We start from the raw sequence: 144,179 nt of genomic DNA, 5'->3' as shown, positions 1-144,179 counted from the left end.
ACTATTTTGACATCTACTGAGGACCATGCAGTCGTTTGTCTCTTCCTCAAATTCGAATCATGACATTTTTGGTGCCGAAACTGGTTTGAGGAGGAAACTAATGGAGCTTGGCTGACGTTCTAGTGGTGTCAGACGGACAGCCAGGAGGTCGACTGAGTGATGGGCCCCGGAATAGGAGAGGTAAGCACCGCCTGTTAACGTCCAAAGGTGCTAAATTGGAAATTAAGCTAAATTAAATGTTCACTCAGTGGAGCTTCTGTTCTGTCCGTGGTGATCTTGGTAATTAGTGTTAAAAACAGGGAATATTGAATATTGCTCTGTCTAAATTTATTGCTGTTTATTTTGGGGGTGAATTTTGAGCTAAGAGGTTATATATGTTTAAGACAATACGGTTTAAAGTGTTTAATGCCAGACAGTAAATCGGTAGTGTAGGGAATTTGGTTTTATTGATCAGCAGAAACGCGGTTTCGGGCGTCAGGTAATTAAACTGGGGGCGGAGACCTCGCAGTGATGCTTATAATATATAGAGTAAATTTGTTTAGGACGGGGGCGCGGCCCCTAGGAATGCAGTTTTCGTTCAGCAGGTGGCACTGACCCCTAATCGCGGACGCGTGGTTAGGTTTTAGCCCGGAGTTGGCCTTCCGTGGGGCACTTGGGACGCCTCGTTAACAGGCTAGGCAATCTATGGGTGATTGCCTTATACTGCATTGATTGATTGACAGAGTCAGACTCGCCTGCCCCTGTTAACGTCAGGGACTTGTGAACTTTAAGTAAAGCCAAAAGCGTGATCTGTGATATGTCACGTGGCTGGTGGAGCTCCTGGTTTCCTGACGGGGAGCAGGTATAAATTAATTAGTGTTTAGAAATCTGACCGCGGCCGGCGAGGGCGTTCCCGACGCGGGGTATTGACCAGCAAGGCGCGGCCTGGGCTTAGAGCTTTTAAATTGGTCTAAAAGTCAGGAATACCGGTATAGAAAAAGAGAGAAATAAAGAAGATAAGCTGTTCTGGCATACGGTGTTTTCTTACGTTTATACGGGCCCGTGTGTAAATAGAATATAAATTACGTGGGTGTGTAATTAAAGTGTAAATTAGTTCTATAGACTGTCATCCTGTTAAACCTGGAACTTCCTCTCTACAAACTCTTTTCTTTTCTCTCCCTCTTTCTCTCAGAAGGGATTCTGTGTGTGTATGTGTGCTGGAGAAAAAAGGAAAAGGGTCTCTCTCTCTGTCTGTGAGAGAAAAAAGGTGGGGGCCGAGCGGGTCCGCGGGAGCGAGCGTGCATGGGGAAAGAATGAGGAAGAAGGGAGTGAGAAAGAGCGGGTGAAAAGAGTAACCGAGTGTTTGGTGATTTTTATTATTTCAGAGGCTGTGTGTAAGAGTTTTGACTATATTGATTGGTTTCTGTGGTTTTGGAGTTGGTGACTTTAGGTGTGAGAGCTGTGAAAAGAGCAGGTTTTTCTCTTGTTGTGATGTTAAGTATAAATTGGATAGACTGTGATTAATCGGTGATTTTCTGCCTGTTGTGCAGTGTGGAAGACACAGAAGTGTAGAAATGTCTGTGGTTTATCTTTGTTTGACGTTGTATATAGAAGGGAGTTGGTTGGGTGATTTCTCCCGTTTGAGGGAGGAGTTGGATTATTGTTATGTTAAAGCTTTGCTGTAGGTGTATGAGTGTGAATTTTTGCTGGCTTCCCATGTTTGAATTGATGCATAGGAGTTTGTGAGTGAGAAATTGTCTCCAAGAAGGGGAGCAGTGATAGTGGAGGTCACCTTCTTCCCCTGCTGGACACAAGAGAAAACATGATTTGGAGTGTTGTGGAGGAAAATAATTAGTAACAACATCAAGCAGTTTTTGTGTTTGCAGTCAAGAACATATAAAATTTTTACTTGTGGGGTTTAAAGTTAGTAAAGAGTTAAATCAACCCTCCTCAAGAGTAGGAGTGAGTGATAAATACGGGAAATGAAGCAGGATCTAGAGATCTCAGACCTACCATTTATCAGCTCAAACATCCAACGATATGAATGCTTTAAAAGCATCAACATCAGCTCTTCTCTGACAGCATGGTGGGAGTTTCTAAAATTGACGGCGTCTTCATTAATCCCATGCAAACGTACACCTATCTGGAACAACCCTGACATATTACAAAACAATAATATGATAAACTTTTCAGATTGGAGTGATAAAGGAATCAAATATTTAGAACATATACTAGAAGGAACAGAATTTATTTCATTTGACGGACTAGTTACACAATATGGGATCAACAAGAAAAGGTTTTTAGAATATCAACAAATTAAATCCATAGTAAAAAAGAAATTTAAACTGGGTCAAGTTGAACTACAAACACCACCAAGTGTGGTTCAATTTCTTACTCTTAAACCCCCCAAATTACTATCCAAAATATACAGAATGCTTTCTAAAACAGATGAATCAATATCACTTCCTATTGCAAAATGGGAAGCGGATTTATCAGTTAACTTAGACCTAAACTTCTGGTCTCAGATTTGCTTAAAAACCTTTCATCTAATTAGAAATCCCAGTCTTCAATTAATTCAATACAAAATATTACATAGAGTGCACTATACAGGTCATCGGATGTTCAAGATGGGCTTTACGTCTACCAACAACTGCTCACACTGCCAAACCAACTCACCGGACAATTATATCCACGCTCTTTGGTTCTGTCCACCAGTTCAGAAGTTTTGGCGCGAGATATGTGAAGACTTATCGAAGTGTCTGAAATGTAACATTCCAACTTCCCCCTTAGTGTGTTTGTTGGGCAGCTTAGATAATGTCACTTCAGAAAAGAATATCGCCCATATGGTTTTCACTGCCCTATGCATAGCCAAGAAAACAGTCCTCATGAACTGGAAAAATAAAAATAATCTTAATTCTAACCAATATAGAAATTATCTATTAGATTACATTAGTCTTGATACAGCCTCTGCCACCACATCAGATCAATTGCTCTGGGCTCCTTTGATCAGCTCCATCACCTAGTGGGGGTGGGGGGTCATAGTTTGGTCCCGCCTTCACTGTTGTGATTGGTGTGGGGGTAGGGACAGGCTTAGGGCGTCGGGGGGTTCCCCGGAGGCATCTTCCTTGGGGGGCTCAACCCGAGGTAGCGGTCATGTCCGGTTAGGGGCTCTGTTGGCTCTCCGGTGACTGTTTCCTCGCGGCTGCGTGCAGCGGGGCTAGGGGAGGGTCTGTGCTGACGGACGTGGGTTACTGACCTGGTAGCCTGGCTGCCCCTGGGTGGGTCCGGGATGGGCGTGAGGTTCTGGGGGCGCTCCGTCTCTGGGCTGGGACCCGGACCGGGCCTCGGGGGCTTGGGTCCTGGTTGTTGTGTTGCCGGGGTTGTGGGCGGGTGGGTGCATGGGGGCCCAGCCCTGGAGCAGGGTGCCGCCGGTGCGTCGAGCCACCTGGGGGGCTCTTCAACTGGTGGGGGAGATTGTCACATCTTGCAGGAGCTTTCCTCTCCTCAGGAGCTGCCTCTGCAGGAGGGGGAGATACAGCAGAGGTGGAGGAAGATCTCAGCCTGGGTGTTTATTGTCTTATGTAGTCTGGAAGATGAGTGGATGGTGGGGTGGGTGCAGTTTTCTCTGTGGTGGGGTTGGGTGGACTGTCCCGGGCTCTGTGGGGCCGGGCGGCGCTGCTGCACTGGGCCCGGTCTGGATGGGCCTGGGCCCCCTTTCCCTGGCGGGTCGCGGAGTATGGGGGTGCCTACTGGGGTCAGCGGGGGAGCTGGCCCCAGGGAGGGGTCACTTGCCCCTCCCTTCCTTCCCTCCCCATCTCCAGCTGCCTCCCTCTTCCCGCTCCACCACAACCACCCACACATGCAGGGCCTTGGAGTAGGGGTATGTCACCAGGGTGCAGAGGAGGCTACCCCCCCCCCCCCCCCCTCTGTCCCCTTCTGGCTGCCTCTGCCTCAATTTTATCCCACAACTTAGACATTCACATTACTCACACTCTCATTACACATACATATAGGATCTTGGGGGTGGGCACGATACACGGAGTCCAAAGTACCATCAGGGTGTACACCCCACCCCTGGCATCGTTGCCCACCTCTCAATTTTAAATACACGTAGACATTGAGGGCTAGCAGGAGGGACCATGCGCTTACCTGCTGCTCTCTGGCAGGTAGCTCCAAGCCCTCCTGGGTTTTAAATGCACCTTAGAACACACATGCATCAACATTACAATGAGCGGGTGGAGGGAGGTTCGGAGTCTTCTCTCACCCCCGTTCTCTGCGACCTGCTGGAGCAGGTGGGCTAGGACTAGGAGGAGGAGTTGGCTGTCCGACTGCGGTCTGGAGTGTGGAGCCTTCCTGCTGCTGCGGAGTCGGGGCGGTCTGCCTCCCCCCACCGCAGGGAAAAGGGAAACACCACCTGGGTCTGGGTGCAGTTCCCCCCTCCAGGGGCGGGGGCACCTAGACCCGGTTTGTAGAGTACGCTTGGGGAGTGTGATCGTGTGTACAACGTCTCTTTATGTCTGTCTCCACGTTGGTTGAGTGTGGAGTAAGTGCATATGAGAGCACGAGGGTGGGAATGGATGTTTGTATCTGTGTGTGCCTGTATGTCTGTGTCTATATGTCAGGTTGGGTGTCAGGCGCCACCTCTCTGGGGACATCTCAGGCCCTCCAAGGTTTGGAGGCCTATCTCCCCCTACCACCACTTCCCCTGCCAGTGGCGGACCCCCTCAGACATCGGTGCGTTGGTGGTTCTTTGTGTCCGGGGATGGGCGTCCAGGTACACACCGGCTCACTCCTTGGCGGCCGCTTATCGGGGCCTGGAGCCTGGGGCTCGCTCGGGCCACTTCGGAGGTGGGGTGCCCCCGGCCTCTCGGCCTGGGGCTCGGTCACTCAGGCGCAGCTGGCTGCCGGCGGAGCTCACGGGCGCGTCACTGCAACTCCCCCTGGCTTCTGCTCCGCGGCTGCTGAGTGAGCCCTCATCTGGGACTCTCCTCAGCTCTTTCCAGGACAGTGGCGCAGCTGCCCCTCTGTTGGTCTTCCTTGGTCTCTTGTGTTCTGGGGGCCTCTGGATGTCTGGAGTTTTGATCTCCTCCACACCTGCTTCACGCCCTGGAGGACGGGGCTGTGGCCCCCCCACACCCTCTAGCAGATTATTACATGAAGGAACCTTTTAAAAAACAAAAAACAAGCGCGTCCATGCTCACAGGTGTACACACGGGTGATCACACCCACAAACTACACCCTTTTTGGCTCCTACCTCAAAGCACACTGTGTTCTGTTGATCTTATGTGCTGCACAATAATGTTTAACATTTAGTATTTACTGTCATATTCCCATATATCATTGTGATGTTGTTTATTCTATTACTCTTGTTCTCTTCTGCTTGCTTTCTTTTTTCTTTCTCAGCAGGTGATCCAGGTGATTGATATATGCATTTTTTTTCTCTGCCCGTTCTGTTGGTTTTTGTCTTTTGCCCTTCTCCCCCGTCCCTCTTCTCAGCTGTTTCTCTTTCCCTCTTTCTTTCTCCCCTTCTTTCCCCCAGTCAAGTCTGTCCCGTATTCAGTAAGTGAAAATAAAATAAACAATAAAAGGTGAATCAAATGGACCATTACGGCAAGGCTGGGATGGTCAGTTTGGTAAAGTAAATCCGTTGGGCATCTTTCTTTGCCTTTAGACAACAATTCTGATGGCAAAAGAGCCAAACGGGACAGGCCAAAAAAAAAAAAAAAAAAAAAAAAAAAAGGAAATGAAGCAGGATTTATAAGGTCTTCAACTGACCCTTGGTTCAGTTCAATAATATAGGCAGTTATGTTTATACAAATACTAAATGTATGTTTAGTGTCTTCATACAGGTGGTTTTTTCTTAACCTGGAAACCTGAGTATGGCAGCAGGAGACAAGCCAAGCTTTGGCTCAAAAATTCACGGCTGGACACCAGAGTTGTCCCCACCCCACCCGGGAAAAAGAGAGAATGAAGTTTTAGGCAAGTTTTTCTCGCTGAACTGCTCCTGGTGCTGTGTTCCTGGATCTCACCAGTGTTAACCTTTGGCGGAAGACATGGAGAAAAGGAAAAGATGTTCCTGGTAAATGACTGAAACAAATAAAACCACACACAACCAGATAAAGGTATGAGAAGTGTGTGGAACAGACACAGGTGCGTGTTAGAGAAATGCCTCGTTTGAGAAAAAGTTAAATTAACCCACATACAGACGCACCCACACATGCAATGAAGAAACAGCTTACATACATGTGCACGTACAAGCAAGGTTAAAGTAGCGACACTTAACATACACCTGTTTTTAAATGATATAGTTTATCCACTACTGACAAATTAACTCTCTGGGTTGCAGGACAACAGCTTAACTTCGAAAGAAAAGACACTGGTCTGACCATCCAGTGATGACATGACAAATTTAGTGGTTAAAGGAGTCAAATTGTGATATGTTTTTGTTGATTGCTTAAGACAAATGATTACTGAATGACAGAAAATTCCTTTTTAGGTTTTTAGGCATGATTGTAAGAATTTTAACACGTACCTGTGTTGTCCTGCCAACTTGGGGGGTTATGAGTTGATTATATGGTGAGAAAAAACAAAAAGGGGGGGTGAGGAGGCCCCGTTGTTTCTCCCCTCTCTGGATAACACAGCCAACATCATCATTGTTTTACAACACAACATCATTTTCCTGTTCGCCTGTGGTTGTTTTGTTTTTGTTTTTTCTGAAAGCCGAAGCTGACCTGGACTCCTACCCTCCCCTCTACCATCGTTGCCCTCTCCGCTACCATCTTTGACCCTTTGACCCCTGAAGGCCACAGCAGCTGGACTCACAACAACAACTTGAGGATGTCAACAGTGCTGCAGAAAGCAATCTCATGCAGCGGAGATGGAGAATGCTAAAGCTTCAGCTGACAGAGCTGTGACGAGACGCGCATTAAGCCCGGAGGAAAAGGGAGGGTGAGCAAAAGAATGCTGACCTCTGAGAAGAGCCGAACAGCAGAGCTGCAGAAGGCCGTGGACCAAAGTAAGGACAACATCAATAGACTCCAATCTGACGTGGAAGGAAAAGACTCTGAGGTTTTTGCCCTCAGTAAGAGCTCAAGGCATCAGAACAGAAATTGAGCATGGCTCCAGAGGAGCTGGCTGCTAATTGAACTCATCAGTCAGACTTGGAGTTTCACGTACAGGACTTGAAATCAGGCGGAAGCTTGCTAGAGCAGGAGGTCGCCAGACCTGACGCAAAGCTCCAACAGCAGGAGCAAGCCCTGAAGGAGCTACAGAAGCAAAAGGGTCAAGTTACAAGGAGAAGATGCAGGCAGCTGCAACAACGGATGCAAACAGACCCAAAGAGGAGGGCAGGACCCCAGGGCAGGCTTCAGGCCGCTGGTTTACCTAAACAACAGAACAGGAAGGTGATGAACACAAACATACACCAACACACAAACACACACTTCTGCATGCGCCGACTTAGAATGAAGAGAAACACACACATGAACACTTATGCACTCGTTGAGTGAGTGAAAACTGATACACACCCATGCACCAAAATCAAAATGTTGATTAAATTCACTAAGAAGTGACACACAATGCTCCAGCTGCTGCAATGAAGAATGCTTTACTGACAAAGGCTTAATGCTGCACACAACAAATTCAAATACAGAATCTGCTACAATAATAAGCCCAGAGGGCATTTGTGTGGTCTGGGGAGCAGACTCAGGAGCGGTTTGGGTATGAAAACGATGCCTGTGTGAGATATCTGGGGCTTAAGGCCTCAACTTAATTGTTTGCTGTACACTAAAAAAGAAGAAAAGAAAACAGCCTGAGCAGTGGTGCAGAGTGAAAAAGATGAATTAACAGTGTGAGTCTTATTTCAGAGCGCCACATCATTGTGATGGAGATTTAATAAAAGGAGGAACACACGGACAAAGAAGAAGAGAAAGGGGGGGGCAGCCTTTGACCACGATTGCCTGAGGTATTAAAGATATGTACTAAATTCTGGTTTCCAGTGTGAGAAAAGTCACGCAGTGCCAGTAGTAGAGCTAGGTTGAGTGATGATTCTATATTATTGTAAGTAAATCATTGTAGACCCGTTCAAGTTTCATGATAACTGGGATCTAGACTTTGGTGAACCCTAGGCAATTTGAACAGGTAAGATTTGAGTGACCAAGTAGCAGTTGAATAAAAGTTATTGAATAAGTGTTGAGATAAACTGGCAGAGTTAAGAGAACTAAAACATTTCAAGAGCTCAAATTACTTAATATGGAAACGGTTCAATTTTGTTTCACGAACGCAAAATATCTAGGTTTATGAATATGAAAAGGTTGAGGTGGTGTTGATTTGACTCTGTGTAGGTTTAGGTTTGGCTTTTTATTGATAGGAGGAATATTCAGTGACAAGTCCTAAGACCCGGGCGTCTGCATTTTTGTTTTTGTTATCTTTCATTTTATTTTGTTCTATATTTTGAACAGTGCACTGATTTTTGTTTCTGAATCTTTTCTTTAAGCAGATCTGCACATCGGAAATTACAAGCATTACACGTCGGCGAGAAGATTGTTGTAAGTGAGTTTCTCCGCATTGAAATGGGCTCTGGAGGAAACACTTATGGGGACAATTAGAAATGAGAGTCCCTGCCTAAAAAAGGATTCAGCGAGGTAATCCGATCTCAAGTTCTTGTTTTTCTTTTTGAGATGATGTCATCTTGCTGAGGGCGGAAATCTAAATGCGGTGATGGTTTCCACTATCAGCAAAGAAAAGAATGAATGAATGAATGAATGAATGGATGAAAGACTGGAAATAAAAACAAACGGACTGACTGGTAAAGGATGACAAGACTTGACTACGACTCAAGGTTAACCTCCACCTAGATAGAACAAGAGGGTGGATGAATTTATGTGTGTTTCTTTTTACAGGAGTAGAAGGATGACAAAATATTCGAGGATGAGTGAACTTTTAATTGCCATTTTTGTGTCGTGTGTTGCTTACAGAGGTAACTGCGCAGTGTTAGCATTTACATTTTCTTCTCTACAGCGTTACAGTTCTTAATGTTTTCTTTTTATAGCACCTCTGGAATGTGGATGGCTGACTGCGGTCAGTGTGCTGCTAATGTTTGCTTTGCTTTGGTAAGGACGCGTGAGGAGGGTGCAGTAGAAAACCGACAAGTGACATGAAAACAAAGAATAATAATAAAACAAGTAATAATAACAAATAACAAATTTGGGGACAGTTTGACGTAGAGCTCACTAACTGGCCATTAGGGGGCTCTTAGTGATAAACAAGTGGAGTAACATTGCCCAAGTGTGAATAAAACAAATTGCGGCAATAATAGTGATTTAATGATCGGAGAAAACCTGAACATGATACTTGTCTGTTGTGCTGAATCTTTTATTACTCTATGATGTACAGGTGGTTGTAAATAAGCTGTTTGATTTAACAGATTTGCTTTTTAGGTGAATTGGGAGTTAAAGGAGCTTAACATGTAACTGCTGACTAATGTTTTTTACACAGGGTTACAGGTTGGCGGGAGAGTGTTTTAGAGGGGATGTGTAATGTTCTTGTGCAGTTTTCAGTGGGGAGATTGCAAATACAACTAGAACTATTAATTGAGACTAATCAAAACTAACCTGAAACTGAGGAGGTTTTAGATAAGGAAGAATTAAAACGGATATAAAATGCATCTGATCTTTAATTGCAGGGGTAACCATGAAGATTTTTGGTACAGATTGCAGGTTGTTGCTCATTATAGAATTGTGCTCATAAAGGCAACAAGCTATATAAAGGGTCTATGATTTCGTTTGTGTTTTAATAATTTAGGTATGGCAAAATTAAAGGTTTCTAGACAATTTAGAGAACCAGTGAGAAGCATAATTAGATGATCAGAAACTGAGTACTACATTTAAATGGAAGTTAGAATTAAGAATGCCCAATTTGTTTTGATGTCTGTTGTTCACTTTTATACACACACACTGCAAATGTGCTTATAAGGAGCTGGCACTTAGTCTCTCAAGGTCAAAAGCTTCATCCGACAACGGATCGGATTGATATATTGGAGGTATTGACTTCAAGTGCAGAGGGTTAAATGCATGCACTCTTACACACATAGGCATAGCATAGGATTGGAATACATAAAGTCAACAACATTAGGTTAGGAGAGCCAGCGAGGGAGATGGGTTGGCTTCTGTCTCTTGCAGAGAAAGGAGTAGACACCACAACAATGAGGTCTCGAGGAGTGCGTGGATGAGACGTGAGCGGAAATGGCACCGAGAGCTGTGCTACTGAGCTTCCAGGGGATGGAGAGGAGTAACCTGCTCTGCCTCAAACCTTCAGCAGCATTGGAATGTGAAAACCGGAAGGATGGAGGGAGCGTGCCAAGCTCCGGAAGTAATAGCTCTGCTTCCAGTGGTCTCAAGGTGAATGAGCAGAGGGGAGCTCAGGGAAAGGCGCATTCCAAGTCACAACACGGGTGGTAAACAGAGGCAGGATAATCCTCTGCAACGTGGCTGGCTCACTCAGTAGTCCACCTGGGCGAGTTGAAGAAAGAAGAATCTGAGGGCGTTTCTTCACTCCAAGAGGAGGTGGCAAGGAGGCCTGAAGCGTGACAGGCTGAAACTCGAGTCTGAAGCTAAAAGGACAGCTGGGTTGTGGGGAAATTGGAAAATAAAGGGGGTGTTGACATGTATGAGTGTTATTACATGTTTGTTTGTTTTTTGACAGACGGGTGAATTGCCCAGACGCAGAGGTCTACCCGCTCGAGAGTCCAAATTGATTGAGTCGCCGGATGGGATGGCTCAAATTGCTAAGGGAGAGCAAGTAGATGATTGTGTTGCTTGTGCTATTCTCAGGCCTCGTCTGTTTACTGAGCCTGCGGCTCTGTATCCAGAGGATGACTGGGGTTATCAGTGCATTTTGAAATTAACTAGAGAGGCTGTGGACACAGGTAACTGCACCACCTTATCAGGTTTATATCCGCAAATTGACAAACGTACGTAAACACGTCGATCCACGCCTAAACGAAATATTTACACATGTCTTGAATTTGCGACGGACGTGATGAAAAACACTTTAACAATGCATGTACATTCAGGTGTGAACACGGCGCTGGAGGATTGGATGACGTCTGTTTTTGGGCAATGGAAGGGTGTTTATGTCTGCCATGTTTCCTTTTGTTACTCTTATAGGTATATTGATGAGACACACCTGGAGAATGTTGGCCTTTTTCAAGGCCAAGAGGAGGGATTATCAGGTGGAATATTATTTCAGTGTCTCTGTGGTGTTATTCACACTTAGTATTATTGCTTTTGCATCACTTATGGTTTATCATTTATGGTTATAGAAGAATCCTGCATTCCTGGTTTAATTATGTCCTTGTTAATCTGAGCAAGATATTAATGTATATAGATTATCATCACTTTAATTCAGTCTATTGTTGGTCTGTATTATTCTTTCTATCTGCTTAAGCTGTTGTCCATTAGTGTATTTACACCTCTCGATCTGGTGGGTCCAGCAGGGCCTGTTCCAGTCACTTGGACATATTCAGGCGAATAACAACATGCACGTAGTTATGTAAAACACGCACGTTCACAAACACACTTATGGAGAACTGTGAGGGCGTCTCAGGACATGCTCCCTGTTTGACACACACACACACTCACAATCGACACGAATAGATATACACACCACACACCCTGGTTTTCTCTGAGTGCTGGACTGAGTGGAAACATCTGGAGGCCATATAAGGGGAACTTCCTGAGTTCTGAGAACTGACTGATACTTATCATGTGTCTTGACGTCATCATTGCAATAAAAGCCTTGTGATAGGGTTGTTCGGGGGAGATCAGCTCTAAAAGGCTTGTGATGCTCATCTTCCCCATATGTACATATGTATAATAAAAAACCACTATTTTTACATCTACTGAGGACCATGTAGTCGTTTGTCTCTTCCTCAAATTCGAATCATGACACTGTTGTTTTCCCATTTTCTCTCCTTTAAGTTTGAGACCCACATGCAGTAATTCCTGGAATACTACTTCAGTTTCATCCATCCATCCATCCATCTTCATCCGCTTTATCCGAGGCCGGGTCGCGGGGGCAGCAGCCTAAGCAAAGAGGCCCAGACCTCCCTCTCCCCAGCCACCTCCTCCAGCTTATCCGGGGGAATACCAAGGCGTTCCCAGGCCAGCTGAGAGATATAATCTCTCCAGCGTGTCCTGGGTCTGCCCCGGGGCCTCCTCCCGGTGGGACATGCCTGGAACACCTCACCCAGGAGGCGCCCAGGGGGCATCCTTGTCAGATGCCCGAACCACCTCAGCTGGCTCCTTTCGATGTGGAGCAGCAGCTGCTCTACTCTGAGCCCCTCCCGGATGGCCGAACTTCTCACCCTATCTCTAAGGGAGAGGCCAGCCACCCTTCGGAGGAAGCTCATTTCTGCCGCTTGTATCCGCGATCTCGTTCTTTCGGTCACTACCCACAGCTTGTGGCCATAGGTGAGGGTAGGGACGTAGATCGACCGGTAAATTGAGAGCTTCGCTTTTACACTCAGCTCCCTCTTCACCACGACGGACCGGTGCAGCGTCCGCATTACTGCAGCTGCAGCCCCAATCCGTCTGTCGATCTCCGGCTCCCTTCTCCCATCACTCGCGAACAAGACCCCGAGATACTTGAACTCCTCCACTTGGGGCAGGAACTCATCCCCGACCCGGAGTGGGCACTCCACCCTTTTCCGGCTGGGAACCATGGCCTCAGATTTGGAGGTGCTGATCCTCATTCCTGCTGCTTCACACTCGGCTGCGAACCGTTCCAGTGCGAGCTGGAGGCCCTCACCCGATGAAGCCAACAGAACCACATCATCCGCAAAAATCAGAGATGAGATTCTGAGGCCACCAAAGCGAAAGCCCTCTGCTACTCGGCTGCACCTAGAAATCCTATCCATAAAAATTATGAACAGAACCGGAGACAAAGGGCATCCCTGGCGAAGCCCATCACCCACCGGGAACGAGTCAGACTTATTGCCGGCAATGCGAAACAAGCTCTTGCAACGGTTGTATAGGGATCGAATGGGCCAGACACCCCATACTCCCGCAACACCTCCCACAGGACACCCCGAGGGACACGGTCGAATGCCTTCTCCAAGTCCACAAAACACATGTAGACTGGTTGGGCAAACTCCAATGCACCCTCAAGTATCCTCGAGAGGATAAAGAGCTGGTCCAGTGTTCCGCGACCAAGACGAAAACCGCATTGTTCCTCCTGTATCCGAGGTTCGACTAGCGGACGAACTCTCCTTTCCAGCACCCTGGCATAGACTTTCCCAGGGAGGCTGAAACTTCAGTTTCAAACTGTAAATTTTTAGCTTCTCCTCTTGATTCTTCTGCCTCTTCTTTTAATTTGACATTTTCAGCCTGTATCATTTGAAATTCTTCTTGCAGGTTAATCAGCTGTACTGTATTGTATGGTGAATCACTCGCCGATCCTCTTCTCGTTCTCCCTCGATTCATTTTGGCCTTTTAAACAAAGGAGCCAACGTATTGTAGAGGAGTGAAGTGAAGTTTTCGATGTTTCTTCGTCAACCGTCGTTTGTCCTGCACAGAGATGCTGCTGTAGATGTGTCTCTAGCTGTGTCTGGATACAATGAAACATGCTGTAACTAAGTGCTTGTGTTGCACAGTTCTACTAAACATTCCATTCCATGCATGCTCCACCCACATGGTCGGGAATGTCAGGTGCTGCATCACCAAATGCTGCTCCCGTTGCCTAGCAATAACAGCTGTTTACTTTTTGGGGTCTGGTTCATTGTTTAATAAAGAAAACATGTCCAAGTATTGGGTGCTGAGGCTCAGCGCATATTCTAGCCTGCTGTGTGGGTGGGCAGCTAGAAATCACTGGTGGGCAACATGAGTGAGGAGAAAACTGGAGCAGCCAAGCAGGGAGCTGCAGGTTGCTGGTTTGAGTCTCTGTTCAGATGCTGGTGTCTCCTCTCTCTGAGATGTCTGCAAACAGTCCCAGATAAAACAATAAGGATAATAAACAAACACGTGACTAAAATAACAATTATGACTCTGATGTGTTTCATGTGTAGCAGGATGGCCTCTATACAGCAGTCGCTGCAAGCATCCACATCGCCACACTCACTTTTCTTTAAGCAGGCGTGCTGGGCTCCTCCTAAGGAAAGTTTGAAACTTCATTTCCTTCATGCTGGTGAACTTTTTACCAAATATTTCATCAAAGCTTCTCCATCACTGACAGGGATTGTTTGGATCTTCACACTCATCTCCACCAACCCTAAAAAATGAGTCTCACTTTGCTCATATAATGCCAGGAGTGTCTCCATATTTCACAAAAGTCTATACAAACATGTAACAGTATCCCATATTCATATAAATATTATTGATATTATAACAAAAGCTGTCACCAACACAATTGTCCCAAGTGCTTTTTTTTATTAGTTATTGCAAATGCTTGATTGCAGTTCTTGCTAGATGACAAAACCACTTATTAGGTTTAGAAGGAAATGACTTTTTCTACATGAGGTAAAGTTGGAGCTGTTTCCCCAAACTAAATGAAATCATCATTTAAAAAACTACAATCTGTATTTACTCTGAACATCTGTGTTAACATTTGAAATTGGAAACATGTAAGTGTAACAAACATGTTAAAACATAAGAAATCAGGAAGGGGCATGTATAGGAACTTCTTTTACTTATGTATTAATCACATTATTTTATTGTATGATACCTTGGTGCCACTGGATTTTAACATGTCTCACACTCATACAGTAAGACAAATGGTTGGGGTCTAGTAAGGAAGTTGGGGGAAGCAGACAGCTCCACAGGAAGAGTCTTTTGTCTCTTTGAGGACTCTGGGAGGTAGCAAGGGGGTGTGAACCACCTTCTTATCCTTAGCGGGCGACCAGCGGCGGTGGTCTGCCGCGCAACCAGTACGCTGCTGTAGGTGCCGCAGGTTCTCTTGCTTGACCAATGATTATCTTCCACGCTTTTCGATCTAAGGCGATGATTCTTGCCTGCTCGAGGTCAAGTCGAAGGGCCTTCAAATCATCCTGGATTTGTTTCATCCATGTCTTCTTTGGTGCATTTCGATGCACCCTCCAATCGGTGGGGCGGGTCAACCAGAGTAGGCCATGGGGGTAGCGGCTCGGGTCCATTTGACAAATGTGGCCAAACCAACGGAGTCGACGGCGCTGGATTAGGTCGCCGATCGTCGGTTGGCTGCCGCAGCTGGTGAGGATGGTGTCATTCGAATGACGGTCGCGAAGGGAAACCCCGAGCATGCATCTAAGGCAACGCATTTGGAAAACTTCGAGCTTGCTCAGGTCGTGTTTGAGCATTGTCCACGTCTCTGCACTGTAAAGTAGAACGAGCAGGATCAGGGTTCGGTAAAGGCGGATCTTTGTCGCTAATTAAGTGTGCCTATGCCAAAAGGCACACTTATTACTATTGCTCGGATTTATTATTAAGTGTGCCTATGCCAAAAGGCACACTTATTACTATTGCTCGGATTTATTAAGTGTGCCTATGCCAAAAGGCACACTTATTACTATTGCTCGGATTTATTATTATTATTATTAATTAAGTGTGCCTATGCCAAAAGGCACACTTATTACTATTGCTCGGATTTATTATTCTTATTATTAAGTGTGCCTATGCCAAAAGGCACACTTATTACTATTGCTCGGATTTATTATTCTTATTAAGTGTGCCTATGCCAAAAGGCACACTTATTACTATTGCTCGGATTTATTATTCTTCTTATTATTATTATTTTCCTTTTTCAGCCTGAAATTTCCGCGCGTAACTCGCCCCACAGTTTTGAGACAAGGTTCACATATGTTATATCATTTTGTGCGGCTGGATCAGGAATGGTGTGCTATGACTTTTGGTGTTTATTACTTCTATAGTTTTTTAAATATGAATATTTTAATGCAAGTTTTTGCCCATTGAAATGAATGGGAACTTAAGTTTCACTTATGTTTCAAGTTAATTTGTGGTGTGTTGGCTCCCTCTAGTGGTATGTCCCCGTATTTGGATTACCGTAATGACGACAATATCAACGGCGCGCACAGCGTCGGTGCTTTCAGGAACCATTGGAATTCTTAAGGTTGCGCAAAGCATTGAATAGTTACGGTAATGGCAAGGGTGTATGCTTGGTGCAAATTCCATATCCCAGAGTCAAACAATGGCGGCTGCTACTTCGTTTAATATATTCCTCTTATTCGTGTTTCTAGGTCACAAAGTAAACTTTTAAGATATTTTCAGGCGAGAATGTAGGTGTGTAAACGTCAAATATCTGCTCGTTTTGTCAAAACATCCCATATTAGCAAGAGATTTTTCACGATGTTGGCTAGCTAGCCGGCTAGCGCCGCTTCACTCAAAAGCACCCAGGCTTGGCTTTCAGTGAGGCGTCTCTAACTCCTTTCACCCCTGATCGCTCCGCAAACAGTCTTTGTCTTAGCTGGACTTATTTTTCGTTTATATGGGCCGATGATGCTGGTCGATGTGGAAAAAATAACTGAGTTGTTCATATACCGGTGGCTAGCTAGCTCCGCGTTAGCCACCGGTATATGTCTCTTCCCCTCGTATGCGGGGAAAGAAACACCAATCGACCGGTGGTGGCTAACGCGGAGCTCAATCGTGGATAAGGGAAACCCAATGCAGGAGAAGCAGGCGGCTGGTGAACTGAATTTCAGGTAAGACGTTATTAACTGCACTCTATTTGGGTCAGATATAAACCGAGTTTAGGTGTAGTTTATTTTCGTTGTGCTGACAGTTACAATAACTGTACTGCGTGCTAGCTAGCACGACGGAGTTTCTATACAGCTGTGCGCGCTAAGTTACTGATGTTGAACTTTATGACAGCCTCCCCTATTTTCAGGCGAGAATGTAGGGGTGTAAACTTCAAATATCTGCTCGTTTTATCAAGAAGTCCCATATTTTATCAAGAAGTCCCATATCTCTCACGATGTTACTGCTAGCGCCGCATGGCAGCTAGCTGGCTAGGGCGGCTTGGCTGACACCTAGGCCGGGCTGACTGATACCCAGGCCGGCTCACGCTCTCGTTTCACCGCCGCATGGCAGCTAGCCGGCTAGCTGGCTAGCGCGGCTTGGCTGCCACCCAGGTCGGGCTGGCTGACACCCAGGCTGGGCTGGCTGACACCCAGGCCCGCTCACGCTGTCGTGTCACCCCTAGTCTTTCGTGATGACTCTTGGTTGGCTGCTGGACTTATTTTTCATTTATATGGGCTGGTGATTCAGTATGAGTGTCCGGTGAACTGAATGTCAGGTAAGACGTTATGTATATGTAAGGTAGTGACTGGAATAAGTCACAAGGTGTCGCTGTTGAGCTGCATATATGTTGTAAATTTTAGCAATTTTGACCATTTGTCCTCTGCAGGACACCGTAGTTCAGATTTCTCGTTCGCGTGGGCACCATCTTGGTTCAGTGTTTACTGTGATGTGCAAAGGTAAGCACTGTCAGTGGCGAACTGCATTGGTTTTGTTTAAAAATAAGTGTTCCACTGTGTAAAATAGCGGTTTGTCATTTAAGCCGAGCATATATTTTGTTTATTGAGAGGTTCATGTATTGTCTGATGAGAGTATGAGACAAAGATATACTTTTCTTTCTTACTCTCATATAAAATATTTAGCTTTTATTAAATAGTTATCTGAATCTTACAACCAAAGTTTGTATAATAATACACAAGATTGGCTGTAGACCATTGTTAATCATTCAGAACACTGTGTAAAAATAACAAAAAACAAAAAGTGAATGAAAAGTGCATAAATATTTATTTTACGTGTTTGATGTGTGTGGCAGGGCGTGGTCTGCAGTGCCGCTGCAGGGGAGGTGGACCCACCTCAGCGGCATCTGCAATCACGCCTCTCAGGTGTAAAGTCTGTGCTCTCTCTGCTTTTTTTTTTTTTTTTGTGTATGTGTCGGGCTATGAGATGAAAAGCTACAGCCGGCTGTGTGGGTACAGCAACTATGTGTGAAAAGTGGTCCATAACGTAATGCTTCAAAGTGTGTTCATGCAAACATTGTCGGGTCTGCTTATGAACCTCTGCGCACAGCGTCTACAAATTGGGGCTGTACGAAGTCACCTCATCTTTACACAAAACCGTAAGCTGTCATCTGTGAGGCGCGAGCGGTGTTTGGTTTTACCATAGTTCATGGTGGAGAATGGCTGCTCTGCTGAGTTTTGCTCTCTGTGGCCGTTTGAATGGCAAACTATACTGATTAGCGGCGGCATAGGCACACTTAAAATTTCTTCAGAAATTTTCGCTTTCTAGTTATTATTATTATTATTATTTTCCTTTTTCAGCCTGAAATTTTCACACGTAACTCATCCCACAGTTTTGACACAAGCTTCATATATGTTATATCATTTTGTGCGGCTGGATCAGGAATGGTGTGCTATGACTTTTGGTGTTTATTACTTCTATAGTTTTTTAAATATGAATATTTTAATGCAAGTTTTTGCCCATTGAAATGAATGGGAGTTGAAAGTGAAACTTTGCAAACTCCATATCCCAGAGTCAAACAATGGCGGCTGCCACTTGGTTTAATATATTCCTCTTATTCGTGTTTCTAGGTCACAAAGTAAACTTTTAAGATATTTTCAGGTGAGAATGTAGGTGTGTAAACGTTAAATATCTGCTTGTTTTGTCAAAACATCCCATATTAGCAAGAGATTTCTCACGATGTTGCTGCTAGCCGGCTAGCTAGCCGCCGGCTAGCGACCCTTCGCTAAAAAACACCTTTTCAGTAAGGCGTCTCTCCTTTCAACCACGATCGCTCGCCGCCGATCGACCGGTGGTGGCTAACGATAACTCGTACTGCGTGCTAGCTAGCACGACGGAGTTTCTATACAGCTGTGGGCGCTGTTACTTGTAGTATCAGCTAAATGTTAAACGGTAGGAACGTTTCTGCTGGGTTGTTGTTGTGGGGGGGGATGAAAAATAATACAGGACACTCATTGGAGTAATGGCGCGTCTCGTGTGTCTGTCAGTTATGCCTCCAGTCAAATAACATCCATAACCTCAAATAACGGAACATGGTGTCAGAAGACAACTGGAAGCGTTAGTTGGGCATAAGTGTAAGGTTTCGGCGTCGGTGCCAGGTTAAAGGTCGGCCAGAGAGGAGCTGCGCGAAAAGAGACGTCATGAGTCAGTTTCAAGTCACCCCGCAAGCGGACGAAAATCAAGTGAACGCCCTTATCTACACTATGGGCGAGGAGGCAGAGGAAATATTGGTATCCCTGCACCTGACTCCCGAAGAGGCAAGCGATTATGAGACCGTTAAAAGGAGGTTGGATGCTCACTTCGTAGCCCGAAGAAACATCATAGCACGGTCCGAGCCACAAATTGAACGCCTGGTTGAATTGAACTACCTGGGGCCAGGTAGGGCATTAACAGGGAGAGGGGGACACAAAGATATACTTTTCTTTCTTACTCTCATATAAAATATTTAGCTTTTATTAAATAGTTATCTGAATCTTACAACCAAAGTTTGTAAAATAATACACAAGATTGGCTGTAGACCATAGGTGTCAAACTCTGGCCCGTGGGCCAAATTTGGCCCGCAGCCTAATTACATTTGGCCCGCGAAGCCATACCAAATTACTATTAGAGCTGGCCTACTGGTATTAGTCAAGTCAAGTCAAGTCAAGTCAACTTTATTTGTCAATTCTGCCACATGTACAGGACATACACAGAATAGAAATTGCGTTACTCTCAAACCCTAGTGATTAGAAAAATGCAAATAAAATAATTAAAAAGTAAAAATTTAAATAAATACAATACAATTTTACGTATAACAAAAAAAAAAAGCTATGCAATATACAATATACAATATTCAAGTAAGAAGGCATAGTGGTGCAAAATAGGCAAATAGTGCAAATGGGGATTTAGTAGTGTACGGTAAGAGATAGTGTAACAACAAAGTCTTATGAGGTCCAATGCTTAAGCAGTCCAATGCTCCACAAAGTGACTGGAGCAGGCCAGTGAGTGCGTCAGAGAGTGAGTGTGTGTGTGTGTGTGACAGAGTTCAGTGAGACCGTGGTGGAGAAGAGGGGAGAGGGGGGCAGAATCGGGAGGGAGTTTAGCTTCCTGACAGCCTGATGGATGAAGCTGTCCTTCAGTCTGCTGGTCCTGGCCTGGAGACTCCGCAGTCTCCTCCCTGACGGCAGCAGCTTGAAGAAGCTTTGCATTGGGTGCGTGGGATCAGCCGCTATGCAAAGGGCTTTTTTAGTGAGACGGGTGCTGTAAATGTCCTGGAGGGAGGGGAGAGAGACACCAATGATCCTCTCTGCAGCTCTCACTATGCGTTGGAGGGTTCTATGGCAGGACGCATTGCAGGCTCCAAACCACACAGTGATGCAGCTCGACAGGATGCTCTCGATGGTGCCTCTGTAGAAAGTGTACATGATGGGGGCTGGAGCTCCTGCTCTTCTTAGTTTGCGGAGAAAGAAGAGACGCTGCTGTGATTTCTTGGCCAGTGCTGTGGTGTTGTACGTCCAGGAGAGATCCTCTGTGATGTGCACACCCAAGAACTTGGTGCTGCTCACTCTCTCCACAGACGCTCCGTCAATGGTCAGAGGAGCATGTTGGGTGTGCATTCTCCTGAAGTCCACAACAATCTCCTTCGTCTTCTCCACATTCAGAGAGAGATTGTTGTCAGCACACCACGTGGCCAGGCGTCTCACCTCGCTTCTGTAGTCGGTCTCATCCCTGTTGCTAATGAGACCCACCACCGTTGTGTCGTCCGCAAACTTGATGAAGAGGTTGGAGCTGTGTGATGGAGTGCAGTCATGGGTCAGCAGAGTGAAGAGGAGGGGGCTCAGCACACATCCCTGCGGGGCCCCCGTGTTTAAAATGATGGTGCTGGATGTATTACTGCCGACCCGTACTGCTTGAGGTCTTCCGGTGAGGAAATCCAACAGCCAGTTGCACAGTGAGGTGTTGAGCCCCAGCTGGACCAGTTTTTGAGTGAGCTGTTGGGGGATTATAGTGTTGAATGCTGAACTGAAGTCTATGAACAGCATTCGAACATATGAATCTTTTTTGTCCAGGTGTGTGAGTGCTGAGTGGAGTGCAGTGGAGATGGCATCATCGGTTGAGCGATTGGGCCGATACGCAAACTGGAAGGGGTCCAGGGAGGGGGGCAGGACAGTCTTGATGTGCTGCATGACTAGTCATTCGAAGCACTTCATCAGGATGGGAGTAAGTGCAACAGGACGGTAGTCATTAAAGCAGGAGGGAGATGACTTTTTTGGAACCGGAATGATTGTGGTGGCTTTAAAACATGTGGGGACGACAGCCTGGATGAGTGATATGTTGAAGATGTCTGTGAAGACATCAGTGAGTTCCACTGCACAGTCTCTCAGTGCACGACCAGGAATGTTGTCAGGACCCGGAGCTTTACGTGCATTGATCCTGCTGAGGGATCTCCTCACGCTGTCCGGGGACAGAGTCATCACCTGGTCACCAGGAGCGGGTGGGGTCTTCTGTGCAGTGGTGCTGTTTCGGACTTCAAAGCGAGCAAAGAAAGTGTTCAGCTCGTTCAGCAGGGGGATAGTACTGTCACAAGTCTGTGGTGGGGGCTTGTAATCTGTGATGGTCTGAATGCCCCGCCACAGGCTCCGTGAGTCTCTGCTGTCTTTGAAGTGATGGGATATTTTCCTGGAGTACTGTCTCTTAGCCTCTCTGATGCCACGGGAAAGGTTGGCCCTAGCTGTCCTCAGGCTTGCCTCGTCTCCATCTCTGAAGGCAACATTCCGAGCTTTCAGCAGCCTGTAGACCTCTCCTGTCATCCATGGTTTTTGATTGGCCCGGACAGTTATGGTTTTCGTGACTGTTACATCCTCAATGCACTTGTTGCTGTAGGCTGTAACAGTCTCTGTGTACTCCTGGAGGTCAGTGGTGTTGTTGTAGGTGGCAGCCTGCTTAAACATGTTCCAGTCTGTGGTGTTAAAGCAGTCCTGTAAAGCCTCTGAAGACCCTTCTGGCCACACTTGTATCTGCTTACGAACCGGTTTGGTGGCTTTAACGAGCGGTCTGTAAGCAGGCATTAGCATGACAGTGATGTGGTCTGAGGCGCCGAGGTGGGGGAGGGGAAAAGCTTTGTAAGCTCCTCTCTGGGTGGTGTAAACAAAGTCCAGTGTGTTATTTCCCCTTGTTGGAAAGTCTATGTGTTGTTGTATTTTTGGAAAAACGCACTTTAAGTCTGCATGATTGAAATCCCCAGCCAGGATGAGAAAAGCATCAGGATGGGCTGTCTGCTGCTCACTGATGTGCTGGTACAGTTCATTCAGTGCCTCGCTCCTGTTGTTGACATTGGAGGAGGGAGGGATATACACAGCGCACAGTAGTATGGCTGTATATTCCCTCGGTAGATAGAATGGCCGGCACTTAATAACCATAAACTCCAGCACTGGTGAGCAGTGTTTCCAGACCGCAACAGCATCGCGACACCAGGCGTCATTGATGTAAACACAAAGTCCTCCCCCGCGGGTCTTACCTCCCGCGACGATGACTCTGTCAGCACGGTAGCATGTTAGCTGGTCGAGCTGAATGGCGCGGTCCGGGACACTGTCGCTAAGCCATGTTTCCGTGAACACAAAAGCACAGCAGTCCTTTACATTCCTTTGAGATGAACGTAGCAGTCGGATGTCGTCCAGTTTATTTTCTAGCGAGCGTACGTTGGCCAGAACGATAGAGGGGATGGCGGGTTTGTGTGGGCTAGCCGCTAGCCTAGCTCGGATGCCACCGCGCTTACCCCTCTTCTGCTTCCTCTCACACCGCTTGAGGCGCATCCATTGTGGGCGAAGTGCAGGAGTGGGGGTCGGTGATTGAGTAGGCCTTCGGAGCAAACCCAGATCTTTCAGCTTCTCGATGTCCACAGAGTTTAACTTAAAAAGTTTGTTTCTGCCGATGTCGAGAAGAAGTGTTCGGGCATATCCTCGCTTGCACACAGATAGACGCGACAAAGACTTACAAAAACACTGCAACTTACAGGACGAAAAACACGAAAAAGTAGTTTGTTCGGGAGAGAGAGAAGCCGCTGCGTGTGCACGCGCCGCCATGTTGAACAAGTCAATATATATATATATACAGCTAATATATATATTGTTTAGTATTAAGCTTTGCTTGTTCCATATTCAGTTTTCCAGCAAAACGTGTTTGAGTCCATAAGAAAAGATTCATTCTTATATCTGGGGGAAGATTTTTTTTTTTCAATAAATATTAATGTTAGCCCGCGACTTTGTTCCAGTTTTGAATTTTGGCCCACTGTGTATTTGAGTTTGACACCCCTGCTGTAGACCATTGTTAATCATTCAGAACACTGTGTAAAAATAACAAAAAACAAAAAGTGAATGCAAAAGTGCATAAATATTTATTTTACGTGTTTGATGTGTGTGGCAGGGCGTGGTCTGCAGTGCCGCTGCAGGGGAGGTGGACCCACCTCAACGGCATCTGCAATCACGCCTCTCAGGTGTAAAGTCTGTGCTCTCTCTTTGCTTTTTGCTTTTTTGTATGTGTCGGGCTGTGAGATGAAAAGCTACAGCCAGCTGTGTGGGTACAGCAACTATGTGTGAAAAGTGGTCCATAACGTAATGCTTCAAAGCGTGTTCATGCAAACATTGTCGGGTCTGCTTATGAACCTCTGCGCACAGCGTCTACAAATCGGGGCTGTACGAAGTCACCTCATCTTTACACAAAACTGTAAGCTGTCATCTGTGAGGCGCGGGCGGTGTTTGGTTTTATCATAGTTCATGGTGGAGAATGGCTGCTCTGCTGAGTTTTGCTCTCTGTAGCCGTTTGAATGGCAAACTATACTGATTAGCGGCGGCATAGGCACACTTAAAATTTCTTCAGAAATTTTCGCTTTCTAGTTATTGTGTGGATGCTTTAAGCATCTATTGAGTTCCTCTTGGGACTTCCGTACACTTTTTGGCACTTAACTACTTCCACAATTTTCAGCCGATTTTCACCGTTCAAATTTTAAAATATTCTGCTATTTCTGCTAATTCCTGCTATGTCTTTTGGTATTTTTCACTATTATACTTTTTAAAATATTAAGCTTAATTTGTCCCATTGAAATGAATGGGAAACTTCTGCAATTCTGCTAAAATTTGCTTGTTTCTGAAACTTAACTACTTCCTCATATTTTCACGTAGAACAACCATTCAAACTTTAAAATGTTCTCAAATTATTGGGCTATTCAGGTATGATTCAGCTTTTTCAAATCTTTTACCGTTTTACTTTTATGCCTCTTAAAGTTTTCAGTTGCAAAATTGTGATTTTTCACAAAATACATGCGTTGTTATGGTTGCTATGCACTTGGCTTCCAGTGTGCCACTGAAGGTTTTGCAGTCTTCTCTTCATGTCCGAACAACTTCTTGCTACTTGCTCAATTTTCACTCAACTTCCACAAATTATACATCAAAACGTAGGTATTTTTGCTGGGTTTCCGAAAATGTCACTATCATTGTTGTGGGATTTATAGAATTTTGGCAAATCTCCTCAGACCAACACAAAGTCGCAAAACTCTCCATAGAAAGTCAATGGAGAGCTTGTTCAAAATCACCGCTTGATTTCTGTAATGAGAGGCATATTCGAATTGTCATATCTCCTTAACGAAGCAAAGTTAAGACATAAGGCTTGTCCCAGTATATCTTCAGACACCCCTGACGCTCACAAATCAAGAATTATTTTCTCACCTATTACCGTTCTGAAATGAGTTAGACTTGTTTGAGGGTAGGAAATTCGTCCTTCGCTCAGATTTCTTCAGATTTCAAACTGTGGAAATGAAGCACTTTTTTCTCTCGTCATATCTTTTTAATGGATTTCCACAGAGACCTGAAAATTTCCATGATTGTTCACCAAAGCCTGCTGTCTCTTACGGTGAAAGAATGATATCGATACTCCAAATAGATTTCAAGTCACAAAGCGTTGTTTGAGGGCAAGTCAAGGCAGTTTTTGCTTCGCTCTACTCAGTTATGGTGCATTAGAAGTCAAATATCTTTAATAATTCATATTTTAATGATAAATTGTAAACACTGGAAGATTCCCCCATCTCTTCTGAACAAAACGGTGTAAGAATGACCGCTCTAGCCCCTACGGTTTGGAAATTATGGTCATTTGTTTGAGGGGAGTCCTCACTATGAGAAATAGGCTGCAATAATCCTGTGCCTCTCTGTGCTGCGTGTGTAAAAAGATGCACATGTTTTGGCGGGAAAAAGTACACAGGCTCTCTGATTGGTGGATTCAAATTTAGCAGCTCCCAGGCTGACCTAGAAACTTACTTCTCTCTCCCTGTGTATTTTTTTTGCTGATTTTTTCATTTAACAAGTATATTTGAGGGACCCTCAGCATGTTCATCATTTTTTCAGCTGTCCATTTTGCTTTTCCAATTTTTCTGTTTAACTTATTACTATTGTGCTAAATCATACTATTTCTGCTATTTTATAAGATTTGTGCCTAATATAGTATTTCTGCTAAATTACAGTATTTCTGCTTTTTATACTATTTGTGCTAAAACATAGTATTTCTACTAAATGTAGTATTTATGCTTAATCATACTATTTCTGCTTTTTATGGGATTTGTGCCTAATATAGTATTTCTGCTTTTTATAGGATTTTTGCTCAAACATAGTATTTCTACTAAATGTAGTGTTTATGCTTAATCATCCTATTTCTGCTTTTTATAGGATTTGTGCTTAATATAGTATTTCTGCTAAATTATAGTATTTCTGCTTTTTATAGTATTTGTGCTAAAACATAGTATTTCTACTAAATGTAGTATTTATGCTTAATCATAGTATTTCTATATATTTCTGCCAGGTCCCCAGGCAGCCAATCCTCTGTGAGGACTTAGACATTCAAATTTTCAAATCAGGGCCTGCACGGTTTCCCAGCCAATCATATATGTGTCCTGAGGCATTCAAATTTGCATATTGGGGCCTTCATGGCTTCTAAGCCAGCCAATCATATCTGAGGGCTGAGGAATTCAAATCCACAAATCAGGGCCTGCACGGCTTCCCAGCCAGCCAATCATATATGTGGCCTCAGGCATTCAAATTTGCATATTGGGGAATTCGTGGCTTCTAAGTCAACAAGTCATCCATGTCGTATATCTCTAAAAATTCACATTTTAATGATAAATTGTTAACACTGGAAGATTCCCCCATCTCTTCTGAACAAAACTGTGTAAGAATGACCGTTCTAGCCCCTACGGTTAGGAAATTATGGTCATTTGTTTGTGGGGAGTCCTCACTATGAGAAATAGGCTGCAATAATCCTGTGCCTCTCTGTGCTGCGTGTGTAAAAAGATGCACCTGTTTTGGCGGGAAAACGTAAACAGCCTCTCTGATTGGTGGATTTAAATTCGGCAGCTCTCTCCCTCTGTGTCTGTCTGTGTGTGTGTGTGTGTGTGTGTGTGTTTAGTGGGAGAGAGAGGACCCTGCCCTTATTTGGCAGCATGTCATTGTAGGATTTAAATTGAATATAGTTAGACTGGTTGACTGGATTAGAGCCTGTGTTTGTGTGTCCCTCTGTGCATTTCTGTTTCAATATGCCTCCATATTTGTAATTTTGTAAGTTATTACTATTCTGCTAAATCATAGTATTTCTGGTACTTTTCGGTACTTGTGCTAAATACAGTATTTCTGCTAAATCATACTATTTCTGCTTTTCATAAGATTTGTGACTAATATAGTATTTCTGCTAAATTATAGTATTTATTCTTTTTATAGGATTTGTGCCTAACATAGTATTTCTGCTAAATTATAGTATTTCTGCTTTTTATACTATTTGTGCCTAATATAGTATTTCTGCTTTTTATAGGATTTGTGCCTAATATAGTATTTCTGCTTTTTATAGGATTTGTGCTTAATATAGTATTTCTGCTTTTTATAGTATTTGTGCTAAAACATAGTATTTCTACTAAATGTAGTATTTATGCTTAATCATAGTATTTCCATATATTTCTGCCAGGTCCCCAGGCAGCCAATCCTCTGTGAGGACTGAGACATTAGAATTTTCAAATCAGGGCCTGCACGGCTTCCCAGCCAATCATACATGTGTCCTGAGGCATTCAAATTTGCATATTGGGGCCTTCATGGCTTCTAAGCCAGCCAATCATATCAGGGCTGAGGAATTCAAATCCACAAATCAGGGCCTGCACGGCTTCCCAGCCAGCCAATCATATATGTGGCCTCAGCCATTCAAATTTGCATATTGGGGAATTCGTGGCTTCTAAGTCAATAAGTCATCCATGTCATATATCTCTAAAAATTCATATGTTAATGATAAATTGTAAACACTGGAAGATTCCCCCATCTCTTCTGAACAAAACGGTGTAAGAATGACCGCTCTAGCCCCTACGGTTAGGAAATTATGGTCATTTGTTTGAGGGGAGTCGTCACTATGAGAAATAGACTGCAATAATCCTGTGCCTCTCTGTGCTGCGTGTGTAAAAAGATGCACCTTTTTTGGCGGGAAAACGTAAACAGCCACTCGGATTGGTGGATTTAAATTCGGCAGCTCTCTCCCTCTGTGTCTGTCTGTGTGTGTTTGTGTGTGCGTGTGTGTGTGCGTGTGTGTGTTTGTGTGTGTGTGTGTGTGTGTGTGTGTGTGTGTGTGTGTGACAGTGAGAGAGAGAGAGAGAGAGAGAGAGAGAAAGCCTTTTAATGGGATGATCTCATTGCAAGATTCAAATTCAATATATTTAGACTGGTTGACTGAATTGGATCTTGTGTGTGTGTCTCTCTGTGCATGTGTGTTTCCTCATGTGTACATATTTATAATTGTGGGGCTGTCATAAATTTTTTTGCAGATTTTTGTCATTTAACTAGTATATTTGAGGGACCCTCAGCATGTTCAGCATTTTTTCAGCTGTCCATTTTGCTTTTCCAATTTTTCTGTTTAACTTATTACTATTGTGCTAAATCATACTATTTCTGCTATTTTATAAGATTTGTGCTTAATATACTATTTCTGCTTTTATAGGATTTGTGCTTAATATAGTATTTCTGCTTTTTATAAGATTTGTGCTTAATATAGTATTTCTGCTAAATGTAGTATTTATGCTTAATCATACCATTTCTGCTTTTCATAGGATTTGTGCTTAATATAGTATTTCTGCTAAATGTAGTATTTCTGAATAATTATAGTTTTTCTACTAAATCATAGTACAGTATTTCTGCTTTTTATGGGATTTGTGCTTAATATAGTATTTCTGCTAAATTATAGTATTTCTGCCAAATTATAATATTTGTGCTAAAACATAGTCTTAATTTAAAATTACAATATTCATAGTTCATCACAGTGTCTCTGGTAAATCACAATATTTCTGCTCTGTTGTACTATTTTTCTAAATCATAGTGTTTCTGTAATGTTTAAGTATTTTTGGCTAAATATATTCTTTCTGTTATCTTATACTATTTCTCCTAAATTCTTGTATTTTTGAGAAGTTATCATGTTTCTGGTAAGTTACAATATTTCTGCTAAATTCTGCTATGCTATTGTATTTCTGCCAAGTATTATGTTTCCTCTAAGATATTGCAGTTCTGCTAAGTTATTCCATTTTAGCAAACTTCTTTTGCTTCTGCAAAGTTTTTACAATTTCTGCAACTTTTCAGCTTTTTCAGCTAGTTTTTGCATACAGCTTCAGCTTTAAGCATCCACACTGCATTTTCGCAGGAAATGCAAATTTTTCTAGTTATTATTATTATTATTTTCCTTTTTCAGCCTGAAATTTTCCAGCGTAACTCATCCCACAGTTTTGACACAAGCTTCATAGTTATATCATTTTGTGCGGCTGGATCAGGAATGGTGTGCTATGACTTTTGGTGTTTATTACTTCTATAGTTTTTTAAATATGAATATTTTAATGCAAGTTTTTTCCCATTGAAATGAATGGGACGGAAAGTGAAACTTATGCCAGCAGTAGTACGGCCTGTCTACCCTTATTTGGATTACCGTAATGACGACAATATCAACAGCGCACAACAGCGTCGCTGCTTTAAGGAGCCATTGGAATTTTTAAGGTTGCGCGAACCATTGAATAGTTACGGTAACCGCAAGGGTGTATGCTTGGTGGAAAACTCTATATCCCACAATTCCTAGCACGCCTCTATGGAGTCAAACAATGGCGGCCACTACTTCGATTTTATAGTGCTTTTATTCGTGTTTCTAGGTCACAAAATAAACTTTTAAGATATTTTCAGGCGAGAAAGTAGGTGTGTAAACTTCAAATATCTGCTCATTTTATCAAGAAGTCCCATATTAGTTCTCTCACGATGTTACTGCTAGCGCCGCATGGCAGCTAGCCAGCTAGCTGGCTAGCGCGGCTTGCTAACGCGGAGCTACAACGGAGGGCAGCGGTGTATGACAGAAAGGAGATGGGGAAAAAGAGAGATGCGAGGCGGCCGCCAAGCGACTGGCCCTGGCTTACACCGAGAGCGGTTCTCTGTCTGGTTTCACCCCCCTCCCCCTCACGCCGCCGGTACGAGTGTCCAGTGAACTGAATGTCAGGTAAGACGTTATGTATATTTTCGTTGTGCTGACTTTTTACAATCAGTTACTCTGGTCGTGTCCAAATTCATGGGCTGCATCCTCCTCAGAAGGTCGGGTAGGCTGGAAGTAAACGACTGGGGAAATTGGACGGTCTAGCCTTCAGATTAGCGTCGCCGCTGTCTCGGTGGAGTTTAATAAACTCAGCCGTCTGCTCCTTGCTATCTAAAATATAACAGGACACTGGCGTAAATTCTCGACTGTCTCATACTTATGTTTAATCAGGTTTCTGTTTGACGTTTAGTCAGCTGTGTAAAAACCAAGGAGGAGGGGGATTAATAAAGTTTTATTTTATCTAATCTAATAACTTTAATCTCAGCCAAACCGATTTACTCACGAACAAACAAAACACTGAAAAAAGCCCAACAATAACATTTGTAGGTTGACTAAGTGAATTATATATTACGTTTAACCCGAGTAGCGAAAGTCCGCGATGATCTGAAAATGATGTGCCGGGAGTTGTGCCGTTCTCGGCCGCATCAGTAACCCTCGAGCTCCCGGCTAGCTGTCGAGCTGGTGGGTAGCAGATGTCTCCGAAAACGTCGAAGCACTTTGGCAAATATGCGATATCTTGATAAACCGAGCAGATATTTGATGTTTACACAGCTACTTTCTCGCATGAAAATATGTTAAAAGTTTATTTTGTGACCCAGAAAGATTAGTAAGAGTAATATTAAAACTTAGTAGCGGCCGCCATTGCTGGAAACTGGAGTTTGGCTGGGCCGCGCCATGACGTAATCGGTCTACAAATGCGGCCTCAGGAGGATGCAGCCCATGAATTTGGACACGACCAATAAGTCGTACAGCTGGGTGGGTGCTGATGGTGAACTTTATTGTATTCATAAGGTTAGTTATTGGGTTGCCAACCGCCCCGTGCAAACGAAATCATCCCGCATTCAGAGAAAATATTACGCGTTTCGTATTGAGCTGAAAAGGAACACAGTTTGTCCCGTACTTCAGGTAGAATGGAAGAAGACACAAAGCTGGATTTATTCTGTCGTTACTCAGGCTCCCCTGTCATTCTCTCGCCTGTTGCAACTTCAATCGTGAAACTGATCAATGATCGGCTTTTCTCTCTTGTTTGTTTATCGCGCTAAACAACAGCAGCAGTTTAAGCTTGATCAGCTGTTGTTAGAATTCATTTGATTTTAATTTCTAGTATCAGCTGATGTTTGATGGAGCCACAGCTGGAAAAAAAAGGGCTGGTCCTAACCATGAGATGTCCTTACTGAGTCATCAGAGCTGAACTGGTGATGGAGAAACAGGTTTACCTTTTAGGTGACATGAATGAGTTGAAGGGAAGTTATGAACTGTTTCTGAGAGACAAATAACACCAAGCTCCTTTTTTATGTAGCTGACAGCTGGTAACTGTGCAGGGGCAGATCTAGCACAGCTTTTGCCAGGGGGCCAGGTAGGGCATTAACAGGGAGAGGGGGACACAAAGATATACTTTTCTTTCTTACTCTCATATAAAATATTTAGCTTTTATTAAATAGTTATCTGAATCTTACAACCAAAGTTTGTATAATAATACACAAGATTGGCTGTAGACCATTGTTAATCATTCAGAACACTGTGTAAAAATAACAAAAAACAAAAAGTGAATGCAAAAGTGCATAAATATTTATTTTACGTGTTTGATGTGTGTGGCAGGGTGTGGTCTGCAGTGCCGCTGCAGGGGAGGTGGACCCACCTCAACGGCATCTGCAATCACGCCTCTCAGGTGTAAAGTCTGTGCTCTCTCTTTGCTTTTTGCTTTTTTTTATGTGTCGGGCTGTGAGATGAAAAGCTACAGCCAGCTGTGTGGGTACAGCAACTATGTGTGAAAAGTGGTCCATAACGTAATGCTTCAAAGCGTGTTCATGCAAACATTGTCGGGTCTGCTTATGAACCTCTGCGCACAGCGTCTACAAATCGGGGCTGTACGAAGTCACCTCATCTTTACACAAAACTGTAAGCTGTCATCTGTGAGGCGCGGGCGGTGTTTGGTTTTATCATAGTTCATGGTGGAGAATGGCTGCTCTGCTGAGTTTTGCTCTCTGTAGCCGTTTGAATGGCAAACTATACTGATTAGCGGCGGCATAGGCACACTTAAAATTTCTTCAGAAATTTTCGCTTTCTAGTTATTGTGTGGATGCTTTAAGCATCTATTGAGTTCCTCTTGGGACTTCCGTAACCTTTTTGGCACTTAACTACTTCCACAATTTTCAGCCGATTTTCACCGTTCAAATTTTAAAATATTCTGCTATTTCTGCTAATTCCTGCTATGTCTTTTGGTATTTTTCACTATTATACTTTTTAAAATATTAAGCTTAATTTGTCCCATTGAAATGAATGGGAAACTTCTGCAATTCTGCTAAAATTTGCTTGTTTCTGAAACTTAACTACTTCCTCATATTTTCACGTAGAACAACCATTCAAACTTTAAAATGTTCTCAAATTATTGGGCTATTCAGGTATGATTCAGCTTTTTCAAATCTTTTACCGTTTTACTTTTATGCCTCTTAAAGTTTTCAGTTGCAAAATTGTGATTTTTCACAAAATACATGCGTTGTTATGGTTGCTATGCACTTGGCTTCCAGTGTGCCACTGAAGGTTTTGCAGTCTTCTCTTCATGTCCGAACAACTTCTTGCTACTTGCTCAATTTTCACTCAACTTCCACAAATTATACGTTTGAATGGCAAACTACACTGATTAGCGGCGGCATAGGCACACTTAAAATTTCTTCAGAAATTTTCGCTTTCTAGTGAGATGTTCTTCTTCTTCCAGACGCACCAGCGCAGGGTCAGGACTTTGGTCTTCTCGGCGTTAACCTTGAGACCGTACAGTTTGGAGTGCCGGGCGATGTCATAGAGGATGTGAGTTGTCTCGGTGTCGTCTTCGGCAAAAATGGCGCTATCGTCAGCGAACATTAGATCGGTGATAAATTGATCGGTCGAGGCTTGGACTCTGCGGCGGCCCTCGAATGCTTTGCGCATTATCGCATCGATGACGATGTTGAACAACAGCGGTGACACCACATCGCCCTGCCGGACCCCTGTCATGATGGGGAATTCTTCGGACACTTCGTCATGAATACGTACCTGGCTGGTCGAGCCATCGTAGGCGGTTTGTAGTAGCTCGATGATCTTCACGGGTATGTGTTCGGCTGCCAAAGCCCTCCACAAGGCTGGCCGGTCGATGCAATCAAACGCAGACTTGAAATCAATGAAGATGATGACTGTTCGGCGTCCGCATCTGATCCGTTCCTCCATGAGTCGACGTAGGGTGAAGATCAGGTTGCTGCAGCCTCGTCCGGGTCAGAACCCGGCCTGTTCTTCCCGGCTGGTCATCTCACAGTGCTTTTGAAGGCGTGATTGAATTGTTTTCATAAGGACCTTGCCGACGATGGACAGTAAGCTGATGCCCCGGTAGTTTTTACATTCTCGGTTGTCGCATTTCTTTAGGATAGGAATGACAGCCGCCTTCTTCCAATTTGCTGGTATCACATTTGATGTCCAGATCAGTTTGAATAATGAGTGTAGACGTATGACGAAGACTTCTCCTCCAGCTTTGAGGGCTTCTGCTGCCACATGATCACGGCCAGCGGCCTTGTTGTTCTTTAGCGAATGTATTGCGAGTTTGACTTCTTCTACCGTTGGTTCTGCATCAGACATCGGCACCGTAGGAGGGTCGATGATGGGCGGCGCTGCAGCTGGACCTTGGGGCGGATCGTGATTGTAGAGTTCATTGAAGTATTCTTTCCACCATTGCAGGCGCTCCGCAGTTGACTTTACAAACGAGCCATCCACCTTCCTGATGTTATCATTCATCATCTTGCACTTGCCACTGAGACTACGTATGGTCTGGTACAACACCCTGTAGTCTTGTCGTTCGGCCGTATTTTCAAGTTCCTCAGTGACTTTGTTCCAGTACGCCTCACGGTCTGCTTTCATCTGCAGCCGCACCTCACGGTTTAGCCGACGATACTTTTCAAAGTTTGTTAGCTTGGCCTTCTTGCGTTCAACGACCAAGTCGAGACACTCGTCCGAGATCCACGGTTGTGTGCGACGCTGGGCGGGTGGGCACAGCGGCTTGGCGCAGTCCAAGATGGCTTCCGATATTGTTTGCTCTTCTTTGTTGGCATCGTCGCTCAGGGGGAGTAGGGCGAAGCGGTTCGATAATGTGATCTGGAATTCTTGACGGCGGTCATTGTTGTTAAGGTGATGCTAGCCCAGCCTGGGCGGCTTGGGTGTCGGCCTTTTCGCTCGTTGGAGCTTCAGGCGCACTCTGGCACGGACAAGATAGTGATCAGAGCCGCAGTCGGGTCCGCGCATCGCCCGGACATCTTGCAAGGATGATCGGAACCGGGTGTTGATGAGCACATAGTCGAGTAGCGCTAAGTCGTTTCCTCTTGGGTTGCGCCATGTCAGACGGTGCTTGAGCGAGTGTTGGAATAGCGTGTTCCAGAGGACCAGTTTGTTGGTGGCGGCGAATGACAGCAATCGTAGCCCATTGTCGTTCATTTTTGCATGGCCGAACTTTCCCATCGTCGATTCCCAGCCAGTGCGGTCTTCTCCGACGTGGGCGTTCATGTCGCCGGCGATCATGATCATGCCGGTTTGAGGTAGGGAGTCCATGACGTCTTGCAGGCAATCATAGAAATCATCTTTTGTTGCGTCGGAGTTCATTTCGGTCGGTGCATAGACCGCGATGATATGTAGCTTGATTGTACTGTTGACAGTTAGAACAGCGATACGGTCAGATATAGGTTGGAAGGCCACGACGCTCGCAGAGAACCGATGGTGTACCATGAAGCCGACTCCGGCTTCTCTTTTGTCGCCGCCCGAGTAATACAACGTCATCTTTTTGTCCATGGCCGACACTTCGACGGAGACGGAGATAGGGCCGTTATCGAGACGTTGAGTTTTGAAAGTTCACGGGCGATGATCTCCTTCTGCCCAACATGGTGACCAGTTCTGACATTCCATGCTCCAATGTTGATTGGCGTCTTGGGCGTGAGACGATGGAATTGATGGCCCTGGGTCCCCAGCGCTGGCGCATCGGCTGCCCCGGATGCGGTAGCATTGGTTGATAAAGCTGATCGTTGAGATTCCATTGGTTTCGAGCCAAGTTTCCCCAATTAATCGGTTCTGGTCGCCTTGGCAGGGCGACCACCCTCCTCCTTTCACAGCCGGGCTTGGGACCGTCCATGGCGGAGTTAGTGTGAACCTTAAGGTGTGAAACAGCTGTGTACTGCCTTTTGTTCCTGGAGAAGGTATTTAACTGAGAGCCATGCTAGGCTCAGGGAGACTCTGCTGACCGTCTGTCCCGCGGTCATGCAGGGACTTCATCATGCTTGGTTGTCTGTTCTTTGTGTGTTTTGATTAAAGAATGTTAGCTACCGCTCACCACTCGTCTGCAGGCTTTATTTAAATGGAAAACTTCCACAACAGGCAAAAAAAAAGCTTTTTGCTAAAAAAAAAGATTTAGAGCAGAAGTTTTTTGCACTGCATTTTAAAATGAAAACATATTGCATTTATTTAAAATTAAAGACACAGAGCAGTTACTGTTTTACATCCACAGACACACAAGAAAAGAAGCAGGCAACATGAGGTCAAGTAATGGCAATTTTATTTGTGTATTTCAGTACATGTATTTAGATTAGAGTTTTTAAAAAACAAACAAACGTCCCAAGAAGAAGGATGGGGAGAAAGAAAGGTGGAGAGAGGAGGAAGAAACTATTGATGTCCTCAAACTCGATGCTGCTGGGTCACTTCTTTCTCAGCAGTCTGCTCCAGAATTCCCTGCTGTCCTCTGCTTGCTTTTCTTTTTCTTTTGCCTTCAGTTCTTTTAAGGTTTTGTTGAGCTGCTCCACAGCATCTTTAAATGTTTCTTTCAGCTGCTGTTTGGCCAGTTTCACTTTGTGTTTGAGGAACTCTTTAGCTTCCTTTTTGTGCTTGCGTATTTCTTTAAGTGCGTCTTTGCAGTCTTTCTTGGTCACCGCAGAGCCAGTCATGTCTTTCTTGAATGCCTTCACCTCAATTTTCTCTTCTGCAAGTTCTTCTTGCACTTTCATCAGTTCCTTCTTCATGTTTTGAGTGTAACACAACTTTTTTCTTGAGAACTGAGACCTGACAGTTTTTTTTTTCTGATACCTGACAAATTTTTTCTTGAGACCTGACGATGTCCTAAAATGTACACCGTCTTCTGCTGCTCTCCTCGGTGTCTGTTCACAGTTTATTGTGAACACGTTGAGAGAAGAGTGAGAGAGTGTTTGGAGAAAAACACCAACTAATCATTAGCTCAGCATGCTGGGAGAAGTTGGAGCAGAAAAGTCTTTTCACTGATAAAAGCTCATTGATCAATGACCATGAGTACCTTTCACGAACAGTTTGGGGAATGGCTGCAATCACAGCATTTGTCAAATAGCTGGTTGTTGATCAATGTTCATGAGAATTTGCATATAAATGATGAAGGAACTGACCTCCCAGCCCATTGTTCCTTCAGTGGTGCTAGTTTCAGTCATTATGTAAATGTAGTGTTTATAAGGTTGGAGTCAGCTGAGACTGAAGAAGTCACCTGGATGAGTGATGAACATTTCTCCCACTGAAAACGTCCAGATGAACAGAATCAAACTTTGGGGGATGGTGGAGTTTGGAGAGAGGCATCATGGGGGCTGGAGAGACTTGTGAAGTGGTGATCAGGTATGGGCCCCTGTTATTATGAATGGTGGGGGGCTGAAGGAGTTGAAAGTGTGGGGTGGGGGAGTAACAGGTCTGTCCCTGTTTGTGGAAACCACAGGAGGAGCTGTTCAGGCTGTTGCTGGGTGTGAATTGTTGATGGAGTCTTTAAACTTGTAGTTGCTGTTTTCCAGACTGAAGCAGAGTCGTTAGCTGAAAACTGGTTTTAGAGGTTCACTCAGGACACCTTCTCAGGCTCTTACAGCCTTACCTGTATCACAACAAAGTGTATAAACCCCAATCCACCTTTAACATGGTCCTTCTCCCAAACCTTCAAATAGGACATTCTGGCCCTGTCATAGTAAAGGGCTGCTTAGAATATTAGAGCCAATGTCACAAAGTTACTCCTGAAGTATAAGTGAGTGAGAGAGTTTCCTCACTTTGCAGCACAACACGTCTCACAAGATTTCTACAACCAATCAGAGTGAAATTTGTACTTTGTGTTGTCAGATGACCATATGAGACACTTTGACTCTTCGGTGCAGTGTGGAGGTAACAAAGATCTGTTTTGTGTCCCAGCTGATCAACAGGAGGAGAAGAGCAGAGGAACATTTTCAGCCATCTGGACTCAGCTGAGTCACTACAGAGGAAACAATGAGCTCAACACAGGAGGTGAGTGTTAGGTTTTGTATTGTTCATTGCCATTTATGCTTAGAAATATTTACTCATATATGCTTAGAAGTATATAATCATTTGTAGATTGAAAGAATGTCTCATCCTGTAACAAGTCTCTGTAGCATAAGATCACACACCTCCTAGGAGAGGTCGTATCTTCTCTTGCTGATATATGGTTTAGCAAACACACGTATATTTCTTTAAGTATAAGAGCCTTTTGTTCAGATGGAGCCCTAGACTCCTGGCACCAGCCTTTGGGGAGTCTTCACAGGGTCACATCTTGACCTCACACAAATCACACACACACACACATACACACACACACACACACACGGGTCTATGTGGTATGGAGGGACTATCCTACGTCAATCCGCCCGGTGGTGGTTTAAGTGGACTACCCTTTTCAAAGGACTTAGAGCCAAGGGAGCGAGGTTAAAGTGTTCGAAAAAATCTGAAAAAAATTTGGGTCACTTCAGACCTCATACACTCCCTATAGAAGTCTAGATACACTGATACACACCAACCAGACTCTATTGTGTTTTCTGGAGACATTGTCCACTTGACAACAATGTGTTTTATGAGGTCCAAAAAAACCAATATTGGGTCTTTAAAGGGACAATGATGTAATATTTAAATAGCTCATCATTACCATGAATACACATCTGACAGGACACAGGATTACTGGAACATCATTTTATTAGTGTTCTTGGATCTGAACATTAATTTTAACCATAAATAAAAAAAAGAAATCTATGGACAAAAATGCCCACGCTTCCCACAGAAATATAAAAATATAGAAAACAGAAAAATTAAAAACATTTAAAATGAATTTTAATAGTTTAAAGGTAAATATTAAGGGGAGAAAATATGCATTTATAATTTTTTATTTTAAATATAACCTGTCAAAAAAAAACCCTAAATAAATTAAATGTAAAAATTATGAAATACAAACTACTTCTGTAATTAACAAGAACTTTTTTTTTTCTTTAAACAGAACATCAGTGTTAACAACAATTGGCAATCTGACCAAGATGTAAAACCACATCTGGCTAAACAGTTATTTTAGTTCATTTTTTTCCTGCCTTTTTGCAGTTAATCCTCTGTTTCTTAAGAAATCTCTTATGTTTTGAACTGTTCTTCCTGCCAACACCGGATCTTCTACCAATTTGCAATGACTGCATTCATTTTTGGTGGCTAGTTTCCCTTCGTTTATGTGGTCTTTAAAATGCCTCATCACTGCAGCAACCTCAGCCTTGGACCACATGTTTTTGGGAGCTCTTCGGGAATTGTGGGATTGAGCAGCATTTTTCTCTGGAAGATATATAAAGTAGTAGTAGTTAAAACAAACAAAAAACCAAACAAAAAAAACAAAAAACATTTGCTTGCTAAAAGAATGGATGCTACCCTGTACTAACTTCTGAAATGTGTTGCTACCATCAATATCAAAACGAGCTAAAATTCTCTTTGAAAATTTATCAAATTTCTAAAATGAGACATTTAGTGTTCCGCTGTGAATAAAAGACTGAATAAAAAGTTGAATAAAAGTCTCTTGATGCATGCTCAATCATCCAGGTAAGTAAATCCCAAAACGTTGATTCTGTTAATCTGGACGTAGCGTTTTCAGTGGGAGAAACATTTTGTCACTCATCCAAGTGACTTTTTGCCACCACTCTGCAGTTTGCCATATGTTGCAAAGTGATGAAACAATAGACTTCAAGAACCTTAAATCATGGACATTTAACAGAATGGTCTGTGCTTTTAGGTTTTAATTCTGTTGATTAAAGCATAATATTCAACTACTGCCCTAATATTTGCTCCTTTCAATACAAACCTTCTATTTTGATCTCATCCAGTGATTTCCCCTGGATCTGGGAAAGATGTCCTTTTTCCAGTGTTAAAAGCAGTTTGGAAATCTTGGCCAGCTGTGTTGTGGGAACTGGTAATCTGTAGAATTCGCAGTGAACGCGTATATTATGACCCAGGAAATCTGCAACCTGATCAAGTTCGTTGTTTTTCAAATTAAGGACTTGTGAGAGTGTGTCAACATGTTTTCTGAGCTGTGTTGATCTTAGATACTCAGGCTGCTTTGCTCCACACTGGTGTGCATGAACACGCAAGGAGTCCATTCCTCTGTAATGACTCATTGAACGGGGTCTTGCAAAGAGGTAGATATTAGTGGCACAAATACCACAGTCAGGCCTCCTACTAACCAGTAGTGACAGAGCATCCAGCATGCTTGGTGTTAGCAGAACTGGAACATTTCTGTCCCTTTTTCCCATTATTTCTATTCTACAGAAATAGTTACAGAGTCTCTGTTCCATTTCTGAGAGCCCCATGGCAACATCTGTGTGGAGTGCTGTTTTGTCTCTTTCAAGAAAACTTTTGAGGCGCATCTTTGAAACCTCTCCAGAATGTCTTCGGTTGAACACAATGATTTGTGAGAGTGTAACTTGTGCAAGTTGGGCATAATTCTAAGCTGTGGCTTCGTTCTCCAAGCTGCAAAAGGCACTTTCTGCAGATTTTTGAAGGTAGTGATGGAGAATCCGAACATCTTCTGTAAAGGGCAATGTTGATGGCTTGTTAAACTTTGCCTCACTCAATGTGTTCAAGGCACGGTGAGACACCATCTCGGACCATTTGGAGACATACAACTTCTTGAACGCATCAGTGGACTTGATTAGGGCTTCATCCTCTGTCATGAGGGCACGATTATGGATAATGTCAGACATTTTATGCAGTGTATGTCCCAGTTTCAGCGCAAGGCTTGGAGTTTTGTATCACAGTGTCTCTTCATCAAAACCTGAAACTTTCTTTACTGCTTGCACAACTCTCTGGAAATTAGCAGGCTTAATAGCTTCTTCCATGTTATGCACTGAGAATTCTGTGCGCAGACACAACAACAAACGTCCCGCTTCACGAAGCTTCTGTCGTATATAATCATACTTTGTAGGGTCTTGTCCATGTTTATTGTAGAGGGACTGGGCAAACTGAATAACAGTAAAGTCATTTCGCACAGCTGAGGCAATCTCATCTTGTTTCATAACAGCAAGAACCTTCCAGACTCCACTTGACACCTGCGGATAACACTGAGACTCCAGAGTTAAAGCCAGGCCGAGTACTTTGGTTCTTCCAGGTTCTTTATCCGTGTCATCTTTTGGTTTGTTCGGACATCTGCGGACATGTCTCCAAAGATCCTTGCGAACATACATCCCTTGACAATAAAAGCAATGAGCGAACTTTCCCTCTACTGCTTTAATCTTGGGTCTTCTCTTCACTTTCAGTGGTCCCACTCCACCATGCAAAACTGCAGCATTATGCTTAAAATTTCCCTTATTTCTCAATTTCTCTAACAGGCTTTTACGCTCGTTTGAGTCTCTAGGCAGGGAAAATGCATGCACAACATCAGGAGCCGTTTTGTGTGTTTTCAGGTGGCGGGAAATTTTAGCTTGTGGTTTGCCACAAAAATAGCAGTAATTTCTTTTACTTAAAGTCATTTTTTCTGATTCAGTTTTGCAAAGCTCACTTTTATCTTGTGGCTTGTCCTTTGTCAAGTTGTGGATTAAATTCGTTGAATCTGATTGTTCATGCGCTCTGGAGATGTCATTTTGGCTTAGCAGACCTTTTGATGTGCTTGGCAATAATGAGATGTCGTCATCTGAATCTTCATCATATGACTCTGAATCTGGCACATATTCTTCTTCTGATATGCTGTGGTTGCCATCATCATCGCTTGATATTTGATCCAGAACTGAATGTGGCAATCCATCCTCCCCTGAATATTCAGAAATTTCTTCTTTCTGGAATGTAAGAACAAAAGTTATTTTAATTGATCAATACTTTAGACAGGTAAAAAAATAAACTGAAAAACAAAGTCAAGCCAAATATGAATGGGATACACACCTGTGTTGACTGGTGGCAATTCTGATTTGCCAATTTTGCAAGGCAAGATTTGTGCCAGACCCCTAAACAAACTGAAACACATTTTGATAGACTTAATTGAGCTTTGCAGTTCTATTTAAGTGAAGTAGTTTTTTGTCAAAGCATTGCAGTAATGTCAGATGCTGAAAAAAAAAAAAACCAAACTGTTCACACTTAAGGATATTTTGATGACTACACATACACTGCTAATCCCCCCCCCCCCCCCCCCCAAAAAAAAAGGACATCCCAGATGTGAATGAAGGAATTATTCTTATTAAATACTTTGTTCTTTAGGTAGTTGAATGGCATGAAAGTGTGTAGTTGAATGTGTGTGGCCTCCAGATGCCTGTATGACTTCCCTACAATGCCTGGGCATGCTCGGGATGAGGTGGCGGATGGTCTCCTGAAGGATCTCCTCCAAGACCTGGACTAAAGCATCTGCCAACCCCTGGACAGTTTGTGGTGGATGGAGTGAGACATGATGTCCCAGATGTCCTCAATTGGATTCAGGTCTGGGGAACAGGCGGGCCAGTCCATAGCATCAATGCCTTTGTCATGGAGGAACTGCTGACATACTCCAGCCACATGATGTCCAGTGTCGTCTCGCATTAGGTGGACCCCAGGGCCAAACGCACCAGCATGTGGTCTCACAAAGGGTCCGAGGACCTCATCTTGTTACCCAATGACAGTCAGGCTCTCTGGCAGGTACAGAAATGCCACCCCTCACCATTACTGACCCACTGCCAATATGATCATTCTGGAGGATGTTGCAGGCAGCAGAACGTTCCCCACGACGACATCTCCAGACTGTCACGTGCTCAGTTTGAACCTCCTTTCAGCTGTGAGGAGCATAGGGTGCCCGTGCCGAAGTTGCCAAACTTTGTGTTTTCTGGCAAATGCCAAGCATCCTGCATGGTGTTGGGCTGCAAGCTCAATCCCCACCTGTGGACGCTGGACCCTCAAGCCACCCTCATGAAGTCAGTTTCTGACCATTTGTGGCCTGTTTGAGGTCATTTTGCAGGGCTCCTCTTGTTCCTCCTTGCACAAAGGTGGAGGTAGCGGTCCTGCTGCTGGGTTGTTGCCCTCTTATGGCCTACTCCACATCCAGGTAGCACCTCCATGCTCTGGACACTACACTAACAGACACAACAAACCTTCTTGCCACAGCTCACATTGATGTGCTACGCTAGATGAGCTGCACTACCTGAGCCACTTGTGTGGGTTGTAGACCGTCTCATGCTACCACTAAAATGAAATCACCGCAAGCATTCAAAAGTGACCATAACATCAGCCAGAAAGCATAGGTGCTGAGAAGTGGTCTGTGGTCACCACCTGCAGAACCAGTCCTTTATTATGGTGAATTGACTATAATTTCCACTTGTTGTCTACTCTATTTGCAAAACAGCATGTGAAACTGGTTGTCAGTGTTACTTCCTAAGTGAACAGTTTGATTTCAAAGGAGTGTGACTGACTTGGAGTAACATCGCATTGTTTAAGTGTTCCCTTTATTATTTTGAGCAGTTTATGTTATGGAATGGGGAATTGAGGACAATCCCAAGTATACCATTTTTACAAGGTCCTGCACCAATGAGGTAATACTACATTTCTTTAATTAGACGTGACCACCCATTAATTAAAAAGGGAGCAGTGTTCATTTCAGCTAGTCTTAACTTGTTGAACTCTATTAATGCTTTTTACTATACACTGTACCTATTCACTAAATGTCTCACCTTTGCACTTATAGCCAAGCCACTTGAGGGAGGAAACCGGTCCCACACACTGAATGCACTTGTCCAAAGATGATATTGTTGTGCACACCAGACGATGATTGTGAAACTGTTAGCAAAATATTGCAACATTTATTTGTTTTGGACAGTTGGAAAGGTGAGGTGTTTTCAATTCAGTTGCAGATATCAACTAATAAACTTCGTCCATGTAAATCACATCACACCCAGGTGACTGCCAAACACACACACACAGCATCCATAAAGAATGATGATAGATTAAATTATTAGTTCATTAAGTGGTACACTGGATTATATTTACCCTTTCAGGCTCTGGATGTTTCAGGTCCAGATCATTGTTTGGAAAGCTGTTTGGCTGCGGCTTTAGGCAGCTCACAGTCTTCTGAATCTGGCTGGTCTCAGTCTTCGTGTGTAACAGATAGAAAATGAAGACAAAAGAACAGTAATCTGACAGTTACTAAAAATGCATCACTCAAGAGGATGAATAAACCATTTCACTATCGGCAAATAGCGTAAGGTACACATTGTGCATGAGAAACATTCATTAAAATCTGTCCTAGGTCAATGTTACCTCTTCAAAATCTTGCACTGAAGAAGAATGCATGGCTTCTGAGCCTTGCTGAGGCATTTCTTCATCAAGATCCTGCAACAAAGAAAAGATGGCACAAAGATTAGACCAAGTGCTCTTCTTGCAACTGTACTGGGCAGGCCTGTGCTTCTGTTTTTAATTTGCATGTGTGTGTGTGTGTGGGGGGGGGGGGGCTTTCCACTCAAAAAATACTGGCTACAATAATTAACAACTGATTCCTTTGCAATCATCCATCCTCTTCCACTTATCCTTATCAGGATTGTGGGGTAGCAGGTTTGGGGCCTATACCAGCTACCATAGGGCAGTACAACCTGGACAGATCACCAGTCTAACATGGAAGGACAAGCATTTGCATTCACACCAAAGGGCAGTTTTGAATCACCAGTTAACCTAACCCCATAAGCTACATCTTTGGACTGTGGGAAGAAGCCAGAGTACACAGCCAGAGAGAGCCCATGCACTACAGCAGTAAAAAGTGCCTAAAACAAGTTAAGAAGTTGTATAGTACTATCTATCTTAATGTTCAAGCCTGAGTTTCAAAAAATTTCAACATAGAAACAAAGCACATGCAGTCAGTTCTGCATGCTGTAGGTCAAACTGTCAAGAAATACGAGAAGACCCCTCCTAAAACCAGAGTGATGTCACCATGAAGCAAACTTTGACGGAGTCCCCCAATAACAGTGTGGTCCTCCTAAGTCACATTTGGGTGGTTAACACACACACACACACACACACACACACACACACACACACACACACATATACTGGTAAAGGTGAATTGGAAGGACAATTTTTTCAAACAAGATTTTTGCAACACTAAACGGACCCCCCTTTCCGCTTGTGCTAGATAGATGAAGTGCATCTTTAAAAATCCCATTTGAGTTGTACAACACAAATCTCACTTCAAAATTGTGAAAAACACACCAGAACTCAAAATATAAGAACCTGACAACATGGTGTAATAAGAGGACAACACTAATTAGGTAACTTGGCTCCTCCCCCTGACATGAACAGTAATTGTCAGGGCTAACTTTATTAACAGGACAAAGGCCATACACATACACAAACATGTATTTTGTGTGTATTAAAAGGGCAACAGGTGAATAAAAGGAACAAATTGAGTGCATTTTACAAAAACAGGATTGTTTTGTTAACAGAAATGAAAATAACTGGCAATATAAAATTATATGTCCTCTTAGATCAGATGCACTAAAACAGTGTCAACAAAATGAATTTACCAATCTTCTAATAGTAAAATTCTAAAATAAATAAATGAGAAACCAAAACATACAAAATATCTTTTGTAACTCCTCCAAGAAGTACTTTGGAGTTATGTAGACTCCTCTACATAGGATTTTCTTTTTTCTTCAACGACACGCCCCGATTCCTCACAAAATCTCTGATGTTTTGAATAGAACGACCAGCCAGAGCAGGATCTTCTGCAGTTTTGCATTGCTGGCATTCGATAATAGTGGCCAGTTTTCCTTTTTTGATATGTTCGCCAAAATACTTCATTATCGCAGCAACCTCCGTGGGAGACCAAGGATGCTTTTTGACCCTCCTTGCATTTTCCAGAGAAGCTAGAAGCAGAAAAAAATAAATGTAAACAAACTACTTTTTAAACAATTTTTAAATTAAAGGGGACGTATTATGCTCAATTGTGTGAGTTGACATGGTTGTAGGATGCAAAAATATAATGGCGATAATCGGCTTCCTTCAAATAAGCCGAAGAATTGAGTTCTGCACACACTAGTTTTACAGCCCTGCTAAGAACAGTTAGTGTTTAGTCTACACAGCCCAAAGACGGCCTTTGCATTGTCCACGAGGACAGGTGCTGAGGCTGTGATTATGCTGGATTGTGCAAAATACACTACCTGGGACCTAAAAGAGCTCCTTTTTTAGTTGTTGAAAACCTACACTTAAGGAGTCGGGAGGCAATTCATAACCAAATATACATACAAAAGCAACAAAAAAAAGTGGGTTTTGCATAATATGTCCCCTTTAAGGTGAATTTGTTGTAACAGTGTTTCTTTGGTATAAATCCTGTAATGCTGACTGTTTAAATACTTATTACAATGGATGAATACATTTATTTAAATGTAAAATTCTGAAAGGTAGCCCACATTAAGTCAGAATTCCAATAAATAGCTATGGCAAATCACTATGGATGGAGAGCATTTTATTCCACACACCGTTATACAACAAAAAACATGTATAGCATGATATTGTAATAATTTGAAATGTATAACATATACTCAAACATTTCATATATAACTGTCTGACTCAAATGTTTATTTAAAAACAAGGGTGGACCCTGCCTGACCATGAGGTGGGCCTTCAGGTTTTTTCAGTGAACATAATTTTCTTCAAGACGTTCAGGTTACAGCCCACAATTAGCCAAACCAGCCCAAATTTTCCAATATTATCCAGATTCTGCCTATGGGAATAAGATGATGTTCAGAGTATGGAGATAATGTAGAAGCCCAATGGTTGAGGAATCCTCAAAATTAAAAACCCAAATCATAATATGTTCTCATTGCTTTGTTTATTAATTGTTTTGGTGCATTGCTGTTTTGAAAATGATAAGTATTTAAATGTATTACAGATTAAAACAGGCATAGGGAAAGTAATTTAAACATTTATCCCATTACTTAATACAAGGTATTGTTCCACATTGAATGTGATTTATGTTTTACCTTACCAAGTAGGTTAATATAATTGTCTAACCAAGTTGTAGAATTATGGTACGGTCCCTGGCAGAAAGATGAGCATAGTCACCATACTGGCTTGGGTGGTGTGGATAACTGGGTTCAAAAATGCATGAAGTTTACATTTGTGCTTAAGTGACTTTTGTATGCATGTCACCATTTACCAGATTGTTTATTTGTTTTCTTCTTACTGCTTGGCTTCATCTCCTTGTTTAGTATTCTGTTGGGTTCAATGACCTTACCCGCTCCATTTTTACTTTGTGCTGAAAAACAAAACAAAACAGTAAGCATATATTTGTTGTATTAAATCTCTTATAATGTAATGTCAAATGCTCCTGAATGTGGTCAAGCAACTAATGGACCTTGAAATCTTGAATATGGTTTCTAAGATAAATCCAGAGTCGCAACTATGACTTTTAGTTTAAGGTGACACATGTGAATGTGGAATATGGCTAGAGCTATTACAGCTGATATTAAAAGATACAAGGCTGAATTTTTCTCCAAACAAGACTCCGGTGTAGTGATGGGATTTCCGGCTCTTTTAAGAGATCCGGCTCTCTCGGCTCGGCTCACTAAAAAGAGCCGGCTCTTTCGGCTCCCGAACCGGCTCTTCAGGTTATTTTGTTGCTTTCATTCATTTATTATTAACAACAATATAAAATTATGCACAAAATGAATTACTAATGTTTAAAAACGTGTTTTCTATGTATATATGTTCATTATATAAATCTGCTTTTATTTATTCACTCCACATAAAATTTAAAAAATAAATTATAAAATACAAAAACCTACCATTTACAATTTAACTTTTAAAATTTAAACTTTAAATTTAAAAATACCAAGTGCCCAGTGCTCAGCTCAGTGGGTAGACACACTGGCAGCTTCACTTATATCACACTTAATTCACTGTGTTTTATCTTCCCATCACACTGATGAGTGGACAGTTTTCAGGTGCCCGTGCACCGGCTCTATATGATATCCTTTTCTTGCAGACTCTACACTCTGCCTATGTATTGTCAGTAAAATTTAAATGGTTCTAGATTTTGCTTCTTTTCTTGGTGTCACTCATTTTCTTTACTCCACCTTTCTAATGTGACGACATTGTCTCTTGTTGTTGCTCCCGGCTCTCTTTCTCTCTCTCTCCCTGCTGCTCTTTTCGTGTGCTACTGCTGTTGCGAGTGTAACTACCGCCCCTAGCTCCTCCCTCTGCTCAGAGGCGGGAGGGGTGCAAACGCAAGGCTCTGTTTGCGCCCCTCCCGTCTCTACTCAGCGCAAACACAAGGCTGACGTGCAGCGAAAAAAGTGAGAGAGAGGGCAAGAGAAAGTAAAAAAAAAAAATCCACGGCTCCCAATAAGGAGCCGGCTCGCATCGTTCACTTCAAAGAACCAGCTCTAAGAGCCATTTCGTTCGCGAACGACCCATCACTACTCCGGTGACTGGTCAACTTTCCACTCACCACTGATTTACTGTAGAAAGAGGATGAGAGCGTAGAGGGAATACTTCAGAAGCGCAAACCAGGTAAATAAAGAGTAGTAGATCAGCCCTCCACACACCAACTATTTTCATCTCTCTTGATTAATCTCATCTCCTTCTGTCTCCTGCAGGGCAGCTTCCTTTCTAACATCCTTCAACAAACCTTCCTCACTGTCCCTTGTTTGCACATGCCCAACACAACCTCAACCTGGCCAATGTAGAACAATGTAGACATTTTTTCCAACATGTGCAGTCCCAATGATATTGTTCTTCCTAATCCTATCCATTCTCTCCACCCTCAAAAAGAATCCCAGCATCTTTGCTTTCCCCAAACTCACCTCCAAGAACTGCAATCTATTAAGAACTCTGCTGCCCCCTTACTCTACTGCACTCACTCTAGAGACTATATCACCACATCCTAAAAAGAACATTACTGGCTGCACACTGACTATAGTATTGAGTGCAAACTCCTAATCAACTTTTAAGCCTTCAACAACCTCGCCCCCGCCACCCTGAGGGATTGTCTTTACTGTCACTCTCCCACAACACTGCTAACACTAACCTCCTTACCCCCATCATCAAAATCATAAATCTGAGGGTACAATCCTTTGCCACTGCTAATTGCACCCTCTGGAACTTCCTCTGCTCATTAGATTCTCTCTAGAACTTTAAATCACAGCTCAAAATCACCTGTTCAAACTAGCATTTCCTACCTGACCATCCTCCAAAACTGACCTTTCTATTCTGTTGAGCTGGTCTTTAGAAAGATCCTTGACTTTCTTTAAATTACCATTTGGACAAAGGTAACAATCACTGGAAAAATGATAGTAATGAATTATCTTTTTTTTTTTTACATAAAGATAGCAAAGATAGCAAAAGTGTCTAGGAAGTAGTTACAAAGGTAAAAGCTTCAATAAATGATGACAAACACATACCTGGAGGTTCCTTGACAACTTTCTTCATCATTCTAGTATCTATAGAATCTGTAATAAAGTCTATTAGTCATGTGATTTCATAAATTGAACAAAGTTGAGACTAATCACATTGTACTTACCAATCTGTGGATATACAAGATTTCCTTCATTGACCTCACGCTCCGCTCCGACCTCCTCACGCTCCGCTCCGACCTCCTCACGCTCCGCTCCGACCTCCTCACGCTCCGCTCCGACCTCACTTTCTTCACTTGAATCTGTCAACTGTAGGTTATCTAACAAAATAAAAGATTGTCTTAATGAATTATAAGGTTATAGTGCAGGAAACGTGTATAATTCTTAACCTTAACACCACTTTACCTTCGATTTCAATCTCTTCAAGTGTTTTGCCTTGAAGGCTTTTGAGAGACCCTTTCTCCATGGCAATCAGTAGTTTGGATATTTTGGCAAGCTGGGTAGTAGCCTCTGGAAGTCTATAATATTCGCGATGAACACGAATATCATGACCTAGGAAGTTGGCAACTTGGTCTAACTCGTGATTCTTGAGGTTTAAGATCTGAGACAAAGTTGCGACATGTTTGCGCAACTGCGTTGAACGTAGGTGTTCAGGGTTTTCAGCCCCACATTCAGTCGCATAAATCCTCAAACAGTCCTGTCCTCTGTAGGGAGTCAGACAATGAGGTCTGGCAAACAGGAATATGTTTTCTGCCAGAACACCACAGTCTTGTCTTTTCTCTGTCAGCCGTGTTATGGCATTCACCATGTCTGGTGAAAGTAGCACTGCAACCTTGCGTCCTCGTTTACCCCTCAATTCTACACGACTGAAGTGTTGACAAAGGTAAAGTTCAAATTTTGTCAGTCCAATTGCAACATCCTTGTGCAGGGTACTAGTGTCTCTCTCCTGGAAGCCATTCAGTGTCATCTTTGAAATTTCTCCCCCTCTTCTCCTGTTAAATAGTATTACATTTGCCATGGTAGCTTTACAAAGTTCACTGTATGATTTTGGTGAACTATGCTCTTCCAAGTCCTTCAGTGCTTGTTCTGTAGTCTTCTCCAGATGTCTATGAAGACGCTGAACATCTTCTGTGAAAGGAAGTGTGGAAGGCTTGTTGAAGTGCCGCTCGTTTAGTGTGGTTAATGCAGTATGGGAGATGAGTTCTGACCACTTTGTAGCATAAAGGGTTTTGAAACTCTGGGTTGACTTTATCAGTGCACTGTCTTCTGCCATCAGTGCTCTGCAATGTATAATATCACAGACTTTCTGCAGTGAGTGTCCCAACTTTAAAGCAAGGCTTGGAGTCGAGTAGCAGTTCTTTTCTTCATCATACCCACACACCTTCTTAACAGCTTTGATAACCACATTGAAATTTGCAGGTCTTACAGCATCCTCAAAAGTGTGTATTGAGCATTCTTTCCGAAGTGTGAGCAGAAGTCTTCCACATTCTCGGAGTGTCTGGCGAATGTAGTCAAATTTGGTGGGATCTTTCCCATGTTTGTTAAAGAATGATTGAGCAAGCTGAAGAATAGAGAAGTCACTTCGCACAGTAGAAGTTATTTCATCATCTTTCATGACAGCTAATGTCTTCCAAACACCGGGGGAAACTTGCTGACACAGAGCTGACTCACTCATACAGGCCAGGGACAAGACCTTTTTTCGTCCCCCCTCTGAATTGGCCTCCACTGGTTTTGAAGAACATTTACGAACATGTCTCCAAAGATCTCTTTTAAGATATAATGCCTCGCAATAAATGCAGTGAATATAGTCTTTTCCTTTGTAGGGTTTTTTTGATGTGCGTCTGGTTTTTAATGATCCAATCCCACTTGCGATGACCTCCGAGTTATGTCTGTGGTTTCCTTTGTTTCGCAGCTTAGAAAGCATTTTCAAACGGTCTTTGGACTTCTTGGGAAGACTTAAAACTCGAGCAACATCTGCATGTGATTTCTCATGAGTTTTTAAATGACGTGTAAACTTTGTCTGTAGTTTTCCACAAATGTAGCAGTATGTTTTGTTTCTTAGTGAGGAGGATGTTTTTAAGGAATCTTCAGCCGTAGTATTAGAGTCATCAACAATGCCTTCAGCATCAGACTTTTCTGCTGTGGCAATAACCCCTGATACGTCGAGCTGTCTTGTGCCAATTCCATCTTCAGATATTGATTCGGCATCTTCTGAAATTCTTTGTCCTACTCTCTCTAAAAAACTTTCTAGGCGAGGTCTTTTCGTTTTGCAAGCAGATTGACTGCTGGAGATCTCAGAGTTCTGTACTTGTTTGCAACTTATATTTAAAGGCTCTGATTTGTTGTCCCATGAGCTGTCTGAGTCAGCTATAGAATCTGGCACATATTCCTCTTCTGATGAAGCCCCCTCACTTGAACTATCTTCACTAAAGACCTAATAACAATCAAAAACACAAAGTAAGACTTTGTTTACCTTACATATTTTACTGAGAAGAATTCTGCAAAAACACTTACCTCTGGAAGAGGTTCAGTGAGGTTCACCTTGTGGCTAACATAACATCTTTTGTGCCAGGACTGGTAGCAAACTAGACAGAGAAAAATTAAGTTAATAAAAGAAAGGTAGTTAAAGCCGCTTTCCCCAATTTAAAAAAAACAGGCTAGATGGAAGCATAAACACAGTCAAGAAGGCTCCCCCCTCCCATTGGATATTATCCATAGGCCACACCCCCTGGTGTGCTTTGCTGCTAAACAGGCCAGTGCATAGTGTGGTGGAGCCATGTTAATGTAGAATTTAAGGAGTCAGGAAAGACTGTTCTATCGTTTTTCTGGACTGAGCCATGTTATTGGCTGATGGTTTTAGACAAATGCAACAGAACCACTTCATTTTTTTTTCTTTAATCTCCAAACAACATTTATAGCTATGCTTTGTTAAAATGTTGTTATGAACATGAAAAAAAAATATGTTAAGCTAACTTGTTTTTGCAAATTGGGTATAGCAGCTTTAATAATGACATGGTAAGTAAATATGTAAAAAGTGCAGATGTAAAAGGTTCATTATGAACATATATCATATTTACTTATGGATTAGTTTTTATAGTGTTCCTTATGGATCATATTTAAGATATTCTAATGTACCCAACCTTCCATAATTAAATAATTACCTTCACATCTCACACCACTCCATTTCAGAGGCGAAAAAGGTCCTCCACATGCAAAACATTTTTCTAAACTTGACATTTCGTCAGGGACTAGATCATGATCGCAGTCCTGTTTGGTAAAAAAAAACAAAAAAAAACAAAACAGTGTAATCACAACCAAATAGTTGTTTTGGTTCCTCTTTAAAAAGGAGTTAAGGACGGAAGAAAAAAAAAAAAACAGGTTCAAGTGTTACTAAAACTATTAAATCAATTTTTGTAACTTTTGCAATGCAAAATTTAAAGGGAAAAATACCTGCTGTATATAGATCAATTTTCAAAACAATTTGTTCTTCTAGGTTTTATATTATGGTATATATTACAAAACCACAATGAAAAGAAAATTCATTGTGGACCCACAACACCCAAAAAAGATTAGACTTACAATTTGTTCTTTCTGAAATGAGAAGATGTGTCCAAAGTTTTGACTGGGAGTGTAAAAAAGTATAATTAAATCATGAAGTCATGAATCCATCAAGACATAACGGATGGCCTTTACACAACAATGTTACATAAATGTGCTTAGCATTAACAGGAAAGAGTTTAGCGATTGTTTCGGTTGTATTTACATGCTCCTTCCTATAGTAAGCTTCATTCTTGCTCCTTGATCAGCTGAAATTCAAATATGCGATCTAACTACATCAGAGTTCATTTCAACCAAGCCGAGAACTACGTCTTTATGCAAACCAGATTTAGGGTTGGGGTTTCATACTTCTTGTTTCAAATCTCAGTCCTCCTAATGCGTGCATCTTACTTGGTCAAGATAACCAAGGACCCACATACCTCAATACTGCCTAATAACTAGCACCTCAGTCTACAACTAAAACAATCTGACACTGAAACTCCAATTTACCTTTGTTGCGTCGTTAGGAGAGGAACTGGCTGCATTCTCATCCACAGCCTGAGATGGCACCATGTTGGATTTCTAAGGAAGAAGCGTGAATAATGAATGGCAGTCTTTGGGTCTAGCCAAGATGAATACAGTCCTCCTAATGTCTGGACCTGTCCAGTTGAGTAATACACAGGACCCGTGTGTGTATGCACAATTGCCAGAGTAACTCTCATTGATCTGAATTCATTTCTAAACTCAGTCCTCCTAATGTCTGGACCTGTCCAGTTGAGTAATACACAGGACCCGTGTGTGTGGGCGCACTTGTAGGTAGAACTCAGTTGTTTATACTTCCTGTTTCAAATCTCAGTCCTCCTAATGCGTGCATCTTACTTGGTCAAGATAACCAAGGACCCACATACCTCAATACTGCCTAATAACTAGCACCTCAGTCTACAACTAAAACAATCTGACACTGAAACTCCAATTTACCTTTGTTGCGTCGTTAGGAGAGGAACTGGCTGCATTCTCATCCACAGCCTGAGATGGCACCATGTTGGATTTCTAAGGAAGAAGCGTGAATAATGAATGGCAGTCTTTGGGTCTAGCCAAGATGAATACAGTCCTCCTAATGTCTGGACCTGTCCAGTTGAGTAATACACAGGACCCGTGTGTGTATGCACAATTGCCAGAGTAACTCTCATTGATCTGAATTCATTTCTAAACTCAGTCCTCCTAATGTCTGGACCTGTCCAGTTGAGTAATACACAGGACCCGTGTGTGTGGGCGCACTTGTAGGTAGAACTCAGTTGTTTATACTTCCTGTTTCAAATCTCAGTCCTCCTAATGCGTGCATCTTACTTGGTCAAGATAACCAAGGACCCACATACCTCAATACTGCCTAATAACTAGCACCTCAGTCTACAACTAAAACAATCTGACACTGAAACTCCAATTTACCTTTGTTGCGTCGTTAGGAGAGGAACTGGCTGCATTCTCATCCACAGCCTGAGATGGCACCATGTTGGATTTCTAAGGAAGAAGCGTGAATAATGAATGGCAGTCTTTGGGTCTAGCCAAGATGAATACAGTCCTCCTAATGTCTGGACCTGTCCAGTTGAGTAATACACAGGACCCGTGTGTGTATGCACAATTGCCAGAGTAACTCTCATTGATCTGAATTCATTTCTAAACTCAGTCCTCCTAATGTCTGGACCTGTCCAGTTGAGTAATACACAGGACCCGTGTGTGTGGGCGCACTTGTAGGTAGAACTCAGTTGTTTATACTTCCTGTTTCAAATCTCAGTCCTCCTAATGCGTGCATCTTACTTGGTCAAGATAACCAAGGACCCACATACCTCAATACTGCCTAATAACTAGCACCTCAGTCTACAACTAAAACAATCTGACACTGAAACTCCAATTTACCTTTGTTGTGTCGTTAGGAGAGGAACTGGCTGCATTCTCATCCACAGCCTGAGATGGCACCATGTTGGATTTCTAAGGAAGAAGCATGAATAATGAATGGCAGTCTTTGGGTCTAGCCAAGATGAATACAGTCCTCCTAATGTCTGGACCTGTCCAGTTGAGTAATACACAGGACCCGTGTGTGTATGCACAATTGCCAGAGTAACTCTCATTGATCTGAATTCATTTCGAAACTCGGTCCTCCTAATGTCTGGACCTGTCCAGTTGAGTAATACACAGGACCCGTGTGTGTGGGCGCACTTGTAGGTAGAACTCAGTTGTTTATACTTCCTGTTTCAAATCCCAGTCCTCCTAATGCGTGCATCTTACTTGGTCAAGATAACCAAGGACCCACATACCTCAATACTGCCTAATAACTAGCACCTCAGTCTACAACTAAAACAATCTGACACTGAAACTCCAATTTACCTTTGTTGCGTCGTTAGGAGAGGAACTGGCTGCAATCTCATCCACAGCCTGAGATGGCACCATGTTGGATTTCTAAGGAAGAAGCATGAATAATGAATGGCAGTCTTTGGGTCTAGCCAAGATGAATACAGTCCTCCTAATGTCTGGACCTGTCCAGTTGAGTATTACACAGGACCCGTGTGTGTATGCATACTTTTCAGTATAGCCTTTATTCATTTAATACTATTTATACTTATACTGTACTATTTACATTATACCTTGCTTCTCCATGGCCAGTTGGAATCACCATAGTTATAGGTGATTTCTTCTCCTGGACCAATATCTTTGATTGCAAACAAACAGAGATGGGGCCTTCCATCCACTCTGGTAACTGTCATTTTACTGTTTGGATTCACATTATCGTCATTTACAAGTCTGCCAAGTGAGCCGTCCTCTCTGGTAGCATCAACACTAAAACAAAAAGTATACAATAACAATTACACTCTGTAAAGAAAGTCATTAAGTATATTAGGTTGTAGAACGTCTGAATAACATTTTAATATTCAATTCAAAATATTATTTGAATATTATAATTTGTAAACCTCATGTATTTTATCCTTTATCAAAGCAGTTACATACCATAACTGTTTTCCATTGAACTTGAAATCAAATATGAAAACCTTGAGTGCATCATGGTAAAGTTTCATTCGGTTTTCTTGTTCCTCTTTAGTTATGATTTGTCCTCTGTACTCAAAAAGAAAATCTCCCTTTTGAAATGACCGACAGCTGAACACACCGCGACCTAAAGACACACATCAAAAACAAATTGGGCAATAAACTATAAACCATTTAATTAAAATCCTTCTTGTTTTTAAATGTTTTTTATTTGATTATATTGTATTATTTATTTTGGAACATGTAACATGTTCATAATTCCTTGGGGAAAGACAAGGAAAAAATAGAAATATAATAATAATAATAAAACAAGTATAATTATATTCGTGATTATTAATTTTCTCATGCATGGTATGCTACAAAAAAACTACAAAAAACATAAAAATTTCTATTTTGAGAAGCTGACTGCATTCTTTGGAATCAACTCACCTTTAAATGAATCAATATACCTCACATCAAATCCTGCCTTGTCTTCACCTAAGGAGCAGTAATACCTAGCATCTTGTATGGGATTTATTTTAGCTCTCCGTGGCCTTGTTGCCGCCATCCCCTGCAAAGATCAGGTATTAATGACTTTAGAAATAACACATTATACTACAAAATGTATGTAGACATAGAAATAAACAGATCGAAAAATCTATTTATGTTGGGGAGAGCTCCCCTAAAGGTTCCAAATATCTGTGTTTCCCAACAGTTCCTCCTATCTTGTATCACTGTGTGTCAGAGGCTGCATGCCCTACCTGTGGAAGTTCTGTTTCGTATATTTTATTTGGTCTAAGGTTACTGCAAATCTTAATGAGTTAATTTTCATATCCACATTTCCTTAACCTTTTATATTTCTTAAAGTTATAAATTAAAATAATGATTTAGTATGGTTGAACAATAAGCATATTTGTCCTACAGTTTTTGTTTCATTTGTAAAATATTTTCTGAAAACAGATCTCACTAGTTTTAAAACCACAAGTTTTGTGATGCTAAAACCAAAATTAATCAAACCAACAGCAACAGAATGTCAAACTTTTGCTACTAGCATGCTGGCTAGCTAAACTGTCAAAAATGAGATGCTTTGGTGTATCCGAACGTAATATAATAACCTATATTACTTTGCTTTATTGGATGAATATATTTATATAAACATCATGTGTAAGGGAATTTGTATGGTTCTCACCTGATCTTCTACGAAAGCAGTAAGATAAAAGCTGTCTCATTAAATCCTCATGTCGTGCACCTGAACTCTTTAGTGTCCTCTTCTTCTTCTTCTGCTCTTTAAATGTTCATGGTGGTTGGCAACCAGCGTAGATGTACATTAGCGCCCCCATAGTGCTGAGGAGTGGATATCATTGGCCAAGAACAGTGGATTAACACTGGGATTCTTGCAAATAGAATGCTATGATGTAATAGAGTTAAATTGCTCTAGTGCATTCTGACATAACTCACTTGGAATATGTAGACTTAATAATACTGTATAAAATGTAATTTTTCCAAAAGACTGATATTTATGCTTCTAAATTTTTAAAGAATGAAACAAAAGTAGTAAATGGGGATGATGAGTTTTAGTAACAACTTCAAAGTTATTTGGCTAAAAGAGTTTTAAAATTCAAATAATTAACTTGGACCAAAAAGGCATATTATTGCTACAATGAGATTGGTGAATAAAAATAGATTAGACCACAGATATTTAAGTATTGCAGCAATACAATTAATTTTCATGACCTTAAGTGTTTTTGTGATGCTTTCTTTTTCTTTTTAAATAGTAAAAACTCATGACATAATTAGGACAAAGTTTATAATGAAATAGAAAAATCTTTATTATTGTGGCTGGTCTGGGATGCTGCTGCAGGTGAGATGGACTCACCTGCATTGTATCTACAATCTGTTACAGCAACCGTATAATTATTGTAATTGTTGGACAGCGCGAGGGAACGACCGGCTCAGGTGAGCCACAGGCTGGTGCGCTAGCGGGATGGGGGTGCCGCTGGAAGCGTGGGCGGTCCCTGGAACCACCTCGTCACCAGCGCCGCTAGATCTACAGGCGAACGCCCAGGTAGTCACTTCCCCGTGGCTGGACTGGGGCGCTGATGCTCCAGGCCTATTCCCTCGCTTGCTCATGGAGGGGGGGGGGAGGTGGCTCCTCGGTCTTAGTCAGGGGAAGAGGGTATGTGGCGGGGCGTGTTCTGCGATGCCGCTGCATGTGAGATGGACCCACCTGCACGGCATCTATAATCACACCACGCTGGCTTAAAACTTGTGCTCTGCTTGTGGTGTTGTTTGTGGTGATGTGTACGGCAGACACAAACATACCTTCCCACCCTCATACACACAACCACAAACACTCGGCCCTCACCCAACGTGGACACAGACATAAATGGACACTGTACACACAATCACACTCCCCAAACATTCTCTACATCCCAGGTCCAGGTATTCTTGCCCCGGAGGGGGAACTCATACCCAGACCCAGATGTTGCCCTCCTCCCTGAGGTGGAAATCAAGCAGACCGTCCCCGGCTCCGCAGTGGCAGGGGGCCGCTGCAACCCAGGCCTCGATCAGATGGCCAATTCCACCTTCAGGCCCCCCCGCCCTGACGGCTGGCAGAGAGTGGGGCTCTGTGAAGACCCCATGCCTCCCTCCGCTCGCTCATATGTAGTGTTGCTGCGTGCTGTTCTAAAGTGCATTTAAAACACGGGAGGAGATGTCATCTGTTCTTTTGATATTCATCAGAACCCTGGCTGCAGCATTTTGGATCAGCTGAAGACTTTTAGTTGCATTATGTGGACTTCCTGATAGTTAAGAGTTATAGTAATGCAGCCTTGAAGTAACAAAGGCATCAACTAGTTTTTCAGCATCACTCCTGGATGGGATGTTTCTAATTTTAGCAATATTACGGAGGTGGAAGGAGGAGACCCTAGAAACCTCTTTCATGTCAGATCTAAATGACATGTCTTTGTCAAAAAATAACACAGAGGTTCTTTGCTTTATTACTGGAGGCTAATTTAATGCCATCCAGATGAAGGGACTGACCAAGTAATTTGTTTTTCTGAGCTTCTGGTCCAAAGACAACTTCTGTCTTGTCGGAATTCAAAAGGAGGAAGTTTGAAGACATCCAGGTTTTTATGTCTTCCAAGCATGCCCGTAATCTTTATAACTGATTAGGTTCATCAGGATTTAGGTGTGCATAGCTATGGAAATTTATCCCATGCTGTCTAATGATTTTACCAATAGGGAACATATATATAGTAAAAAGGGTCAGTCCAAGTACAGAACCCTGTGGTGTACGCCACAAGTAACCATAGAGGTTGAAGAGGATTTATCATTTACGTAAACAAACCTTGAGTCTGTTGGACAAGTAAGATTTAAACCAGCCTAGTGCTGTTCCTTTGATCCCTGCAACATTTTCAAACCTTTCTATGAGAATATTGTGATTGAATGTGTCAAAAACAGCACTGAGGTCCAGTAGAACCAGAATGGTCACCAGTCCATTATCTGAGGCCATGAGAATATCATTAGTAACTTTCACCAGAGCTGTTTCAGTGCTATGATGAGCTCTAAAGCCAGATTGAAACTCTTCAAACAGGTCGTTATTGTTTAAGTGCTAACACACCTGATTGGCAACTATTACCTCAAGAATTTTAGATATGAAGGGAAGATTAGATATAGGTCTATAGTTCATTAAGTTGTCTTGATTAAAAGAGGGTTTCTTAAATAGAGGTTTAATTACAGCAACCTTAAAATCCTATGGTACGTATCCATTTTCTAAAAATAAATTCATTATATCCAAAACTGGAGCAACAATTAAAGGAAATACCGCTTTAAATAGTTTGGTTCGGGATTAGGTCTAACATGCAGGTATGTATGTAGACCATGTCTACATACCTAAATGTCATAGTTCAGCTGTGTGCAGGCAGGAACGAGGAAAAGGACCCAAAATGCAGACTCTCGGAAGACTGGAGTGAAACTCAAAAACGGCAGCTTTATTGCTGGTTGGAAAATAAGAGACAATACAAAACTAATCCACGGGGAGACACACAGCACAGGATTAGTGCCGTTTACGACGCGACAGGGAGCACAGAAAATACAGGGCTAAAATACACAGGGCATAACGAGGGGAATGAGAGGCAGGAGGTGAACACTGGTGGGAGACATCAGGGCTAACGAGACCAAGGAAGCAAAACTGAAAACACTGACATGAGACAAAGGCTGTATCCCAATTCAGGGTCTGCAGCCTTAAAGTACGCAGCCTCAACGATCCTCAAAGGCTGCGTACTCAAAGACCGCTAAGGCCGGAAGTAAGAGGCTTGTGAAATGGGACGGTCTAGCCTCCATCGCGCTGCCCAGGTTGCCTAGCAACCATAACACCAATCGCTGGAAACGTTTCATACAGTTTTGTTTGACAGAAATGAAAGAGAACATATTTTGTTTGTGTGTTTGTTTCTACACGAGCTTTGTGTGATTTAATAAGTATCTGAGGCTGAGACCACAGGACTGTAAAACATGATTGTTGGCCTTCATATTTGTACTGCAGTCATTTAAGATTAGCTAGTAAATAACAATTAGCTAATGTTGTTCATGAGACTAAAGTCAGTGTAAATATGATATGGCCAATATTATAGTTATTATATTAATCATCATAAGCCATTACAGCAGTGAGTTTGAACTCTCAAATCAAATCACTTCTACAGCACATGTGAGTGAAATTCATGTGAGTGAACTCTGTGTCAAATACTGATTTTCAGTAAAGATTCAAGTTGCAGTTATTTATATGTCCTATGACCTTAAACCTTCACTCAAAGACAAGTATCTTTGACAGTGTATATACAGATGTATCATATATAAGAGACAAATATTGTCCGTTTGATATGTTGGCATTACTAAATTTGGCTCAATGCTTACATATATGTGTAAAAAGAAAATGTACGAGCTGTGATAACTGTTTCTGATAAACAAAGAGTAGACTGATATATTAAATATTCCTTTATTGGGTGAGAAAATCAGACCATGTCATAACTGCTTTAGGTCATACAGAATAGATATCAGAGCCTTAAACAGGCTGACTTCTGCTAAATGGGTCAAACTGGACAGAAAGTAAACAAACACATAACATCCTTATAGAATATGATGTAACACTATAGATCAACTTACCTCAGAATATATAAAGCATATAAACAATTACAGCAATATGATGCAACAAACACAGCAGTGCTACTAATCCAAAATACTCAAAGCTTCATAGAAGTGAAACAAACATTTATTTTTAGCTCCATTTTGCTGCTGATACATACTTTAGGTTTCTGAATATTAAACTTGTTGCTGCCTTTCGTAGTGTGTAACTTGAAGGCCCTGAGTACTTTCTCCCACACTGAAAACACTGGAATGATAACATTATTTGAACATTACCTAATAAGACTGATTCAGGACAGACAATTAGTTATTTTAAACTTTTCTAGCAGTCCTTCATAAACAGGGAACAGTCTGTCTATTCTCTCCATCTGTCAGCTGCTGCTGGCTCTTCCTCCTCCTCTTCCTCACACACTGCTGAGTTTGTCCTGGTGGATCATCAGGGCTGCAAAGCCTCACAGATGGTGTGCAGCAGTGGATCCCTCAGTCTGTCGTCACTCTGGACACTTGCAGTTGTCACACATGGAAATCAAATGTGTGATAAGCTGCAGGATTCAAACACAAGTGTAACTTATAAATACATGTTCATACTTTTATTCCACAATCAGAGAGAAAGAAAAAGAGAGAGAGTGCAGGACAGACAGACAGGTGACAGTCTCAGGTGTATACACTGCTACAAAACAGCACAAGAGAAGGAGGATTTAGTGTTTGTGTTATTACGAGTGCTAAACAAGAAGAGTTCCCAGATGGTGCAGTGGACACATGTGTGACTCCGGTGATTAAAGCATCTTTCTTTCAGCTTAACGAGTGAACCGTCAGCTCGTTCAAACACACGTTAAAGTCCGTTTGGCTCGACACCACCGAGCAGAGGCAGCAATATAACATAGCTAACATTAACAGTGCAGTGAATCCTGCTTGTGCCGTGATATTCAGGACTGCAAACCGAGCAGCATCACTGACTTTCAGCTTGTTGTGTTTGTGGATATATGACTGACTTTAATTTTCCATACAATCATCACATTCTCTGTAAGATTAAGGTCAACTATTGTATTATTATATTTTAAAGGCTTTAAAACCAAGTAAACGCTAAAAGTACAAACATCGCTAATGTCATAACTTTGCCGACATGTGGCCAACAGTAATGTTTTAATGTTCCTCATTATTAAACATTTGCACATAAATAAGTGACATAATATTCAGTACTTACGTTTAACAGTTTACTCTTCGGCCGCTCCGCTTCTGCCGTCTGCAGCAAAATTGTCCACAGTGACTGCCGCGCTATGAATTGTGGGATATGTTGGGCCACGAAGTCTACATCACCACAGCCTTAAAATTCAGGGAAATGAAGGACGCATTTCAGGGCCGCATTTCGAGCAGCCTTTGAATTGGGACAGCCTTCGGCGCGCCGCTGTGATGTAATCGGCCTTAAAATGCAGCCTTTAAGGCTGCAGACCCTGAATTGGGATACAGCCAAAGACCTTGAAAGTAAAGCAGGAAACACAAAATCACAGAGACAGACTCAGAGACATGGCTTCACACAGGGATTTGACAGAGAACACAGACAGGGGAGAGCAACAGGGGCTGTATCCCAATTCAGGGTCTGCAGCCTTAAAGGCCGCATTTTAAGTTTCAATTCAAAGGCTGCTCGAAATGTGGCCCACAAATGCGTCCTTCATTTCCCTGAATTTGAAGGATGTGGCTGTGTAGACTTCATGGCCCAACATATCCCAGAATGCATAGCGCGGCGTTGGGTGTGGATAATTTTGCCGGAAAAAAACAGCGGAAGCGGGGCGGCCAAAGAGTAAACTTGGAAAAGTAAGTACTGAATATTAATTCACTTATTTATGTACAAATGTTTAATAACGAAGAACATTAAAACATTACTGTTGGCCACATGTTGGCAAAGTTATGTGACATTAGTGATGTTTGTACTTTCAGCGTTTACTTTGTTTTAAAGCCTTTAAAATATACGCCGTTCAATAGTCGACCTTAATCTTACAGAGAATGTGATGTTTTTATGGATAATTAAAGTCAGTCATATATCCACAAACACAACAAGCTGAAAGTCAGTGATGCTGCTCGGTTTGCAGTCCTGAATATCACGGCACAAGGAGGATTCACTGCACTGTTAATGTTAGCTATGTTATATTGCTGCCTCTGTTCGGTGGTGTCGAGCCAAACGGACTTTAACGTGTGTTTGAACGTTTGTTTCACTCGTTAAGCTGAAAGAAAGAAGCTTTAATCACAGGAGTCACACATGTGTCCACTGTACCATCTGGGAACTCTTCTTGTTTAGCACTCGGAATAACACAAACACTAAATCCTCCTTCTCTTTTGCTGTTTTGTAGCAGTGTGTACACCTGAGACTGTCACCTGTCTGTCTGTCCTGCACTCTCTCTCTTTTTCTTTCTCTCTGATTGTGGAATAAAAGTATGAACATGTATTTATAAGTTACACTTGTGTTTGAATCCTGCAGCTTATCACACATTTGATTTCCATGTGTGACAACTGCAAGTGTCCAGAGTGAGGACAAACTGAGGAACCCACTGCTGCACATCATCTGTGAGGCTTTGCACCCCTGATGATCCACCAGGACAAACTCAGCAGTGTGTGAGGAAGAGGAGGAGGAAGAGCCAGCAGCAGCTGACAGATGGAGAGAATAGACAGACTGTTCCCTCTGTGTGAAGGACGCTAGAAAAGGTTAAAAGAACTCATTGTCTGTCCTGAATCAGTCTGATTAGGTCATGTTCAAATAATGTTGTCATTCCAGTGTTTTTAGTGTGGGAGAAAGTACTCAGGGCCTTCAAGGGAAACACTATGAAAGGCAGGAACAAGTTTAATATTCACAAACCTAAAGTATGTATCAGCAGCAGAATGGACCTCAAAATAAATGTCCATGTTTGTTTCAGTTCTAGGAAGCTTTGAGTATTTTGCATTAGTAGTACTGCTGTGTTTGTTGGATCATATTGCTGTAATTATTTCTATGCTTTATATATTCTGAGGTAAGTTGATCTATAGTGTTCCATCATATTCTATAAATATGTTATGTGTTTGTATACTTTGTGCCCAGTTTGACCCATTTAGCAGAAGTCAGCCTGTTTAAGGCTCTGATATCTATTCTGTAGGACTTAAAGCAGTTATGACATGACATGGTCTGATTTCCTCACTCAATAAAGGAATATTTAATATATCAGTCTACTCTTCATTCTATCACAAACTGTTATCACAGCTCGTACATTTTATTTTTACACATATATGTCAGCATTGAGCCAAATTTAGTAATACCAACATATTAAAAGAACAACATTTGTCTCTTATATATAATACATCGATATATACACTGTCAAAGATACTTGTCTTTGAGTGAAGATTTAAGGTGATGGGAAATATAAATAACTGCAACTTGAATCTTTACTGAAGCTCAGTATTTGACACAGAGTTCAAGTTCACTGCTGTAATAACAAGTAATGATTAATATAATAATAACTTTAATATTGGCCATATTATATTTTCATTGCCATTGCCACTTTAGTTTCATGAACAACATTAGTTAATTGTTAATTACTAACTAATTTTAAAATGACTGTTCAGTACAGAAATGAAGCCCAACAATCATGTTTTACAGTCCCGTGGTCTCAGCCTCAGATACTTATCACATCAAAGCTCATAGAAAAACAAACACATGAACAAAAACAAATGAATTTTCTCCTTTATTTCTGTCAAACAATACTGTATGAAACTGTTAGCAGAGCTGCTCTGGGCCACGTCATGGCATAATATTTTTGAGGGAGAATAAAAAGTCAACACACATATCTTATTTCTGACGGAGGACTCTGCCACTACACTTCTCCAGTCCATTCACAAAGTCGTTGCATGGTGAGACATGGATAGGAAGTGGGCGGAGCCTTTTACCGTCATTTTATTGTGACGCAAAGTACAAACACCTGTGGACACAATCCAACACCCCCACTTGTACACAGGTTGGGGAAAAACAGTCCTCCGAAAAAAACATCTTACATTCCAAACACAAATACAGAGAATTTGTCTAACTTAGACTTTGAAACTGGTTTCGTCATCATATCTGCTACCATTGACTCAGTTGGACAGTAATCAATGAGCACTTTCCTTTCATGTACAGCTGACCTTATAAAATGATATTTCACATCAATGTGTTTACATCTTTGTCTGTTCACTGGATTTTTTGACAAAGCGATTGTTCCCTGATTGTCCTCCAATATCATAGGTATTTCATACTCAAACTCATCAAGATCTTGAATCAAATAAGTCAAATACATACACTCCTGAATTGTTGCTGCTAATGCCATGTATTCGGCTTCACAAGTTGATAGTGCTGTAGTTGTCTGCTTTTTGGTTTTCCATGATATCAAAGGACCATTTTCATTTAGGCTTACACAATAACCTGTCATACGCCGTCTATCAGAAACATCGGATGCCCAGTCTGCATCACTGTATGCTTGTAGACCTAGTTTTCCACTTGAACATTTCCTAAAACACAGTTCTTTTCCTTGACTACCTTTTAGATACCTCAGAACATGTTTCACTGCTGTCCAATCATCAACAGTTGGCGCATTGAAGTGTTGTGACAGTTTGCTGACAACATAGCTTAAATCAGGTCGCGTACAATAGCTCAGATAAATAAGACATCCTACCGCTTCACGATATCTCCTCACATCTGGTAATGTCTCGAATTTATCAGAATGAGTCCATTTCTGTTCACAGGGTGTTAACCTTGGCTTACAGTTTTGCATGTTAAATCTTTTTAAAATGTTCTCAATATATATTTTCTATGACATTTTGACACATTCTTTTTCTTGAAGAAAATCTATTCCTAGAAAATGGTTAAGTTTCCCCAGATCTTTCATTTGGAATTTAGAAGAGAGCATTTCTTTCACGCCTGAAAGCACATTTTCATTGTTAGCTGCAATGAGTAAATCATCCACCCACACTATGATGATTACTTTTTCACTTTCAGTTTCTTTTGAATACACACAATGATCAGCAATATTTTGTCTAAATCCACAACTGCTTAAATAGTCATGTAAGGTTTGGTTCCAGTTACGACCCGATTGCTTCAGCCCATAAAGTGATTTCTTTAGTCTATACACCAGTTTATTAGTCTCACTTGATTCTGTCTCAAAACCTTCTGGTTGTTGTATATATATTTCTTCATTTATTGGTGCGTGTAGATAGGCGGTTTTTACATCCATCTGGTGAACCAACATATCATCCTGAACCACTTTCTGCATCAAAACTCTCACACTCGATAAATTAGCAGTCGGTGAAAAAGTCTCCTCATAATCAACTCCTTTTGTTTGACTAAAACCTTTAGCCACAAATCGAGCTTTATATCTGTCTGATCCGTCTGAGTTCTTTTTAACGGCATAAACCCATTTACCCCCCACTGCTTTCTTACCCTCTGGTAAAGTGGTTAAAGTAAATGTGTCATTCTCCTTAAGGGATTGAATTTCTTCATTCATCGCTTTTTCCCATTCTTTTGACTCACTTGACACAATAGCTTCACTAAATGATGTGGGTATTTCACACAACAATCTGTAGCAATAATCAACACTAGTTTGCATCTGTTCATTTTCACACTCTTTCACATCCGTGATATAATCACTCAAATAATCAGGTCTCTTTCTGATTCTGGATGGATAACGTGTAGCTCCAGCATCTACTTTATCCTCAGTTTTAACCTCGGACTCAGTTTGACTGCTTTCACTACCATCTGGAATGTCCTCATCCTTCGTCTGTTTGGGTTCACCATCTTTTCTGGATTCATAAACCTCATCTTCATACATCTGATCACTCTGTGTTTGTTGATCCATTGTCGCGGGATTTAGTATTTTTATCAATCTGTGCTTTTCAACCTTCCCGGTTTTTGGGAAATAGATCAAATATGCTGGACTATTTTTGTCATATCCCAAGAAAACACCTTTGTCGCATCTTGGATCCAGCTTTCCCCTATTTTGTTTATAAGCATAGCACAATGATCCGAATTTTTTCATTCTAGAAAGATCAGGTCTTTTTCCAGTTAACATCTTATACGCTGTCTGACCTGTGCGTTTGTTAAAACATCGGTTCCTAATCACTCCCGCGGTTTGTACTGCATATGGCCATAAAGACTTTGGCAATTCGCTCTCAACTAACATGCATCTCGCCATGTCAAAAAGTGTACGCCAGTTCCTCTCTGCTGTTCGGTTTTGATGAGGCGAATATGGCGCCGAAGTTTCCTGCCTAATGCCGTGTCTACTTAATAAATCTCTGAACTGACTGCTTGTAAATTCAGTTCCATTATCAGAACGAATGCACTTGATTTTCCCATATGACGCCACATCTGCAATAAATCTTTCAGTTGCTTGAGTTGTATCACTTTTGTGTTTCAGATTATATACAAATGTTGCACCTGAATAATCATCAACAAACGACAAAACAAACTTAAACCCTTCTTTAGAGTTTGGCGTAATCGGACCAGCCAAATCCGTATGTACCAACTCTAATGCTGCCCTGGCCTTTTCATCCGGTTCTCGGTTCCTAGTTTGAATAAACTTCCCTTGTATACAGGCTTCACATTGCATATTTTTGTTGATTTTACCCTTAATTTCCATTCCATCAACGACATTTTGCAGATTTTGAACATCCTCATAATTACAGTGTCCTAGGATTTCATGCCACGTTTGCATATCAAAACATCCATTACATTTATCTTCAAACTCTTGCACAGTGTTTATAAAGAACAGTCTCTCGTGTTCATATATAGGGAATTTTGTTCCATCAACATGTTTAAGAAAACTGTCCCCGTGTTTGAAAACCACAGTGGCTCCGTTACTAGTAGCTGCTTTTACTGACAAAATGTCCTGTGGGAACGATGGAATGTAGAGTGCTTGTTTCAATGTTACCTTGTGGCTGCGTCCTTTACTGTCGATCATACTTATCTCAGCATCTCCTCGCCGCTTTGCAGCTCCTCTGCTCCGCCTTCCGTCAGCCAACTCTACACAATGAGCCTCGGGTTGAAATGTGTCATCAAAAGTCTTAAAACTCTCGATCTTCGTGAAGATATGTGACGTCGCTCCCGTATCCACCAATAGCTGGTTATTCAGCATCTCTTGGCCGCCGTCCGGGACCCTCTGGGGTTTGGAGCCCGTCTTGAACGCGTAGTCCTTCTCCACGACCCCTCTCGCTTCATCCCGTCTTAGCTTCCTTCTACAGGTCGCATCTTTGTGTGTACTACTCCGGCAAAAACTGCACCATACTCTAGATCGGCACGTTCTTGCAGTGTGTCCCTTTAGTCGAAAATTTAAAACACACAATCTCATTATTCTTTGATCTTCGGTCATCTGCTCGCCATGAAGTAGAATCCTGGTCTGATTGCACTTTTGTCCTCATTACGTTGTCATTAGTTATAGCCACACGCATTCGCTTGGTTTCTTCATAACTTCTGAGTTTTACTTTAAAATCTGAAAATGTGATTTTTGCTTCACTCTGTGTAACGTGCACAATCAGGGGTTTAAACGTCTCTGGTAGACCTTTCATTATCATTGCGATCAGAAGTCCATCAGTTAGTGACTCACCCGCATTTTTTAACGCTGTGATAATTGCTTCTGCTCGGATAATATAGTCCGTCACACTTTCATTCTTTTCATTTGTGAGAGAAGTGAGTTCGGTGTACAGACTTATGATCCTTGGCTTGCCCACTCCTGCATAATGACCTCTCAAAATTTTTAGGGCCTTCCGTCCGTCATCAACTGCATCTCTCATAACTAACGATAAACTTTTGTCATCCAGAAATTGTATCAACTCTGCATATGCTTCTGCATTTTTGTCATCATCTTCACCATCGGCTTCTTCATCACCCTCAGCCTTTAAGATGACATCTTTCAAACCTTGTAGTCTGAGATGACCAAGGAACTTCGTTTCCCATATCTCATATTTCCTTTCATCTCCATCAAATTGCAAACGGGAATATCGACTGCCCGACTCTGCCGTGCGTCTGCTCATGATGCACAAAAACGCTTACTCACTCAATCGTGCCAAACTTTTAACACCTGCCGGTAACTTGCGCAGCGGAAGCGTGCTGGGCCCATAACCTGTTAGCAGAGCTGCTCTGGGCCACGTCATGGCATAATATTTTTGAGGGAGAATAAAAAGTCAACACACATATCTTATTTCTGATGGAGGACTCTGCCACTACACTTCTCCAGTCCATTCACAAAGTCGTTGCATGGTGAGACATGGATAGGAAGTGGGCGGAGCCTTTTACCGTCATTTTATTGTGACGCAAAGTACAAACACCTGTGGACACACAATCCAACAGAAACGTTTCCAGCGGTGAGTATCATGGTTGCTAGGCAACCTGAGCAGTGCGACGGAGCCTAGACCGTCCCATTTCACAAGCCTCTCACTTCCGACCTTAGCGGTCTTTGAGTACGCGGCCCTTGTGGACTGCTAAGGCTGCGTATTTTAAGGCTGCAGACCCTGAATTGGGATACAGCCACAGAGACAGAACACCAAACCATGATAACCGAAACATGGGAAAATAATAATCAAAACTGTACACTAAGAAAGCAGAACAACAAAGCATGGAGCAGCAAAAAACCAAAACACAGACAGCAATAAATACAAAACACACAGTGAAGGGAAAGGGTGAACACAAGACCCAGGGAACACAGATAAACGTGAAGGCAAGAGGACCTAAAACAGTGAATAAAAAATAACCACAAACTCAAAATGCTGGGTCGAGAGACCCAGGACCATGACACCTAAATGCATTGAGTTGCCACTATGTGATTGCCCAATTAGTGAGTAGTTAACGAGCAGTTCGAGGTGTACCCAATAAAGGTCACTCTTTTTTACATTTGTTTTAGAATTGCAATATCCTCTTTACACAGGGCCAGGAAAGCATTTCCCCTTGAAAAATAAGATAATAGAAAACAACCTATATTTGTATTCACTCAGGTTCTCTTCATCTAATCTGATAACAGATAAATGAGAGAACAAACCAAAAAATAAATAACTTATCAGTCAAATACTTTTTCATACCACTTTGTAAGTACGTAACTGTATTTACTTAGTATAACTGTGAATAATTACACAAAACCTTAGTGTTTCATATAAAAGCAAAGCTTCATATGTCTTCTTTCCAACAAGGTAAAGCAGGCTTTTATTACAATTAAGTTCAACATACAGTGGTTCATTTGGTGTGGTCATTTTGGAACATTTACCAGTTATCTAACCCACATGTGAATTGGAAGGACTGTGTAAGAATTGGCGGGACAACTACACACAAGCCTCATTATTATTCACACATGTGTGAATATTCATGAGGTCCTGCTATTACACACGCTACCACCAGGGACACTCTTGGTGATACACAGATTTAACACAAAATCAAGTTTATATGTATTAAACCGACATCTTGATTTTTTTGTTTTTTTAGGGTTAGTGGACCAATAGAAACCACTCTACGTTGTTAGATTTCAGTCAAAATTAGCAGGACACCGCCTCTGTCCTGTTAATTCAAAATGTCCTTCTAGTGTGGTGTGTATTCAGACGAAATGTCCAGCTAATACATCTTTACCAACGCGCACACACACACACACACACACATGTTATACAGACTTGCACTTTGAAACAATGAAAAGGACCTACAAGCCACGGTCCATGTAAATCACATCACACCCAGGTGACTGCCAAACACACACACACACAGCATCCATAAAGAATGATGATAGATTAAATTATTAGTTCATTAAGTGGTACACTGGATTATATTTACCCTTTCAGGCTCTGGATGTTTCAGGTCCAGATCATTGTTTGGAAAGCTGTTTGGTTGCGGCTTTAGGCAGCTCACAGTCTTCTGAATCTGGCTGGTCTCAGTCTTCGTGTGTAACAGATAGAAAATGAAAATACAGTGCATTTTTGAAGAGGCTTTTGAAACATTAAATAAACTGTATGAGAAAGATAAGTTTCAAGCTAATGTCTTTAAAATATTCACTGTCATGTATAGAGAATTTAAGGCCCTATGATTAAGAGACAAATAGTCAGTGTGATTTCTTTATTTTTTAAGCCATTGCTAAAGGAGTAAAACAATCACCTGTAGCAGCAACGAACTGTCACTAGGGCCCATTTATCTTCGAGGGCCAAAATTTAAAATGAATCTAACTAAAGAGGCTACACAGCAAAATCTCCAGTGTTAAATTAACACTAGAGAGTGTCTATATGGGTCCACACAACACTGTTGAGTGTTAAATTAACACTTTTGACAGTGTTAAATGTTTAAAAGTAACCTAGTCAGCAGTGCTGATTTTCTAACACTGGAATATTTCTAACATTTTGAGTTATTTTCCAGTGTTAGAAAATCAGCACTGTGCAGTGTTAGCCATTGTTAATCTTCAAAACTGACTAGGTTACTTTTAAACATATAACACTGTCAAAAGTGTTAATTTAACACTCAACAGTGTTGTATTTAACACTCAGAGGTGTGGACCCTTATAGACACTCTCCAGTGTTAATTTAACACTGGAGATTTTGCTGTGTAGAATCACATTAAACATCAATCACTGTTAAAATTTAGAAACCGAAAGCCATTTTTTTATTTCTGCATACCTGCTGATATTTTTTTTAGTGCTTTTAGAGGGCTTTGATGTGGCAGCCATCACAATTGCCTGTTTTCCATTAGTACCTACCCCTGTTTTTCCAGTAGGTTATAGTACCATGTAGTTTTTCAGTAACTACTGCACCAAGGTTCCAAGTGATCCAAAGTGATCAGAAAATTTGACATAGACAGACTGAATGCCACCAGGTGGCTGGTCAATGGTGTCACTCGATAAGTTATGAGTGCGCCTCCTTCGTGAAAATCCAAGCCATCATTTTTGAAACTCTGAAATGTTTGAAATAGCGACCAAAATTAACAGCGTGATCCCTGAATTGAACACTAAAGTATAGACTGAGCAGCAGGCATTTTGTCACCTTGACGTCCATGCTTGCTGTGGCATTTATATCACTGGATGCTCGGCTGCATTGCTATAGGGACCCCAGGCACAGTAGGTGATACTCAATTTCAGTGAAAAACTAGATGCCCTAAGTCACATTAAGCCAATTTGAGTAGGTACAAATGTAAAAATGGCTTACGGTATGCAATTTATCAGTTCCAAAAAGTACAATTGTAGAAATACCTTGCATCTCCAGAGCCAATCCGAGTCACCATAATTATAGTCTATTTCTTCGCCTGGACTTATGTCTCTGCTTGCAAATAAGCATAGATGGGGCTTTCCATTGATATTTAATATTTTCATCTTAGCACTTGGACTGATGTGGTTGTCGTTGACAAGTCTGCCTAATGACCCATCTTCTTGAGATACATCCACACTGTGGGGTTAGGCAAAAAAGTATTAGCTTAACTAGTTTTTGTTAGGAAGCTTTTTTTTTCATAAATCAAATGTGTAATTTAATCTTAATCAAACTACACTGATATAATACGCACCACCAGAGTTTTCCATCTAACTTGAATTCAAACATGAACACCTTCAGGCTGTCATGATAAACTCTGTGTCTCCGCTCACATTCTTCTTTTGTTATGAGTTTACCTCTGTATTCCAAAAGGAAGTCTCCTTTTTGGAATGGAACAGTCGTGAAAATGCCCCGACCTGAATTGCATAGGCATACCAAGTGAGTGACAAAAGACAAAGTGACAAACTCCAAATCTAATCCAAACTAAAGACCAACTTACCTTTGAAGGCATTTATGTAGTGGATATCAAGTCCCAGTTTGTCCCTTCCAGCAGAAACATGACAGACTGCATCCTCCCGTGGAGGAATGCGTCTCCTTCGCATGTTCTCCTGTACGTTTTGATTGGCTGTATTACCAAAGCATATACAGTATTACGATTATCGTCATCATTGTCATCATCATCAGTAGCAGCAGAACTAGCAGTAGTGTAGTTTACAGCATAAACACAGCTGACTTATTCATAGTCCTAATTTATGCCTTCTTTTAAAATGTTAAAGGCCTAGTACTCAAAATGACGACATGTGACATTTCTGTAATGGCGACTGCAGAGAGTGATACAAGTACTGAGAAAGCTTGGGCATCAAAACTGTAAGAAGTTTTTTCTTCAGGCATATAAATAAATACACGACTAAATACACTTATACCCCTTGCTTTTATTTTAGGGCTGTCAGCAGAATGGACAGACATTGGACAAATTGCCCAAAATTAGCTAACAGCAACATCAGGGATTTTGACTCAGACTGCGCTGGTTTAATTGTTAATCGCGTTAGTCGCGATGTCGGCATTAACACGTTTAAGCCACAATAATGCTTTAACACCGAGTAAATCCTAACACGGGTTAGCCCGCTTTATCGCGTTGACGTGGTGTTACGTCCCCACTTAAAAGTCTAGGCGATGAGGGTGGGGGACAGTAACAGTTAGATCCAGGTGGAATGAAAAGAACGCCAGGCAGAGGTATTTAACATAAAATAGATCTTTATTGTAGGCAAACACCTCAATAATCATACAAATGGCAACAACAAAAGGAGACAGCACCGCTGCTTTAATGAGAAATCAGGGAGGTCAACCCAAAGTGGTAATGACCACTTCAACAAAGAAAGCAACAATAAGGCTTCAACAGAAAGAGACAGCAACGCTGCTAGCAAACAATATCCAGGCAGGCCACACAAACTAATGAAGGCCGCCGTCACTCATGGGCAATCACTGCTCAGTTAAACACTACTCACAAAGAGCCACACACCAGAAGGCTGGTCACACGCAGCAGGCTGTTCCACACCTAGGCTAGTAGCACACTCTGACCAGCCCAGAGGAAATCCACCAGAAACCTCTCCCTCCTCCTCCACACTGCTCTACTCCAGCTTATATCACCCCTGAGGGTAATTGGTTGTAACGAGAGCAGATGAGCAGCAGGTGTGACCTAAAGGAGAAGGCAGGGGCAGAGAGAGACAAGGGGAGTGGCCAGAACGAAGGAGGAGGAGGAGAGGGAGAAGACAACACCACGCCCACACACTCCCACAGCCTCCCAGGATGTAACATTCCCCCCCACCCTATATCCACACTATACAAAACACAGAAGAAACTCATCACTATGCACTGCGTGAGAGTGCATCAGCCACCAGATTGGGGCGTAAGTAAACATGGAGAGCTCCAAGGGCTGTGACTCTGTCTCACCAAACCATTCTCTGCTAGATAACTGACCTCCTTCCTCATCACCTCGCGCTTTCCCATAGGGCAGCGGTACGCGTGCCGTTTGATTGGGGTTGCGTCCCCAACATCGATATCATGTTCACAAACATTAGTACGCGAGGGCACATCACCAAAGAGAAAGGGGTAGGAGTGCAGTAGATTAAGCACATCTTCGCATTGTGAAGGGGACAGATGAGACAAGTGGGCCGTTACTTCGGCTAAGTAAGCTGAATTCGCCAACCGTCTACACTGTTGTCCCTCAGAAAGTATATGCAGACCGTCGTCAGCACTGGCCTCTACACTCAGCACGGTGGCAGAGACAGAGCTGGAGGTTGCCACACTGGCAACAGTCTCATGGGTTTCCCTATCATGGTAGGGTTTTAACATGTTGATGTGGCACAGGCGTGTTTTCCTCCTGCGCTCTGGGGTACTGAGAACATAATCCGTCTCAGACACTTTCCTCACTATGACGTACGGTCCCGCAAAACGGGCCGTAAGAGCAGAACCAGGCACCGGTAGCAACACTAAAACCTTGTCCCCAGCCTGAAAATGCCTTTTCACAGCCTTTCTGTCATGCCACGTCTTCATGCACGCCTGGGCAGTACACAGGGCCTCTTTCGCTAATGAGGTAGCACGTTGCCAACAATCCTTACATGTCTTCACAAAATCTGCCACGTTAGTTTTTGGAACACCCCCACTAAGGAACCTCTCTTTCAACATCTTTAGCGGGCCCCGCACCTCGCGGCCAAACACAAGTGTAGCTGGGCTGAACCCTAAGGACTCCTGCTTAACATTGCGTATTGCGAACAGTACAAAGGGGACACCCTCATCCCAGCTTCTGCCCGTGTCATGGCAGTACTTTTTTAGCATGGCCTTAAGTGTTTGGTGCCAACGCTCAAGTGCACCCTGCGACTCTGGGTGATAAGCACTAGACACAGAATGAGAGACGCCCAGGGAAGCTAAAGTCTGTTTAAATGCTCGAGATAAGAAATTAGTTCCCTGGTCTGTTTGCACTGTTTTTGGAAGAACAAAGGTGGTGAAAAACTTGATTAGCGCCTTAGTGATGTTTGCAGTGGTGACCCTCCGCAGAGGAATTGCTTCAGGGAACCGCGTGGACAAACACATTATGGTCAACAAAAACTGATTGCCTGCTCGTGTTCTTGGCAACGGACCAACACAATCGACCAAAACATGCTCGAATGGCTAACCAACAGCAGGTATTGGACATAGTGGGGCGGGGGGCACAGTTTGATTTGGTTTGCCCACCAGTTGACACGTATGACAAGTATTACAATACTTCGCAACATCTGCCTTCATCGCCGGCCAGAAGAAGTGCTGCAGAATACGGTCATATGTTTTAGTTATCCACAAATGTCCTGACCATGAATGGTCATGGGCTAATTGTAGCACGTGCTGACGCAAACTAGCCAGGACCACTATCTGTTGGACTACACTCCAGTCCTCCCCTGGCTTTGAAGTCCACCTGCGCATTAGCAATCCATCACATATAACAAATGTCTGCTTCCTGTCAGATGATCACTCTCATCACGGCAGCAAAACATTTGGTTAACGATGGGTCTGCTTTCTGAGCGATAATAATGGCCTCCCGTGTGAGGAGAGGGGGGGCTGCGGGTTCAGGAGCAGGCTCAGCCACTTCTTGAGCGAGTTCCTTGGCATCAGGACCCACCTCCCCCTCCTCAGAGGGCATCACATCCATCCCCAGCATAGAGCCGACCACTGACCCTGACAAGTCAACCACTTCTCCCTGCCGATGGGCCTGTGACCGGGTAAGAACACCTACGGGAAATACATCCGGGTGCTGCCGGTTTAAAACATCTGGCAAGGGGCTTGGGTCAGGGGTCTTTGTGACCACTGGGGCAGGATAAACCTTCCCGCCTGCAATGTCATTGCCCATTATGAAGTCCACACCATCAATCGGGAAACAAGGACACACAGCTACAGGAAAAATGCCACTTACTAGGTCACTCTGCATCCAAATTTGATGGAGGGGGGCTGGCACATAAGTCATTCCAACGCCCCTAACAATAACATCAGTGCCGCTGGTGGTCTTTTCATCAAAGGCAAGTGCACTAGCCAGTATGAGGGACTGTGAACCACCTGTGTCGCGTAGAATGGTCACAGTACGCCCATCTCCAGGCTTACCAGAGAGTGACACCGCTCCTTTGAAAATGAAAGGTTTAAAACATTCGTCAGGCGTTTCAGTGCTAAGTGGTCTGCTACCAGGAGAAGCGTTTTTAATCAGCCCTATCCCTTTTGGTTTATGTGGTGTTGAAACTGGCTGTCTCCGCCTGTAGGCCTCGCAGTCGGCTATTAAATGGCCGGATTTAAAACAGTAGAAACATTTCCGGTCTGACCTGGGACGAGGCACAGGCACCTCTCTCCTTGTGTCTTGCTCACCACTAGCACCGCTAGCGTTTGCTAGTATGTCGCGTCGCTCATGCTTAACAACACTCAATGGTCAATGGTAACTTTATTGTCCCTGATGGGAAATTGATTCGCAGTATGTCAAAACAAACAACAAACATACAACCAACACATCACGTACACTCATTAAAAAAATACTATAATATAATATAAGCCTGATAAAACAACCTAGATATTCCATCGAAAAAAGTGCAATGTGCAATGGCAACAACACTTACAATTTAGTGTTGTTAATTAAGATAATAGCACTAGGTACAAACGACAATTTGTGTCGCTTTGTCTTCACTGCAGTCATTTTATAACGACGACCTGATGGAAGCAGTTGAAAATCGTTAAAGAGAGGATGATCTGAACACAACAGGAGAGAGGTGGCCTTCCTCAGCACCTGCCTGTTATAAAAGTCCACAAGCTGGACCTGAGACCTCCCTGAAATCTTGCCCGCCACTTTAACCAGATTGTTAAGTCTGGTCTTATTATCCATGGACATACTACCGTACCAAGCAATGATACAGAAAGTTAAAACAGATTCAATAAAACTTTTATAAAAGAGAGTCATCATTTCAGATGAAACATTAAAACCTCTCAACCTCCTTAAAAAGTACAGTCTTTGTTGGGCCTTTTTCACTGTAGCAGCAAGATGAGACTCAAAGGACAGGGTCTTATCAAGAACAACCCCCAAGTACTTGTAACTATCCACCATTTCAATGGCTGCACCATTTACCACTGTAAGCGCAGGATGAGGGGATGACTTCCTGAAATCTATAACCATGTCCTTGGTTTTCAAGGTGTTAATCATTAAGAAGGACTGATCACACCATGAAACAAACTCCTCCACAACAGGCCCATGGGAATCCTCTTCACCATGAAGGAGGCTTACAATGACTGTGTCATTTGCGTATTTGATGAAATGCCTATTGGCCTGTGTGCTGCGACAGTCATTAGTGTACAAAATATACAAAAGAGGAGAGAGACAACAACCTTGTGGTGAGCCAGTGGAAGAGTTCAGCTGTTTGGAAAAACAGCCGTTTATTCTCACACACTGTGATCTATCAGTTAAGAAGTCTAAGATCCAACCAACGAGATTAAAATTAAGTTTAAATTGGTTAAGAAGCTTGTCCACTAAAAGATGTGGCTGGATAGTATTAAAAGCAGAAGAAAAATCAATAAATAAAAGCCGAGCATGAGCTTTGGCGCCATCAAGATGGCGATAAAGGAAGTTCAACAGAGTGACCACTGCATCATCAACACCTCTACAAGGCCTGTATGCAAATTGTAGTGGATCTATCAGCTTCTCTACTTGCTGCAGGATCTCCTTCCTGACAAGTTTTTCGAAGGACTTCATCACTAAAGATGTAAGAGCAACAGGCCTAAAATCATTTAATGATGTAGGTTTTGTGGTCTTAGCAACTGGAGAAATAATTGATTTTTTCCATACCTCTGGAACCTTCTGTTGCTGAAGAGATAAAAGAAAGATGTGATAAAAAAAAAATACCACATAATTGCTCAGCGCATGTTCTAAGCACCTGGCCACATATATTATCAGGACCTGGACTTTTATTAGTCTTACTCATTTTAAAAAGATTTCCCACCCTTCTTTCATCAAAGAACAAAACTGGGGGGCCTCTGGTGCTCTCTATTAAGGAATCAAGTGTATTCCTTGGAATATAGTTATCATTAAATCTCGAATAAAATCTGTTCAGCTCATTGGCTAACTGAAAATCTGAACTAAAACCAGGGAGACTTATCTTATTACAGTCACTGAGACAGTGACCAGTCATGTGTTTCATGCCAGCCCAAGCCACCCTTAAGTTATTGCTACCCATCTCCGCCTCTACCTTATCCTTGTATTTTATTTTAGCTTTTTTAATTTCTGATCTAATCTCCTTCCTAATTTCTCTGACTTTCAAGGTATTCCCTTCAGTAAAAGCTTTATTCCTTTCGTAAATCAGCCTCGTAAGAACTTTAGAGGACCATGGTTTGTTATTAGGGAAAGAATTCACAACCTTTGAGGGAATAATCATGTCTCTACAAAAGGATATATATCCGCAGACAACGTCAGTGAGTTCATTAATGTCTCTACATGATTCGGTAAACACCGACCAGTCTGTACAGTCAAAGCAGCCCTGCAGGGCTAAAGAGGCATCGTCACTCCAAACCTTTATGCGGTGTTTCCTCACTTTCTCTCTTCTCAGTACAGTCTTATAGACTGGCAGAAGATGCACCGTGTTGTGATCCGAGGATCCGAGGGCGGGGCCAGCCACAGTTGTATACGCACCTTTTATGGAGCCATAACATAAATCCAGAGTCTTATTGAAGCGAGTGGGACAGTGCACATACTGATAAAAACTGCTCAGTGTTTTCTTCAAGTCGCAGCGATTAAAGTCCCCAAGAACAATATTAGGGGCTTCAGGAGAGAGAGATTGTAGAGAGTGGATCGCATTGGAGATGGTGTCAGTCGCATTCTTAGGATTCGCTTTGGGGTGGATGTACAGTAAACGACGGTGACGTTGATCTGTGGGAATTCCCTCGGCAGATAAAACGGCCTCAAAGACACAGAGAGGAGCTCAATGTCAGGCAGACACACTTGTCTACGAACGGTCACATTTTTACACCATTTCTGATTTATATACAAACACACCCCTCCTCCTTGCGATTTCTGGGTAGCTCCGGGGTCTCGATCCAAACGTATGGGAACCCCGAAGCCATTTAATTTGGTTTTATGGACGAGTGCAAACTCGTCAGCCAGGGTCGCGGTCTGCTGCAACGTAGAGACCTGCTCGTTCAGGTATACCGCCATCCGCTCAGTGACGCAATTTTTGAACTCCTCAATGAGAATTAATTCCCGTACCGAAGCTAGGTCTGCAGCTTTACAGGCCATACACCACCAATCAAAGAGGACACTCTTTTCTCTTGCGAAATCCAGGAAGGATTGACCCTGCACCTTTTTCAGCCCCCGAAATCGCTGCCTGTAAGCCTCGGGGACTAGCTCATAGGCCAACAGGATTGCACTTTTCAGTTTGTCGTAGTCCAAGCTGCATTCAGCGGACAACGAGGAACAAACTTCCTGTGCCTTGCCCACCAGCTTGCACTGTAGCAGGATGGCCCACGCATCCCGCGGCCAACGCAAGGCTGTTGCTATCTGCTCAAACGATTCAAAATAAATCTCCACCTCAGTGTCACGAAATGCAGGGACCAGACGACTATTCCGTCCTACATCAAACTGTACGTCTGTCTGTGACAGCGAAGCCACCACAGGAGGGGAGGAGGCCTGCTGGAGTTCTAGCTGTCGCAGCTTGACCTTCGTCTCTGCCTCCACCTTCATCAGCTCAACCTCCCTAGCCCTAGCCAGTTCCGCGTCCAAACGCCTAAGCTCTAGCTCCCTTTTCAGCTGGAACTCTCTCTCACGCTGCTCCTTCTCCAGCTGGAGACGAGCCAGACGGATTTTGAGCCTAGCATTCTGCTTAGAACCCTCAGATGACTGGATGGAGAGTGGATCAAAACGGAGCAGCGTCACTAGCCCCCCCTCGGGCAACCCCTGGTCCATAGGTGTAGACACTGATGGTTCTACAACCTGGCCTGGAACGTGAGGCGCCACACTTGGTCCAGCCGGACCGGGTGTGCTCAGGGGTTCCTGCAGTACAACCACCCTCTCCTCCAACAACCCGGACACCAGAGCGGCTTTCAGCTCGGCTTTGCGTAGACCAGTGGAGACACTGATCCCGTAATATGTAGCCAGCTCATGCAGATCCCTCTTCCTACAAACATCCAGCAGGGCAAGCGACGGCTCTGCCGTAAACCCAGCAATATCAAAAGTGGCCATGAAAACTCAAAACGGCCTGCAAAACACAAGCAAATCACTAAAGTGCTACACACAACGCCTTCACTATAGAACTACACACACAGGCGAAAGAGAAATGTGTTGTGTCAAGTCAACCATTAAAGAAAAATCCTACTCACACTCCCCCCAGTCCTGCCTCCTCAGACTCTAGCCTGTCCTAGCTTCTGGAGCGTACCAGGCTCGAGGCCACTTTAAAGGCAAATCATCAAGCGCCACAGGCACCGACAAGCCTACCCCCAACAGAGAATTAATCCCCACCCGGGTTTGCTCCGAAAATAAAAAAGGCAAAACAAAAAACGAGTGTCCGAAGGAAGAGCAAATGCTCAGCTAGACACTCCCCTGTGCTAGCCGGGGAGAGCAGCAGCTAGCCAAATGACCTTCACACAGCACACAAACACCTGTTCACACTTGCAATCAACCCAATTCCTTTCATTCCGTTCCCGGACGAGCCCCCACTTTGTTACGTCCCCACTTAAAAGTCTAGGCGATGAGGGTGGGGGACAGTAACAGTTAGATCCAGGTGGAATGAAAAGAACGCTAGGCAGAGGTATTTAACATAAAATAGATCTTTATTGTAGGCAAACACCTCAATAATCATACAAATGGCAACAACAAAAGGAGACAGCACCGCTGCTTTAATGAGAAATCAGGGAGGTCAACCCAAAGTGGTAATGACCACTTCAACAAAGAAAGCAACAATAAGGCTTCAACAGAAAGAGACAGCAACGCTGCTAGCAAACAATATCCAGGCAGGCCACACAAACTAATGAAGGCCGCCGTCACTCATGGGCAATCACTGCTCAGTTAAACACTACTCACAAAGAGCCACACACCAGAAGGCTGGTCACACGCAGCAGGCTGTTCCACACCTAGGCTAGTAGCACACTCTGACCAGCCCAGAGGAAATCCACCAGAAACCTCTCCCTCCTCCTCCACACTGCTCTACTCCAGCTTATATCACCCCTGAGGGTAATTGGTTGTAACGAGAGCAGATGAGCAGCAGGTGTGACCTAAAGGAGAAGGCAGGGGCAGAGAGAGACAAGGGGAGGGGCCAGAACGAAGGAGGAGGAGGAGAGGGAGAAGACAACACCACGCCCACACACTCCCACAGCCTACACACACACACACACACACACACACACAGAGTATTCTTTGTTCACATGTATACCTATGTAAGATGTTATATGTTAATGACCCTATGCATATTCATGTAACCACAATAAAAGGAGTGCTATGGGGGACCTGGCTGAGAGTCTGACGGAGGTCAAGTGGTGGAACGACACTTGGCTCCAGGCAGGACTCCCTCATGCATGAGTAACATGAAGAACTTTGCCTACTCGTGTCTTGCTTTGCTGTGTAATTATATTGTCCTCAACGTTCCAGCGGATGGGTTCAAGCTATAAACCTATCAGTGAGGAAAATATCACAGTTTCACCAAATAATCAGTCACGTCTAAAACTCTCATACTCCCAACCTGTTATATGACTGTGTTGTATTTTATTGTATGCTATGTTTTTATTTTATATCTATTATGTTTACAAACATCAAGAAGTCACAAGCAAAGGGAGACCACACCATAGCACATGTTTACATAAGATAAGATAAGATAACCTTTATTAGTCCCACACGTGGGAAATTTGTTTTGTCGCAGCAGGAAGTGGACAGTGCAAAAGTTATGAAGCAAAAATTAGAATACAATAAGAATAAATACAGTACACAACTGTACAGAATAGAATAAAATAAAATACTATATACAGTAGAATAAAATAGAATAAAATATAAAATAAGATAAAAATAGAATACAAATGCTGTATACAACTGAGTAAAAATACAACGATGCCAGAAAGGATTATTGCACATTAGTGTTATTGCACATTAGTGGATGTGTGTGTTTGATCAGTTAAAGTCTTTGTTGTGGAGTCTGACAGCAGTGGGGAAGAAAGACCTGCGAAAGCTCTCCGTCCCACACCGTGGGTGCCGCAGTCTCCCACTGAAGGAGCTGCTCAGTGCTGTCACAGTCTCCTGCATGGGGTGGGAGATGTTGTCCAACAGGGATGACAGCTTAGCCACTCACTCACCACTGTCACTCACCACCTCCACTGGGTCTAGGGGGCATCCTAGAACAGAGCTGGCCCTTCAGATCAGCCTGTTCAGTCTCTTCCTGTCCCCAGCAGAGATGCTGCCGCCCCAGCAGACCACACCATAAAAGATAGCAGAGGCCACCACAGAGTCATAGAAGGTCTTCAGGAGTGGGCCCTCCACTCCAAATGACCTGAGTCTCCACAGCAGGTACAGCCTGCTCTGCCCTTTCCTGTAGAGGGCGTCTGAGTTATGAGTCCAGTCCAGTCTGTTGTTCAGATGAACACCAAGGTACCTGTAGCTGTCCACAGCCTCAATGTCCATACCTTGGATGTTCAGTGGTTGCCGTGGAGAATGCTTGTGCCTGCGGAAGTCTACCACCATAAGGATATTCATCAAAATTATTTATTCATCAAATTTCAAAACTTTTTTAATCACACAAAAAATACATGTGCAAAGCACCACAACAGCAGCCCAATATCAGACAGAACTGTCACATGATATTAAACATAATGAAGCGCTTCATTATAGTTTTCCATTCAAGCTGCGCTTCATATTTTGACCAGCAGATGTCACCAAAGAAGACTGTGTTGAAAAATAATGACAGTTTGTTCCACGACTGCATTTCACTGGGGGAGGGTTTTGATTATTGATTAAAATCGATTCTAGGTTGGATAACGTGATATTGATCCATTAAAATCCTGAAACGATTTTTAAATATGAATAAATTTTGCCTGAAACGCCAGAATCTCAGGTTAAACTTCAGAAAATTTCAACAACCACCAAACAGCTAAAATAGTAAATGAGAGCAGTTACACGGATTCTGCACAAAGACGTAAACAAAGATGCCGGGGCTGAAAGCCGGCAGCTCACTGATTCTGATGCGTCGGCGGGTCCGCCTCTTATGTTTACATCTTTTTTGGCGCTAGATTCTGAAGGTGCAGGTTTTGTCACTCTCCAAACATAATTGACTGAACCAGCAGCAAAAGAAGACTGTTGTTTACAGCGCTGTCAGGCGCTGTTTCTTTTTTGTTTTTTTTGTTTGTTTGTTTCTTTTTTCCCCTTCCAGCAACAAAACCTCATTTCTGCTGTTCAATACAGAATAAATGTAAACTTTAAAATTATGCAAAACGTTTAGCTGTGTCTCTAATAAACCCTCTGTAACTTTGCTCTGCTTCACTTCAGCAGCATCAGGTAATGTTCATATGTTGATTCATGGTTTTCTTTCGTGTTTGATCCACTGCAGAATATTTTTATACTCAGACCAGGAAAATCTCCTTCATTTTTTTTCTGTTTTATCCTCAGTTACTTTGACACAAAGGCATCTGCTGTGATGCTTACACCTCTGATGAAGTCTCACAAGTGTCAGCTTTCGTTTTAGAAATATAAAATATGGATATGTACTCATTGTAATGTTCTAACTCTTATTTTGAAATCACCGGAAGTAGATAGGTACGCCAGCTGGTGTTCATGTGCTAGCTTAGCAGTTTACAGTGGTGTGGATGCGTTGTTCTATATTTACGGAATAAAAGAATCTATATGACGACTCCGAGACAATTCCTTCATAAGCAGTGAAGACACAACATGGTGTCAGAGTGAGTAACTCAGCGGACCCACTCGAAAAAATAAAAAATAAAAGGAAGAAAATGGAAGCCTACGGTGTACCAGCCCCGAGAATGGACTGGGACTCGTCCAACCTGCCTGGCGCCGCTTCAAACAGCTAATGTTTTCTGGACCACTCAAAGACAAGTCAGAGGAACAAAAGTGCAGCTTTCTACTTTTGTGGCTCGGAGACAAAGGATGAGATATAAGTAATACGTGGAACCTAACAGAAGACGAAGCTAAGGCGCTACAAACGTATTACAACGGCTTCACAATGTACCTCATGCCGAAAGCTAACCCTATATTCGCCAGATACAAATTCCACGAAAAAACACAAGACAGCGGTGAGTCTTTTGAGCACTTCGTCACAGAGCTAAAACTCCTTGTTAAAGACTGTGATTATGAAAAAAGTGAAGAAATGGTCAGAGACAGAATAGTTTTTGGAACCAACTCTCCTCACGTCAGAGAGAAGCTACTTAGCCAAGGACGGACTCTTACGCTAGAGAAAGCCATAGACATAGCCCGCTCCTATGAGCTAGCACAGTCACAGCTAAAAGCTATGACTAACGACAACCATGAAGTGCATGCCATACGTCGCAAAGGCGCAAAACCACAAAACTTACCACGAACCAGCAAAGCAAGTGAAAGTTTCAGACACCAAAACAAAGCCTGCATGGCATGTGGGAGGAATCACGACAAACGAACTGATTGCCCAGCCAAAGGAAAGCAGTGTCTGAAATGCAATAAATTCAACCACTTTGCAAAAGTATGCAGATCTAAGAGCAACGTGGAAAGAAAAACAGGACACAGAGAGGTGCACACTGTACTAGAGGCTAACGATTCAGAGCCAGAGCTGTTCATAGACACCATAGCTGCAGAAGATAATGGAGACAGTCCGTTTGCAGACATACTACTGGGACCAAATAAGATAAAACTCACCTTCAAGTTGGACACTGGAGCACAAGCGAACATCATACCAGCCAACACTTTCCAAATGCTACAAACTCCACTCAGGGAGGACAAGGACAAACTGTTTGGCTATGGGGGCCACCCACTCAAAGTCAACGGACACTGAGCATAATAACAAAGACAGATTTCACAGCTGCACTGTTCCCAACTTCTACTGTGTGACTGACAGCCTGGAGTTTGAAATCATCTTCGTAACCATGTTTCATAACAGATGCCATTTATGTCCTTATACACACACAATACGGTAATATTACATTGAAGCAGAGTACGTTTTACTGCGCGAGGCTCCTCGGTAGCCTTAATGCTCCAACAATCCATCAAGCGGTGCAGCTCCGTAGCTTACCAAAGTCGTACTAAAACATTTTTTGACAGATTGCTGAGTGCCATGTTCCACATAAAATCGGTTCGCGGTCATCAAGCACAACCAGAATTCATACAAAAGGTGCACTGTCAAATTTTAAAAGAATGAAAGGATTTTAGGCTGTGCAGCCGCTCTGGGCTGCATGGCGTTAGCGTGGTTAGCTCGTTAATACGTTGACTCTGTACAGGGCGATGCACAGTAACTCGTTAACGGAGATTTGCCGTGTCCATCTTGTCGCTGCCTGCAGGTGAAGCGATGGTGGAGGAGGGGGAGTTGTGTTCAGTTAAGGAGAGAGGCGAGGTTGAGTAACGTTGCGTAGAGACAAAAGTGGACGAAAGAGAGGCAAACTTGTGGCTCCACAACTATAATTATAATGTAACATAGACTATATCGATATAAAGGATATTGTCACATCTTATATCTTGTATAAAAATATATCGATATTTTTAAAAAACTCGATATATCGCCCAGCCCTAACTGAGACTCAGTAGGCTGTGGTCTGTAAATGATGTCAGTTGGTACTAAGGGACCCACATTGTGCCAACCAAATATCTCCACGCTATTACACCAGCAGCAGGATGGATCCATGCTTTATGTTGTTTAAGACAAATTCTGCCCCTAAAATCTGAATGTTGCAGAGATTGAGACCCATCAGACCAGGCAACATTTTTCAATCTTTTCTTGGCCACTTTTGTTGATCTTGAATGTAAAAGAACCCACCCATCATGTTAATCACACTCTAGAACTTGTTTTAACATATGGCATAGAAACTGAACATTTAACAGTGTTTCCTGTAAACCCACTCTTGTCTTTTGCTAATACAGTGTCTTGCAAACGTAATCGGCCCCCTTGAACTTTCCCACATTTTGTCACATTACAGCCACAAACATGAATCAGTTTTATTGGAATTCCACGTGAAAGACCAACACAAAGTGGTGCACACGTGAGAAGTGGAACGAAAATCATACATGATTCCAAACATTTTTTACAAATAAATAACTGCAAAGTGGGGTGTGCATAATTATTTAGCCCCCTTTGGTCTGAGTGCAGTCAGTTGCACATAGACGTTGCCTGATGAGTGCGAATGACTAAACAGAGTGCACCTGTGTGTAATCTAATGTCAGTACAAATACAGCTGCTCTGTGACGGCCTCAGAGGTTGTCTAAAAGAATATTGGGAGCAACAACACCATGAAGTCCAAAGAACACAACAGACAGGTCAGGGATAAAGTTATTGAGAAATTTAAAGCAGGCTTAGGCTACAAAAAGATTTCCCAAGCCCCTCTGTTGTTTTAGGCCCCTCTGTCTTCCAGTTGGGATTGGTGAGGCAGACACTGTGTCTACTTTTAAGATTAGACTTAAAACTTTCCCTTTTACTAAAACATATAGTTATGACTAGACAGGTGACCCTGAATCTTCCCTTAGTTATGCTGTAATAGGTGTAGGCTGCTGGGTGGTTTCCCATGATGCATTGAGTATTTCTTCCTTAGTCACCTTTCAGTCACCTGTTAAAAGGGAGATTTTCCTTCCCGTTGTCACCAAAGGGATTGTTGGATTGTATGTACTATAGTAGGGCAGGGGTCCCCAACTAAAGTAGCAGGAGGTCCACTACCTCCATGATCCAATAAATCTGGGGTCTGAACAGTTTAAATGAACCAACAGAAATATTTTCTTTCATTTTTATACAACATTTATTTAGCAATATATATTTTTGTCTGGAAACTCCTGATCAATTATTCATTTACCCATTAAATCATCTGCTGAACAGACAATCCACTTCAAGTACTAACTATAAGCAGAATACAATTTAACAATAACATTACTTTTTACCACATCTGTTGCACATGCAACATTAAAGTGTCTTGATGCATGGTCAGTCATCCACGTAAGTAAATCCCAAAATGTTGATTCTATTCATCTGGAGGTAACATTTCGTCACTCATCCAAGTGACTTCTGAAGAAGTACGTGAAAATAGAAGAACCATCTCTGAATCGAGGAGGGGGCCTAAGGGTACATCATTCACCATCTTACAATGCTGGGATTGCAGCCATTCCCCAACTCTCTGTGAATGGTACAGAATCAACTATTTTGGGAGAACATTTAGGTACAAGCAATTTACCACAAAAAGACTAAATATCCAGGAAAATTGAGAAGAATTTTGAGCTGTGCGGTAAACATGTTTGACAAACCTAACACATACATCTATCCATTCCATCCATTCGCTTCCGCTTATCCTTTTCAGGGTCGCGGGGGGTGCTGTCATAGGGCGAGAGGCGGGGTACACCCTGGACAGGTCACCAGTCTGTCGCAGGGCCAACACACAGGAACAGACAACCATTCGCACTCACATTCATTCGCACATTCACACCTAGTGACAATTTGGATTATCCAATTAACCTATCCCCACAAGCTGCATGTCTTTGGACGGTGGGAGGAAGCCGGAGTGCCCGGAGGGAACCCACGCAAACATGGGGAGAACATGCAAACTCCACACAGAAAGACCCCGGCCTGATATTGGAATTGAATTCAGGACCTTCTTGCTGTGTGTAACACCCCTTTCAACACTTGGGATACAGATTTAAATGGTTACCTGTGTGTTGGGCCAATACTGTAGCTGAGGTTCGACTACTGGAGCAGAGTGGATGACAAATGAAACGCTCTGAGAACTTGGCTTGATCAATTTGTATTCACAATTAAAGAATCTCACATACAATGAAAACAATAACAGTACATGAAAGGAAAAATTGTGCCCAAGTCATGGAAAATAATAAACAAAACACACACAACCCCGGGGGATTTGACTCAGTCTCTCTCTCGTGTCCGCCGACACCCTTAAGTGTGAGTCCAGCAATGAGGATTCTCCTTGCAGGATGTGCAAAGGAGGAATGAGGTGCAAATCTGTCCTACCACTTAAGTAGAGTTTGTACAGTTCACAGTTCGTCCAAAGAATTTAGTTCTCTTCTTAAAACAATCATCTCAAGGATCCTGGAAGGGTGGCTCGCCATCTTTGGACTGGATCATCACCGAACTGTACTCCCAAGTAAAAAAACCTGACCAAAGTAACCAATAAAATGGGCTCTCCTGGAGCTTCAAAATGGCGATGGTGAAGCGTTGTAGCACAACCAGAAGAATCCGAGCAGTAACAAACTCCTTTCTGGTTAACAACAATTTCCAGATAGTTTATTTCCATAATCTGACTGAATAAAAACAACCACGCTTTCCACTTGGAAAAAACGGACTTTTCTTCCTCTCCCTCTCTCCTGATATCCGTAGCTGCTACGCAGTGAACGGCAGGAGGCGGTACTTCCCCCTGTATACTTCAAGGACCATCAGGACATTATAGACATCTCCTATTTTATTAATTCTCAACAAAATAATTTAACTTAATAAAACTTAACAATGAACTCAAAATACTAACATCACTCATAACACACTAAAACCCTTAGTAACTCTCCAGGGTTACATGTGCGGCAACAGTGCTAACCACCATGCCACCGTGCTGCCTCAAACTTAACACAATGTAACTTAAATCATACTGCAAGACAGAGCTGGCTCTCATTTCAGTGGGAGACAGTTTCATGGACATTTGCAGCTAGAATTTTAAACTTTGGGTGAAATGGGGTCAGTGCAACTCTTACGCATGCATGCAAATGTTCATTGGTCAGCTGTGAGCAATTCATCTTTCATCTTTAAATTGCAGATTTTCGCTTCAGGAAGCACACAGCCCCACTCCACTGACAACTTGCTGTTGGCCAACACCCTCAAACAGCCTTGACACCTCCACCTTCCCCAACAATAGAGACACTTTGGTCCATCATTCCCCCACCAACCCACTCCCACCAGTTAGTGATGCAGCAGCAATTAGACAGGCTACAACAATTAAGGGCATAAAATGCAAGAATGTAAAACATAAAATCAGTCTCTATGCGGATGATTCTTGCTTTTCCTCCAAAACTCACAAACCAACCTTTCTGAGGTAATTACTCTAATAAACTGGTTTTCAAGAGTTTCAAATTATTCAATTAACTGGTAAAAATCTACAGTTCTTCCAATTAACTGCTCCTTCCATAATTCTTCTTCCCCCGGCCTACTACAATCTGGAAATATTAAATATTGAGGTATTAATGTCTCTGCCTAATTTTCAACAATATTTCTCAGCCAACAGGCTTCAGTTCATCTCAGGATGGTTAAAACGTACCTTCTTAGATGAGCCCTGGCTAGATGTTGAACAGGCACTATGCAATAATCTAGAGATTTCAGACCTACCATTTATCAGCTCAAACATCATCCCTGGAGTTATCCCTGGAGGGCTTAACCCAGGGGTTGTGGTCATAACCTGGTTAGTGGCTCTGGTTCGTCTTAGAGGGAGTTCTCCTTGTGGCTGCATGCAGCAGGGCTGGGGGAGGGTCTGTGCTAGCGGACCTAGGTTACTGGCCTGGTAGCCTGGCTGCCCCTGAGTGGATCCGGGGCAGGCGTGGGGGCTTGGGGTTTGGGGGTGCTTCGCCTCCATGCTAGGGCTCTGGCTGGGCCTTGGGGGCTTCGGTCCTTGTTGGTGTGTTGCCGAGGTTGTGGGCGGGTGGGTGCACGGGGCTCAGCCCTGGCACAGGGGGCCTCTGGTGCATCGGCCTAACTAAAGGGCTCTTCAACTGGCAGGGAGGTTCTTCCATCCTTGCAGGAGTCCACTCTGCAGGTGGGGGAGAGACATAGGAGAGGTGGAGAATAAACTTAACCCGGGTGTCTATTATCTTGTGTAGTCTGGGAGATGATTGAATGTCGGGGTGGGTACAGTTTCCTCTGCGGTGGGGTCGGGTGGGCTGCCCCGGGTCCTGAGGGGCTGGGCGGTGCTGCTGCCGTAGGCCCCGGCCTGGGCTCCCTTGCCTTGGTGGGTGCAGGAGGACGGGGGTGCCTACTGGGGTCAGCGGGGGAGCTGGCCCTAGGGAGGGGCATAAACACAATCTATTTGTCGTTTCAGGTTGTAGTGTTACACAACATTTTCAGATCTAATAGAAATAAAATAAGTGTTTCGTAATTCATTCAATTTATTGTCTTTATTTATAACTGGCATTATTGTTTCATTCTATTATAGAATCTTACAAGAAAGAGGCAAAATTGTATTCCATCATGCTTTATTAGCTGCTTCGGTGAAAAACAAATCAACAATGCAAAAAATAAATAAAAATAAAGTGTCGGCAGTATAAAAGATTGTAGAGTAGTTTATGTTTATGGTGTGGGAAATGAGTTAAAAAGCAGAGTGGATTTGGGGACGAAGGTGGCTCTCCTCCTCTCAGTCCTGCAGGAAATGCAGCGGAGGCGTCGCTCAGAGGGGAGCCACTGAAATGCTGGGTGAAGAATGTGAGACATCAACAATTATGTTATGATAAATTACGTAATAACTACAACAGAAGACTGACCTTTGTGGGAATGCTTGGAGCAGACTAACATGTGAGCTGGAGTGTTCTGGGACGTAATCCGATAAAAACCGATCTCTTTACCCGTCGGCTTCCTGTGGCTGTCATGTGACCGGCTATTGCACTTAATAATAAAACAGCTTCTTGACATTTTTTGTGTTTCTTTTTATTGCTGTGTGACTGTTTTCATGTGAAAGCCTGCATGCGCTAGTACCGCTTGCCACTCGTACCCACAATCCTTTGCGGTTTTACCCCGGAATGACGTCACATTTTCAATCATTTTCAATTTGTCAGAAAGGACCTTTTCTGTTAGGACTGATAGGTTCTCCTCTAACACTGCTGCCCTAACCTGCGGGGTTCCACAGGGTTCAGTTTTGGGTCCATTAGTATTTTCTTTTACATGCTTCCTTTAGCTGCATTATTCAGTCTTTTAGTGACCTGTCTTATCATTTCTATGCTGATGACATTCAGCTGTATATGTCCTTTAAGCCTAATCAGCTGGATACGCTGTCCATCCTAGTCCAGTGCTCAACCCAGGTTTCTGATTGGCTTTCTAACAATTACATTGTTTTAAACATGAACAAGACAGAGACCATGATCATAGCATCTCCTGATCTATATTCTAAAATCAGTCAGGTTCTTGCCCCTTTCTGTTTTTCTGCTGAGCCAAATATTTGAAATCTTGGAGTAATATTTGACTCCTCTTTGGGCCTTGACTCACACGTAAAGTCTCTGTCTCGTTCCTGTTTCTTTCATTTAAGGAATATTTCTAAACTGTGACATATGGTCTCCTTAGCTGAACTGGAAAAAATTGTCCATGCATTTGTGTCATTGCGTTTAGACTAGAGATGGACCTATCCGATATTATGTATCGGTATCGGTCCGATACTGACCTAAATTACTGGATCGGATATCGGAGAAAAATAAAAAATGTAATCCGATCCATTAAATATCACGAAAGCACCTCACAAAACTTGCAACACGCCGTAACTCACCTCAGAACGTTAGCACGTCGGAGCAGTATGCATCACGTGATAGAGCAGCTGTGGCATGCGGGACCTGTGGTGGTCTGGATAGCATTTGGAGCTTCGCTAGCAACCCGGCATTTCATCTCCGACAAAGTTATCCCCGAGAGAAGTAAAGCAAGTGTGTAAGTCCATCTTTGAATGTTTGTAAAGCATTCCTGCGTTAAGCTTAACAAGCGACTGCCTCTTCTTGCTGCTACTTCAATCATGAAACTGCTTAATGATCAGCTGATCGGCTTTTCTGTCGTGAGTCCATCTCTCTTCTTTGTTTTTGGCCCACTTTGCACCAGAAAGAGGAAACCAGCGGCTGAACAACAGCAGCACGTTTAAGCTTGATAAGCTGTTGTTAGAATTTATTTAATATAACTTTCTACACCAGGATCTTTTTCTACGCAGCTGACGGCTGTAACTGTGCAGGGGCGGATCTAGCAAAGTTTAGCCAGGGGGGCCGATGGGGCATGAACAGGGAAAAGGGGGCACAAAGACATACTTTTCTTTCTTATTCTCATTTAAAATGTCGAGCTTTTAATAAATAATTATCTGAATCTGACACCCAAAGTTTTAATTTGATGTAAAATGTATAGAAGTCCATTACTGTATATAGTAACTGTTAAGTCTAATATACCCTAGTAAGCTGTAGTACATTTTCCTTTGGGAAGGTACCATCTGTGCAGTCTGCAATTTTGTTGAAGAAAGATGTTGAATCTATTTAATATTTCTTGAAAAATAATTGATTTCTGTGCATTTTTTTCACACTGCATCAAATTAAGGTTGATTACGTTGATTAAGCATCATGAGGTGGAGCGTGAGGGGTGGTTCCCTATTTTTTATTTATTTATTTTTGTTGTTGCTGGGAGTTGGAACCCTATTAGTTGGGTTGCTTAATATTTACGCTAAGTACTCTTTAAAATACCAGAATAGGGAGGATGGTGTAGGTTTAAGTTTATTAGATTGATCAGTATTGCTGAACTATGAAATATTTTTTTTTGCATACAGGTATAACAGAATAGGTTTAGTGTAGCTGTTGTTTTAAACTTGAGTATGAACTTATACAAAATGCAGCAAGATATTTAAAAAAGCAGTTTTGTTGATTAAAAAACACAATATCGGATTCATATCGGTATCGGCAGATATCCAAATTTATGATATCGGTATCGGTATCGGACATAAAAAAAAGTGGTATCGTGCCATCTCTAGTTTAGACTATTGTAATTCCCTGTTTACCAGCTTGGATAAATCATCTCTGTACAAAATGCAGCAGCCAGACTACTAACTCGCTCTTGCAAGCGAGCTCACATCACTCCTATTTTATGTTCTTTACATTGGCTCCCAATAGATTTTAGAATTCCCTTTAAAATTATTGTTTTAACGTACAGAGCAGTACATGGCCAGGCACCAGATTATTTATCCAAGCTTCTCACAAAATACACTGCTGCTCGTTGTCTCCGCGCACAGGCTCAGAGTTTGTTGGTTGCTCCCCGAACACGACTGAAGATGAAAGGGGGCGGAGCCTTTCAGTCTGTGGCACCAACGCTGTGGAACAGTCTACCTCCACAACTACGTTTGGTTGACTCTGTGGAATCCTTTGAAAAGCAGTTAAAAACTTTACTGTTTAAACAAGCTTTCTGTTGACCAATGCTTTTTACATTTTTAATTTACATTTAACCTCTATATTGTGTATATAATTTGCTATTTATCGGACTGTTTAATTTAATCTTTGTGTACAGCGCTTTGTGACTACCTGTCTATGAAAAGCACTTAATAAATAAACTTTACTTCCTGTGAGAATGAGTCCTCCACCATAGTCATCCACTAATTGTCCTTTGCACTTCTCCCTGTACTCCAGGGTGGGCAACTCCAGGCCTCGAGGGCCGGTGTCCTGCAGGTTTTACATCTCACCCTGGGTCAACACACCTGAATCAAATGATTCAAGGTTCAAGGTTCAAGGTGCTTTATTTGTCACATGCATAGTTATACAAGTATAACATACAGTGAAATGTAGCCTGACACGCTACTTGACATGTGCAAAAATTGGGGGGGGTGTAGAGGAAGAACATTATATATATATATATATATATATATACATACATATAGTATATACACTGGGCGAATGTGCAGTAGTAGCAGCAAGCAGGTGAATTCTGTACATTAATATAAATAGACATCTGACTATTTTACAGGATAGACAATATAAACATATTTAAAGTTAAAGGAATTGAAATGTACATTGTGCCTTGGTTTAGAGTGTCTGGAAGAGAGTCCTGTCTCAGTCAATTATAGATGATGTGAGCGGGCGGGTGTGTGTGTTTAGGGCACGGATGGCTTGGGGATAGAAGCTCCTCTTGAGTCTCCCTGTCCTTGCCCGGAAGATGCGGAACCTTCTACCAGATTGCAGAAGTTGGAACAGTTTGTTGCCAGGATGGGACGGGTCCTTCAGTATCTGCGCTGCTCTAGTCCGGCATCTCCTGGTGTAGGTGTCCTGAAGCTGGGGGAGAGCAATCCTGCAGCAGCGTTCTGCTGTACGGATCACTCTCTGGAGAGCTTTTTGGTCCTTGACACAGCTCCAGGCCTCTGGAGAACTACAAAATACATTGAGGAAGTAATTTAGCCATTTGAATCAGCTGTGTTGGATCAAGGACAAATCTCCAATCTGCAGGACACCAGCCCTCGAGGCCTGGAGTTGCCCACCCCTGCTGTACACCAACTGCTGCACCTCCAACCAGCAGTCTGTCAAGCTAGTGAAATTTGCAGATGACACCACTGTTATCGACTCATCTCGGACAGGGATGAGTCTGCCTACAGGATGGAGGTTGAACGTCTGGTGTCCTGGTGCAGCCGCAACAACCTGGTGCTAAACAATGACAGTGGAAATTATTGTGGACTTCAGGAAGCACACAGCCCCCACATCATCCTGACTGACACCCTCATCACCACTGTGGACTCATTCCACTTCCTGGATACCACCATCACCCAGGATCTGAAGTGGGAGCCCACCATCACCTCTGTCATTAAGAAAGCCCAGCAGAGGATGTACTTCCTGAGGCAGCTGAAGAAATTCAACCTGCCAACACAGACGATGATGCAATTCTACACTGCAATCATCGAGTCCATCCTCACCTCCTCCATCACCGTGTGGTACGCTGGAGTCGCCACCTCTTACAAACAGAGACTGCAGTGTTTTGTGCGCTCTGCTGAGAAGGTGATTGGCTGCAGACTCCCATCTCTGCAGGACCTGTACACCTCCAGGCACTGGGGCATGCAGCTCGGATCTCAGCTGACCTTTCTCACCCTGGACACAGTCTGTTTGACCTGCTCCCCTCAGGCAGGAGGCTCCGGTCCATTCGCACCAGAACCTCTTGCCATAAGAACAGTTTCTTCCCCTCTGCTGTTGGACACATGAACAATAACCGTATGACTGTTCCCACCACTAACACATGACCCTACGCTGTGTTCACTGCATCGGTCCCATGCACTGATCATCACCTGCATTCATGTATATTTCAATCTGCTTATCACTTTTTTAAATGTTTATTTTTATTTATTTATTTTACAGGCTGCATCACGCCTGTTCAAGAGTTGCCCACAGATGGCAGGAATAAAATCTCTGCAAAAATTTTCTGGCACAACTTCACCTGTTTCCAAGGTGCATGGAGAGGATGAACGAATTCACAAAGCAGGAACTCCAGCAACACTTGAGGGAAGATGAACAACTTGAATAATTGACCAACGCGTTTCGGCTTGTGGCCTTCATCAGGGTCATAGTAAAACATTGTAAAAATTGCTTAAATACAAGACAGGAAACAGAAAAAAATTTCAAATTAACCAGTCAAAACTTCATAGATAGGTCAGCTGACATATAATAGGTAGGTATTGGTTAATTGGCTCACGCCCAAGTAAATACCGGACTAGATCATTACTGATGAGGAGGAGGGGGGTCACATAACCCCCATATGTCTGAAAATAACACATGCATGAAATGCATAAGGAGGATGCTATAAATATACACATGGGTTTAAAAAAAAGGGGGGGTCTTTAATGGTAAAAGCACGTTTGAATTAGAAAACAAGACTACAGGAAGGAATAAAATCTCCAACTACATACTAAATGAAAAAATGTTCGGCTGCCCAGACAAAACCCTCTTGGGGTCCAGATTTGGACCAGAGTCAGGGGATTGGGGATCCCTGTTGTAGGGTCTACCTTACCATGTAAAGTACTTGAAGGAGACTGTTGTTATGATTGAAATAAAACCCAACTGAAAAACTAAACACACTAACACTTTGTCACAAATTCAGCAGAGAGAAGTCCCTCGCTGTGCACACAGAGCCGAGAAAAGAGACGCTCATGTCTGTTCATTTCTGCTCTGTTTGATGAAAACTGTGTTACTGAGGAACAATGAGAGGACTCGCCTCTGAACACTCAGCGTGAGGAGTTGACACTGCAATAACAATCACACATCAACATACAGAAGATTGTTTCAGTGTTAGGTTTAGTGAAATTTGAGGTTAATGGTGTGCCTCAGACTTTGTAATTCCTGTGTGTATGACTTATTTAAACATTCTCCTAAATGCAAAACAACGTTTACCTTTTAAGACTAAATAAATCTGAAAGCTTTTCCATCCTAAAAGAGTACAGCAATGTGTAGTTTATGATGTTCTAAAGGTTTCAGCAGCTTTTTGAATTTGTCACATGTGTGGAAAGGTATGAGTGAGTCTTTGTGTCGTACTGTGAGTGATGCTCGTCAGCACACAAACCCAGAGTTTCTCTACAGGAACACAGAGAGAGTTATTCCCTGTACTGTAAGGACACATTCAGCATTGTGCAGTAAATCCAGATCACCGAGTTAAACGATTACATGGATGTGAGTGTGATCGTCAGAGCAGCACTGATCAGTGTCAGGTTATAATGACCAAGGTGTACACAAACACTAAGTTTGATATTAAAATGTGTGAAGTGTAAATTCAGCCAAAGCCTTTAACTGGGCTGTGAAAAAATACAAAATAACAGTATTTAATGCTGAGGTGGTGTCAGCTGTATAATATAATTCTGCATCCATCCTAGTAAGAAGGAAAGGAACCACTGTATGTGTTTGTTCTTCACATGCCATTAACTGAGAATGAAGTCATTTGGATGAGTTTTTCTTGTATTTTGTTCATCTCACATCTCTTATTCGCTTCCATATGAGGGGTTAGTGATGCCCAAATTTGTCGATGGGGTGAAGCAGGGCAGGCAATGAACGGCTGGCATCTGACAATGTCAGTACCACATGATGTACATATAAAGTTATGATGGGTTTCACAGTTACTAATTGCAATGGGTAGTGGCTCCATAGCTAAAGCAAAGTGCAGGGGGGACCGCAGACCCAAATGTAAATGGAATCGTTTTCCATATGAGTGTAGCAATAGCTCTGGCCTTGGATGTGAAAGGGGAAGTCTTGCAGACTTTATGAAAAATTCCACGACACCTTCATGATGGAAAATGGCTGAAAATAAAAATGGCTTTCATTTTAGCCAGCTTCCCATCTTACAAACAGTCTCCACTGAAATGCAGGAGCTTCTCTTTTATATCCCCCACACTCAACTCTCTGCATCAGGAAGCTCCTGGCACTGGTCACCCTGGGAGTTTCGTCCTTCTACGCCCCAACAATTAGCAGATAACATAGTGAAGCATCGCCAAGCAGTTTTGACAAGGTCATGCTGACACAAAATTTGACTCTGACTTTAAACACTGGTCACTTCAGGTGTTGCTCTGATATACAGGAAATGACATCACGGCTCAAACTCTTTGTCAGTAAACCATTTCTTTATTTAACATGTAAAATTTTGGTTTAACTGTTGCAGGATTTCATTACACAAACAAGCTGAAAAAAAACTGCAGAACACATGGATCAATGCATTCAATAAAAATATAACAGGAAACAGATTTCTTAATCAAACTGCTGGAACAAAGCTAACCACTCAACACAAACACTACAGTAGAACAGTTTAGAAAGCTTAAAATGTAACGAGAGGCACATTTTCATAGGTGCCTAATCAGATCTTTACAGAAGACTCCACCTGAACTCTGTGGAGCCTGATCTCAAAGATTTAAGTCTGACCCTGAAACCAGAAGAGGATCTTTCTGTCTCTGCAAGGCAAGGCAAAGCAAGGCAAATTTATTTGTATAGCACAATTCAACAACAAGGTGATCCAAAGTGCCCTACAGAGACATTAGAAACAAAAACAAATAAAAAGCATGATTTAAAATTGATTAAAACAAGCAAACAAACAAACTAAGTAAACACACACATTTCACACCTGTTCGCGCGATCTGAACCCTTATCGTAAGGGGAGCTACCAGTCCTTCTGTGGACGAGCTACTTTCTATTTTAAATTCCCTGAATTTAAAATACTCTCTAGACCCAGTCTAGACCCAGTTGGGGAGCTACCCAGAGCTCTAAACCCACTTAACAAACAAACAAAACAAACAAAACAGTATATAAAATCAAAACATATAAAATCAGAAATAGATAAGATCAGTAGTTAGTGTAAGTTTTGAAATTTAAGCTTAAAAGTGTGGATTTGGTGCTTTATTCAAATGCAGCTGAGAACAGGTGAGTCTTCAACCTGGATTTAAATAAACTGAGTGTTTCAGCTGATCTGAGGCTTTCTGGGAGTTTGTTCCAGATATAAGGAGCATAAAAGCTGAATGCAGCTTCTCCGTGTCTGGTTCTGACTCTGGGAACTGATAAAAGACCGGATCCAGATGACCTGAGGGATCTGGAAGGTTCATACTGGGTCAGGAGGTCACTGACCCAGTATGCAGATTCACTGTGATCCAGAGATGGTAATGATTTCAGTCCTGCATCACGCTGATGTTTGCACAGAGGAGATAATTTAGTAAATGTTTTTGAACATTGGTAACAGTAAAACAGTTCCTTCATAATCATTATGCAAATTTTTACTCTGTGAATGGTACTCATGGCCATTGACCAGTGGTTGTTGATCAATGGTCATAAGAATTTGCATATTAATGATGAAGAAACTGACCTCACAGCCCATTGTTCACTCATTGGGCCGGTTTCATTCGTTATGCAAATGTACTGTTTACAAGATTAACTTAAAAGCGGGAATCAAGACGTAACAGTTTATTTGTAACATGGAATCGTTTGTGAGTGGAGTATGAACTGAGATTACTCAAACTCTTTCACAGATGAAGTTCTCTTTCATGCGTCTGCGTTCATGCTTAGTATGATCACATGATTGCGAAAAGGTTTTGTCACAGTGTCTGCACTTGTATGGTTTCTCTCATGTGTGGACTCGTTTATGCTTTTCAAGCTGACGTGCACTGATGAAGGATGACCCACACTGATCGCAGACATGCTTTTTAACCCCACTGTGAATGAGTTCATATTGTTTGAAGTGTTTTGAAGTGGTGAAGCCTCTCCTGCATTGTTTACAGTAGTTCATTTCGTCTCCAGTGTGTCTACGTTGATGTATTTTCAGAGTCCTTCAATGACTTCATGTTTTTCCACAAAGGTCACAACAAAAGTCTTTCCCACAGCGATGACAGGGTTGAGAACTTGATCCATCTGTGTTGCTCTGCTTCTAAACAAAGACACAAAGACAGTGTAAGTCAGTCCGTCAACATTTTTATCCTGAACGTCGCCTGAAATAAAGAGCATCTCTGCCAAAGTCCAATTACATTTTACTGCTTACATTATCACACTCAGCTCAATTTAATGTGCTATAAAAACGATAAGAGTAAAAACATTAAATCAATACTAGTTTAATGCTACAATAACAGTAATACAATTCTCAAACACTATCCCTAAAAACCTGTGATCAGAGTCTGAATAATCATTCAGAGCTGCCTTTCCATGCAGTAGAATTGCTAACATGCTAACACAATTTGATGAGCAGAGTTGTTTCAAACAGTCGGGCTGACAAGATAAACATAAAAATACATACCTCACAGTAACTGCACTTGTAGAGTCTTTCTGGTGTGGATCTGTTGGTGTCGTCTCAGAGAATGTGGAGATTTAAAAGTCTTCTCACACAGGTCACATTTATAAGGGCTCTCCTCAGAGTGGGTAAACATGTGACATCGTAACTCTCTGTTTGTAGCAAAGTGTTTGCCACACTGATCACAACTGTACACATCATGTCTGGTGTGAATGCGTAGGTGTGTATTTCGCCTCCCTATCCGGCTGAAAGTTTTTCCACAAATGTCACAGCTGTATGCCTTAATTCCAGAGTGGGTAACTAGATGACTCTGTAAGCTGCTACTGTGAGTAAAAGCTCTGCAACACTGATCACAGCTGTACGCTTTAACTCCACTGTGGATCAGTTGGTGTGTTTTTAAGTTTCCAGGGTGGGTAAAAGACTTTCCACACTCGTCACAGCTGAATGGTTTCTCTCCAGTGTGGATCAGTTGGTGTGTTTTTAAGCTTTCAGATTTGGTAAAAGACTTTCCACAGTCGTCACAGCTGAACGGTCTCTCTCCAGTGTGGATCAGTTGGTGTGTTTTTAAGTTTCCAGAGTGGGTAAAAGACTTTCCACACTCATCACAGCTGAATGGTCTCTCTCCAGTGTGGATCAGTTGGTGTTTTTTTTAAGCTTCCAGATAAGGTGAAAGACTTTCCACACTCATCACAGCTGAACAATCTCTCTCCACTGTGGATCTGTTGGTGTGCTTTCAGAGAATGTGGAGATTTAAAAGTCTTCTCACACAGGTCACATTTATAAGGTCTCTCCTCAGAGTGGGTAAACATGTGACATCGTAACTTTCTGTTTGTAGCAAACTGTTTGCCACACTGCTCACAGCTGTACACATCATGTCTGGTGTGAATGCGTAGGTGAATATTTCTGTACCCTACATGGCTGAAAGTTTTTCCACAAAAGTCACAGCTGTATGCCTTAATTCCAGAGTGGGTAACTAGATGACTCCGTAAGCTGCTACTGCGAGTAAAAGCTCTGCCACACTGATCACAGCTGTACGCTTTAAGTCCACTGTGAATGAGATGGTGACTTTTTAGGGCTTTCTTCCAGGAAAAAGACTTTCCACACAAGTCACAGCTGAACGGTCTCTCTCCAGTGTGGATGACCTGATGGATTTGTAGTGAATCCTTCTTAAGAAAATCCTTCCCACACTCTTCACAGCTGTACGCTTTAACTCCACCGTGGATCAGTTGGTGTGTTTTTAAGCTTCCAGACTGGGTAAAAGACTTTCCACACTCATCACAGCTGAATGGTCTCTCTCCAGTGTGGATCAGTTGGTGTTTTTTTAAGTTTCCAGAGTGGGTAAAAGACTTTCCACAGTCTCCACAGCTGAACGGTCTCTCTCCAGTGTGGATCAGTTGGTGTGTTTTTAAGCTTCCAGAGTGGGTAAAAGACTTTCCACAGTCTCCACAGCTGAACGGTCTCTCTCCAGTGTGGATCAGTTGGTGTCTTTTTAAGTGTCCAGATTGGGTAAAAGACTTTCCACACTCGTCACAGCTGAACGGTCTCTCTCCAGTGTGGATGACCTGATGCATTTTTAGGGAAGCTTTCACAGTAAAATCTTTCCCAAACTTGTCACAGTTGTATTTTTTTCTTCCACTTCTTTCTTCAACGAATTTGTCGGGCTCCTGAGAGCGCTGACTTCTCGATCCACGTTGGTCCTGCAGTGACAGAGATACAAACAGAGGCAGTGAGTTGTGGGAAATACATTATTCTAACCGGCCTTTTATTAGTGGTATTTTGTGACCTTTTATTAAATAAGTAGTTACACTTATTTTCATACACACATTGCAAATGTGCTCATGAGAGTTGGCATTCAGTCTTTTGAGGGTCAATGCAAACACACTTACAGACACAGATAAATATTAGACTTGTTTCTAGGGCAAAGGTGAGAGACATTTGGCCTGCAAAGTGCCTGTACGCCTGCTCAGTGAGATTAGCACAGGATGTCACAGGAGAAAAAAAAGCAGGAAACACAGAAGCTGTGTCCCAAAACGTCGGCTGCATCCTTCGGAGGACCCCGGCCTTCGCGGTCTACGTGGGCCGGGTCCTTCAAAGACCGAGAAGGCCGGAAGTGCGAGGTTGCGAAATGGGATAGTCTAGCCTTCAAATTTGCGTCACCGCTGTCTTGGTGGAGTTTAATAAACTCGGCCGTCTGCTCCTTGCTATCTAAAATATAACAGGACACTGGCATAAATTCTCGACCGTCTCACACTTCTGTTTAATCAGTTTTCTGTTTAACGTTTATTCAGCTGTGTGAAAATCCCGGAGGAACCCACCCGATGGATTAATAAAGTTTTATTTACTCTAATAATCTAATAACTTTGATCTCAGCCAAACCGATTTACTCTGGAACAAATAAAACAACGAAAAAAGGCAAACAATTACATTTTTAAGTTGTCCAAGTGACTTATATATCATGTTTAACTTGAGTAGCGAAAAAGCGGGGGTCTGAAAACGATGAAGCCAGGAGTCCGCTGCTCTCGCCGGCTGAAGTGACCATTGAACCCCCGGCTTGCTATCGAGCTGGTGGGTAACAGACGTCTCCAAAAACGTTGGCACATTTTTGCAAATATGCGATGTCTTGATAAACTGAGCAGATATTTGTATTTTACACAGCTACAATCTCGCCTGAAAATATGTTAAAAGTTGAGTAATAAGAGTAATAAGACTAATTTTAAAACTTAGCAGCGGCCGCCATTGTTGGCAGCTGAAATTTGGCTGTCCCACGCTATGAATTCTGGGATATGGTGGGCCACGAAGGACACACCCGACACATCCTTCAAATTCGGGGAAATGAAGGACGCATTTGTCGGCCGCATTTGAAGGAGTCGACGAATTGGGACAGCCTTCGTCGCCTGGCTGTGACGTAATCGGCCTTCAAATGCGGCCTCCGTAGGATGCAGCCGACGTTTTGTGACACATCTATAGTGTGAGACGGTGAGGAAGTGTTATACAAGTCAAGAGAGTTAAAAAAGGAAATGTGTCTAACTGTTTCTAACTGTAACTGACGCATATTATGTCTGCTTACGTATTGTGACGCTGGACTTTAATATACAAAAGTAGTGTGATGTGTGCTTCCTAGTTAAGACCTCTGTAAGTGAGTGACGCTGCAGACCTCTCCCGCGTACGTGTAATCAATAAATCATTGTTTGACTGGACTTCTCTGGAGTGTTGGTTGTTTTTTCTCGAACTCAAATAAAAGGATCGGGACAGTGTGAAATGCAGTCGTGAAACAAACTGAACCTTCAAACTCCCTCCATTAACACTAGTTGTAAACCCGAGGCTGGTAGTGATGTGAAGTTCATGAACAAGTTTGCTCTAAGAGTCCATTCTTTGTAGTGAACGAGACAAACTGGCTTCTGTCACGAGAAGATAAATAACCCCCCCTTACCCCACCCGTTTCAACATATCTACATGCATTTGTGTGTGTGTGTGTGTGTGTGTGTGTATATATATATATATACAAACACACACACACACACACACATATATACACACACATACATACATACATGTACACTTTTTTTTATGCGGGCACAGGAAGATGCGGTTGCTGAACTTGGACACAGCTAGGTACAGCAAGCTGCTTCTTCTTCTTCTGGGTTTTATGGCAGCTGGCATCCTTGTACATGCAGTGCTGCCATCTTCTGTTTCAGTCCGTTATTACAATCTTTAAACCTACTGCTTATTCCTGCGTCTTTTGGGATCTTAAATAGCTTCAAACGACGTATCGACTATTAAATTAGTCGTTGACGATTTTGATTGTTGACGTAATCGTGACTAGTTGACTAATCGTGGCAGCCCTAATATATATATATCAATATTTTTCAATACACGTGTCCATATTTATGTCTCCAGATTGTTTGTATAGTGAGCCTTTAAGACTGTACTCTTGGAACAGTTTTTATTTTTGCTGCTTTTGTCTTACACTGTCAAATAAACACAGATTTGCAGCGTTTGTGTCATGGTCCTGGGTCGTTGACCCAGCGTTTTGTGTTTATTCTGATTTGTTTAGGGGTTAACCTGAAGTTTGGTGTATTGTCAGCCCTACCTGTGTCTGTCCTTGGTGCTCTGTTCATGTCCCCGTGTAGTGTTGTAAATCAGTCTGTGTTTCCTGTTTTACTTTGAAGGCTCGTGTTCTGGATTTCCTGTTCCATTCTGAAGGTCTGTATCTGTGTCATTGTGTTCAGCTTGTGTCCTCCAGTCATTATGTGTATTCAGATCAGCTGTTCTTCCCTCCTGTGTGCGATCACCCGATTACCGTGTGTGTGTATATATAGTGGGTGTCGGTCTGTGTTTGTTGTCGGCTCGTCTGCGTTCATCCATGTATCACTGCGTTATCTGCGGTCCTCCGTGTATCTCTGCATTCCTCTGTATCTCTGCATTCATCTGCGTTCTATGGTGTTTCGTTCCACCTCTGTGAATAAACGTCACTCATATCATCAGTTTGCTGCATCTTGGGTCCTCCTTTTCCTCCACACCACACGGCTCCCTCCGCCAGCCGTGACAGTTTGTATGTGTGTGCAAAAGGAAATCTGCCAGGCCTCAAAGACAATGGGTGCTTTGCACAACAAAAGCAGGATGTGAATCGAGCATATGACCTGTACAAATCTCAGCAGGGGTGATTAACACCTCGGGACTTTCACCAGAAAATAAAAAAGTCAGTAATTCTAGTAGGTGTTGGGTTCAGGGGATTTCTGCAAATTTGCGCAGGGTTAGTAAATCAAGTGTTGAAGTTAGCTCGGTGCTTACCTTTAGATGAGCCCACAAACCGAGAGAAACTCCGTGATGAAGCTGGAACTCTTTCCAAACACAGGAAACAGATCAGGGAGCAGAGACCCACGTGGTTCACGCTGATCTCAGCTACGATCCAGGAGACAAGGTTGGGCGGATCGATGCAGATATTTATCCAGATGTTGGTAGTGGTTGTTGATCGATACGTTAGTTTGTTTCTCTCCTGTAGATTTACTTCTTTAATCGCTGTGGATGAAAAAGCAGCTCTGTCTGTGTGAGCACCTCTTCTTATGCGGCAGACGCACTTTGCTCCGCCCCCTTCTTCCTGCCCTGCTGGGATTTGTTACTGTGCCGTCACGTGACTCAGATGCGCTCAGAAGACGCATTTGGACTGCAGAGAGTGAGAAAGAGGAGCAACATGTGGAGATATTTTATGACTGTAATTTAAAATGCTGGAGAACAGATGGAAGGCGTGTCAAGCCACAGGGGACCACAACAAGCTGTAGAGTTCAGCTTATTTTTTCACACCTCAGTTAAATGCTTTGACTGAAGTCTCACTGCACACACTCAAACTTAGTGTTTGTGTACACCTTGGTCATTATAACCTGACACTGATCAGTGCTGCTCTGACGATCACACTCACATCCATGTAATCATTTAACTGGGCTGATCTGGATTTACTGCACAATGCTGAATGTGTCCTTACAGTACAGGGAATAACTCTCTCTGTGTTCCTGTAGAGAAAGAAAGAAAGACTCACTCATGCTTTTCCACACATGTGACAAATTCAAAAAGCTAAACTACACATTGTTGTACTCTTTTAGGATGGAACAGCTTTCAGATTTATTTACTCTTAAAAGGATAAAATATGTTTTTAAGAATTTTGCATTCAAGACGAGAATGTTTAAATAAGTCATGTAAATGAGAATTTCAAAGTTGGTGGCTGCAGTATATACAAATTGGTGTATCTCAAAAATAAAACTATGAAGACACTCAAAATTAATTTGGAAACTGTTTTATGCAACTTTTTTACATTTCCAATTTTGAGGGATGAACCTCTGAAATTTCTTTAACTAGAAATTTGTGTAAAAATAAACATTTGGGATATAATGGTTGTATTGATGTATAGCAACTTGAAATACTCCCAGAAATGGCACTACAACATGTAAAAATATAACGATAAGCTCAGGCAGACTTGGTTCTGTGGTAGGTCTAAAGGGTTAAACTGCTTCCTCACATCTGCTTCATGAATATGAAGGGTTGTAGTGGGAGAAGGTGGTGTGAAATCCTCATAGCTGTGGAGTGAGGGGGGAGCTCCTGTGGGTGAAGTCTTTGATGGTGGTGATGGCTCTGTGCTGGTGGGAGTGGGGAGGTGGGGGGGATGATGGACCAAAGTGTCTCTATTGTTGGGGAAGGTGGAGGTGTCAAGGCTGCTTGACGTCTCATCAAACCAGCAGTAAAGGTCGTTGAGGGTGTTGGCCAGCAGCAGGTCGTCAGTGGAGTGGGGCTGTGTGCTTATATCCTTACTCTCATTTCCCTTAGCGTATCTGTAACATGCAACTTCTGTCGGTGCTGTGCTACTGGAAACTGAATTTCCCGGAGGAACCGAGCCGAGGGATTAATAAAGGTCCATCCATCCATCGGACATTTGGGCACATGCTTAAAAATTTCATTGACCCCATTTCCTCCAAAGTAAAATTCTAGCTGCACATGTCCATGAAAATTTCTCCCACTGAAATGAGAGCCAGCACTGTTTTGCAGTATGTTTTAAGTTACATTGTTTCGAGTTTGTCATAAATATTTATTGCACAGTTTAAAGCACTTCCGAGTTTTCCTGAATATTGAGTCTTTTTTGTGGTCAATTGTTTGTACCAAAATAATTGATTCGTTTTGGCGTTTTCAGTGTTCCAAGTGACTTCTCAGTAAACAGTACATTTGCACACTGAAAACAGCCCACTGAATGAACAATGGGCTGTAAGGTCAGTTTCTTCATCATTAATATGCAAATCATGACCATTGATCAAATTCAACGAGTACCCTTCACAGAGAGTTGGGGAATGGCTGCAATCCCAGCATTGTAAGATGGTGAAAGATGTACCCTTAGGGTTAGGGGCTCCAGATTGGATCATGGAGGTAGTGGACCCCCTGCCCTGCAATAATACATACAAAACCCAACAATCCCTTTGGTGACAATGGGAAGGAAAATCTCGCTTTTAACAGGAAGAAATCAGAAATCTCCGACAGAACCAGGTTCAGGTTCTTCTTTCACCCCACAGACGGTTGGGGTGAAAGAAGGAAAACAGGATAAAGATATGCTGTGGAAGACAGACGGAGATTAATAACAAGTATGATTGAATGCAGAGAGGTCTGTTAACACATAGTGAGTGAGAAAGCTGACTGAGGAAGAAATACTCAACACATCATGGGAATCCCCCAGCAGCCTACACCTATTGCAGCATAAATAAGGGAGAATTCAGGGTCACCTGGTCCAGCCCTAACTATATGTTTTAGTAAAAGGGAAAGTTTGAAGCCTAATCTTCAAAGTAGAGATAGTGTAGAGTAGAGAGTATCTGCCTCACCAATCCCACTGGAAACTGGTTCCACAGAAGAGGGACCTGAAAACTCAAGGCTCTGCCTCCCATTCTACTTTTAAATACTCTAGGAACAACAACTAAGCCCTGTCAGTACTGCAGCATTTTGGATTAACTGCAGGCTTCTCGGGGAGCCAAGACCAAAACCCAAACCCAAAGTGGGTTTTGGTCAGTGGTTGTTGATCAATGGTCATGAGAATTTGCATAATTATGATTGTCTGCGAAGGTTCTCAGTCATCCAGGTCATCGTAGTCAAAGGAGCTTGCAAAGAAAAGCGTCTGGACTTCTTCAGTTAAAGAAGTCCAGACGCTTTTCTTTGCAAGCTCCTTTGACCATAATTAAGATTAAGGAACTGACCTCCCAGCCCATCGTTCCTTCAGTGGGCTGGTTTCAGTCATTATGCAAATGTCCTGTTTATAAGATTGAAACCTGCAGTCAGCTGAGACTGAAGAAGTCACCTGGATGAGTGACGACGTTCTCCCACAAAACGCTACGTCCAGATGAACACAATCAACTTTTGGAGATTTATTTTCCTGGATGATTGAGAATGCATCAAGACAATATATTGTGGTGGTTAATGTGCAGCTCTTGGTAATTTGGGAGAATCATGTTTTTAATCATGTTGTGGATTGAATGTTGGGTTTTATTTTATTTTGTCTACAGAAGTTTTTCTCACCTGTGATCGTTCAGATTGATTTGTTGGATTGACTTGAATCACGTGAAGGTTTAAAGCTGCTCCTCCCCCAAAAAGAATAAAGTATAATCATGAAGAATGTAATAATGTCTTCCTGTGTCAAACACAGCTGCAGTCAAAGCCAGGAAGGAAAGCTGGTTAAAACTGTTGAAAGGCCCATCGAGGGAATTCAGATGTTCTGTTCAGTTTTCTTTCTATAGTGAAAGTTCACAGCAACAGTCGTCTTAAACTGCTTCATGTTGTGATCCACTGTATGGTTTATGATGGAGACACTGAGTCTGGTTCAGCTGCTTTGTTGGATTCTGTATGTTAAAGAGTCTGTTTACATGGTGGAGGTGGTGGGGGCTGAAGGTGTTGAAGTGGGTGGGGTAGGGGAGATTATTTATCTCCTTGTGGCAGAAGCCAGTTTGTCTCGTTCGCTACAAAGAATCGGCTTGTAGAGCAAACTTGTTCATGAACTTCACATCACCAGCCTGGGGTTTACAACTAGTGTTAATTGAGGACGTTCGAAGGTTCAGTTTGTTCCACGACTGCATTTCACGACTGCCTGTTTGTATCTCTGTCACTGGAGGACCAACGTGGACCGAGAAGTCAGCGCTCAAAGCTTGGGAAAGTCAGTCTTTTACGCAGACTTCAAACTTAAAAACACACCAGTTAAAGCGTACATGTGATCAGTGTGGCAGAGATTTTACTCACAGTAAGAGCTTACAGAGTCATCTAGTTACCCACTCTAGAATTAAAGCATACAGCTGTGTGGAAAAACTTTAAGCCGGATAGAAAGCCAGTAGTAATATAGCTGTACTTTTTTTTATTGTTCTCATTTTTCAGAGGGAGACATGCAAGCATGGGACCTCTCAGACTCGCCAGACTCCCCACCACCATGGTTGCCAATCCAGACCCCACCACCTCCCCCCACCCCCTCCCCCCCACAGTTGTGCAGGATCCTACAGGATCAGGTCTGTGTGAGGAAACTATTATCGACATCAAGCTTGCAACCAACCACCTGGTGATGTTGGCGCTAAATGCCTTTCTACAGGAAACATGCTACGGATGTCAAACAGCTCATCCCAGTCAACTGCAACACAGCTGCTTGCTAAGCATGTCTGTTATACCCAGCGCATAAATGTCTGTATGTCAGTGCTGATCATTCAAACCCTGTTTAAAATGTGACACACATGTTGTCCGAAAACAATTCCTCTAAATTTGCAAAGTTAATGATTTAAAAACATATTTTCGAATTTTTAGTTGCATGTCAAACATATGATAGACTCTTGAGCATGTTTATATAGCTACATTCACAATGGTATAACCATGCTAAATAAAAGATGCCTGTCAGGGAGTTTTTATTGTTTTATTTGCTTATGCTTCAAAAGTTATGTTATACATATTTCACCAGACACAGTTTTCTGTTAAAACAGGAAGCTGACCCTGTGACACTGACAAGAGACCAGCACAGAAATACATATCCGCAGAAGTTGACTTGCATTATATTATTCTTAGAAATTGACCTGCAACACACATACTCTGTGACACACACACACACACAGCTTGCATGCAGACAGACATCAGGACCTGCGTGACAGGAAATGTGATTATATTTGCATATTGACGATGTAACCTATAAAAATAAACGAATACTGCAGTTCGGTGTGATTTGCTCTGAGCTTTTCACCCGTGCAGCACGTTAACCTACACAAGTGTCTAATTGTTGTTTATTCACCTGACTGTTTGTTAACTGTAAATCTCTGACATTTAATTGGTCCTTCGAAGCCGTTAATGGACTGGTATTAATGATAATATTATGCTCCATTTCACAGTGGTATCCTTCCTCAAGTCCCGACGCCGTGACAAGCCTGCGTCGAAGTCTCTGCAGAGCGCCCTCCAGGAAGGGTTGAAAGTCCAGGGACGCTAAAATTCGGGTCCTGGCCGACGTCATACACGCCCACGGCGCTGGGGCTTGAAAAGAGATGCCTGACAGACCGGCAACAGCGAAGCCAGGTGATTATTCCACATTTGACACACCTTGCGTAAAATTATCGGTGTTTAGGGTGACACTGTTCCAAGAAAACTCGTCCTACGGGGACTGGCAGTTTTAAGACTCGCTTGTAAGACGAAACTGGCAGTGTAATAGACACTCGTTTCGCAGTTAAAAAAAAAAGCTGGTAGTCTGAATGAGGGACTCGCCTGTAAGACGAAACTGGTAGTGTAATAGACACTCGTTTTGCAGTTAAAAAAGGCTGGAAGTCTAACTTTACTGGAAAGTAAATAAGTGTACGGAAAGTGTCAACTAACGTAGGATAGAAATTGCGCGCATAAACTGTTTTCATTGTTTTGTTGGTGGAGTAAGTTGATTTAACAGCACATTAAGGTGTCTGAACTACTCCACTGAATTGTTTACCGTTGATAGCTCATGTACTGGCTGAATGAGGAAAAAGTTGTGCGTCATCACGTAAAATCGACAACCGCTTTCAAGAATAGCTTGAAAGTAGAAGCCTGTTGTTGATAACTTATCTCGTCCTTCGTGCCAGTGACAGCTTCACGGGTCTGACTGTATATTTAACTCAATAAAATACATTGTAATCAAACCTTCTACAAAACGAAACTAAATGGTTTGCAGTCCCTCTGCAGTAACTATTTTAAGAGGAACCTTACAAACAGAACTGAACAATGAAATATAGTTGGCATGACGATCATGCCCAGATTGTATAAAATAAATAAAAGGAAATCATTCACATGAAAACCTTTTCTATAAAAAAGAGAGATGCATAAGGTAGATTAAGGCTGTCTCATTGTTCAGCCAAGGAAAGTGTGTGGAAAGGTAAATGTCTCCAGCCTGGATGACGGGTGGGACTGCAGCCCACCCAGAGCCCTTGATGGATACAAAATAAAATATAAAAATAAAAATAATAATAAATTACTTGGTTCAACATGAAACAGAGAGAATGAATGTGACTGAAGATTGGATCTGAGATGAGGCAAACAGAAGACCAGTCTAAAAAGTAGGCACAAACCTGTTCAGAGAAAAAGCAAATTTGTACGGATTGGATGAATTCTAAATTATCTGTTTGCTGAGTAAGATGATCCTAAACTATTAAATTGGCTCAGTAGTAGTGTAGTGATATACACTGATAAAATGTTGTAATATACTGTTGTCATTATATAGAAAGAAAAAGATGATAATATTAATAAAAATATAATATTAATGACAAGAAGTATCCTAGTCAGTATGATGTGAGATGGATAATTGTTTTTTTTTTTTTTTTTTTTTTTTTTTTTTTTTAAATGACATCAGAAACAGCAGTATGCGACATTACGTGATGGCAGAGCTTCAGTTCATCCTTTGTCATTTTTTTTTTTTTTTTTTTTTAATAAATAGGACAGGGGGAATGAATGAGAGAAAGAGGGGGAGAGAAAGAAAGAAAACCAAAGGGGAGAAGAGACGGTGAGAAGGGGGGGGAAGAGAGAGAAAAAAAAAAAGAACTCCTGGGTCACCTGTATGGAGAAAAAAAAAAACAAACAAAAAAAACAAACAGAGGAGACAGCAAACAACAAAGAGTAACATAATAATAGAGAAAACAAAGCACCATCACAATAAACTAGCTAGCCATAGATATCAATATTTACTAAATAATAAACGATATTGTGCAGCACGCAAGATAGACAGCGCACAGTGTGCTTTGAGGCAGCAGCCAAGAAAGCTTTAGTCCGCGTCTGTGAATACCCATGTGTGCATACCTGTGTGGATCAGCATGCTTGCATTCCAAAGGTTTCTCCTTTGGAAAAGATGATCCTAAACTATTAAATTGGCTCAGTAGTAGTATAGTAATTTACACTGATAAAATGTTGTAATATACTGTTGTCATTATATAGAAAGAAAAAGATGATAATATTAATAAAAATATAATATTAATGACAAGAAGTATCCTAGTCAGTATGATGTGAGATGGATAATTGTTATGAAGTAGTCTGCATCAAGCTTAAGGTTTGCTCAAACTCAGTATAATGACATATGAGATGAAGAAAATAAAGGCAATATCTAAACCAATTAGGTGCATAGAGGCACTTAACCTGCTTGAAAATCTGTCATTTATCCTAGATAAATATTACTGAGATGTAGAGCACATTTATAATGATAATTAATAAGCCAAACCCTGTGGATAATAGCTAAAGCTACAAGATTGAGAAGCTGATTTAAATATGTGGACACTACTAAGCTAATGAGCGAGTTAAACATTTTTATTTATTTGTTTCCGAGCGGAAGCTGCATAGGGGACAGCACAGGGAGCTGTCTATCAATGAATAGAAAACACACATACACAAAGTGTTACATGTGAAATTATTTTTGGAAAGAATCAGAAGTGAGATGGTTTTGAATTAAAAAATCAGTGAAAAGATGCATGAATTACACCTGATTATAACATGCAGAGGCAATGAAGAAAGCAGCTTACACTCACTGAACATTAACATGCATAGGAAAAGAAATGAAGACCTGCTTACACTTATACACATAACATAACATGAGTTGGTATTTCTGACCAGAGAGAGGGAAACGGGTAGTTTAAGTACTCAGGATCATAATGAAAATGTCTTAGTTGTGTTTCTTCAGGAGCAAAACAGACCTGGATTAATTCTCCACGTGCAGCGGTCGGAAGAAACCCATAGGTTAGCAAATTTGGGAAAGAAAACTGACTGCTTAAGGGGTCTGAAACACTGCAAAAGCAACATATGCAAATTCACGTACATGATTTACAAATGCCCAGTTTTAGAGCTGTAAACTGTGAGCAATTCAAAGTTTAAATATATATATATAGAGAGATGAAATAAGAAAACTTTAACTTCAAAGTTGAAATATGTAAGATGAGTGAAATGTGTGAATTCTTTGAGAAACAAGAAATTATTTAAACATGCCTTAAGTGAAAATGTAATGTTGCATCTATAGAGAAGAAAAAGCGTGCAGTATTTTAACAATAGACCTTTTAATAAAAACAACTGAAGCAACATGTAATACTCTGATTTTCCCAGTTAAAAAAAAAAAAAGCAAACACTGGGAAATATCGGCTAGTACATGACCTTAGAGCAAAGAGGTCACGTACCTTGGCCACAGACTGACAGGACAAGGCAGACAGCTGTTAGACAGCAGAAAAGTAGCTGTACAATACGCTTCTAAGCCTGTCGCCAAACAACAAATGATGAGTTATTTAGGTCTTTGCAACTTTTGCAGACGTTGGATACCTGAATATGCACTGCTGGCCCAACCTTTGCAAAACTTGATCTGTGGCAAACACTTAGCTCTGAAAGATGAAATAGAATGGACACCAGAGGCAGACAAAGCATTTATTGACTTAAAACTTGCCCTGCAAACAAGCACAGTTTTAGCCTTGCCTGACTGTGACAAGCACTCTCCTTCCTGCGGAAGTAGATGGTGCCGAACACAGCTGTATGCTGAAGCTAACTGAAAAAAATGAAACCCCGACCAGACATTTTTAGTACACTGCAGCCTACTGTTTTAGAAGCGAAACCTTTAGCTTCCTCTTTTTCAGCACAGAGTGCAGAATTAGCGGCTATCATACGTGCATGCTGCGCAAAGGTCAAGATATATATATATTCACACTGACAGTCAATATGCGTTGCACACCAAAAAAGATAATTCAGAAATTACTGAAGGCAATAACTTCGCAGGCCAAGCCGCAAAGAAGGCCGCACAGCAACCAATATGAACTTTAATGTCTGAAACTTCACAGCTAATACCACTTGATGTACTTAGAGATGAATAGGAAGCCGCTCCTATAGCGGAGCGAAAGAAATGGTTAAAGTGTGGAGCACGGCTACAAAATTGCTACACAAGACAGCAGCATTAGTGACAAATAGCTTAAAGCATTTGTCAAGGGGTGGAATGATGAGTATCCTCCCCAAACACTTCTATACTCAAAATTTTGAAGCTTCAGCACAAGAGTTTATCAGAACATGCATGATTTGCCAGAAACATATTGCACAGGGAAACCTCAGGCCTAAAAGAGGCTTTTTCCCAACACCACCGCACCCATTTCACACAATCCACATGGATTTTATTGAACTGAACGAATGTCAAACATCAAAATACGCTCTAGTAATTGTGGATGTGTTCTCAAAATGGCCAGAAATCTATCCAGTAAAAAGAGCAGATGCAATCTCAGTAGCAAAATGTTTATGCAACCATTTTATTCCTACTCTGATAAAATCAGACAAAGGCCTGAGTGTTTGGGCCTGGTGAAGATGTGGATGCGACTAACCCAGGGTTCGCAAAAGCTCACACCCTTTGAAATTGTTCACGGGAGGCAATTTCCGCTTCCTCTCACTAGTGAGCCTATTAATAAGTCTATAAGAGAAACCACCCTAGCAGAGTGGATGACTAAATTATTTGAGAATAAAGAGATTGTCTTAAACAATAAACTGCCGAGTAATATCTCTCCAGTATCTTGCAGGTTGCAACCAGGTGATTGGATCCTGATTAAAGTGCTCCAGAGGAAAAATTGGAGTTCACCAAGGTGGGAAGGCCCAAAATAGCAGAAAGACCATCTTGGATCCACCAAAGCCACTGCAAAAAAGTGAGTGACAACACAAGCATAGACGCCGGTTCCCCCGACTCCTAGGTGTTCCCTGGTGGAGGAAAGGGCTGTTTGGGTATATCCCGCCCTTTTGTCTTCTCGCCAGTGGTCTACTCACCTGGAGCCCGGGTGTGCCTGGTCATCATGAAGAACCTTGTCCTCATAATGACTGGCATTGCGCTCCTAGAGAGCCTACTGATACTCACCTGGAAAGACGAGGACCCACAGCACCACCTGCAGATAAAAATGGTCATATAACAACTTACACCTAAAGGATATGGATAAAGAGCACAACCACCCCTGGCTGAACAATGCCTGGTACCGGTACGTCTACAACCGAGTACATACAGAAGACAACCACACTGGCTGCTACGTCTATTCTCACCTCCCAACAACAGCAATGCAAGCCACCCTATATGGAAAATCACCCAGCCTTTCCGAAGCCCTATGTATATTCTACAAGGCCACCAGTGGAACATGTTCCCCCGAAGACATCTTCGCCTTCAAGTTGGAGTTAAAAAGACAAGTCACAAAAATCGACCTGCGACGATGTAATGGAACACTGATCAACTATAAACCTAATGAGCTACTCTTCTGTACACCAGAGATCTCAGACTGGAACTACAGCTGTGATGACCGATACTGGGTACACCTGAATGCGACCAATGACAAGGGAAAATCTTTCAACGTCAGGAGGGAACCAGGAATACAACATCCAATGTGTTTCACCTTCGCATACGGCAACAGAAAGCTGGGGATGAACCAAAACTGCTCCCAGACTTTCCGGATGCCGCAGGACAGAAAGGCACGGATAAGCTTCCTGAATGGCACATATTGGGTGCAGGGTACAGCTTGGGCATGTGGCTCAAAGACATACTTCACCATCCCACCCAACAGCACCGGACTCTGCGCCCCAATTTTAGTGTCAGACCACACATTCAGAATATTCCATCAGGACCGACCAAGACGCAAGAGGAGCACTGATGACGTGCAACCTCATGATCCAATCTGGGGCAGTGATGTGCCAGCGGAGTTCAAGTTGTGGACCACCGGACAGAAAGTCCTGCACTCACTTTTCCCATGGATCGGGAATGGAAAAAACATGCTGAGAATCGAGACTCTTGACTACAGATTTGGACTTTTCCTGAACAGCTCAACATGGATAAACAAGGCTCAGAATGAGGAAATCGACGCGATCAGAATAGTGGTCATGCAACACAGAGTTGCCCTGGACATGATTCTCGCTGAGAGAGGGGGCCTCTGTGTCTTATTCAACATCACTTGCTGCACCTATATTCCAGATAACGTGCATTCCTTGACCATGACCACCGCCCTGGAGAAGTTACGACAACTGAGTAATGCACAGCAACAAGACTATGTCATGAACACAGAGGACTGGCTGACCTGGCTGCTGAGCGGCAGCTGGAAGACCCTCATGATCAAAGGACTTGTCTTGATAGGAGTTTTTCTTTTATTGCTTTGCATGTTCTCTACATGCATTCTACCCTGTATCAGATCAATGATTGACAAAATGGTACAGGCCACAGTGATCACCTATGTTGGACTGCCACAAGAAGATTTAGTATAGGAACACACACACTCACACATACTGAATGATGCTACAATTGAAAGTGTTGAAAGCAAGTGATTGTTAGCTGATAATAAAGTATGATTGAAGTGGTGAAATACGGTAACAACAGGAGGGAATGTCAGGGAGTTTTTATTGTTTTATTTGCTTATGCTTCAAAAGTTATGTTATACATATTTCACCAGACACAGTTTTCTGTTAAAACAGGAAGCTGACCCTGTGACACTGACAAGAGACCAGCACAGAAATACATATCCGCAGAAGTTGACTTGCATTATATTATTCTTAGAAATTGACCTGCAACACACATACTCTGTGACACACACACACACACACACACAGCTTGCATGCAGACAGACATCAGGACCTGCGTGACAGGAAATGTGATTATATTTGCATATTGACGATGTAACCTATAAAAATAAACGAATACTGCAGTTCGGTGTGATTTGCTCTGAGCTTTTCACCCGTGCAGCACGTTAACCTACACAAGTGTCTCATTGTTGTTTATTCACCTGACTGTTTGTTAACTGTAAATCTCTGACAATGCCCAAGCACCAATGCTCTCTAATGCAAGCCTCTGAACTGTATGTTGATAAGTACATGAAGCGTACCTCTACCTCTACAGCTGAAAACAGTTTGTATCCGCACTCTGAGGGTCTGCTGAATTGTTTTTAATACGGCACTTTTTACGAACTGCAGATGATTAAATCCTCTTTATTGGAGAAAGTGTCCCTAAGCTACTGTTGCTCATACTTACTGAGTTCCCTTGCTACTACCTTACTATGTCAGTAAACTTTTTGAAAAGGAAGCTGTTGTAGATTTAAAGAAACTTCTTAATTGAAGCAAAGGCAAAAAAATTTGAATGAATTTTATGTGACTGTTCATATTAAAGCCAACAACAAGTGAAAATCCAAAACAGACTCCAATCCTTTGTATTACAGTTTTTTTTTTTAATTTATTTTATTTTTATAGCCGCTAGGACACATTTCTCAATACTTAGGTCACTTTTGCAAAACTCTTCACACAATTCTCCTCACTGACCTTCAGCTTGGCAAAGCAGTTCATTTCACCTTCAAAATGCACTACAACTACCAAAACACTTCATTCAGGTCTCAAATAAACTCATTCTTCCAGAACACTAGCAAAGGTTGACAGCCGACAAACACACTTTGTCACCCACAAAACAATGACCTAAAAAACACTAACAACATGTAGCATTACACAGTGTTTTCTTGTGTAAAACAAGGACACATCTCTGTTTATAATTTCAATATATGTTACTGGAATGAATCAGACATCATGCAGAATTCGTTAATATTTGTTTATGTATTTTTATTTTTCTGCACTAAGTAATCCCAAAGTACAAGAATTTGTATACACACCATCCACTGATACACATACAATAGTAATGCTATTCTACTCTGTCTTCTCTATTTGGCCACAGGTTCTCATCCACATCACATCTTATGTCATCTAGGGCAATACACCTAGGAAAGAATCTTCTGGCATGCCTGATCCATCCCTGGCAATCTTCTGCTGATATCTCCAGGCATCCAGCATCCATTGCAACCCGTTCTCACTCCCGACGCGTAAAATAATGACGATTTGTCACGTCCCTTAACTTCTCATGCTGACGCCTAAGGTACCCTTCCACGTTTTTATGTGACGCTGTGGGTTGTCAATTCATTCCAATATGAACCCGCTCGCGGCGATCAGAGACGCTTCGAGCAGAGGCTCCAGCCATCCATTTACTCCAATAATAACCCCGTCACGGCGAAACATGACGCCGTGAAGCACAATCTAACTGGAGAACCGGGGACCCTCTCCGCGAACGGGTTTTTCTCCCTAATTTAATGCTTTCTTTTAATGACATCGTTAACATTTCTCAACAAAAACACGAAAGTATCACTGATAATTCAACAATAAAATCGCTTCATGTTGTGGCCATCACACAGTGTTTTCCAAACTGATTCACGATCTGAAAGTGCGCAGATTTAACGTACATAATCCTTTGTTAGGTTTATTATTTTCATTTCACACGTAAAACACATTTATAGATTCATTCACCACTCCTGTTAGTTTTGGATGCGCTCGGCTCCAGCCAATCAGACGCAACCTGTGTAAGCAAAGGCTGATGGGAGAACGGAGAGACCCATTTATAAGAATAAGAAAATGAGGCGGAACTGATTGATTCTAATGCAGGTATGTAAAAAATACATATATTTAAAGTAATACCTTGATGTGTGTTTCAAAGTTTGTTTTTCATAAAAGCTTCAAACAAACAGAGGTGACTGATCTCGGAAACGGTGTAATATATTTAAAAATGGCTACAGCTACCGTCAGCATGCTTGCTAGGTAACGACTACACGTGTCTACTGCAGCATTAGCCATTTAATCCAACGATGATGGATTAAATCTATTACAAACGTTAAAGGACTTGTGTGCTGCAAAATACCCTCACATGGTGCGCAAAGCAGTTTTTGCGCTAAGAGTTCTGCTAGCTCTTTACAAACTGATGATGCTAACGTTAATTGCTAACATTAACCGGAGCGCCAAGACTGAAAATCATTTGAATTGCGTTAGTTATGTGTTTATGTCACTGAGTTCTGCAAAAATCTCTTTCCTCTTTAGCTTGAAAATGAGTGATTCAGAGGATCCCGAGCTGGAGGAAGAGCTTCAGGCTGCTGACGAACTCCTTCAAGATATGCAGGTAACATTTTTAGTGGAAACAGTTGTTAAAGAGGGAACACGCTTGTCTAATATTTTGTACGGAGTAAACGTTATGTTATTTGAATTTTTTTTAAAGTTTATGTCAAATTAAGTTGGTTAACTTAAGATGTTTGATAATCTTTGCTTTAATCATAGACTGTATTTTAGGTGTTCCCTTTTTTCCTTGTTAATTGCGTAGAATGATGCACAGAGTGAACCTCAGCCAAGACCAGTGCGCTGGAAAAAACGTGACAGACAGGGAGCTTTTATTCCTCAAAGACCATCAACCAGTCGAAGTACTAGTTGCATGCCACGTGGTCAGTGTTCACACAACCATTGATTTTATCTCACAACTTGTTTTCACCAAAGAATTTCAGTAAGTAAATATTCTTCATTCCCCCCCCCCCCCCCCCCCCCCCCCCCCAGTGTCCAGAGAGCAGCATCAATGTCCACGTGAAGAACCTGGTTATGTTGCCAGTGTCAACCCAACAAAAGGTACTTTACCTTCTTGTATATATTGTGATTTCTGTTTACTTTTATATTTGTTGTTATAGTTGAGTTATGCAGGGCTTTTGTGGAGTCCTAAGAAACATACTGCCTAGAGTGTTTTTCAGAGTTTCTTCCTTTCTTTATTTTTTTTCTGTTAGTGTATGGAACTGAGGTGCTTCGTCAGGAGCTCCTTCAGTTGTTGGAGGATGGAGAAGAGGACGCAGCCATGACTTGTGAGACGTCGTCTGAGTCAGCTGCTACTCACTGGGCGATCAGAAATATGGTGTCCTCGCAAAAGTGGAAAGAGGCCAGGCCTTGTCTTATAGACAATATGTTAGCTACTCTGGATCCACAGTCACACCGTGTGTGTCAGTGTGGCAAACAAGTAGTTGTGAGGTGTCTGGACTGCCTGCCTCTTCCATTCCTTTGTGCTGACTGTGATATTGCAGTTCACACACGCTTTGTCCTGCACAACAGAGAGGCAGTAACAGGAGGGTTTTTGCAGCCTTCATCAGAGTTTCACAAGCCAATAGGTACAGTTTTTAAGTCTTATGCATTTCTTGCTATGTATGAGTATGAGTGGGTGCTGTTATTGTATATTTATTGTGTATCAGTTAATTTCTAATTCTTTTTATATATATTGTGTGTTTTAATGTTAGTTCGGCTGTTGCCTGTGCAAAGGCCAGACCATGTGTGTGACTGCCCAGCAGGTAACGTTGAGGTTTCACCCGGCGCAATTGTGGCTCTTGTAACCATAAATGGTAAGTTGCCCTTTTGTCACACACTACATATACAATAGATGTGTTTGGAGGTTTTATTGCAAATTGTGCATTGCTATCTTGGTTTTAATTACCCTCGGCCCGCAGTATATGTGGGCACCTGTCAAAGGTCATTTGGATTTACCAGACCGATTTGAAAACAACATGAAAAAAATGAATGCTTTGAGCCATGACTGATTTTATCCTTATCCTTTCTAAAGGCCGTTATAACCTTGCACTGCCAGTGGTGAGCTGCACCAGCTGTGGCCTAATGTGGTCCCCCTCAGTTAAGGACATCCTGGGTAGTGGATATTGGCCTGGCACCTTAAATTTCTGCACCCTGTTTTCAATGGATGTCTTTCAGTCTTTCTATGACATTAAGAAGGCTGCACCAGGGATGTCACTTAAGGCATTTGTCAAAATGCTGGATGAACGAACAGCCCATTTTGGAAGGGTGAGTTTCTAAATTTGCTAAGTTTAAGGAAATTGTGCAAATCAATGTTTATGATGACTGTCCTTGAATATTCTGTTGTATGTCCTCTATGTAAAAGAATGGCCGAATATCAGCTGATGCCTTCAGTAAAAGTTTCTTGGAGTGGAGTGCTGTAAAGTTTGAGGTGGACAAGATGTGCAAGGAGCCATGCTTTAGCTGCCCTGCCTGCACTCCAGACATGCTTGCCGTCTCAGTTGATGGAAACCGCAAGCTTTATCGCTTTCAGTCTAATGCAAGGTACGTTATGCATTGTGTACATAAGTCAAATATGGATTTGTAGAAAAATGTATTTTAATGTTTCTTTTCAAACAACTGTCACTGTGTTCGTTCAGCACTTCAGAGCAGGGGAACTTTGAAGGTGTCTTCATTGAAAAAGATGAGGAAGTTGCTGAGTTTGTGAAATACATCTAGAGACACACAAATCATGTAAGATACACATATATATATTAGTGCTGTTAGCGTTAATCTTGTTAAAATGACGTTAATGCCGTAACCATATACACATACGTGTGTGTGTGTGTGTGTGTGTGTGTGTGTGTGTGTGTGTGTGTGTGTGTGTGTGTGTGTGTGTGTAGACATATATGGATGGGTCGATATTTTTTTTATTTTTCTCTTGGTGTTGTCGTAATACTGTTTACTTTACTTTATCTTAATGTGTACTTAATTTTGTCACCATGTGTATTTAAAAAAAACAACATGATTTTTATTTTGTGTTATCAGTGCTGTCCTGGGGAGATCTGAGGTCTTGTGTGACTCGAGGCTAATTCAGCTAATTGTTATGCGTTTGTTTTAAAAAGTTTGTCCCTGATAGGGCTTAATCATGTCATGTCTTTTATGTTAAAATCTTTGAGTGTATAGGTCCCGGGGAAAGGGTTGTGCGGATCTTCATCTTGGACTGCAGCAAAGGAGTCGTCCAAAAAGTCCACTGGGAAGTTGGATGAGGAGGGCATGGAAATAGCTGTTTGTCGCCACGGAGTCCTCTTAGCTGCATTGAACATGTTTCGAGGGGAGATCTTTGCTTACCCCCTTTTTCTCCAGAGGAAGTTGGCAGCTAGCATCCCAGGACATATTACATTCCTTTGCTCCGATGTGGCCTGTAAATATTTCCCCTATTTAACCAAGGTGGCTCAGCAGTGCCCTGAGCTGAGGAACCTCTTGTCAATGCGTCCTTTTCTCTCCGTCATGCATGCAAAGGCTCACACTTGGAAATGCGAGGTATACTGCAGCTTGTAGTTTTGGATTAGTTTGAGACATTTTGTTATAAGGTTGAATGAATTCAGCAGTCATGTATTGTGACCTCCTTTCTATAGATCAAATGGGGAGGTGCGTTTCAGGATGGGGCCGGTTCAACAGTTGGAGAAGAGGTGGAACAAGTAAACAGTTTCCTGTCTAGGGCGGCCATCACAACGAAGTACATGTCTAAAGCAGGTGTGTGTCCGTGTCTGAGATTCCACTCAGTCTCCTGCTCATTAATTCTAATTTGTATACTAACTGAAATGCAGGGCAAACAGACATGCTGACCCTCCTGGCTTTGGGGTGGAACAAAAGGAAAATGGAACAACTGGGCCGCACTTTGAGCCAGCGATATCTAAAGGTCATTTTTTCAACACCCATTTTAATGTGTGTGGTAATGGGGGGAAAACACCAGTACTCTTTTAATGTCAATATGAATGACATTTATGAATGCATTCTTAGATCATAAGGATCCTTAGAGAACAAGTGGAGAGCCTGAATGCGACCAGAAATGAGCTGGGTGTGGATGACGACACACTGCAGCAATGGGTGGCCGATGTGCAGAAATGGGCTGAAGGTGAGTCTCAATATAATGCACTCATGTATAACAATAGGACCCACCATGGCCTCATTAAAGAACTTAGAGTTAAGATCTTTCTGACAGTGTCAACAAACAATGAAAAATAAGCCTTGGAAAAGCAAATTTATGGCAGAGTTGTTGCGTTTCATCAAATTGGATAGAACCTGGGTTGAAATGATGTCGTACTAGTTGGTTTTATAAACCTGAACACCAACATACTTGTTATCTCATGATTATCATGAGATAGCAGCACATGAAGGCTCCAGATGTCTTATAATGAATGTCATCAAGTCAGTGATTACAGAGTCCACTGTAGTTTGGTGACTGTTACTCATCCTGTATTCTGATTAATATTCCTCTCACTTAGAAAGTGATCAAACTGATGGCAGCCTTGGAGCGTTGCAGGCACGAATAGAGGAGCTTGTCGTCATCATCAGAGTGCGAACACAAAGTCTTTACAGACAAAATGGTACGTCCCAGTTTCTTTGAAACGGACCGTTTGATGCTCAGTTTGTACAGCTTGTGCAGCTACTTTGTAAACAGAATCAAATCAGATCCAGGTTTGTTTAAGCTGGATGTGATTTGTTCTAGCAAACAAATTGATGAGTGTAGATTAAAATGAAACTATATACATTATGTGAAGGTGTGAATTTTTTATGATTATTTACAGATAGCAACAAGAGGCGACACAGAATTCGCAAGGTCATCTTAGTTGAGAAGAAACGCTTGGCGGCTGCTGTTGACAACTACAACAAGCTCGCTGAACCAACAAAGCAAATCGTATCCAGTGATGCCCTCATGCAGACCGATATTTGGCCCTGGCAGAGCACAAGTGAACGTAAGCTCTTGATTTATAAATATCCTTTTTAAACAAGCTCCCAGTATCTGAGCAGTAGTTGAATGTTTTGTTCTTGAATCATAATATGCTGCTATGTTTTCCCATCTGATGTTGTTAAACTGTAGCTGCTGCTGACCTCCGGACAAAGAGAATGGTCTTTGAGAAGGTGATGGCTGTGAGGCGCCTGAGAGAGGAGGAGATGATGCTCTGCAGGGAGATGCAGCATCACTGGACAGTGTTGCGAATGCGTTCTGTGGTGTTGGGGACAATCTCCTCAGACTGTAAGCACTTTATTTATTTATTAATTTTTTGATGAATCGATTGAAAATAAGAGCAGATGCTAAAGTCTTACTGGATCTTTTACCTATATCTAGATTGCTAGCTAACACTGCCTTCTCCCTTTTAAAAAAATGTTTAATTACAGCATCCTAATTCATTGTGTTTATGAGGTGAGGTTTTTTTTTGTTTGTTTTTTTTACTTTTCTCATATTTATTTGTTTTGTTCTTTTTACAGCCTCCTTTGTTGGCATGTCGGAGGATGCACAGAAGGGACTCTGTAGCCTGGTTTTAAAAAAACAAAGTGAACTGAAAGCTGAAATGCTCAAAGTAAAGGACATGTACAAGAGAATCCTCAGCCACCAACCACTCCTGGAAATGGACTCGGAGGAGGAGGAGGACATTCCAGACGATGCCACTGAGAGTGATTTGAGCACTTCTGATGAAGACTGATTGTGTCATCATTGATGTTATGTTTGGTAAAATAAAAAGTTAATCACATCTCTGTTCAATGTGATTTTTCAACAGACATTTTACATTTTGAGAAGAAAAATGGAATTTCCTTGGTGCAGTTGTTTACCCTGAATCATTATTTCCCATCTAATTTAATGACTAGTGTACATGTTCAGATACGATAACATAATTTAATTTATGGGATGCTTTCTGGGCTGCTCAAATAATCACAAAATTTAAAAGCACCAGGCAGCACACTCACAAGTAAATTTTTTGTTCAGTGTTTTGTCGAAGAAATCAACAAGTACAACTGAGATGTTTGCTGTAGTGGTGTGTTTGTTAAGAAGCATGCCAGCACACTGGTGAACTGACAGTCCCAGAATGCACCCGAGCCATTGACTCGCCCCAGAGCAAATGAAATTGCTTATCTAGAAAGACAACCGTCATCAAAGAAGAAGTAAAAGAGTAGGAAACAAATGGTAAGGGAAGGTACTGTGGGGTAGGAAAGAAAGGCCAGAGCTGTGCAAAATGACCTCCAGCAGGCCACAAATGTGCACGTCCGCTCAAACGGTCAGAAATGGACTCCATGAGGGTGGTATGAGGGCCCGACGTCCACAGGTGGGGTTGTGCTTACAGCCCAACACAGTGCCGTATGTTTGGCATTTGCCAGACAACACAAAGATTGGCAACTTTGCCACTGGCGCCCTGTGCTCCTCACAGATGAAAGCAGGTTCACACTGAGCACTTGTGACAGTCTGGAGACGCCGTGGAGAACCTTCTGCTTCCTGCAACATCCTCCAGCATGAGTTTGGCAGTGGGTCAGTTTTGGTGTGGGGTGGCATTTCTTTGGGGAGCAGCACAGCCCTCCATGTGTTCGGCAGAGGTAGCCTGACTGCCATTAGGTACTGAGATGAGATCCTCAGACCCCTTGTGAGACCATATGCTGGTGCGGTTGGCCCCGGGTTCCTCCTAATGCAAGACAATCCTAGACCTCATGTGGCTGGAGTGTGTCAGCAGTTCCTGCAAGACGAAGGCATTGATGCTGTGGACTGGCCCGCCCATTCCCCAGAACTGAATCCAATTGAGGACATCTGGGACATTATGTCTCGCTCCATCCACCAACTGCACCACAAAATGTCCAGGAGTGGGCAGATGCTTTAGTCCTGGAGTCTGGGAGGAGATCCATCAGGAGAGCATCTGCCACTTCATCAGGAGCATGCCCAGGTGTTGTAGGGAGGTCATACAGGCATGTGGAGGCCACACAGACTAGTGAGCCTCATTTTGACATGTTTTGAGGACATTACATAAAACCAGATTAATGATTCTGTATTGCATTGATCAAGGAACCAACCCAATAGGAGCTAAAGGAATCCTCTTGACATTACTTCACTCAGTAAGTTTATACTATGTTTAATGTGCATTTTCTTCATCAGTTTAGAACATAACATGTTAGCGCTCCCTGGTCCTTTTTGGAGACAGATCCTGAGACAGCAGGCAGCTATGGAGAACTCGTGTCAGCTGTGGTAATTAAGGAATACTTTGATTTAATATTGATTTCATGACAACTATCCTCTGGCACATATTCCTGGATATATATAATGACATAAGTAAACTCCCATTTTAGAATCATTGCCTTCTTTGATCTGACTTATTGCCTCAGACTTTGGCCCTGTGTCCCCAAAAGTATAGAAAATCCATGACACTGAGTAAGAGGCCTTTATCATGTTATAAGTGAGAGAGTTTGGTGTAACAGTGGTTGAACATGCCAAATCAATCCACAACATACTGCCATTCCCCAGCTGTAACCTGCATATGCATCAAACCAAAATCCAGTATCATAGCCACAAAAAAGACATAAAGATTAGGTTAAAAGGGTTGTCTCATTTTGCCAGATAGCTTCATCCCAAAAAAGATAAACATTCTTCAAAAACAAAAGTTTGTGAATATTTGCTGTATTGCCAGGCCTAAACCAACCTGTTAAACTTATCAAATTATTGTCATAGATACAAACCTATTGATTGAAACAGAATAATCCATTGAAGCCTCCATCATCATCCACAATCACTGTTACTGTTCAGATTATTTTATCTCTGTTTTCCTCTAGAATGTTTTGAAAATCAGCATTTGATCAACAGACTTTTTAAAAGTTTATTTTGATCCTATTGTTTACGTGTGTAATTGCATTTTTATTGAAATTATGACAGGAAAACCCTCAATCAAATTGTATCTTTGATATCTAATAATAATATTAACAATAATGTTACATATGTAATATGTACACAATAATATTGTGCAAACAAACAAGAAAAATAGCAAAAAATGTCAATTTTTTTTAATACCCTGTATATAAAGACCACATATGACCACAACTCCAAATGTGCAATTGTCACTGCATCTAAACATGACATATTACAAAAAGGTAGAAACATATAATATACAATATGTTCTGAAGCTGGTACTGGTGCAGTTAACTTTGCTTTAGGCTCCCATACACAGTAGGTGTTACTTACTATACGTGCAGTGCAGTATTACTTTACCTTGTAATATGTTATAATAAGCAAGTCACTTCTATATTTATGAGCATGTAGACAACAATGTTGGCTGATATGTAAAACTATGAGATGTCGAGTGCAGGGAAGATATTATTGATCGATCAGATTCATGAATATGTTAGGTACTTGAGCCACAATTAGAGAGTGAAACAGAGACTGACACTGGTTGAAATGTATAGTAAATATTTTATTTTGAACTTTTATGCTGAACTGCAAGCTGTGAACTGTGTGATCTCTGCCACCTGTGGTGCCTGGTTTACTGTGTGTAAAACTGCGCAGGTTCCCATGTGTCATCCCACACTTTGCCACTGTCAGGAGAAAAACATAACAAACAACAACGACAACCACACACAAAATAGGACAATTTAGGTTGTGACATATGACAATTTTTTAGGATGAAATATCTTCTATATTCATGTCATGCTTTATACACCTTCATTGTAATATAAATTAATCAAATCAAGTCAGAGAGTATTAATATATGTAGTAGATGTCAAGCAGGACCACAGCAGCAGCCACGATCCATTGGAACCTGCTGGATGAGAGAGCACAGAAACTCCAGGGAAGAAGTTTAGTTAGTAACATGCATGAACTGCATTACTGAGACATGTATGTTTACAGATGGTGGTGAGGGAGAGGGGGAGAGTTTTCAGTAAAAGGAGACGTGACTGCATCTTCAACCAATACTGAGCCTGCATAACCCTGAAAGAGACAGAGAGAGAGGGGGGGGACACTAACCCCCAGCAGTCTGGTCCTATTACAGCATAACTAAGGGCTGAGCTGAACCAGCCCTAACTATAAGCTCTATAAAGAAGTAAAGTCTTATGCCTACTCTTAAAAGTGTTGACCATGTCCACCTCCAAAACTCATAATGGACTTTGGAGGTGGACAGCTATCAAGCTCCTCACAGAAGAGGAGCTCGATAGCTAAAAGCTCCCAATTTACTTTAGTCCAAATACATGAATTCAAATTGAGTTGATAACTATTTATCAACAATATGAATGTCTGTTCCCGTCCAACAAAGTTGTTACTACATACCATGTTGAGCAAGGCTTCCACTTGACTTTAACTTCTTCTTTTTCCTGAAAAACATGATATAAACAAACAATTAATTAAGAAAGACATGCAAGTTGCATACAAAAAGGAGCTTATAAACATTTGTGTACTATTGAATGGCTCAATATATTATACAATTAGTTTACAAAAACATAAGAACCACTACAATGCTTGTACTGCCAGCATCGAGTGCATGTCAGCAAAGCAACACTGCTTACATTGTGGCTCACAAGCAAAACTAACTGAAGCAGATGTTACTGAATGGGAAGGAGCACCTCCACATCAATCACTCCTTCTGAGCATGATGTCAGGAGGACTTTAAAGAACGTAAACATCAGGAAGGCAGCATGACCAGGTCGTATCAGGTGGTCTGTTCTTATTTAATGTCCTATTTGGAGTGAAATCCTGACTCAGTGGCTGAATTAGTGTAGATTCATCAAATACAAAAGCTTATGGATATTCAGTCAGGCACAGTTCAAATCCGGGAAGTCCAAAGACGCAAACAAATCTGCACAACAGCAGGCTAAATTACTTACATTTACAACTCTCCTGTCTACTATCTCTTCATATTTGAAAATCTTCTGTGTACGGTGTTTTCGGCATTCTGAAAAATAACAAATGAAATATTTACATGAGTTCTGTAAAACTGGAAAAAATGCAAAAATTAAGAAAAAGAAATCTTAACAAACTTAACGAACATGTCATGTGTTTCGTACATTTACAATACCATAATGTCTAACCTTTCCTTGTCCTTTTTTTGTTTGGGACATCCGAGGTGTACACCGTAGAAATTGAGGGAGATGCAGGATGTGGAGATGGAGAGGAGGATGCAGGAGAAAGCAGAGATGAAGAGGAGGATGCAGGAGGAAGCAGAGATGGAGAGGAGGATGCAGGAGGAAGCAGAGATGGAGAGGAGGATGCAGGATGAAGCAGAGATGGAGAGGAGGATGCAGGAGAAAGCAGAGATGAAGAGGAGGATGCAGGAGGAAGCAGAGATGGAGAGGAGGATGCAGGAGGAAGCAGAGATGGAGAGGAGGATGCAGGAGGAAGCAGAGACAGAGAGGAATATGCAGGAGGAAGCAGAGATGGAGAGGAGGATGCAGGAGGAAGCAGAGATGGAGAGGAGGATGCAGGAGGAAGCAGAGATGAAGAGGAGGATGCAGGAGGCTGACAGAGGGAAGATGTTGGTACAGGCTCTAAATGAAGAATAAATTCCTCGTTTAGAGCCTCTGGGTCTGGGACTGGTCCAGCATCGACACTGTCAGCAGAGGATGGTCCAGCTGCTGGTGTAGAACTTTTAGCAGGAGGTGAAGCTTGTAATTCTGAAAAATTTTAAATATTAAACATTCATTAAAATGGGTTGAAAAAATGTACAGTACACATAAACACATAATAAGTAGTGATTTGCATGTTTTCAGTTAAGTTTTTACTAAAGATACAACTGGTAAATATTGGCATCAAATAAGTCATCTCGCACACTCACTGACCCAAATAATTCAGTACAAGTGCCCTCTAGGGTAGTGTGACATCTGTAGTGCTTTTCTACATTGTACATTAATAAATTAATGAGTGTGACTATAAATCCAGATAGATAATGACTTTTTCCTCTGATGACACTACTTTCCTGACTTTGTAGTGAATAACATTTGACACTTCAAGCTAGTACTGTGACTTAGGAGTTTTGTACAATGGTGATGCTAACTACCTCAGGGAGGTAATCAGGTAACCTCTTAAGAAGTATATAAATTATTTAAGAATCTTGGTGTTCATATTGGTAACATTATAACATTTGTTATACTAGAAAGTCTCGAAGAGAATTATCAGGTCTGGTTTTCGTGAAGATTTTTAAAATTACATTTGTATATACATGAGTGTGAAAGACCATACTATACACACACACGCATACAAAATTGTTCAGGTGGGTAACACCAGAGGTTCAGTATGGCTAGCTTTGGTGATGTGACCGACACATGGGGAGGTAATAAGGCAGATATAACACTATTTTCATGTTAGCAACAGGACATGTAGGGCAGCTGTCACCTCACAGCAAGAAGGTTACTGGTCTGAACCTTGGCTGAATAATAGAATAGAACAGAATAGAGTAGAGTAGAACAGAATAGCTGGTGACTGTTAACTATCCTCATCCTCACCATCTTGTTTGTCTCTATGTACCCCGTGATGATCTGCCTTCTTATCTAGGGTGTACCATGAGTATCACCCAAAGACAGCTAGGATAGGCTACCTGATAAGGACACCTGGTTACAGATAATGGACAAAGCATATCTTACTTCTCAGAAGGTGTTCATAAAGCTTCCTCATCTTCATGAGGATGTCACGTGCAGCACCTTCCGCTGGTTCGATCTGAGTGATCACGTCCCCTACTATACGGCCCTTACGGTCAAACTGTCCAAGAAACAGAATTGGTTGGTAGCCCAGGGCATGTAGCTTTGAAACCTGCAAGAACAACAAAGAAAAACATGCAACCAGTCTTTCATGTAAGCAAACTGATGTATAACAAACCTTTAAGTTTCACATCTTTGTTGTTTTATTGTTGTCGATAGTTAAAAAGTATTTATGGTGACCAAACCTGTAAATGTATGATAAAATCCATCTTGAAATGTTTTGTCTCTCAGTTAATAGCCGATTAAATTAAAAATCAGAAGTAGCTTGAATAAAAATAGTTTTTAACAAGTTTTTTCTAGTTGGATGTCTTTAGTGTGATGATGTTATTCTGATGTGAATAACTTTTTTATTTATGCTCTTTTATAAATTAATATTTTATGTGTATATACATGTCTTGTTAGTTTCTTACTTCATGATATACAAGAAAACATTGACAACTGTGATTAATAAAGAATTGTCTACCAGACCAACCACTTATTAGATCAGAACTTTTAAACTTACTGACAACTGGGCTGAATTAACCACCCTGCTCGCATTTCTGTTTTTTTTAACAGAGGCAGCCCAGTTACTGTTTTTAAACTGTTCTTGTTTATTTTTCAATCCCTCCTTTAGGTTCAGGCTGCCCAGGCATCCACTGCATGTCTTCCTGTTGCAGGTGTTTGGGGCCTGACAGGAAGGGCATGGTTTGGTTTTTGGCTTTGTCATTTCTGCAAATGAAAATGGAACATGTAGGGATTATTTCAGGTCTGTTTTGGTGAAACGATTACAAAAATAATTTATGACCAAAGAAATAACTTATATATTACGAGGCAGTATTACACCATATTTAGAAAAAAAATCAATTACGAGATTAAAGTCATTAATATTGAGTTAATTACGTGAATAGGGTTAAAAAAAACCCTGAATTGATTACAGAAAAGATACATTGCTAAAATAGAGCAGTACTAACATTAGCTGGGTGGCCAAGCAAGTGTCTTACACATGAGAATACATCACAAAAAAATTTAAATAAACTTTTGCAGAAGTAGTTCTCTTGGTACACAGACTGCTCTGTGAAAACATTTCAAGTTTAATATCAGTTTAATATCACTGAAATTAATATTTCAGTGAACATGCAAATTACCCACAGTTTATCACAACTTACTTAGCTAGGATCTGCCTCGTGTCCAGTCGAAAACTTCGCTGCAGGACCGTGAGTTGAAAGATACATTTACTACGACTCCCAAGATGCATTGCAGTAAAAACCATCCAATCGCCTTGCTTAAGATCTGTTGACGTGTCGCTAAAGGCGCGCTGTAGATAAATATTGCAATTTGTAAAAAATAAAATACTACAATTTGCATTTTTTAATTACATAATTAAACACTGGGCCAGTTTAATTTCGTATTATCGCTGGTTATTATTTTAGAGTAAATAAAGGAATAACGGGTAGCACCAAGCTGTTGTCATCTTCATTTCCATAGTGACGGCGGTTGAGGATTATGGGTAGTGTGCAGTTACGGGATTAGTGCGTCTGCGTAAATTGGTCTGATTGGTTGGAGCCGAGCGCATCCAAAACTAGCAGGAGTGGTGAATGAATCTATAAATGTGTTTTACGTGTGAAATGAAAATAATAAACCTAACGAAGGATTATGTACGTTAAATCTGCGCACTTTCAGATCGTGAATCAGTTTGGAAAACACTGTGTGATGGCCACAACATGAAGCGATTTTATTGTTGAATTATCAGTGATACTTTCGTGTTTTTGTTGAGAAATGTTAACGATGTCATTAAAAGAAAGCATTAAATTAGGGAGAAAAACCCGTTCGCGGAGAGGGTCCCCGGTTCTCCAGTTAGATTGTGCTTCACGGCGTCATGTTTCGCCGTGACGGGGTTATTATTGGAGTAAATGGATGGCTGGAGCCTCTGCTCGAAGCGTCTCTGATCGCCGCGAGCGGGTTCATATTGGAATGAATTGACAACCCACAGCGTCACATAAAAACGTGGAAGGGTACCTTAGGCGTCAGCATGAGAAGTTAAGGGACGTGACAAATCGTCATTATTTTACGCGTTGGGAGTGAGAACGGGTTGTCCATTGCATCCAGGAGGGACATCTGATCATGTGGATGATGGTCGTAAACCTTCCACCGCCATGAGGAAAAGAATTCCTCTATGGGGTTGAGGAATGGAGAGTAAGGTGGGAGGAAAAGAGACTCCATTCTGGGATGGGCTGCAAACCACTCGGTGACTGCACGGGAGTGATGAAATGCCACATTGTCCCATACAATTATAAATGTTGGCTGATTCCTTCTCTCCGCATCCCTTTCCTCACCTAGCACAACCCTTCCATAGAGGTCATGCAGGAACGCAAGGAGCCGTTCCGTGTTGTATGGCCCAATCAGTGGTCTGTGTAGCAGCAGTCCATCAGTGGATGTTGCTGCGCACATTGTGATGTTGGCACCCCTCTGGCCCGGGACGTTCACTGTGGCGCTCTTCCCAATCACATTCCTCCCTCGTCGCCGTGCTTTGGCCAAGTTGAAACCTGCCTCATCCTCAAAGATGAAAATGTGGTGTGTTTGCCTGCCTTCAATCTCCATGACTCTCTAACATAAATCCACAAGGCAACATAAGCTGTTACAGTAGTAAATTTGTAAAAATTGTCTTTGTGTGTTTGGTTTTGTTCAAAAACAGATCTGTATTTTATTGTGATCTTACCTGGACATACTGGTTCCTGAGTTGCTTGACATGTTCAGAGTTCCTCTCAAAAGGCACAGTGTGCAACTGTTTCATCCTGACCTGATGTTTTTCAGGACTCTAGAAATTGTTGTTACGCTTACACTGTGAATATTTGAGAAAGTAACGTTGTCTGCCAAGACTCTGTGTCTAATTTCAGTGAGTTTTATCCCATTGTTTCTGATGACCATATCAACAATGGCAGTTTCCTGCACATCAGTGAACATCCGTCCTCTCCCTCCTGTGTGAGGTAACCGTTGAGTCCTAAGCAGAAATGCAACAACAATTACACAAAAACTTATTTACTTCTGAAATGTGCAAATGCCCTTGCAGAATACAAGTTACCTGTTGGTTTGCCGAAAAACTCTAACAATAGATGCCACTGTAGAGCGTTGCAGATTTGGCTGCACTCTCTGACCAGCCTCTCTCATTGAGTGACCATGATTTACTACATGATCAATTACAGTAGCTCTGATCTCATCTGAGACTACAGCTCTTGATCTTCCTCTTATTCTTCTTCCACCACGCATACGTATTCCTCGCCCCCTCCCAGCCACTCTTCTTCATCTTTCAGCCACTTCTCCATTTCTGGCTGGGTCCATGTTCACATCACAAAACAAACCTATTCAGCAGTTGTCTCCTTTTGTAATGAAATTGAAGGAGTAACACCTGTGTAGATGTTCATCTACAATGAGAATCAGCTGTGGCTGGTTAAACTGCATTTTTAGATTTACAGTTTTTCTGAATGCTTAAACCCTAACTGTGATTCCTGTAGCACAATCTCTAAAACTATTCAGACTTATAGCAAAACCACTCACTGAGTTTGCAAAACTAAAAGCACAAGTATAGGATTATTTGCAATCGCCATAATGACTATATGGGTTACTTGGTCTGCAGTGAACATGCTTCCTCTGCCCCCAGCATCTGGTCATCTAGCAATTCTGTAAAGTAACAATTTCAGTATTTTTACATCAATGGTATTGGTGTGTTTCTCATTGGCATATGGCAGTGCTACAAATCTTTGTGCGAAGTGACTGTACTAACCGATTCTCATTTCAAGATGTCCTTATGATACTTGCTACAGTGTAGCGGCTCGAGTTAGGCTGGACCCGTTGGCCAGCTACCTTCAGGGTCATTCCACGGTTGATTACATGGTCCACTATTGTAGCTCTGATGTCATCAGTAATTCTATTTCTTACTCTTCTTACCCTTCCTATCCCCCCTCCTCATCCTCCTCTCCCCCCTCCTTGTCCTCCTCTTGGTCCTCCTTGTCCTTGTCGTCCTCTTCATCCTACTTCTTCACCTCCACGTCCTCCTCCTCGGCCTCCTCTACTTCTCACTCTTTCTGCTCCCTCCATTGTACTCCGCACACACAGCTTACCTGTATTATAGTGCTTAGGCTGATTGCAAAGTGAACTAATTATCTAAAAAAGTTTTCACATGTGAAAGTGTGCCAGACAGTTGGCAAATTAGTGTTAATGATAGCCATACATGTGTATACTTTTGCTAGGAGTGTGTTGGAAATTTGGTAATTGAGTGTTGTGCAGTGAATTGTGCCTACAGTTTTGCAAAGTGTGTGTTACAAAATTGCAAACTGAGTGCAAAGCAGTTTTTGTGCTTTTAGTTTTGCAAACTCAGTGAGTGGTTTTGCTATAAGTCTGAATAGTTTTAGAGATTGTGCTACAGGAATCACAGTTAGGGTTTAAGCATTCAGAAAAAACTGTAAGTTTTGCATTGTGTTATTGTTTTGGCCATAAGTTTAACAGTTTTGAAAACAGTATGTAAGCACATGCAAAATGTCCTGTACGTACAAAGATTTTTGGCAGTTGTTGTTTCTGAGTGAGAAAATAATTCATGAAATTTGAGAGATGTAGTCATTGAATGCATTTTGTGCCAAAACAATGATAACTGATCCTCAGTTTAGCCCACATAGACTTCTGTTGTGCTCACTGTGTGAGGAGTTTTGCAAAAGTGTCCTAAGTATTGAGAAATGTGTCCTAGCGTCTGTAAAAAACTGTAATGATATCCCCACAGAACAAAGAAGCGCCGGGGAAAACGCGCTGGTATTAGGAACAGACTGAGACAGCAGGCGCATCGCGCACCACTGCCCAGTATCCTACTGGCCAATGTACAATCCATGGAGAACAAGCTCGATGACCTAAGAGCAAGGGTCACCTTCCAACGTGACATGAGGGACTGCAACATTCTGTGCTTCACGGAGACATGGCTGACCCCCACCGTGCCGGACCAGGCTGTAACTCCGTCGGATTCATTCTTTGTGCTCCGCGCGGACAGAACGGCAGAGTCGAACAAAACCAAAGGTGGAGGAGTGTGTTTCATGATAAACAGAAAGTGGTGTGATGCCAGGAGCATTTCTACTCTCTCCAGCGGCTGCTCGCCACATCTGGAGTTCCTGAGCATTAAGTGCCGCCCTTTCTATCTGCCCTGTGAGTTCACCTCAGTCATCGCCACGGTGGTCTACATCCCACCCCAAGCGGACACAGGTATGGCTTTGTCCGAATTACATGATGTGCTGAGCTCGCTTCAAAACAAGGACCCGGGCGCAGCCCTCATTGTAGCAGGAGACTTTAACAAAGCGAACCTCAGACAAGTCATGCCAAACTTTTACCAGCATGTCTCGTGTCCAATGAGAGGGGATCGGATTTTGGATCACTGCTACACGCCATACAAGCAGGGCTACAAAGCGGTCTCACACCCGGCTTTTGGGAAGTCTGACCACAACGCCATCTTCCTCATTCCCCATTATAAACAAAGCATACGGAGGGAAGAAGTAACCACGAGGGAGGTAAAACGGTGGACTGCCCAATCAGAAGCTACGCTACAGGACGCACTCAACGACGTAGACTGGGACATGTTCAGAGCATGCGCAGTCGACATCAACGAGTTTACGGAAGTAGCAGTATGCTTCGTCAACATGCTAGCGGAGGAGATTATCCCCACTGCGAGAGTCACCACATTCCCAAACCAGAAACCGTGGATGGATAGATCGATCCGCACTGCAGTAAACGCCAGGACCGCCTCCTACAACGCGGGTCTCACCACTGGCGATATGAGCACCTACAAAGCGGCCTCATACGGCGTGCGGCGCGCGGTGAGAGATGCCAAACGCCGGTACCGGGAACGTGTGGAGTCCCGCTTCCACCAGGGCGACACACGGAGTATGTGGCACGGACTACGCACCATTACGGACTACAAAGCCAGGGACACTGCGCTGATCAACGCCGACTCTGCATTCACCAACGACCTGAATCGGTTCTACGCCTGTTTCGAGGTTAGCCAGGCGGCTAATGCTATCTACCGCCTGACTACCGAGGATAGTGACGTCATCAGCGAGAGACCGGTGACCAGCATCACCGAGCATGACGTCCGAGCGGCACTGAGGAGAGTGAACACAAGGAAAGCGGCGGGGCCAGACGGCATCACCGGCCGTCTGCTGCGCTGCTGTGCTGACCAGCTAGCAGGTGTGTTCACTTACATCTTCAACGAGTCCCTGGCGAAGTCTGTGGTCCCCACATGCTTCAAAAGATCCACCATCATCCCTGTGCCCAAGAACAGCAAACCCTCATCCCTGAACGATTACCGGCCAGTTGCACTGACCTCGGTAGTAATGAAGGTGTTTGAGAGGCTGCTGAAGAACATCATCTCCTCCTCCATCCCAGACACCACAGATCCGCTGCAGTTCGCCTACAGATCCAACAGATCCACAGAGGATGCCATCGCCCACGTCCTACACACCACTCTCAGCCACGTGGACAAGAAACAGGGTAACTATGTGCAAATGCTGTTTGTTGATTACAGTTCAGCGTTTAACACAATAGTGCCCTGCAGACTGTTCACAAAGCTGAGGGATCTGGGACTTAACAGCAGTCTGTGTGCATGGGTGTTGGACTTCCTCACTGGCAGAACTCAGGTGGTGAGGGTGGGCAGGTCCACATTCAGGTCCAGACCAAAAAGGCTAGGCAGCGCCTGTATCACCTACGACAACTGAGGAAGTTCAGGGTCTCTCCAAAGATCCTCAGGATTTTCTATACAGGCGCTGTGGAGAGCATCCTCACACAGAACATGACATCGTGGTTCGGGAACAGCTGTGTGAAGGACCAAAAAGCTCTCCAGAGAGTGATCCGTACAGCAGAACGCTGCTGCAGGATTGCTCTCCCCCCGCTTCAGGACACCTACACCAGGAGATGCCGGACTAGAGCAGCGCAGATACTGAAGGACCCGTCCCATCCTGGCAACAAACTGTTCCAACTTCTGCAATCTGGTAGAAGGTTCCGCATCTTCCGGGCAAGGACAGAGAGACTCAAGAGGAGCTTCTATCCCCAAGCCATCCGTGCCCTAAACACACACACCCGCCCTCTCACATCATCTATAATTGACTGAGACAGGACTCTCTTCCAAACACTCTAAACCAAGGCACAATGTACATTTCAATTCCTTTAATTTTAAATATGTTTATATTGTCTATCCTGTAAAATAGTCAGATGTCTATTCATATTAATGTACAGAATTCACCTGCTTGCTGCTACTACTGCACATTCACCCAGTGTATATACTATATATATATATATATATAATGTTCTTCCTCTACACCCCCCCCCCCCCCCCCCAATTTTTGCACATGTCGAGGAGCGTGTCAGGCTACATTTCACTGTGTGTTATACTTGTATAACTATGCATGTGACAAATAAAGAACCTTGAACCTTGAACCTCTCTCTCTCTCTCTCGCTCTGTGTGTGTGTGTGTGTGTGTGCCCTCACAGAAGGAAGGTCACAGCAGGAGCTTTTCTCAAACGCATTTCCAATCAGTTTTTTACAAGAAGTGCAGCTCATACAATGGTATAAATGTATTCTTTGGGTTTCTTTATAAATATGAGACTCTAAAGATTTTGAGTTTGTGCACGTTGTGAAACAAGAATCTGAAATATTTGTGTCACAATGATTTCTATAAAAGCATGTTGTTAATGGGGATAATGTGACAAATCTTTTGTGACCCTATTAATGATCAAAGGTAATTGAAGAGGAAGCTTGAACCCAGGCTCAGGACATTTTCATGACAAGTGTCAGCGCAGACATCTACCAACGAGAGAACAAGTTTTATCATCATAAAGACTGTGATATGAAGCATCGTTAAAGTGTCACTTCAGTAATGTTGACTCATGTTTTTAATAATGACTTTAAAACACTAAACTCTAATTTCTGTGGTTATTTTAAGTTTACAGAATATAACATGTGGTAAGACGACGAGTTTTACTTCTCACCGGCCGTGTTATGTGCATCTATTTATCATGTATGCTACTTTGCTCTGTGGACTGTAAAATGTTTCATTGTGTTCATGAAATAAACCAGACTTTCACTGTCTGCATCTTTTACTGTTTTTCTGCTTTTGTTCACTCCAAGTTTGACAAACCTGCAGATATCCAGAGTTAACTCACTAACAATGTGGAGCAGTCTCAGTGTATTTAGCTGCTTTTTTCCCTGAACACAACCAACTGAGAGAAACGCCTGCAGTCCTCACGTTGGTCATTTTGAACGCTGAAGGAGATTTGTTCCATAGACACCTTATACTAGTGTTTCCTGCACTTAATCCATCACTACTGTCCTATTTCAATCCAGCTTCCTTTTACAGTTTGCAGTGAAATTTGTTAAACTGTTGCTTAATGGGACAGAAGTACAAGTCACTCTTTACTAACACATTTGTAGATAAGTTTATTGCTGAACTACACAGCTAGCAGTCTCACACACTCTTTAGGTTTTTAAAGTTTTGTGTGTAATGGTTTACTCTATCAAACCTTACCCTTTTCTCCCCAGTATCACAACAGTATGACTGTCACGGTCCGGGGCAGCGGCCGTGTGAAGGGTGAAAAGGAGGACTCAAATGCAGCACTTATTCAGACGTGAGGGTGATTTATTAACAATACCAAACATAAAGTGGAGATGGCAAACAGAACTAAGGATGAACTAAACTGGGAGAAACTAAGCCAAGGAGTAGCAAACCTGAACATCGAAGTGAGAAACAGCAGGGAGAGCACGCAGGGAATTTCACAGACGGTATGAACACAGACGACGCGACGAGGAGCAGAGGAAAACACACACTATAAGTACACAGAGAGACACTGGGAAATCACACACAGGTGGGGGAAACAGCTGGACCTGATTAACCTGACGAGACAGGGGAACACTAACACCAGGGACCAATAGAGGGAGCACAAACCCAGAACCCAGTATCTAAAATCCCAAACACAAACCATCCCAAAACAGCCACGAATAATAATGAAAGTAATAACAATAAAGAACATAAACACAAAGTCACCGAGTCATGGCCGCAGGACCATGACAGTACCCCCCCCCCCTCAAGGGCTGGCCCCCGACAGCCACAGAAACACACCACCAGATCCGGGCGGGCGGCAGGGGGCCCAGGACGGAGGGACCGGGCCATGACCAAAGACGGAGGCCCCAGAGTCCCAAAAAAAAAAAAAAAGGTACACAAAACTCACAGGGGAGCAGAGTCCGAAACACAGTTCAGGAGGCCGGCCTGGGGCCTGATAACACAGGAGGCCAGGATGGGACAGTTCAGGAGGCCGGCCACGAAGAAGGCCGTGGAGGCGCGCAAAAGGTCCAGGAGGCCGGCCGTGCAGAAGGCAACGGCGGTCCGGGGGCCGGCCGTGCAGAAGGCAATGGCGGACGCTCAGGCGAAGAGGGTCCGGGGGCCGGCCGTGCGGAAGGCAACGGCGGCCGCTCAGGCGAAGAGGGTCCGGGGGCCGGCCGTGCGGAAGGCAACGGCGGCCGCTCAGGCGAAGAGGGTCCGGGGGCCGGCCGTGCGGAAGGCAACGGCGGCCGCTCAGGCGATGGCGGTCCGGGGGCCGGCCGTACGGATGGCAACGGCGGCCGCTCAGGCGATGGCGGTCCGGGGGCCGGCCGTGCGGAAGGCAACGGCGGCCGCTCAGGCTATGGTGGTCCGGGGGCCGGCCGTGCGGAAGGCAACGGCGGCCAGTCAGGCGACGGCACCCGGCCAGTAGCCTAGCCAGCGGTCTAGAAAACGGCCGTTTAGCTCCAGACCCAAACGAGGCCGGGCCAGGCGAGGCTGAAGGCACGAAAGCCGGGGCCGCAGCAGGCGAAGATGATGAAGCCGCAGCAGGCGAAGATGCGGGCACGAAGGCTTTTCCAGACGAGGATGCAGACACGAAGGCTGGACCAGACGAGGATGCAGACACGAAGGCTGGACCAGACGAGGATGCAGACACGAAGGCTGGACCAGACAAAGATGCAGACACGAAAGCTGGGTCAGGCGAGGATGAAGCTGAAGCTGGGTCAGGCGAGGATGAAGCTGAAGCTGGGCCAGGCGAGGATGAAGCTGAAGCTGGACCAGGCGAGGATGAAGCTGAAGCTGGACCAGGCGAGGATGAAGCCGGGCCAGGCGTGGATGAAACCGGGCCAGGCGTGGATGAAACCGGGCCAGGCGTGGATGAAACCGGGCCAGGCGTGGATGAAACCGGGCCAGGCGAGGATGAAACCGGGCCAGGCGAGGCTGCGTCCTCAGGCTGAGGCGTGGCAGTAGCAGGTGGTAGCGCTGCAGGTGGTGGTACTGCAGGAGGCGGCGCTGCAGCCACGGGTGGAGAAGCAGCCACAGGTGGAGAAGCAGCCACAGGAGGCCGGACGGGCTCCTCGGGCCCCCCAGCCGACGTGGCAGCCGGTGTGGCATGGGGCTGGACGGGCTCCTCGGGCCCCCCAGCTAGCGAAGCAGGAGGCTGGACGGGCTCCTCGGGCCCCCCAGCCGACGTGGCAGCCGGTGTGGCATGAGGCTGGACGGGCTCCTCGGGCCCCCCAGCTAGCGAAGCAGGAGGCTGGACGGGCTCCTCGGGCCCCCCAGCCGACGTGGCAGCCGGTGTGGCATGAGGCTGGACGGGCTCCTCGGGCCCCCCAGCGGGCGAAGCAGGAGGCTGGACGGGCTCCTCGGGCCCCCCAGCGAAAACAGCCGCAGAACCAGCGGGCACCGGGGCCCCCGGCACACACAAAACAAAACTAGGAGGCACGTGGGCCTCTGGCACACATGAAACAAAACCAGGAGGCACGTGGGCCTCTGGCACACGTGAAACAAAACCAGTAGGCACGTGGGCCTCTGGCGCACGTGAAACAAAACCAGTAGGCACGTGGGCCTCTGGCGCACGTACGGAGGGCCGCAGCTGCGCAGAGCACTGACCCTGCTCAGGCAGTGACAGCCCGGTGCAGTTCACAGCTGGCCGCTTGGCCTCCAGGGGTCCAGAGTAAGCTGAGGGCAGTAACCCAGCCTCTGGGGGAAGCCCCGGGGTGAGCAACAGTCTCTAATGTTGCCAGCTTTTGAGGAACAGGTCCGTTGTAAAACAGTTCATCTCCCTGCTTAGAAACAGCGGTGGAAAAACAGTGTGAATATTGTGACTCAGCCATTAACTGAACTATGGGTTGAAGCGATGCTAGCGGTGGTGGTGACTGAGTGGCTAACTGGAGTGGCGGCGGAACAGGTAATTGTGTCCGTAGGGAGGCTAACGGTTGAGCTAAAGACCTGGAAGCTTGTGGCTGGACACAGAACTGAGCCGGAGAATGGTGATAAAGTCCTGGCTCGGAGGGAGCGGCAGAGACACAGTCTGTCAGTTTTCCAGAGGGTCTGTACACGCCCACTTGGGAAGGATCCGTTACCACGAAGGTGGGTAAGCGACCCGTACAGTCTCCCATCCCGCTCTGAATAGCCCCAGAAAACAAAGTCCCGGAATCTGGGGAAGCCAATGCAATCCCGCTCACTCACCGCCTCGGGCTGCTCGAAAGTAAATGCAGACGGGGGGTGAAGTCCAAGGTCCAAAAGGAGAAACTCCCATCCCACGAACAGAGCGAGTCCAGAAGCCATGGGAGACTGGTCACCAGACGCTGTAGCCGCCTCTCTATTGCGCGCTGGGACGTGCCACCCGGGCTTTCCAGCCACAGGTCGATCAGCTCCTGTGTGGCATCGATGAGCGTCTCCCGTAGCTCCCTGGACAGATTAAGCGCTGCTGGGTCCATCTTGTGGTCGCGTCGTACTGTCACGGTCCAGGGCAGCGGCCGTGTGAAGGGTGAAAAGGAGGACTCAAATGCAGCACTTATTCAGACGTGAGGGTGATTTATTAACAATACCAAACATAAAGTGGAGATGGCAAACAGAACTAAGGATGAACTAAACTGGGAGAAACTAAGCCAAGGAGTAGCAAACCTGAACATCGAAGTGAGAAACAGCAGGGAGAGCACGCAGGGAATTTCACAGACGGTATGAACACAGACGACGCGACGAGGAGCAGAGGAAAACACACACTATAAGTACACAGAGAGACACTGGGAAATCACACACAGGTGGGGGAAACAGCTGGACCTGATTAACCTGACGAGACAGGGGAACACTAACACCAGGGACCAATAGAGGGAGCACAAACCCAGAACCCAGTATCTAAAATCCCAAGCACAAACCATCCCAAAACAGCCACGAATAATAATGAAAGTAATAACAATAAAGAACATAAACACAAAGTCACCGAGTCATGGCCGCAGGACCATGACAATGACTCCCAAAGTACGGCTCAGTAAACAACCAATGATTCTAAAGCCAGAACAGAAAGATTCAGTTGGAAGATGAATGATTGTGTTTTTATGATGCATAGTAACACGACCCCTCTTCTTCTCTGGGTTGTTGTTGTTCTTGTGTGTGTGTGTGTGTGTGTGTGTGTGTGTGTGTGTGTGTGTGTGTGTGTGTGTGTGTGTGGATGCCTTAGAAGTCAAATAATACATTAGCCACACTTAAAAAATCATCTGAATTTCATTTAGAGCTGAGTTTCTATGTTGTAAGCAGAAATCTTATGCTCAGCCAGAAACATGTTTTCCCACTTTGACAATGCTGAGGTGGGCTGTTTTCCGTCAGTGTGCAAATGTACTGTTTACTGAGAAGTCACTTGGAACACTGAAAACGCCACGTCCAGATGAACAGAATAAAAAAAAAAAAGACTCAATATTCAGGAAAACTCAGAAATGCTTTAAACTGTGCAGTAAATATTTATGACAAACTCAAAACAATGTAACTTAAAACATACTGCAAAACAGTGCTGGCTCTCATTTCAGTGGGAGAAATTTTCATGGACATGTGCAGCTAGAATTTTACTTTGGAGGAAATGGGGTCAATGCAATTCTTACAGTTTTTTCTGATTGCTTAAGCACATTTTTTGTAACTATTGGCTAATTTTGCAAAACTCTTCACACAAATAAGAAAACCTGTCACCCAATAATCAAAACATTGTAGTTCTCTTGCAAAAGCAAACACAGCTATATTAACTCTTCACACCTTCGTAAAAATGGTGTTTCCGTATCAAACAGTACACACAAGCCATCATCTACTAAGCACACAATGCACACTGATGGTATGAATACAAAACACATCTGGCTTTTGCTTTCTCTGTGCACAAGGTAGGCTATGTCAGTTTGAGCTCATACTTCTGTCATAGATCCATAAGCATAGAGGGATCCAAACTTCAAGTACTGCTGTTTATTCAAACACATCAAAACAAACACAAGTGTTTATTTCCAAGTATAAGATTATTTGCAATCGCCATAATGACTATATGGGTTACTTGGTCTGCAGTGAACATGCTTCCTCTGCCCCAGCATCTGGTCATCTAGCAATTCTGTAAAGTAACAATTTCAGTATTTTTACATCAATGGTATTGGTGTGTTTCTCATTGGCATATGGCAGTGCTACAAATCTTTGTGCGAAGTGACTGTACTAACCGATTCTCATTTCAAGATGTCCCTATGGTACTTGCTACAGTGTAGCGGCTCGAGTTAGGCTGGACCCGTTGGCCAGCTTCCCTCAGGGTCATTCCACGGTTGATTACATGGTCCACTATTGTAGCTCTGATGTCATCAGCAATTCTATTTCTTACTCTTCCTACCCTTCCTCTCCCCCCTCCTCATCTTCCTCTCCCCCCTCCTCGTCTTCCTCTTGGTCCTCCTTGTCCTTGTTGTCCTCTTCATCCTACTTCTTCACCTCCACGTCCTCTTCCTCGGCCTCCTCTACTTCTCACTCTTTCTGCTCCCTCCATTGTACTCCATCCGCACACACACAGCTTACCTGTATTATAGTGCTTAGGCTGATTGCAAAGTGAACTAATTATCTAAAGAAGTTTTCACATGTGAAAGTGTGCCAGACAGTTGGCAGATTAGTGTTAATGATAGCCATACATGTGTATACTTTTGCTAGGAGTGTGTTGGAAATTTGGTAATTGAGTGTTGTGCAGTGAATTGTGCCTACAGTTTTGCAAAGTGTGTGTTACAAAATTGCAAACTGAGTGCAAAGCAGTTTTTGTGCTTTTAGTTTTGCAAACTCAGTGAGTGGTTTTGCTATAAGTCTGAATAGTTTTAGAGATTGTGCTACAGGAATCACAGTTAGGGTTTAAGCATTCAGAAAAAACTGTAAGCATGTGTGCAAATGTCCGATGGATGGATGGACCTTTATTAATCCCTCGGGTCGGTTCCTCTGGGAAATTCAGTTTCCAGTAGCACAGCACCGACAGAAGTTGCATGTTACAGATACGCTAAGGGAAATGAGAGTAAGGATATAAGCACACAGCCCCACTCCACTGACGACCTGCTGCTGGCCAACACCCTCAACGACTTTTACTGCTGGTTTGACGAGACATCAAGCAGCCTTGACACCTCCACCTTCCCCAACAATAGAGACACTTTGGTCCATCATCCCCCCCACCTCCCCACTCCCACCAGCACAGAGCCATCACCACCATCAAAGACTTCACCCACAGGAGCTCCCCCCTCACTCCACAGCTATGAGGATTTCACACCACCTTCTCCCACTACAACCCTTCATATTCATGAAGCAGATGTGAGGAAGCAGTTTAACCCTTTAGACCTACCACAGAACCAAGTCTGCCTGAGCTTATCGTTATATTTTTACATGTTGTAGTGCCATTTCTGGGAGTATTTCAAGTTGCTATACATCAATACAACCATTATATCCCAAATGTTTATTTTTACACAAATTTCTAGTTAAAGAAATTTCAGAGGTTCATCCCTCAAAATTGGAAATGTAAAAAAGTTGCATAAAACAGTTTCCAAATTAATTTTGAGTGTCTTCATAGTTTTATTTTTGAGATACACCAATTTGTATATACTGCAGCCACCAACTTTGAAATTCTCATTTACATGACTTATTTAAACATTCTCGTCTTGAATGCAAAATTCTTAAAAACATATTTTATCCTTTTAAGAGTAAATAAATCTGAAAGCTTTTCCATCCTAAAAGAGGACAACAATGTGTAGTTTATGATGTTCTAAAGGTTTCAGCATCTTTTTGAATTTGTCACGTGTGGAAAGGTATGAGTGAGCCTTTGTATCTTACTGTGAGTGATGCTCATCAGCACACAAACCCAGAGTTTCTCTACAGGAACACAGAGAGAGTTATTCCCTGTACTGTAAGGACACATTCAGCATTGTGCAGTAAATCCAGATCAGCCCAGTTAAATGATTACATGGATGTGAGTGTGATCGTCAGAGCAGCACTGATCAGTGTCAGGTTATAATGACCAAGGTGT

The 144,179-nt window shown here is 42.8% G+C and overlaps 4 protein-coding genes, 1 long non-coding RNA gene and 2 pseudogenes across 9 annotated transcripts; 2 read left to right on the top strand and 5 right to left on the bottom strand.

Annotated features, from left to right (window-relative positions):
* Positions 1 to 29,113: 29,113 nt before the first annotated feature.
* LOC146661538 (uncharacterized) lies at positions 29,114 to 120,983 on the top strand (annotated as a pseudogene). Its single transcript, XR_014913425.1, has 14 exons — positions 29,114 to 29,513; positions 36,795 to 36,887; positions 108,657 to 108,837; positions 116,459 to 117,216; positions 117,646 to 117,724; positions 117,923 to 118,040; positions 118,150 to 118,218; positions 118,371 to 118,745; positions 118,872 to 118,973; positions 119,192 to 119,424; positions 119,522 to 119,700; positions 119,796 to 119,889; positions 120,322 to 120,678; positions 120,774 to 120,983. The product of XR_014913425.1 is annotated as an uncharacterized LOC146661538 (transcript).
* LOC146661540 (uncharacterized) lies at positions 42,881 to 71,272 on the bottom strand. The gene is made up of 4 exons (XR_014913228.1): positions 71,095 to 71,272; positions 69,696 to 69,797; positions 43,125 to 43,196; positions 42,881 to 42,956 (listed from the first exon to the last, which is right to left on the bottom strand). It is a non-coding gene; the product is annotated as an uncharacterized LOC146661540 (long non-coding RNA).
* LOC146661542 (uncharacterized) lies at positions 44,068 to 49,843 on the bottom strand. Its single transcript, XM_085418019.1, has 5 exons — positions 48,617 to 49,843; positions 48,379 to 48,531; positions 48,260 to 48,307; positions 46,015 to 46,113; positions 44,068 to 44,722 (listed from the first exon to the last, which is right to left on the bottom strand). The coding sequence occupies exons 1-5, from the start codon at positions 49,824 to 49,826 to the stop codon at positions 44,487 to 44,489; spliced, it is 1,746 nt and encodes a 581-aa protein (XP_085274145.1). The 5' UTR covers positions 49,827 to 49,843; the 3' UTR covers positions 44,068 to 44,486.
* LOC146661541 (histone-lysine N-methyltransferase set-1-like) lies at positions 54,202 to 55,817 on the bottom strand (annotated as a pseudogene). Its single transcript, XR_014913227.1, has 3 exons — positions 55,214 to 55,817; positions 54,749 to 54,911; positions 54,202 to 54,580 (listed from the first exon to the last, which is right to left on the bottom strand). The product of XR_014913227.1 is annotated as a histone-lysine N-methyltransferase set-1-like (transcript).
* Positions 96,622 to 104,207, bottom strand: LOC146661539 (uncharacterized). The gene is made up of 3 exons (XM_085418040.1): positions 103,573 to 104,207; positions 98,788 to 100,478; positions 96,622 to 98,424 (listed from the first exon to the last, which is right to left on the bottom strand). Exon 2 carries the CDS (start codon positions 100,350 to 100,352, stop codon positions 99,384 to 99,386), a length of 969 nt encoding a protein of 322 aa, XP_085274166.1. The 5' UTR covers positions 100,353 to 100,478; positions 103,573 to 104,207; the 3' UTR covers positions 96,622 to 98,424; positions 98,788 to 99,383.
* Positions 120,984 to 121,017: 34 nt separating the features above from the next.
* On the top strand, positions 121,018 to 122,883 carry LOC146661537 (uncharacterized). Of its 2 annotated transcripts, none has more exons than XM_085418042.1 (6): positions 121,018 to 121,057; positions 121,159 to 121,273; positions 121,648 to 121,745; positions 121,947 to 122,114; positions 122,240 to 122,395; positions 122,629 to 122,883. In XM_085418042.1, exons 4-6 carry the CDS (start codon positions 122,075 to 122,077, stop codon positions 122,841 to 122,843), a joined length of 411 nt encoding a protein of 136 aa, XP_085274168.1. In that variant the 5' UTR covers positions 121,018 to 121,057; positions 121,159 to 121,273; positions 121,648 to 121,745; positions 121,947 to 122,074; the 3' UTR covers positions 122,844 to 122,883. The 2 variants fall into 2 exon arrangements, with proteins under 2 accessions (XP_085274168.1, XP_085274167.1); XM_085418041.1 differs by having other exon boundaries at positions 121,024 to 121,057; positions 121,644 to 121,745.
* A 2,759-nt stretch (positions 122,884 to 125,642) lies between these two features.
* LOC146661536 (uncharacterized) lies at positions 125,643 to 130,176 on the bottom strand. Of its 2 annotated transcripts, none has more exons than XM_085417731.1 (4): positions 128,740 to 128,902; positions 127,192 to 127,773; positions 126,988 to 127,055; positions 125,643 to 126,477 (listed from the first exon to the last, which is right to left on the bottom strand). In XM_085417731.1, the coding sequence occupies exons 1-4, from the start codon at positions 128,774 to 128,776 to the stop codon at positions 126,385 to 126,387; spliced, it is 780 nt and encodes a 259-aa protein (XP_085273857.1). In that variant the 5' UTR covers positions 128,777 to 128,902; the 3' UTR covers positions 125,643 to 126,384. The 2 variants fall into 2 exon arrangements, with proteins under 2 accessions (XP_085273857.1, XP_085273855.1); XM_085417729.1 differs by lacking the exons at positions 125,643 to 126,477; positions 126,988 to 127,055 and adding exons at positions 129,356 to 129,561; positions 129,999 to 130,176 and having other exon boundaries at positions 127,187 to 127,773; positions 128,740 to 128,905.
* Between the last annotated feature and the right edge of the window lie 14,003 nt (positions 130,177 to 144,179).

Source organism: Rhamphochromis longiceps, linkage group LG9 (genome assembly GCF_057381845.1).
Source record: "Rhamphochromis longiceps isolate RC_006_pf linkage group LG9, R_longiceps_female_GT1.1, whole genome shotgun sequence".
NCBI lineage: Eukaryota > Metazoa > Chordata > Actinopteri > Cichliformes > Cichlidae > Rhamphochromis > Rhamphochromis longiceps.
This window is presented reverse-complemented; position numbering and strand designations above follow the sequence as displayed.

Bases quoted from the DNA above. Each gene is read 5' to 3' on its own strand.
- LOC146661542 (XM_085418019.1), bottom strand. From the start codon at position 49,826: ATGAAAGATGATGAAATAACTTCTACTGTGCGAAGTGACTTCTCTATT. The intron at 46,114-48,259 runs GTATGTGTTTGT...TTTGTTTTTCAG, and splicing joins AGTTGTCAAGGAACCTCCAG to CACAAAGTAAAAATGGAGCG. The intron at 44,723-46,014 runs GTAAATGGTGAC...TTCTGCTTCTAG, and splicing joins GAAAACAAATAAACAATCTG to CTTCTCTGGAAAATGCAAGG.
- LOC146661539 (XM_085418040.1), bottom strand. From the start codon at position 100,352: ATGCATCAGGTCATCCACACTGGAGAGAGACCGTTCAGCTGTGACGAG.
- LOC146661537 (XM_085418042.1), top strand. From the start codon at position 122,075: ATGCAGACCGATATTTGGCCCTGGCAGAGCACAAGTGAAC. The intron at 122,115-122,239 runs GTAAGCTCTTGA...GTTAAACTGTAG, and splicing joins CTGGCAGAGCACAAGTGAAC to CTGCTGCTGACCTCCGGACA. The intron at 122,396-122,628 runs GTAAGCACTTTA...TTCTTTTTACAG, and splicing joins GGGGACAATCTCCTCAGACT to CCTCCTTTGTTGGCATGTCG.
- LOC146661536 (XM_085417729.1), bottom strand. From the start codon at position 129,559: ATGACAAAGCCAAAAACCAAACCATGCCCTTCCTGTCAGGCCCCAAAC. The intron at 128,906-129,355 runs GTAAGTTTAAAA...TTGTTCTTGCAG, and splicing joins TTAATTCAGCCCAGTTGTCA to GTTTCAAAGCTACATGCCCT. The intron at 127,774-128,739 runs GTAAGATATGCT...AAAATTTTTCAG, and splicing joins TTATGAACACCTTCTGAGAA to AATTACAAGCTTCACCTCCT.